This window comes from Scophthalmus maximus, chromosome 7 (assembly GCF_022379125.1).
Source record: "Scophthalmus maximus strain ysfricsl-2021 chromosome 7, ASM2237912v1, whole genome shotgun sequence".
NCBI lineage: Eukaryota > Metazoa > Chordata > Actinopteri > Pleuronectiformes > Scophthalmidae > Scophthalmus > Scophthalmus maximus.
In genome coordinates, this window is record NC_061521.1 from 14,578,750 (window position 1) to 14,712,158 (window position 133,409).

The 133,409-nt window shown below is 42.0% G+C and overlaps 7 protein-coding genes, 1 long non-coding RNA gene and 1 other non-coding gene across 21 annotated transcripts; 5 read left to right on the top strand and 4 right to left on the bottom strand.

Moving 5' to 3' along the window:
• Positions 1-1,700: 1,700 nt before the first annotated feature.
• Positions 1,701-9,338, top strand: slc28a1 (solute carrier family 28 member 1). Of its 2 annotated transcripts, none has more exons than XM_035641262.2 (18): positions 1,701-1,834; positions 2,086-2,165; positions 2,250-2,323; positions 2,705-2,796; positions 2,952-3,141; positions 3,260-3,401; positions 3,637-3,750; positions 4,453-4,527; positions 4,612-4,692; positions 4,802-4,882; positions 5,328-5,453; positions 6,889-7,019; positions 7,109-7,277; positions 7,394-7,591; positions 7,675-7,756; positions 7,851-7,949; positions 8,047-8,152; positions 8,307-9,338. In XM_035641262.2, the coding sequence occupies exons 1-18, from the start codon at positions 1,831-1,833 to the stop codon at positions 8,425-8,427; spliced, it is 1,965 nt and encodes a 654-aa protein (XP_035497155.1). In that variant the 5' UTR covers positions 1,701-1,830; the 3' UTR covers positions 8,428-9,338. The 2 variants fall into 2 exon arrangements, with proteins under 2 accessions (XP_035497155.1, XP_035497157.1); XM_035641264.2 differs by having other exon boundaries at positions 1,816-1,955.
• Positions 8,777-23,328, bottom strand: alpk3a (alpha-kinase 3a). Of its 4 annotated transcripts, none has more exons than XM_035641256.2 (15): positions 21,925-23,328; positions 21,337-21,619; positions 20,981-21,013; positions 20,477-20,598; positions 19,839-19,956; positions 18,361-19,705; positions 13,121-15,575; positions 12,543-12,690; positions 11,892-12,019; positions 11,770-11,805; positions 11,415-11,689; positions 11,232-11,320; positions 10,833-11,050; positions 10,683-10,731; positions 8,777-10,582 (listed from the first exon to the last, which is right to left on the bottom strand). In XM_035641256.2, exons 2-15 carry the CDS (start codon positions 21,474-21,476, stop codon positions 10,243-10,245), a joined length of 5,496 nt encoding a protein of 1,831 aa, XP_035497149.2. In that variant the 5' UTR covers positions 21,477-21,619; positions 21,925-23,328; the 3' UTR covers positions 8,777-10,242. The 4 variants fall into 4 exon arrangements, with proteins under 4 accessions (XP_035497149.2, XP_035497150.2, XP_035497148.2 ...); XM_035641257.2 differs by having other exon boundaries at positions 21,337-21,663; XM_035641255.2 differs by lacking the exon at positions 21,925-23,328 and having other exon boundaries at positions 21,337-21,835.
• Positions 23,329-23,342: 14 nt separating this feature from the next.
• On the top strand, positions 23,343-31,016 carry malt3 (MALT paracaspase 3). Its single transcript, XM_035641265.1, has 15 exons — positions 23,343-23,475; positions 23,727-23,800; positions 23,921-24,045; positions 24,346-24,484; positions 24,603-24,778; positions 25,005-25,101; positions 25,511-25,546; positions 25,678-25,881; positions 26,536-26,713; positions 26,823-26,897; positions 27,086-27,213; positions 28,487-28,636; positions 29,236-29,390; positions 29,978-30,094; positions 30,196-31,016. Exons 2-15 carry the CDS (start codon positions 23,788-23,790, stop codon positions 30,502-30,504), a joined length of 1,902 nt encoding a protein of 633 aa, XP_035497158.1. The 5' UTR covers positions 23,343-23,475; positions 23,727-23,787; the 3' UTR covers positions 30,505-31,016.
• A 1,200-nt stretch (positions 31,017-32,216) lies between these two features.
• On the top strand, positions 32,217-32,288 carry trnah-gug. Its single transcript has one exon. It is a non-coding gene; the product is annotated as a tRNA-His (tRNA).
• Positions 32,289-33,243: 955 nt separating this feature from the next.
• Positions 33,244-84,495, top strand: LOC118315726 (FERM domain-containing protein 5). 4 transcript variants are annotated; one of them, XM_035643228.2, is made up of 14 exons: positions 33,245-33,718; positions 66,564-66,668; positions 67,664-67,706; positions 68,672-68,750; positions 70,827-70,924; positions 71,681-71,804; positions 72,673-72,760; positions 72,942-73,030; positions 74,092-74,155; positions 74,275-74,366; positions 75,237-75,311; positions 76,294-76,362; positions 76,545-76,651; positions 79,435-84,495. In XM_035643228.2, exons 1-14 carry the CDS (start codon positions 33,617-33,619, stop codon positions 80,001-80,003), a joined length of 1,704 nt encoding a protein of 567 aa, XP_035499121.2. In that variant the 5' UTR covers positions 33,245-33,616; the 3' UTR covers positions 80,004-84,495. The 4 variants fall into 4 exon arrangements, with proteins under 4 accessions (XP_035499123.2, XP_035499121.2, XP_035499122.2 ...); XM_035643229.2 differs by having other exon boundaries at positions 33,246-33,718; positions 74,284-74,366; XM_035643230.2 differs by lacking the exon at positions 76,294-76,362 and having other exon boundaries at positions 33,244-33,718.
• A 95-nt stretch (positions 84,496-84,590) lies between these two features.
• blm (BLM RecQ like helicase) lies at positions 84,591-93,657 on the bottom strand. Of its 4 annotated transcripts, none has more exons than XM_035641867.2 (22): positions 93,327-93,656; positions 92,217-92,277; positions 91,553-92,123; positions 91,288-91,423; positions 90,507-90,610; positions 90,275-90,389; positions 89,513-90,177; positions 88,926-89,102; positions 88,721-88,839; positions 88,526-88,639; positions 88,316-88,414; positions 88,066-88,214; positions 87,860-87,966; positions 87,276-87,436; positions 86,954-87,149; positions 86,438-86,628; positions 86,202-86,346; positions 85,896-86,095; positions 85,605-85,800; positions 85,380-85,502; positions 85,074-85,278; positions 84,591-84,972 (listed from the first exon to the last, which is right to left on the bottom strand). In XM_035641867.2, the coding sequence occupies exons 1-22, from the start codon at positions 93,419-93,421 to the stop codon at positions 84,783-84,785; spliced, it is 4,119 nt and encodes a 1,372-aa protein (XP_035497760.2). In that variant the 5' UTR covers positions 93,422-93,656; the 3' UTR covers positions 84,591-84,782. The 4 variants fall into 4 exon arrangements, with proteins under 4 accessions (XP_035497760.2, XP_035497761.1, XP_035497758.2 ...); XM_035641868.2 differs by having other exon boundaries at positions 91,553-92,074; positions 93,327-93,391; XM_035641865.2 differs by having other exon boundaries at positions 85,074-85,275; positions 91,553-92,277; positions 93,327-93,657.
• A 1,019-nt stretch (positions 93,658-94,676) lies between these two features.
• ctsh (cathepsin H) lies at positions 94,677-98,249 on the bottom strand. The gene is made up of 12 exons (XM_035641871.2): positions 98,057-98,249; positions 97,831-97,862; positions 97,466-97,571; positions 97,303-97,373; positions 97,117-97,221; positions 96,204-96,290; positions 96,031-96,086; positions 95,860-95,941; positions 95,674-95,742; positions 95,481-95,587; positions 95,059-95,184; positions 94,677-94,956 (listed from the first exon to the last, which is right to left on the bottom strand). The coding sequence occupies exons 1-12, from the start codon at positions 98,118-98,120 to the stop codon at positions 94,887-94,889; spliced, it is 975 nt and encodes a 324-aa protein (XP_035497764.1). The 5' UTR covers positions 98,121-98,249; the 3' UTR covers positions 94,677-94,886.
• A 3,705-nt stretch (positions 98,250-101,954) lies between these two features.
• On the bottom strand, positions 101,955-125,804 carry rasgrf1 (Ras protein specific guanine nucleotide releasing factor 1). 3 transcript variants are annotated; one of them, XM_047333397.1, is made up of 28 exons: positions 120,709-120,856; positions 120,308-120,635; positions 116,296-116,402; positions 115,832-115,979; positions 114,469-114,561; positions 114,120-114,373; positions 113,386-113,465; positions 113,051-113,244; positions 111,845-111,954; positions 111,315-111,433; positions 110,695-110,855; positions 109,548-109,611; positions 109,105-109,247; positions 108,888-108,970; positions 108,541-108,789; positions 106,804-107,174; positions 106,598-106,717; positions 105,550-105,720; positions 105,269-105,375; positions 104,675-104,787; positions 104,507-104,567; positions 103,908-104,011; positions 103,723-103,807; positions 103,417-103,614; positions 103,240-103,319; positions 103,027-103,144; positions 102,864-102,932; positions 101,955-102,231 (listed from the first exon to the last, which is right to left on the bottom strand). In XM_047333397.1, the coding sequence occupies exons 2-28, from the start codon at positions 120,581-120,583 to the stop codon at positions 102,139-102,141; spliced, it is 3,771 nt and encodes a 1,256-aa protein (XP_047189353.1). In that variant the 5' UTR covers positions 120,584-120,635; positions 120,709-120,856; the 3' UTR covers positions 101,955-102,138. The 3 variants fall into 3 exon arrangements, with proteins under 3 accessions (XP_047189353.1, XP_047189354.1, XP_035497762.2); XM_047333398.1 differs by lacking the exons at positions 120,308-120,635; positions 120,709-120,856 and adding an exon at positions 125,464-125,804; XM_035641869.2 differs by having other exon boundaries at positions 120,308-120,863.
• LOC118315005 lies at positions 120,806-123,296 on the top strand. Its single transcript, XR_004794780.2, has 2 exons — positions 120,806-120,944; positions 121,025-123,296. It is a non-coding gene; the product is annotated as an uncharacterized LOC118315005 (long non-coding RNA).
• Positions 125,805-133,409: the final 7,605 nt, after the last annotated feature.

A 133,409-nucleotide genomic window follows, 5' to 3' on the forward strand; every position in this document is an offset into this window, starting at 1 on the left:
GTACCAGAAAATATGTCAACAAAAATGTATTTCAAAAACATTTATAGACACACAGACCTTTAGCACTTTGACATTAGATAAAAAAGAAACTTAATAGAAGCAATGGAAAGATATGAGGAGTAACAGTGAGCATCTGTACTCTACAAGCCTATGATTACAGCAAGGTAAAGTTATGAAAATATTTTAAATATGGGTTGTATTTCGTTGGCGTGTAAGTAAATTTAACAAACAAATTTACGACGACTACTCCAAATTTGTGTATTCTGTGTCTAAATGTTCTTATATAATTCTCTTTCACTTTATTACATTTTATATTATTATATTCTATTCTATTTCATTCTACTACTGGTACTTGGGTCGATTAGGGTAAATTCCCCATTATGCGGACCAAAAAGGGATTATCTTGTCTTAAATAATCATGCATATTTATGTAAGATTAAAGGGAACAATGAAACAATCTGAATGGTGGGATATTTCCTAAACAAGAAGGAATGAATAATATAATATATATTCAATACATAAATACATTAATTCATATCACTATGTATACATTAATTTATTTTGTCTTGAATGCAATACAGTCATCCCTCAACAATTATATTTCTCAATTTATGTCTACCAGTACCACATCTTCGTCTGTCCGTCTGGGGAATGAGTTGATGGTGTACACGAAAAATCTTGACTTGGAACAAAGGCATTAAGTGTTAGGCAGCAAAGTGTGTAACTGGTTCGTTAATATCTGCGAATATGTGTTTTTTTCAGGGTCTCTGAGTTTTTCCTGACAACTTTGGTGAACACAAATATCCAGGGGTTTTAAACAATAATAATTAATGTCACATTGAGTGTTACAGACCATTGAGTGACTGTATTTACGAGAAAATCTGAGATTTGTATTTTGTGAACATATCTGAACTGCAGCATGTAGAACAAATAGCTGCAATTATATCCCATCATGCATCACCACTGTGAATGTAATTACACTGCTGTATTTTTAATGGGCCAGATAATGGCGATAACTGACATCGTGGCTTCGTCCTAGCTCTCTGCGCTGCAGTGAGTAGTGTACTTAATGTGCCTATTCATCATTTAAAGAGATGAAGAGAAGTGGAAGAGAAGAAGTGAAGTTTTGTCAGTGATACAAGTTAACCTTTGAGGTATGTGTGCTACACATTGAAATCACAGATTTGCTATTTCAGTTTTAATGGTAGAAAATTGTTTTATTCATTGAAACCTCTTCGAAAATGCTGATCTTAAGAGAAAACAAATGTTTGTGTTCTAATCAAAAAATGCTTTCTTCTCCAGGAGGTGCTTGATATTATTTCTGTGCACAAACTGTGAAATTGGTTCAGAAAATTTAGAAAAGAAATGTTTACTTTTGTCGAACCACAAACCTTGTGACAAATGTATTTTTACAAAGTCTTCGTAACAAACACAAGACCTGTTATGACAAAGCGCGGAGCACAGGATAAACTCTGTCATGATTAAACCGCTACATCATGTATTCCCGTGTATTATCACATAATAGCTTTACAGGCTCAGAGTTCAAATGTATTTTTGTACGGTTTGTCAACATTTTATCATCCGTTGTCCCAATGATGTGCTAAATGATGATGGTGTTGAACATCACGTCCAAACAAATGTTGCTTCATGAGGCCCATTAAATCATTTCTGTTGCATTGTGACTCTGTCACAAACTTCCTGAGACACATCAGAGCAGCACGGAACATTCCTGTTAATTAATGATAAGGCGCTTCATAGAGGGCAGAGTATATTTTCCCGCAGTGTATTTTACAGCACAGCATTTCACAGCCGGGTTTAAGAGGACTCACAATGAGTAAGCCATTAGCTCTGCTTTTCCTTGAATTAAGCTGTTTGTTTTTGCAGTTGTGAACTGGTGTTTTGGTGCACCATTCTTCACAAGATAAGCCTCAAGGGCTCTGTGGACTAATTTTAAGGTTATTTTTTTTATCTCGCAGAGTACATAGAGACGCCGCCTGTTACATGTGTGGCATTGCTTGTTGTTCAGGCCGGAGCTACTGCACTAAAAGCTGCCGCATTGAAGTGAACAGTTGTTCTGTTTTTCAGCTGAAGTCAAAGGCGTACAGCTGAAAAATGTAACCCATGCCAATGGAAATGGAATGGACAACCAGGGTTTTGAAATTGAGGTAGGTATCATCTTTTGTTTTTCAAGAAAATGCCACAGCACGACCAATTTAAAAACTTTTTTTTGACGGTGTTTATTTTCTCAGGAGGATAACATTACCGAAGGTAACAGCTTCACAGCGACTAAAAAGACTAAAAAGGTTTTGGGATCATACCTAAGGTGGGTCAGTTTAAGTATAAGCAATTGCATTTTGTAAAATAAAAGTAGTAATTGTTTAATTGAGGGTGCAGTATATATATATATATATATATATATATATATATATATATATATATATATATATATATATATGTATGTATATGGCTCTGATTCCTGTGATACGGTAATCTTTGTTAGATTTATTCCCTTGTGTTGAGATTTTATTGTATTTGAAACAAAGAGATAACAACATTATTGGGGGCATATATCCATTACTTGAAAATGAATCTATAGAACTTTATAAGAAAAGATGAGATTCATTCACTCAGGAGAAGAATATTTTGAACAAAAGTTTATTTTGTTCAGAATGGGACCTTACTTCTAATTTGCTCTGTATTTCAGCCAATTTTCAAAGCCGATCAACGCCACAGAGGATTACATCAAGTCTCACTCAGCAACCTTTAAATACACTGCGCTGGGAATACTTGGAGCAGGTACAGTAATGTCAATAATCAGATCATTTGGTTTAAAATTTACAGTCTGTAGCAGTTTATTCAGTGGCCGTGCCCTGCACACGTTGATGTTTGATTATTGTCATTCAGAATATAGGAACAATCACGGAATAATCACTACTCTTTCTGTCCTTTAGGTTATGTGGCGTACTTCATCGCAGCCTGTGTACTAAATTTCCAGAGGGCCATTGCTCTTGTCGTCCTGACCGTTTTGGCTGTAGTTATTGTATCATATGAACTTTTGAAGGAGTACAAGGGGGAAAGGATCAGTCAACTTTTCAAACCTGCAGCCAGATGCTTCAAATCAAACCTGAAATGGATAAAATGGTGAGTGGATGTCATGTTCTTCAGTCATGTGGTCCTCCTTGTGATAAGGACCTACTCACAGTGGAATCTCTCAATGAGTGAAAACGCTTTTTGTTTATCTTTCTTTGGTGTTTTACAGGATTTTCATTTTAGCAGTTGTGGCCCTGCTAGTGGTGTGGCTCGTCATAGACACAAGCAAGCGCCCTGAGCAGCTGATATCATTTGGAGGCGTGTGCATATTCATCTTGCTTGTGTTCATCTTTTCAGCGCACAGGACAGCGGTGAGTTTTTACCTTGAGTCAACCAGAGACTCTGTTCAGTTTTAAAACGTGCGTGGACATTATCCCCCAAGTTATCTCTGGTCTGTTTTGCTGAGACTTTGGATATCACTTGACCTTGTGGCTCTATCATCATAAGGTTAAGCAGAAGTGCTTCCTTGCAATAACGCAGGGCTTTATGGGAGACTCCCTGATACACTGATCTTCGAACTGCTGTCTCTTTCAAAAATCTTTTCAGGTGTCATGGAGGACTGTGTTTTGGGGTCTCGGGATGCAGTTCTGCATTGGCCTTTTCATTATAAGAACAGAACCTGGACTCATTGCTTTCCAATGGCTTGGAGAGCAAGTGAAGGTATTACACTTTTCTTTTTGTGGAGTAAATGATAACACACTTTTGGTAGAAATAATCATACATGTCCCATTACCAAACATAGCAGTAAAAGGTATTTGTACATTATAAAAATCAATCCTTTTATTAGGACCCTTGATTGTGAAAATCATTCATTTTCTTGATATAAATAAAATCCAAAAATGTACGTTTTGTACTCAACATATATCACAGTTCACGAGTCAGATGTATATCTACCACATTAAAAATCTACAAACAAAAACACCTCATAAATAACAAGAGTAGTATCACTGGGAAATGTGCTGTCCAACATTTCTTTCCAGTCGCATCATGCATGACCCGGAAATGCCTGGTTTACAAAACAGATTTAACTAGTATGAAACACAGTGTTCCTTATCTGCTAACTCACAATATTCTTTATCTGTCATACATGCATGTGCTTATCTTTAGAGCTCCTTTATTAGGCTGTTCACCTGTAGTCTTGGGTCATCTATGGGATGAATCAGCAGAGGGTGTGAGCATTCATGTGGTCTGTAAATCACTTTTTAGTCTGAGGTTCAGTCACTGTCTTTACTAAGTTTAGGTCCTATTGTAAAATTATAGCAAAGAAAAAGCATCAAAAAAATCACATTTTAATTGAGTGAGTCAATGAATAACCATTTTCAATAATGCAACACGTGTTTCTTTGTTGTCTTATAATTACAGATATTCCTCGGATATACCAAAGCAGGGTCATCGTTTGTCTTTGGGGATCTGATCGCAGACATTTTTGCCTTTCAAGTAAGAGGCTGAGCTACTTTTGAGTATGTGTCTTCTTATCTAACTATGAGATAATTAACTTTTGCTCTGGGATTTCATCCTCAGGCTTTGCCCATTGTTGTGTTCTTCAGCAGTGCAATGTCGATCCTCTACTTTCTGGGGGTAATGCAGTGGCTCATGTTAAAGGTAATGCACAGTTTTAAGTCGCAGCATCATACATGTTGCTGTCGGTGTATAATGTTCACTCCTGCACTGATACACTCTGACCATGAGCCATGTGTTTTTGTCCACTCAGATCTCATGGGTCATGCAGATAACGATGGGAACCTCTCCCACAGAGACCTTGAGTGTTGCGGGCAATATATTTGTTGGGCAGGTACCGTGGGCAAGATGTCTTTGCAAGATTTCTCTGACTGCATTTTTGCTTTGAAATTTCAATGAGCTTTAATTGTTTCTAAACTTGAGCTTTGTACATCATAAATCATTAATAACCGGAGTGATAAAAAAAAAAAAAAACTGCAGTTACTGTGCTTGCTGTCCTGCAGAAAACTGAAGGACAGCTGCAACTCTCAGTTCTTTTTAATCAAGTCTTTTTTGTTTGCGGCTGCCTTTCATTAAATACTATCTATGCATTTCTTGTACTGCACTGTAACTTTTATCCCCTGTCTTATTCTACTTTAACATGTTTTTATTTTCTCTTTTTAATTTGAATTATTATATTTTAATGCGATTTTATCTGTTTCTTCCCAGTTGCTTTAAATGTTTCATGTAAAGCTATTTGAATTGCTTTGTTGTTGAAATGTGCTTTTTTCTTGCATTAGACTGAAGCACCGCTGCTGATCCGCCCCTATTTGAAGGACATGACCAAATCTGAGATCCATGCTGTCATGACTGGCGGATTTGCCACAATTGCAGGCAGTGTCATGGGGACATTCATCTTATTTGGGGTGAGATTAAGCTGTTCTGATGCTAGCACATAATACATCAATAACTACAACTATATTTATAAACCACATAAAGATGCAAGAGAATGAATATCCATATTGTGGGTGTAAAACAAAGTAAAAGATTCTACGTGATTTCTTCTAAAACTAACATGCAAGGTGCACATACTTGAATTAATATGTTATTAGAAGGAATTTCGAGTCCTCTTATAATATTACAATAGAGGGAGAAAGCTCCAAAAAATCTAGGGCTGCATAAACCAAATTCTGTTGGCATCTCTGTTGGCAAAGGAACAGTTGATGGGGGATTTGCATAAATTCAAGAATGTAATTATTACACTCCATTTTACTGGGGTGCAATACCCGTTGTGAATGAAGGAATGCCTGTGAATAGCAGTACACTATTCAAAACAAGATTAAACAAAGCCATTAATGCGTTTTTCATAGTTGTCCTTTAAGCAATTAAATGATGTGACCTTGCTGATGCTCTTTAAATGTGCTCAAACCTCCTGCGTGAAGAGTCACCTTCCCCTTTCCCGGCAGTGAGAGTAATTACATAAACACAGTCAAATACAGAGAAAGTTTCACAGCTCAATGGCAATAATCCATAATTTAGGAAGAGTAAGCAGTCAGGCGACATCCAGCATCTGCCCTCAGTCCCGTCTCCCCTGTCAGTGCTCTCCAGTGGGGAAAAGCCGCACCAATAGTAATCTGTGTGACGTTGTCGTCGACTGCTTTCTGAGATCCGTCCTCTGAACGCTGAAGTTTCTCTTTCATCTGGAGCATCAGAAACTTTTCTTGGATGACCCAGGACTGAACCTTTGGACACACCTAGTGAAATATTTCTTCTTTTCCAAACAGAATTCCCCAATGAAAACAAAATAACCTTTTCGGTCCAATCCATGTTCCAATCCAAGTCTGATAGCTGAATTTAATCAGTATTTTAAAATAATTCATTCTACTGGCATAAAAAGTGCTTTTCCTCCGAACAGGCTGTACCAAAACAGATTTGAAGGTAACTGCAGAGAAGCCAGTCTGTAGGGAGAGGTCAATAATGTGCTGTAGTTCTGCTGACAAGACCATCTTTAGAGAGCTGCTATAGGCACGGCTAGTCGACTGAAGATAAAACACAAAGGCATCAACTACATCTGACTAACGTGATCAGTGTTTTATTCTGATCTGATGGTATTTCTTTTATCAATAAAAAGGTGCAAAGGCGCTACATTTAGATCACGTAGATTTGTACTGATGGTTTAACTTAATCGTTGTTTAGATTAATTGAGTTGTGTAAGAAATAAAAGAAGGCACAAAAGCACAAAAAAAACTTTGATCTTTTTAATATTTGATGATGGTTTTGTTTCTTATTATTATTTCAACAGCAAATCTTCACCTCAATCACTGTGCCCTCAATTAAACGATGTTTCACTCTGTTCTGCAGATTGATGCGACTTCCTTGTTATCAGCCTCTGTGATGGCTGCTCCTTGTGCCTTGGCCATCTCCAAACTGTCTTATCCAGAGACAGAGGAGAGTCCCTTCAAGGAAGAGAAGAACATCAAGGTGGCTTGTGGGTGTGTATTAGAGTTTCATTTCTTCCCAATACTTTTAACTATTTTTTTCTGCTTTTGGGAGTTAAAATACTTCTTTTCCTAATTCCTAGAGATGAGCAGAACATCTTGGAGGCTGCTAGCAGTGGAGCATCTGCTTCAATAGGTCTTGTTGCTAACATTGCAGCAAACTTGATAGCCTTTCTCGCCATCCTTGCATTCATTAATGAAGCTTTGGGTTGGCTTGGCGGAATGGTGGGATATCCTTCAATCACCTTTCAGGTATGCCTTAGCACAAGAATGGTAACTGCACTCGAACCTCTCAATTTAAATCATTATTCTGACATATATTTATACTGATATGTAACATATTTTGTCCTGTTTTTCTGTATTCATAGTTAATTTGCTCTTATGTGTTCATGCCTGTGGCCTTCATAATGGGGGTACCGTATGAAGACAGTTTCATCGTGGCCGAACTAATTGGCACAAAGCTCTTCATCACCGAGTTCGTGGCTTATGAGAAACTGTCTGAACTGAAAAACAACAGACTCAACGGACTTGCTGAAGTCATTGGAGGTGAAAGACAGTGGATATCTGTAAGTGAATGTCCCTAATTTGAGGTAGGATATTAACATTGTTTCTTGTCAAGGTAGGTGATTTTGTTTTTTTCTTGTTACAGGTGCGATCAGAAATAATTACCACTTATGCTCTTTGTGGGTTTGCCAACTTTAGCTCACTGGGTATTGTGATCGGTGGCCTTTGTAAGTATTTTATCGTCCCGTCACATTTGTGTCCTGCCTCAGGATCCTGTGTAAGTCATGCTTTTTTGACTCACGGCATTTTCTTTCTCAAAAGCCTCGATATGCCCGTCAAGAAAAGGGGATATCTCGTCTCTAGTGTTCCGAGCTATGATCACCGGGACTTGTGTATCTCTCGTCAATGCTTGCATTGCAGGTAAGAGCTTTTTGATTTTTTAAATCTCGAGTATTTTTTTTTTTTTGTTGTGCATCTGAAAAGCATCTTGTAAAACATTTTAATTAAAATTTCTCAGGGATCCTCTTTGTTCCTCCCCTGGACTGTGTGGGGCTGTTCCAAGCGTCTGCTTTCAATGTCACAAATGGAAACATTCAAACTTGTTGTCAAGACCTCTTCACAAGGTACGCAGTCACACTTTCAATACAAAAATCGATTCACTTGGGAACAAGTGGTGACACACTGCATCAATAGATGTTTAAATGCGTATTCAGTTAAATATCTCTCTGTGATGTCTGGAGCCAAATGAACTGACGTGTAAATTGACTTCTTTTGCAGCACTGTAAACAATGGGACCATCTCATTTGAAGGCTCTTGGAGCGCAGTAGCAAATGTCACCATGTTTTTCTCGAAATGTTGTCAGTGTTGCGGTGTTTCTAATGGGGCACTTTGTCAGTAGAGCAGAGAAATACACACCAGTGTCTGTTTTTGTAATGGAGCTCATTGACTCGTCTCTCCATGTTTGTATATTTGTGTCCCAGTTCACGTAAAAATGTAAGGGCTGTATGCATATCTGTCATGTATTATACTGAAAATCAATTCAGACATAGGCTTTTATTTAAAACCAAGGATTAAAAGGAAACACCTTTAGAAATGTACCTCAGTTTGATGAATGTAAATATTTCAAAAGTTGTTTGAGAGACTTAATTATTCAATGATACTATTGGAAATTCTCTCTATATATAGGTATACTTTTTGAAAAAAAAAAGTCATGTTTATGAGAAAAATGTGAATCATGCTTGGACACAAATGTTTTACACATTTATTAAAAAAACAAAACAAAACCATCAGCCGACATGGTTCCATACCAAAGACAGCACACGTTCATTCATTATCTCACTCGCTCATTCACACTCTCCCTCACACATTTAACATTTTTCTTTACACTACTCCAGATATTTAGTTCTTTGACTTTATGTACACATAATCACAGTACGACAATTTGTTTATATGACACCACACCTTAACTTCACTGTGTTTTTCTTCATTCTCAGCTGGTTAACACACATTGACTTATCTTGCTTTTTCAAATATTCGACTCGAATTCAAATAGTTCTCCAATAATTCTTTTGCTTTCATTAAAAATGTTTCAGTTAAGGAGCAGCTCTGGACTCATTTAAAGAATATAGTTGATCATTAACTAATCTATCAACCAACTAACTATTATCGCTTTCCTGTCAAAGGGAGAGGGTAATGGTTGGTTTTTCATTATTACCATGGATATTTGTGGGACAACGTGATATAGATTTAATTCCTGTTCTATAGTCCATGCTGGTTTTGCAACTTTTAAAAATAAATGCTAAAAACTGGTCTAGTAATTGTTTTGGTTATTCCCCCCCCCACTCCTTCCTTGCTGCCAGAAACACACTCCCATGTTTGTGTGTCAATGAGCATAAGCATGCCATAGTTAAGGAGTGGTAAGCCCTTAACTCCTATGACAGTGGCATTCTCCAGCATACATTATGAAATACTTTGAAAGAACTGATTACAGACAACATTTATAATAAAGTACTCAAAAACTACTAAAAACTAATGCCATAAAACAAAAGTGCACACAAATATCTTTGACTAAAAAATGGTGGTGCTATCCCACAGCATGAGCTCAACTTTGCTGGGTAGAGAGATTCAGTAGGGGCAGTTCTACAGCTAACCATAAATATCATCTCCATAATAAATGTTATACTCTACACACACACTGTACATCATCACAGATGGTCATGCAGTGCTGTGGTTGTGGTCATGTATTGTTTATAGTCCTTTCAATCACACCACTACACAAAAGAAAACGGCATGGAGAGTTTGTCCCGTCATAGAGCTGAGAAGACTCTGAGGCAGGTGTTTGAATGTGGCTGCTTTTCAGTCTCTAACAGTAAAAAAAAAAAAAATCACTAACCTTGGTTTGGTGGCACTTCTGAGCTATAATAAGGCCAAAAACCCTTTGTCCATCTCTCCAAAAATTCCCATAAACCTTTAAACTATACTGGAGTATAGAAGTTAACTGAGTAGCTGGAAAATGGATGTTTCCTAATTGTAATGTCGACTGAGAAATTCACAGTAATCTGTTTTTAACAAGTTAGGTCAACAAACTAGTCTTTTTTTTTTCATAAATCGTACTCTTCATGTCCATGCTGGCATAGGTAATTGGAAAGAAACAGTTAATACGTAACCAGTAAAGTCCATTAAACGTGGCTGGAAACAAAATAAGTCCTTCATCCTATCGCTTTTCGAGAGCATCACCAGTTTCTGCAGGCTTGGGTTTGTCATCTGATTTATTGTCCTCTGTCTCCTGAACCTTTCTAGTCACTTTTGGGCTAGAGTTTGCCTTTCTGGACATCTGAGGGCTGTGTCCTTTCCGCTGCAGCTGTGGGCTGCCGGAGCCTAACTTGCGGTTCAGAAGGGGGCTCCTGGAGCCCTTCACCTTGGTAGGCTGCTGCAGACTATCCATAGACTTCAGCGGACGCAGGCCGAGAAGTCCACAGTAGTAGTTGCACTGATGCTGCGTCAGGAACTGCTCCAATACTTCAGGAGAGCCTTCCTCCGTTAATCCTTGGTAGCTGAAATACAGAGAGCAATTCCAATAGCGAAAACCAATAGCATTTGCATGCATTAATTACATCAACAGTTACAATTATATTAAAGGTATCAAATTCAAACCTTTTTGACTTGGTCACAACTCTGACATTAGTAAGCTTTGTTTCAACACCTGCAGATACAAATCAGAGAGATTCAAAGATTATTAATATTTTAACTGCCCTCTTATAATTAAATGAGTGCTGATGTTATCACCTTGTATGTGTGACTCACCTTCCAGTCGAGTGACGAGCAAATTGCCATGTGTCCACTGATGGATCCAATGCTGGAAGGAGCTGCATTTCATCTCCACCTCAGAAACGGTTCGTGTAATCAACCTGCCTTTAGGATCCATCATACAATACTTGAGCAAGACGCCCCCAAGATCAGCCTCCATTGTTGCATAAGGCACGGAGTTTGCTGGCCGGTACATCAGACACTGAGGAATCACTCTACAGACCACACACACACACACACACACACACACACACACACACACACACACACACACACACACACACACACACACACACACAAACAACAACAACAACAACGGTGGGGGTGATCACAAAACAGTATTGTACATTTCAATATGAATTATCAGAGTAACAGTAAAATTATTGTGGCACTTACTCTAGTGTAAAGCCAAAGCCCTCATTAACTCTGGCTTCAGCCGAAAAGATTTTACAGTATTCTCGGATCATGTTTTGGACTTTGCACTCCTGGCAACACAAGGGGTTTAGTCAGACAGAATCAGAGTCAAATATAATCTCAGGGAATTTAGAGTGGACATTAGGGAATTGATCCATTACTCACTTGTTTAGTAATTTCTTGATTTCTCTCCGCGAGGTTGCTCTCTTGTTTAGTGCCGTATGCGATGGGGTTTTTAACTTTAATGATGCATTTGCTTCCAGAATCATAGACGGGATCAAGGCCATAAATAACCTTCACTCTGCTGGCTTTGTGAGCGCAGCCCTCCCCGATGTGAGCCGCCTCAGTCATGATGCGGCCAAAGTACTTGTCGCCCCAGCTGCCACCATCGACCAGGCCTTTAGTGAACAGGAGTGGCATCATCTCAATCTCCTCTCCAACTAAAGAAAAATACAAATAGATGTCACAATGAGCACAGATTTAAATGAAGGGGAAAAAATGACTATAGTGTATTTCTTACCTTCCAAATCCTCTCTTAGAAGTATTTCAGAAAGAACTGTAAAACAGGCAAAACATGAAAGACTCAAAAAAGTGCATCTATGATATTCAAACTTGATTTTCTCCAGTCGGACTGTAACTTACTGTCTTCACTGAGCAGGAAGTCAGTGGTGTCACTCCCGTATTCATTATTGATCGTACAGCCGAATACCCCGCAGTCTTGACTGGATGCCAGCACAATAGCCAGCGCTACTTGGCTTTCATCACTTCCACTTGGGAACCAAAATAAAAAGAGGGGAAAACACACATCGAAGTTGTACCTTATTTCACAGAGTCATCGACAGCCCACAAGGTGTCGCTGAGAGACAAAGACAGAAGCACAGACTGCAGTCTGCTGACACAGCAACCACCAGCCCATATATAGACTTGTAAAGCCCCCTGGTAATGAGAAAAAAAATGTTGTGTCAGGTTACAGTTTCTGTGTCTAGCCAGAGATTCGCCCCTCTGCGTCACAGCTGTGAGGTTCACAGTCACATGAACTGGACGCCTCTGCAGTGAGAACTTGAGAATGACAGAAGGCCACGGGATGCACTCCGAGGCCCAAATAAATCCTGTGCATCCTCGGGGCATTATTGTGTCATTTTTGGAACCTGCCCCAGTCACGTTGACCAGAAATCTTCAGAATAACAGCAGCGGGAAAGAGAAAGTTAATGACTGTGACTAATCAAACACCCCGTGATATCACTGCGGATTAGGTCACAGGCTGTTAGAGGAGGAAAAAAGAAGGGGATTTACCTTCTCTTCACCTCTAATATTTCCTCCTCATCTCTGTACCACTTGATGGTGGAGTCACTGAGTACATTGAAGAACTGGCACCACAGCTTCAGGTGTCCAGAGGCATCTGGGAACGGCTCTCCCCTGATCTTACGGATGACCTGGGGTGCTGGTGGTGCGAGACAGAGAGGGAGGGGGGTTGGGTATCCATCAAGGGCGCAGTGGTAAATATATACTGTACTGGAGTGGGAGTGGAGACTTTCTAATGTTTCCATTTCCTCAAGTGCCAATGTGCTGCTCAGACGATCATGTTGACTTATTTTTCATAGAAGCACTTTTGTACTGTGACATATTTGTTGAAAACTAAGCGGGGAAGTCATTTAACAGCTAACCCCTCGGGATTCCACAAAGCCGTAGTATTTATCAATACAGAATATGCAATGTATTTTTGGGGATTTATATTAATTAGTTAATTGTTACTGCATAAATGAGATATTACATTGTAGTATATTGTGCAAAAAGTTGTTACAGCTCTGATTGGAAAACATGCAGAACTTCCACTTCCCTATATTACAATGTGCTAATAGTTGGTTATTTACCTTTCAACGGATCTAGCTTCTTTTCAGCTGGTTTCTCCTCTCTCTTGGTGACCGGCTCTTCTTTGGGAGCATCCTCTACGACCTTAGGAACCTCCAAGATGGCCTTTCTGCGGTTCAGTAGTGGAGAGCGCCTCTCCATGGGTGGGGTGTTTTGTCCTTTGGGAGCTTGAAGTAATGCCGCCCTGCGAGCCTGGCTGGGCGACATGTAGGGGCTCTCCTTCTTGCCCTGAGCGTCCAGCACACCGGCCACTGTTCCGTCTCCGTCCTCTTTGGGTTTTGGGATGAAGATTTTGCGGCGGGCGCCGGAGGCCAGTTCCTCAGGCGTGGCAGAGCGGATGAGCGTCAGGCTGTCTCTGCGTTTTAGCCGGGGACTGCTCTCACAGGAGAGGGAGGACGTCGGCGTTGAGCCACCGCTGAGATCTTCATCCACCTTGTCGCTCTGACCATTACCCACGGTGATGACGGGTACGGTCCCAGTCTCATTGTCTGAGTCTGGAGCAGCTCTGGACATGAATTTGCGGAGACTGGCTGGACTCAGCGATGGATGTGCTGGGGGTTTAGAGCTGAGTCTGTCAACAGAAGGTCTGCCTCTTTGCAGGTCCTCAACAGACACAAAATTCTCTAATTTGGCCTCTTTAAGAGGTTTTACTTTGAATATTTCAGGAACAATGTTGTCCTCTGTTGTCTTATTGGATGATGGCACGTTGTCGCCAGCCCTTGGTACCAGAGCTTCACATGGCAAAGAGGGGGTGTTCTCTTTTATACTCTTCTCCGCCACTTCTTCAAGGTTCTCTCTCCTACTTTGATTTTTTTCAGGCTTTGTGCTCACGTTATTGTCAACATCGTGCTTTGCTCCTCTTTGCGTGGCATCTGAAGTCTCTGTTTCTGCCCCCACACTGTGTGTGGGCAGTTCCAGTCCAGGATCACTTTCGTGACAAGTGACGGAGATTGGTGGCACCACAAACAAAGGCACCGTCCGCGCTTCAAGAGGCTCCGGTGTGTGTGAAACATGTGCATTTACAAATGCACCGCTCTCCCTGTCATCACTGCATGAAACATTTAAAACAGGACTCGATGCACAGTCCATCTGAGGGAGCTGTTGGCTGCTTTTCTCGTGTGGCTGCTCCTGCTCAAATATTTTTGTCACATCATACAATTGTGCAACTTCCTTTACTCTCTCTGTAGGACAAAGGTTATGATCATTCTGCATAGCTTTCTGTGTGGGCGGCAAGCCTGAAGAATCAGTCATGCTCATGTCTTGAATTATCACTTTTGACTTATGAGTTGCATAGTGTTTCTGCATAATGCCAGACTCTGATTCTGACTTATTCAAATCCAAGATAGCGCACTCTATGACCTCAGGCTCCATTATTTCAATTTTTGGGATTACAAAATGAAAATTTGGGTTTACATCTGGCACAGTTGGTGGTTTAATATGTGGGGTGTCTTCAACTGTAGATATTTGGATTTGTGGAATATTCCCCGAAGGCCAGCCCAGCTGTCTCTCGCCATCATCTTGACGTGTGGTTTCAGTGTGTTCCTCCGTAACCTTTTGTGTCACTGAAAGTATTGTTGATTCATTCAACTCGCCTGCTCTCTTGTCTGTCTCCAACTCAATCTGTAAACGCTCACACCTTGCTTCCGTGTTCTCACTTTCTAAAATTGTGGGCTCTTGCGTGTTTACATTGTTACATAGGTTAACTGCTAAATCTTTCTCTAAAGCAGAATTCAATACCTCTTTCATGTCACTTCTCTCTTCACTGCTTCTAAAATCTGAGCTCTGTACTGCACTGAGATTGTGGACTTCTGCACTTCCCTCTACTACAGGAGCGCTTTCATGCTGTATTTTTGGGTCAACCTTCTCTGAACTCTCTTGCGCTGGGGTAGGCGGAAAGCCTGCAACCTCGATTCCCTGAATAGGTGAAGTACATACTGTCTCTTCCTTTACATTATCTTTCACTGCAGTACGCGCTGACAGAGGTGAAAGCACCTGATCTGGTGTTTTGTATTCACATGGCTCTATTCTCTCTTCCAGCGAAGCTGTCGTTAATTCAATAGTCTCAGATCTGTTTATATGTGCGCACGGCTGTTCGATGGATTTCACTTCCGCTTTCTCTTCCTCACACAACATACTGGAGGCACGGCCTTCCTCTGTGTAAGGTTTACCTCCTTCATCCATCTTATCAACACTCAGCTGCTCATGCAGCGTTTCAGTGGGTGCTTGTCTGTGTTTGTGGCTGTCTGATTCAGAGATAGCACTGCGTGGGGGGATCCAGCTCTCTTCCAAACTGGTGATGGTGGAGGTGGGGGTGAATTCTTCTTCATAAGGGGCCGTGGTCTGTGGTAAGGCAGCCTGGTGATTAGGTTGCAGAAAATCAACCGGGCAATCTGGCTCTTGCTGGTTTACAGGAACATCTTTTAGAACTGAGACTACCTGAGAATCTTTGTGTTCCATCTGAAGGGAAGTAAAAAAAACAACAACAACAAAACAAAAAATCAGTGCTTTAAAACTTACAGTGAACTCCATGAAACACTGGTGCTGGTTCTACTTCTTATGCATGCAAAAATATTTTTATCGGTTTGATTTGTTAATGGCAAATAAAAATAGAAAAAGGAAAAATATACATTCAGCATCACGTTGAGGAGTTAAAAAACTGAATTCTGTAAAGTTTTAATACCGTAGCAAACTAGCTGCAGTGACCCTTGACAGTGCGACACTCTTTTAGACTGAGACAAGTTTTTACCATAAATCAACAGAAGCAAGAACAGCGACAGATTACAACACACTTGATACTACAATCCAGTGTTATATCCCCAAGACAGGACGACCACTGTAGTCAGTCTATAGTCAGACTGTAAGCAAGTTTAATCAGTTATTTGTTGAAAGATAAAGGGCTACTAAAACACGCGGAACTAGTACCGCAAGTCAATATATGTGTTTTATGACCTGTCAGCTTATTTCAGGAAGCTGTTTACCTCATGTCACGTGCAGGGCATATCTGAAACTAACTGTTTACACAGGCCAGGTTCCAATAAAATGTTCAGCTTTTTGAATAAATGGGGTTTTTATCAGTTTTTAGTTAGACATTTTCTAGAGTAAGTTCTGCCCAGCCACCCATATAATACCATATTTTCTGTCAAAAACAAACTTCCACCAAGTTTGATTTCGCCTGTGCACTCTGTGTCTGATGTTGAAACATGGACGGGGGAATTCCCACCATTGACATAGCTGCGCTGTTTACACAAAGAACTTGCCGGGCAGTCTCAGCAAGAGACCAGCAGCTGCGTCAAACGTCAAGCTGTTGAGAAAAACTTAAAATATAATTAAAAACTAAAAAAGGACATAATCTGACTTGTCAATTTTAATAATCCTTAAAAAAAGAATAATGTAAGTATGCGTTGTTCTGAACAGATGAGTTTGACATATTTACAGATAGAGCTTTGATGTGTATGTTTAAAGTGTGCGGGTTTTCCCCTTACTGCTCCTGTTCCTGCTGTTCTCATCATAAAAATCTTTGAAGAAGAGTAATGAAGCCACTGGCCTTGTGACAACATGTTTGGCCGTCGATGACTACTGAGGAAAAAAAAGAAGTTGTGGCTTCCAGTGGAAGGGAACTGGTGTCACATTCGGTCAAAAACTGAAGCTCTGGTCCTTCATTATATGTCCATGTGTAAACAGATATGCCACGCCGTGAGAAAACATCGTTCAGACAAAAGGTCGGACTTCCTCCATATAGTGATCCATAAAGATGCACATTAAACCCCCAACACAGGTGATGTTGTAGTTATATATTAAGGCCATACAAGTGCGGGTGGATTAAGCCTAAACATAGTGACTTCATTTCCCTTTTCCATATGTCATTGTGAAAACACATAAGGCAATGTCAATGCACATTGTAGCCTACAATTCACTGAAGAGAACAATTTATAAACTCAGAATACATTTAGATTTTGATAAATGATAGGATCTTATTGATTATCAGCAATGACACATTTTTGACCTGATCACATAAATCCCTATATAATAAAACTTAACTCAACCAGGGAAACTGAATTTTTTTTTAATTATCAGAAACGGAAATAAAATTCTAACAACTTTTTATGCTTGTAACTACCACCACATATGCACAGGCTCATAAAATTGATTGTCATTCCAGTGAGTTTCAATTTGATTTGGCAATATATCTGACTGTTTTGAATATTTAAAGACTGAAAAAGTCAAATGAGTCGGGTAAAATCTGAGGATTTTTATGATTTTCTGATAATTATTGTCTCTCTCTTGTCTTGTCTCATTTAAAATTTACAAAAAAAAGATTGAGGCACTCTTTTTAAATTTAGACAGTGTTATTTACAACATTAAAAAACTGAGTTTCAGCTTAATCTTGACACAAACCACAATCATAGCAAAAATGATCATTATGTATCACTATCAGCTATTATCACTGTATGGATGCACAGTGTATAAATGCGCAGATTTATCACAGCAAGGTAACCCTAATCCTCCGCACGTGACAGACATAAAACAATTTGACAATCTGGACGCTAAAATGACACAAGTGTTGCCTTCCTCCCCTCGTCTTTAAATGAGGAAGCGGTTTATTTTGAGACACGGGACGGTGAGGAATGTGTCCAATGTGACAAGGCCCTCCTTTCAAGCTTAGACCTGCCACAGAAGTCGCTCCACTACCGCTCATCCAGACCACACAGCGCTCTATCATGCGCAGCCAAGTTTGTAACCAGAATCCCCTCTGACATTCAGGTTTCATCATGATCTCTGACGCACTGGTGTCCCACGCAGCACAGCCAACAATCTGAGATGTTCTCCATCCGATCTTATAGCGTGCATTGTAGATACACAACAACCCCCACCCCTGCATGCATTTCATCCAAGTTGCCCTCCTCTTATGGTTCCCTATGACCCTCTGTGTTTCCCCACGCCATCTTGCTTGGCTTGTCGCTCTTGACACATTAATACTGTAAAAACCACAGGCTCACACCTCCACCAGCTGCACATCACTAACATTATACTGAAAGTTTTCAAGTGGGTGCATCGTCTGACTTATTATAACATCTATGAATCATCTGCTTTTTGTCTACACTTCGCTTACAACCAGCTGCGGTTCGAAGCCAAATCTGTCGCCGACACAGTTCAAGCTTTGGCACTCATCTTGTCACACAAATGCAGTCTATATATAACTGACAAGAGGCAGCCAGCTGACCTGCAAAACCACTGTACGTACCTCAGTGAGAATATGAGGCTCAGACAATGGCATTTCTTCGCTTGGACTGATGCTCCCCACCCCCACGGACACCTCCATGGCCTCCGCAGGCTCATCAGCCTCCTTGACCCTCTGCCCTGTGGACTCCTCTGTGGGCTCAGGTGGCAGTTTATGACCTGGTGGCGGGTCCATTTGTAGAAAACTGTCCTCTTTCTTGTGTTCATGCTTCTCCAATGACACTGACTGTTGTACCATATTCGCACTTTCTGAAGTTTCCTGTGGATTTCCTGTGGTTTCCATAGGCACGACGTCCTCTGTGAGAGGCTTGGATACATCTAGATCAGGTCCCGGTCGCAGCCGAGAGGACGGCGGCGGCGTTTCCGGTTGAAAATGCTGAATTGAGTCGTGGTCAAACTCTTTCTCCATGTTCTCATGGAAGTCCTTCTTACTCTTACCAAAGAAGAAGTCTTTGACCGTGTGGAGCATAGAGGAGATGGAAGTCTGGATGTTGTGGTGGTCGTGATCCTTATGAGCCTTGCTGTGATGTTTGCCTTCTGAACCATGTTTACTGTGGCCTGTTGTGTGCAACATCTCCAATGGCCTCTCTCTTTCATTCTCTCTTTCTATTGCCAAGTCCTCCTCTTTTCTTTTCTCTCTCTCATACTCTTCCTCTGGAGCTTTTCCTTGTTCACCCCTCTCTATTTGCGTCAGCTCTTTCTCTTTACTGTCACTTCTAGGAATATCTTTAGGTTTCTCCATTCGAGATGGGTTCTGTTTCTCCTCAGCAGCCTGAGTCTGGAGGGTCTCTGCAAGAAACTGTGCCAAACTGATTCCGCCATCGTAACAGTTTTCACCTCCATTACCCATCATATGGCTTTTGTCACTGTTATTGCTACTGCTACTGTTAAGACCTGCATCTACACTATTTGAGATCTTCATTTTCTTGTTAGCCAACGTGTCCACAGATAGAGTTGTCTCTTCCTCTTGGCTGCTGTCGATGGATGCGCCAGGGGCCGTGACTTCTGTGGTAACTCCGTTAGGTTCTGCAGCAGCTGGCAGTTGTTCCCCAGCATCAGGCTCCTTGACCACAGGCTTATCCTGTGTTGGTTGGATGTGCCGCTTCCTTGGAGGAGGTTCTGGGCTATTCTGTGGTTTCTCCGTCTGAATGTTTTCTTTATCCTTCTTCTTGGTTTGCTCTTCCTGCTCTTTCTTCTTCTTCTCTGCTTTCTGCTTCAGCTTGGCAAAGAACTGCTGGTGGATCTTGTACTCGCTCATGGTGCCAACCTCCAATACTCCCGAGCAGGAGACAATGCCTTTACTGTTGCTGGCCGAGGCCTGATAGATAGCGGCGTCTTCCAATGTGCAGCTACAAAAAACAGAAACACTTATTAACCTTGAATTATAGGTATTCTGTCCATGTTGAAACAACAACAGCTGCATTTCTACCAATTTGAATAGATGTAATAGGTGGATAATCATCACACGGTTGTCTTACATACTTGTAAATATGGAGGGTGTGATTTTTTCCATTGCGACGAATTTCATATTTTGGGAGTCCACAGTACCGGTCCATTTCCATATCATCTTTATACCATTTCAGCTCTGGAGCTGGGTAACCTGTAGACATGGATAGACTATGAGGAACTTGTTGTAATATTTATCTATTGTTGGGCAATAAATTCTTCATGAAACAAAGTACTATTTATATTTGTTACAAACATGAGTTTGTGCTAAATAGTCTCATAAAAGACAGCTAATTTGACAGCTAAACAGCTAATTTGAAAATTATACAGTAAACTAATTACAGTAGGAGCTTTGGCATGAATGTGTTTCAGGTGGTTGCATCATGTTTGTGATGTGTCACACAGGAAGAGCTGCTGCTGTTGGATGGGCCCACCCATATAATCTGCTTGCAGCGCAGAACACAACATCTTGAAAAACCAGCTGGAATGTTTTGTTATCTTTTGTGTTGAAGGAGCCATGCAGGTAGAATACAGCCGTTAATTTTGCGCCTTCAGTGTTTCCACGTCTCGCTCCATTGATGTCAGATTAGTCACATCCTGTCTCTTCACACCACAAACTAAATCTCAAGAATTCAATTACTCCAACAAAGCAATGCAAAATACACCAGACCTACCTGACACCACACAGGTAAACTTGACATTGCAGTTTTCTGACACGGCCTTTGATTTCAAGGTGGTCTCAAAGGACGGCTGTATGTCCTCGGTCAGCTGAGCCATGACGCTGCACAATGTGCTCCTGGAGGGAAACACTGATGGATTAGAGTGACATTTCCTTGCTTTCAAATTCTGGACAGTTTTACATTTCAGTAACATTCAGGGACATCTCCACATCTGTGCAGCACATTCAAATTACTCAGGGAAGGATGTTAACGAAAATTTCTGGTAGTGAATAGAGTTTGAAACGAGTGACACGGGGACTTGTGAGATGTCAGGCAAAACAGAGTTTTCAATCCAACAACAACACCGGATTTCATCACTAAAACTGAACGCAACACTGGACAAACTGAACACTTACATTACAGTCAAAACTTGGGTTTCATTGTTTCATTCTTGGGGTAAACCAGTTGTTGTGGTTAAGATGTTAGTTGGGAGGAATGTTTTTCAAAAGTATGGATTACCTCGTTGGCCTGTAGTGAGAATACCTTGAATAGCTATTCAGAGAGGAGGCAAATAAAGGGACGTCAATGATGAATCTGTGTATATGGAACCCACCTAAATGAAATAATCTATCAACTGCTCTCCTCTTTGACAAAAGGAATGTCTTGTTATTCTCATTGTTTGTAGATTTGAAACAGAAAAATGCACAATGTTCGTGATACATGTGATTTTGGATCCTCAACGGTTTGACCTTCTTCATCATCTTCTCTTGACAACCATGTAATATAAACCTGTTTTTGGAAATAAAAATCTGCTTCACAAGAAACAAAGCTTCACATGCTCTTCACACACATGGATCATATATGAGGCTGTCTACCTGTTTTCAGGCCTAACATTCGAGAGGTAACTACTGCGGCTTTCTGAGCGGCCATTGGAACCGTTGCCCTCCTCTTCACTGAAGCTGCTTGTCCTCCCATTGGCAGAGTAAGTGCGAGTCATTGGCCTTCTGGAAGTCATTGTCCACTGAAGCAATTCACACAAAAAAAGTAAGGTCCAAGATAAATGTGTCACCCACAGTATAAAACTGCTCCGTGTTCACATCCACACTTTGTCAAAAAATTCAAGGCTCAAACTTGGTGGTATTATCCATGGAAAAACCCCTGAAGAAGAAAAAAAAGGAAAAGCTTCAGATTGGTAACAAAACCTGTTGGAAGTTAAAGAAAGACATAAGACTGAAGTCTGTCCAAACAGAACTCAAGCACACAGCTCGGACTCAATGCTTATCCTTTCTGACCAAGCAAAGTACTTGCCTTAGAGCATGTTATAAATAGATCTGCTATCAGGTTGTGGAAGGGCTGTTAGTGGCCAAACACAAACCCAAAACATGCTATTTACTTGTAAATGTTAAGAATATAATAAATTGTTTCTTGGTCACCTTTAAACTTGGTAACAGTTTCCAACTTACCATTGAGATGTTGTCAATTTTGCCTTGGAGGTAGAGTCTGTGAGGAAAAAATCTCTGTAACCGCCTATCATAGACATGCATGTGTTGCCAGCAGGGTCCTATTTATAGTGGGCCTACAAATAGGCGCAAGAGCACATCAGATTTTTTTGGAACTAGACTTTAGACTTAGCAAAGAAGTCTAAAAAAATAAACTGAATTTACAAAAACAGCCAACAATTTCAACCAGAACAGCATTCATCAGGACATCATCCTGGAAGAAAATCACTGCTTTGATTTAATCCATCACACTTGGTTGGAAAAAAATGGAACTCTTATCTTATAGTGGGTGGATGTGGACATGCAACACACGTCTGCAGAATATGATTTGTGACGTAGCTGGTGACGGCCATTGGTCTATGACCTGTGTTTTGCTCAAGAGCTGCTTCACCACAGCTCCCCTTACTCCATTCAACACATGGTCAACACATAGTGACACATTTCCCACTCACATTTCACATCAATAACACAAAAGCAGGCCTATCAGACATAATCAATACTTTGATTTAAAGGTGTAAAGGTATTTTAGAAGATCGACGTGTTGGTTATGTTATTGTTTCAGACTGTTTTTTTCACACTAATATTTAGTTTGTTTGTTTGATTAGTGTTTTATACAGCTGCATTTTTTTTACAATTATGGTTGTATAAAAATTCATGATTATTAAAATTGTTTGTCTGTCTTGTTTTTCTATAAAATTGTGTTCAACCCTGGCTAAGACACACTTGAGAAGGACATTTTGGGCTTTCCTGGTTAAATAAAGGTTCAATTAAATAAAATGATAATAATAGACAAATAAATAAACACAAACAAATAAAACCATGTCTCTAATGTAATGGGGACGCAAAAGGTATAACTATTTAATAGTATAATTACATATATATACAAAATATACCCCCAAAAAACATAGAAATTAAACTCATTGGTTTACATTTAATTTAAATGATTTCATAAATGTCATTGTAGGCACATTTCATGCACATTCCATCGTGTGAATATACAGTACAAAGGTTGTTTGCTATGAGGTTTGAAAGTCTGTTGTCAGTGTATAAACCTCCAATGTGTAAACCTCAAACTCAGCCTGGGACGGAAATCTACCTGACAAGGGGCCAGATTGATCTTTACCGTAATGTCAGGAAACGTAGCTCACGTGTGAATTTACCTTTCGATATCAGTGTCGATCTGACCGGCTCTGAGTCCGACTGTCTGGATGTGTTTCCAAATTAAGACTCTAATATAATCCCCAAAATTAAAATACACGTTGAGGATTTTTCAGTAAGAGCCTCATATAGCATTATTCATATATTATATTCTGTGAGCTGCTCCCATATTATAGACATTACGGTAGTGTGTGTGTGTGTGTGTGAGTGTGTGTGTGTGTGTGTGTGTGTGTGTGTGTGTGTGTGTGCGTTCGCTGTCTCTTTCCGGGAAAGGGACGAGTTTGGTTGTTAAAATGTAAGTGAGAGAGATCAAGAAGGGGAGAACAAACTCTGGCTGTGCGACGAGGCTGACGGCAGGTATGCGATAAATCATCACTGATCACTTTTTGTATTTCGAACAGCAGCGACAGGGTTGTAGGAGGTGAACAGTCGAGACCGACTCCACCAGGAATTCGAAGTTGGCGTCTGAGACTGAACATTTACAGCGACTTTTTGTTGTTGATTCTAATGTCACATTATAGTGACATTGCTTAGGTTTCGAGGCTGTATAATACTGAGTGCCTTTTAAAAAAAAAACTAATTTCAAAACGTCACTCACTTCCTCACAGTTGTGGTGTAAGAAGAACAAAACATGCACCGATGACTAGATCCCATTCCAATCATTGTTGAATGATGATCAGAGGTAGGCTATGTGGGGGTTTTTTTAACTACAGCTCCTTGGAGCGACTTTTAAAAACAAAACAATCAAATCACAGACAACACTGTGATTTCAGGATGACTGACGTTCTCACTTTTGTTTCAGAACTGTTTATAGTGCGCCATCCTCTCTCTGTGTGCGTACCTGTGAACCACCCGGTGACTCTGAGTGTCCGTGCCGAGGGCACAGGGGTCCTCAGATACCAGTGGTTCAGCGAAGAGGACAATGAGGTGTGTGGCTTTAATATCGCTCTCTCTCTCTCTCTATACAAACATCTTTGGTATTAAAATATCTCATTCCTTTACAGGGTTTCATCACATTCTCCTCAGTCATTTGTGAATGGCCCATTTTATTGTTCTCTTTATCAAAAGGTTTATGATTGGGTGTTAGTGTAAACTCAATTACAACCACTTAAATTGACAATAGAGATGAGGACAGCATTAGGATATTTGACTCGCACGTTCTCCTGCCACATGTGTCTCTCTACTCCAGTGACAGTTATTATTATTATCAATATTTTTTTCTTCAAGGTTTTCGGTGGCACTCAAGCAGACCTGACAATCAGACCCAGAAAGACACAGCTCTATGTGTGCCGAGTGAATGACCACTTCTGTAACTGCGTGTTCACCAAATGGGTGAAGGTGAAGGTGTGGGACATTGATAAATCAGGTAAACATCGAACCATTGCCATCTGCATTAGTGTTTCTCTTGCATATGTGTTACTGTTTTTGTTGTTGTTGCTCTGGGTGTGAATCTCTCTCTCTCTCGCTCTCTTTTCAAACATCAGGTTTGCCAGTACACTGGCAGGGCGAGCTGAACATTGCCGTCAACCCTAAACCCCAGACAATCCGACCAGGTTCGAAGCTCGCTCTCCGCTGCGTTGCCTTTGGCATTCCTGCTCCAGACTACCAGTGGTACAGAAATGGACTGCCCCTGACAGATATGACTGGTGACACGCTGTGGGTAAGGAAGGATGACAAGCAAGTGTTTACTTACCTCAGTGCTGGTAGTTGTTGTTTACACAGTGCCACATCCACCGTGTCATTTCACTGACTCCGAATCATGCACCCCTCAACAGCTGAGTTAATCATTATCAAATGTGGTTAATATTTTGATTTATGGTTGGGGGATCTTACATGTGGGCGAACGGGCAGAAAAGTAAAACTATGGTATATTTTGAAACATGCAGATTGACCGTGCGACAGCTGAACATGGAGGCACGTACCTGTGCTCGATATCTAACAAGCTGGATGAGATATGGACTAAACCAGTGGATGTTGACATCGGTAAGTCAGATGAAAATACTGTTACTGACTCTGTGAGTCCGTTTTCCCCAATTTTGGCATTGTATTTTTATCAGACCTTACTTCCTCCGATGACAGGATCATCATGGAAAAACAAATTATCTTCGCACTCCCTCTGATTTGGCACGGAGGCTGTTCATTGTTTCCATTATGCTAGAAGTACTTTCCCAATTGTACACGTTAAAAAAGGAAGTTGTTAGAGTCCAAATAGTACTAGGTCCGAGGCTCAGACACAAAACAGGAAAGTGATGTAAAGTGAAACCAGTTCTTGCAGCATTTCTAATGTTGTAACTTGTTTTTTGTAGTGAATACCACAAACCTTGTTTGTGCCCTTCAGACTTCTGTTTGAGAAATGCTCATGTCGTTCTTCTCTTTTTTATATATCCTCCAGTACAAACTGAGCATCTACCTCCGGCAGCACCCACAGGTACAGTTTCATGGAAAGGATCTCAGTCTCAAACCACGCAAATGTTTTTTGTGTGCTAGATTCTAATATCATGGTATGTATTAGAATTTCCCAGTGCTGCCATAATTATGACTCTTTGATATTTGTTTTAGCCACAGACAAAGTTGCCCTACTTATTGGCAACCTGAATTACACCAACCACCCCGCCTTGATGGCCCCCATCATGGACGTGCATGAGCTGGCCAACCTCCTACAGCAGCTCGGCTTCAGAGTGGTTTCCCTGCTGGATCTCACCAGGGAGGAGATGCTGGCAGCGATTGAAAAGTTCATCCAGCTCCTTGACACAGGAGTTTATGGTGAGCATACTTTGCCTCTGTGTTTTCAATTAGCTACGTACATCCTTGCAGAAATAGGATGTTCGTGGGATCTAAAATATAAAATTGCAGGTTTTTTTTATTTTAGTTGTTGTTGCTTTTTTCTGTTGCATGTGCCTTTATCTGTGAAGGCCCACTTGTCATGGGTCACAAACCCATGAGTGGTTTATAGTGTCTTAGCTTCTACGTATGTCCGGTTGAGTGGGCAGATGAGGAGCAGAAAGAAGCGTAAGTGTGTGTTCTGGGTTCACAAGCTATTTCTGACACTTCCTGATTGTCTGTTTATGTAGTATTCATTCATTCTCGACTCTTGGGGCAAACAGTCAACGAAACTTCTGGCACTGTTGAGCAGTAATTTGACGTTATGTAAATGATGTAACTGTCCTGTATCATACTGATACCGTCTTTCATTATGTTCTCTACATTGTCTTGCTAATAACAAGACAAAGATGGAAAATGTATGAATATATACTGTATAGGCATCAGGAGTCCATTAAATCCCCAGTGTGACCTTTTTCCAAGCTGCTCTGAAAACCATGTGTTATTTAGAATTACGAAGTAAGTGTATAGTGCAAAATGTGATGACTGCAATTCCTGCAGTTGGTAACTGGATGTGTATTTCATCCCTCTTGACAGGCCTTTTCTACTATGCGGGTCATGGGTACGAGTGTGCCGGGAGGAATTACTTGGTAGCGGTCGATGCTCCACAACCATACAAACCTGAAAACTGTGTGTGTGTGCAGAGGGTCATGCTTGAAATGCAGCAAAAACAGACGGCACTTAGTGTAATCCTGCTGGATACCTGTCGAAAATGGTAGGTGCATTAGTTCACTAAGTTTCACTAAGAGATGACGGTGACAGATGGATTGTCAGATCATGTTGACCGGTTAATAGATCTAAAAACTGTATTTTACTCTTCACAGGTACAACCAGGATCGCATACCTTCAGCCATCATGCCACTGAAACCTTTTGGGAATACAGTTTATGGTTATGCCACGTATGTACTTTTTACTTATTTTTTATAAATATTTAATCACAAATACAGAAACCGATACCCAAGCCAACTCTGTGCAAGTGCAACTACTCGCCTGTGACATGAGAACATGTTGTAGAATGGAATGTTACGTATAACTAGATCTTTTGGCGTCTTTGTTTGAATAACGTTTCCTTCATCCACTACTGCAGATGTGAAGATGCTGAGGCTTTTGAGGTCCAGGACGGACGGAAAAGTACTGGAATCTTCACCAAGTACTTGAACAAGCACATACTTCAGGCCGACAAGGTCACCCACGTCTTAGAGAGGGTGTCTGAGGGTAAGTTTTTAAAAAGAGGCTCTAGTTTGCTTTTGGAATAAATATAAAATACATCAATCTATGAATTAAGCAATGGTTCTTGGACCAAAAGTGTATAGGTAGGTAAGTGGACCAAAAGTGTATAAGGATGTTTCAACTGAACTGATACTTAATCCGTTACTTTAGATCAACTGAAAAAGGAGTACAAAACCAATTCTACTTTTGTATATTTTGCATTTATTCATTCAGTTTACGGATAATATGATATTCCATAATTAAGTAGGCTGACAGTTCCTGCAGTTGCAAGGTAAACAGATCTGAAGGGAACAGTTTGTTATTTGGTGTGCTCGATGGCCCACAGCCAGGTTTTACAATTGTTTGCGACTTGTTTTTGTGTTGTTTACTCAGGACTTACATAGTATAGCTGTGACTGAGCCGCGTTGAGTTGTTGTCAAGTTGTCCCATCATGTTTGTCTCTTTAATGGGTCTCTGGTGAAATAATTTCTCGAGGTACCATTAGCATGTGACCTCATTCTCTGGAAATTTGCACTGTTGGCTAGAGAACAGCGTGAAACCCGAGAGCTGCAGAGGGCTAGACAGCTGCTCTGCCGTGTGGGCACCCCCCTGCCACTGCTCTCATGGGTTCACTCACAAATCAGCAGCAGCAGGACAGGACGCCCTGCTGACAGCACCGTGTGTGTCTGTGCGCGTGTATGTAGGTTATATATTTAGGTATGTTTGGTTATGTAAAAAACGAGTCTTTGTTTTGCTGTTTGTGTGGGTTGGAGCTAACAGTTGTGAATTCCCAAGCCTCTGTTTCTGATATTCACTCCTCTTGTCCAAACTTGTGTAGAGATAGGAGCATAGTGAAGACAGCTGACCCAAAATTATGCCGGACATAAAATTGTCTCAAAAGACAATCATAAATCTTTATCAAACTGATAAAAGATTCCTATATTCATGCGGATCTTGCAGAGGGTTTTTCCAAAACTCATTTAGCCCAGTTAATTACAAGGAATATTAACTATGTCATATTAGAAATTTCCCTAAGTTCCTCAAAGCCAACCAAGCGAATCTGATGAATCGTTTTTTTTAGACTCACCCTTTACTCGCTCACTGCTATTGCAAAACTCGGTCCCATGATCGAAAGGGGTGGGAGTGTACATGCTGCTGTAGTTGGTAAAACAAGTTGAAAAGTGTAATGTGTGTATGTATGTTCAGTTGCTGCAGAGTTCTGTTTACTTGCCTTTCAGGCATTATAAATACCTGCATTTTCACCCTTTCTCTACACCAGATCTAGGCAGAGACCCTTTAGTAACAGACAAGCAGGCCGTGGAGGTCAAACACACCCTGAAGGAACCTCGATCCCTTGCAGATCCAGTTCGGGCCACAGGCCACACAAGGGAACTACACCTGCGAGAGGCCTGCTGGAGACAAGCAAACGGTGAGTAGGGTGAAATTTCCCCACACCCACATTTTTTCCCCCTCTGCTCATTAAATTCCGGGTCAAGTTGTGTTGAAGACAGGAAATGTAAATACAGAAAATCCACTTTCAAAATATAGTTTATTTTCCATTCAGGAAAACCTCAGTTCCATTTCTTGGTCTATCGTTCCCTCCAGTGAGGGAGAGAAACGATTCTCACAGTGCTTCCTCTCACAGCATGCTACACCACAGCAACGAAGTACAGACACTGTGGTTGAATGTGATATTTTGAGCACCATTCAAAAATGGAACTCGTTCATAATTAATCAAAACAGGGAACTGGTTCATTTTAATGTTTTTTTTCCTGTTTCCTGTTACTGTTTTGACTTTACCATTTGAATTGGTATTGCAGCCTTACGTGAGAATCTCCTCAGTCACCTTCAGGCTAGACTGGAGATAAAGGTCTGCGTCTTAAATTAGCAGAGCAACTAAAAAGACCCTAATATTGACAACCAGAGGGTCTGCAGTATCAGCTCATCTGTTTGTAATGTCAATATAATTGGTTTTGGACCCATTTTTAGTCCTCATTAAAAAAGAAAGCTTTTCATATCTTGTTTCAGAGCTACCACGGAAGAAGCGTCTGATGTTTCCTTGCAGAGTAGAGGTGGAAGTCAGCTTCTCAGCTTTGTTCTCCAATGTCTTGGTGGCTTTTGCCTCAGTAAAGACTATCGGCCCCCGAACCCAGGACTGCACCGTATCTCTGAGCAGCATACCTGTAAATATTCATTTTTTACCTTTAACTTTCAGACATCCTGTCGAAGTTTACTGTCATCCATGCAGAAAACCTCAGTCTATACAGTGTTATCCAATACCACACACATGATTGAGCGATTGAAAATACACAGTATACAGAAATGTCACCTTAACATTAGTACACCAGAGTACTGTATTTACATCATAATTTCCATGTCGCTCACTGTAGCATGCTTTCACCACAACAGGAAGTTCTCAGTGTTGACCATTCACATGTCTGAGGAAGTTCTGCCCATATATAGGCTTCCAGTCTGCTGCAACCACAGTCAAAGACAGAGCAGGAAGTAGCACTCGTAATCTGTTACACTTCTCTGAGTGATATGTTCTTCCTTTAGAGCACAGAACTTTAGGACATACTGACATCTAGTGGCTGATTCATCAAGTCATCTATTACAACACATTCTGACATAAAGTGCCAAAACATTGCAAATACAATAGATATTTTATTCATTTTAATAAAGCATTTAATAAATAAATATTGTTATATGAATACATTATTTGATAAAGCAATTACAAGCATTTAATTTTTGATTTATCCTTTATCCTAAGCCAATGGAAGACATATTTTCCGGCCCTGACAAGTCAGAGGATATGGACACGCTACTATTTAACAATTCCCATAACCCAGACTGCACAATGAGGCTTTGTGCTCTTCAGAAGCTTAAGGTATGCAGTCAATTATATATTTTATACATGTCCCAATTCTGTTCCTTACCATGAAGTCCGTACAATAAATGTGAAATTATTTCCTTTTTTATTTCCTTTAGGAATCATTGGTTATCAAGGTGGATCTACACTATACTCACACAGACAGTAAGCTGCGCCAGACAGAGAGCAAACACTTGGACACGGGAAGACCCCTGGTGGCCTCCTGTAAATTATACAGGAGGAGGAATCATGCTGTGACAGACAGAAGACACAAAGATGCTGCTGCTCAAAGTATGGGCAACATTTCAGGCAGCAAACAGACTCCGCCTGGTCCCTGTCGTCCTTTCACCAGAAAGGCAGTGTGCGCTGCTAAAGTTGCCATTACGAGGAGCAACGAACCCGAGGAGAATGATGAGACTGATCTGTGAGACTGCAGTCTTCGCCATTTGACCTCTCTGGTTCTATTACTGTAAATAGGTACAACTTTGAAAGTTGGAATTTGTTTTTCCTTTTTTTATTTTTTATTCTGATGTGATTAGGAATGACTTGTCATGTATCTAACTTCTGCCTGTGGTTCATGATGATGAATGTGTGAGTGGATGAGACTCGTGTTTAGTTTGTCATAGCTTTCAACTCTGCACTGAATGTTTTTTTTTTCCCACTGTTAACACTTACTTTCACTAACCACTTATTTCATCGTAAATTTTATAATATGTAAAATATTACTTGTGCATGGCACTTTTTCATCAGTGGCAAGCTGGCTAGCCTAATTTATCAAATACAGACTACCACTGTTATCACAATCTTGATGGTCAATCTTTGAAATATGATTGTTATTAAATATGTCTGTATCAAATCAACTGTTTAAATGTTATTATTTAAATGTAAAACAAGTTTGTGATGTAATAGAATACATGCAAGTAAACAATTATGATAGTGACTGCTGATTTGTTTAAAATTCTTGACCAAGAGTCACAAGCTGCAAATTACATATTTTATTTGCTTTTTAAAGCGAAAAGAAGTTAATACAACCCTTAATACAATCAGACCCCCGCCCCCTTTTTTTCTTCTAAACGTCAAAGCAGTGCTTCTTTTTATATCATAAACTTAAAAGTTCCTCTTTGTCAACAGATAAGCATGGGGTGGACATTTTATTCCTTGAGGCTTTTTAGCACAGAAAACATTGCACAGACGAGAAGATGGAAGAATAGTATTCTACAAAATATCCACAAATTCTGGGTGAAAACGTTGTGCAATCAGTCAACTACTACAACACAACGATTCAAGCTAGACTCCCCAAAAATAGAACCATTATAGACAAGAAAGAAACACGAGCTGATGACTTTGGACAAGGCTTTACTTTGAACATGACAGAGAAAAAATGTCAGAACTTTAAGTAATAAAATCCCTAAATAATAATAATAATAATTTTATTTATATAGCACCTTTCAGAAGTACCTTCACAAAGTGCTTTCACAAAAACATGAACAAATTTACAGACAATTAAAATCAGCTATATAATCATATCGTATACTATCAAATAAGGGACTTAACTTGTGACCACAACACCTGTGTGGACAACGATGAATGAACTAATGTTGTGTAACAGTCTGGAGCATTAACCATGATGAAAACCAGAGTTTGTAGTTAGACTGGTGAATGCCATTGATCACTTATCCCGAGTGTAAACCTGTTCCGGAGCAGGTTCAGCATCAGTTACCATGGTGATTTAACCAGCTTCGTAGGGCGGAAAACCCCAGAGTTAAACCTGAATAACCGCGACTCCGACTTCGTAGTACAGGCCTCTGGCCTACTGAGTGACTAGGTAGGTGGCCTATACTTTCATTCATGAAGTACTGCAAGAAGAATTTTACTTTTCCAACGTGAGGACTGGCTTTGTGTTAACACGTGACCAACTTAAAATGTCTACGTCATCTCTGAGTTATGTCCAACCTGTGATTGAACGCTAGCTTAGCTAAGTTAGCTTAATGGCTACGGCCACATCGTCATTCTTGCGTCCTTTGTTCAACTTAAACATCTTAATTTACGAAAGACATGACAATTTAGATACTCAGTCTCTGAGTTCGTACGGTTCTTATTCTCATATTCTCTCTTCGCGTACCCACTTCCCCACTAGCTCGCCGTGATCGTATAGTGGTTAGTACTCTGCGTTGTGGCCGCAGCAACCCCGGTTCGAATCCGGGTCACGGCAGTTGTATATCGCGGGGTTTACTTTTAATTATCCATTCTGAAATTGTTGTGATATATGCCTCGGATTATCGTAGGATGCTCTCCAACAATCTACAACGGTCTCTTTTTGTTCAGTTACCACTTCACGTTCCAGTTTGATGGGTCTCCTGTGTGTACATTGAACGTTATTCAGGGACAGTTGCCCTCAACCATTGAGATAAACATTTCTTGAAATGAAAGGCAAATGTTTTTTCTTCTTCTTTTTTTCATAATCCCCTCTAGGCAACAGTAGCCATCCACGGTCCCAAACAGTAGTTGTGCATTTTCATTATTTACATACAAGGTTACACTATTCAAAGTGCACCATCGACGACTCGCCTGCAGGTGGCAGTCGAACACATTCAATATTCACCACTTTGGCCATATGACATAAACGATGCCTCGTCTCCCAGCCTCTGGATGATTTATCTCAAGTTTGGAAAATAATTAATTAATTCATTAATTACATCAAAACAAAGAAATTAGAGTGGTGTGACTACCGAGGCCAGTGCTGTTTGGTTTGTCTGGCAGGCTGCTTCATTTTCCAAGGAATGCAGTCTATACCCCACAAGACTGAGTTCTTCACATTATTAAAGGAGGAAATATTCCATATGTTATATTTGTTCTTGTGGATTAATCCACACTTCTCTGCCTAAACGAGTTTACCCAGGATTTCCTGGATTTTATCAGCACAGCATTTGGCAAAAAAAATAAAATAAAATAAGGTCAGGGCTCAACAGTCATCATTCAGTTTTTGCAATTGATTTATTAACATATCCCCATTTTTAGTTGTAAGACAGTGAGGGGAGTATATTCCATTTAAAATGTTTTCTGTGACATGCTGGGGGGCGTTGTGTGCAAAACAAAACAATCAAACAACAACAACAACAACAACGAGGACACAACATTGGATAATAAAGCGCTGACAGAACACCACACTGCCGTTGGTTCACTTTGACGTCAGCTCTCACTGGGACCCGCCCGCTCGCCCAAGTGGCAGCACTGAGTGGCGAGAGATAATCCTCGGCTCCGCCGCAGACACACACACACACACACACACACTCACACACACTGAGCTGCTGCCTCGGGATCCGGATGCGGCGAGGCATCCTTCGGATCGTGCTCCTAGCTCGGGCCCCACCGCACCGGACAACTTAGCGGGACGACGATGGCGCTCGCCTCGGCGGCTCAATCTGTGGCTGCTGGCCGCGCGGCGGACCGGGCGACGCGGTCAATGTGACATCCGCTCGCATCGCTCGCGTTGAGTTCATTGTGTCCTGCACAGACGCAGAGCAGCGATTCGCCGGGAAGATGTTGAGCCGATTCATGAGCGGCAGCATCAGGAACCTCGAGCGGGAATACAGCTGCACCGTCCGACTGCTGGACGACACGGAGTACACCTGCACCATCCAGGTCGGTCACCGGTCGACCGCGGGCTATTCACTCGAGCTGCAGCTGTGTGTGTGTGTGTGAGAGTGAGTGTGTGTGTGTGTGTGTGAGAGAGTGAGTGTGTGGTATGCGTGTGTGTGAGTGAGAGTGAGTGTGTGCTATGTGTGGTTGTGTGTGTGTGTGTGTGTGTGTGTTTGTGTGTGTCTGTGTATGTGTGTGTGTGAATGAGAGTGAGAGTGTGCTATGTGTGGTTGTGCGTGTGTGTGTGTGTGTGTGTGTTTGTGTGTGTCCGTATGTGTGTGTGCCTGTGTGAGAGTGTGTGTGAGAGAGAGAGAGAGAGAGAGAGCACAGCAAGTGCCTGCATCTCCCGCTGCTGGTGTCGCCCAAGAGAAACTGCTGCCCCTCATAATTTGTGCAATTCCAATAAATGAGAGAGGGCAGAGTCGGTTGTGTATGAGGGGACTTCCCTCACTTGACCATGCATTTGCAGATCCCATCAGGGAGATCAACAGGACAGACATGGCACTTCCCCTGCAGGCTCAGCTTGATGGGAAGACAGGAGCACTTTGACATTTATTATGACTGAAAGGATGCTTCAAATGCTTTGTCAGACCTGGCCCTTATAGCTTGATGTGGTGTCGCTTGCTGGATTATTGCTCGTTTTATTAATGGCCATCGTTTAGGCGTTGTTGCTTGTGCAGTTTACCATGAACCCTTGACATCAATAATGCACCTTGGCTATCCCGTTCCTGCTCTGGTGAACATATACCAAGATGCACAATGATGTGGCTCTTGTAGATCCACTCAGGTAGAAGCATACTGTAGCTAAAAATGTGCCGTGTGACCCTTCGTAAACATTTATAGAATTTTTTTTCTACTCACAGCTATTGTCAGCTGAGAGACATTGCTTTGAAAGGTAACAACAAGACAAGGCTTTGATATAATATAACAAAATAATGTCTTTCTCCGCCGTTTGTTCCACTATTACAGGCCCTGCTTTGATGATTGTGTAGTTGTATGTTCATGCTGAATTCATAAAAAAGCAGGTGAGAGGGCCTGTCACATTGGTTTCAAAGCAAAATTGTTCACTTTGTGGATGTCGTGCGCTTGTTGGAAAGTGGGTGTAGGGAAATCCTGAGTGAATTGTGTGACTAGGCAGCAACACGTAGACTACACTAAAGCCGCTCCATGAAATGCTAAAGAAACATTTAACTGGCTATGTGGAATAATGAAATATTAATATGATTTTTGACAGTTAGATCTATTGTCATTTGCAGGCTTGTACCGCTCATCGTTTGTGTCGTGAGCAAGCATGGGATAGATACTGCAGTTACTGCAGGATCGTGACTGTGTCCAGGTTGTAAACAGACCTGCTTGTTCTGCTTTGGGCCGAGCCAGAGATGGAGCCGGGCCAGATGGACTGTGAAGCCAGCAGGTGTGCTGCTTGCAGCATAGTCGTGTGGTTTTGGGTGGCTGACGTCAGCATGCTGGAAGGAGGGGAGTGGAGTGAAAGAGGAGAATGCTCCCTTTCTGCTGTGACTGTCTGGCATCCTGGCTATATGTTTCTGTCTGGGAGGGAGCAGGCCGACCCACCTGACTATCCACACCACTGGAGCAGGTTCCTCATTTGGTTCAAACTCTGCCCTTCCTTCCTTCCTTCAGGCCTTTTGGCCTAGCGAAAACCACAATCTCCCAGGATACCAGAGCACCTAGACTGTGGAATGCAAAGTAAGAGGCATAACTAGGTCATATATTCTCAGCCTTTCACATCCTCTCTCTCCTCTCTTGCTCTATTTTCACCTTCCTATCCTGTTTCTACTGTGCTGAGATCCCCCCCCCCCACTAGACCTGTTTCCATTACACTCTGATCCTATTTCTAACTGTTTAATGGCTTCAAATTCAGATTTGCCCCTGGCTTAGGTTAGACTCCTTCCATTATCTGACATTGAACCAGGTATCGACTTCTTCAATTACACGGAACGATGAGGTGTCCGCTGTATTAAAGCCGCCCTCAGCACAAATTAAAACACAAAATAAACATGCTTTCTTCATCTTTCTGAAGGAGTGGCAGCTGTAATACGCAGACTTAAGTTTTGCGGTTGTGAATTATGGATTTGTGGACTTGATGCAAGTGAAATCCTCTTTCGCCTGCAGGCCCCTTCTACTCTGATTTTAATGCAGTGTTGCAGCACAGAGCCAGACTGAGTCTCAGCAGTGCCTCACGTTTCTGTCATGACTTAATAACAGATAGTTCACATCTTCATATATTTAACCAAATATCATATTTTCATGTACGGCATGCATGTACTCTCTTTTGAAGGTGGGTCTTTTCCTGAAGCAAAATTCAAACATTACTCTAATTTACTCCTGTCAGGTGCATTATTGATGAGCCAGAGTTGTGTAAAAGTGGGTCGTTTATCCTGGATTTGCCTCAGAAGATTCATTTCCCAGCTTGTGCATATTAAGAAGCCTCAAATGTGCCACTGTTACAAAGTCAGTTGCCAATATTTCTCTGGGATCTCCAATTTAAAACGTCTCTATAGCACCGTACAAGCACACTGTCTCTCACAGTGAAAACAGCTGAAAAGTGTTTTCGTTATTTTGTGTTGAGAGAGGAGGCAGGAAGAGAGACAGAAAGATGGTCTCTACAGACATGGTGAAAATATCTTCAAGGACTGTTCAGCTTTTTTAGCAGCATTTTTTAAATAGAAAAGAAGAGTGTTCTTTTACTAAAGCCTTGTTGTTTCTAACGATCCATTTTTTCATCATGATTTTGCCGATTTACTATTTCTTCAAATGCTAACAACGAGTTAGTGTGATGATGTAGGATGCAGATGCGTACTTAATTTCACATTCACGTGCGTACGTCTGTCACGCATTTAGTTATGCTCCTAGTTAATTCTGCATTTATTGAATGGCTGCCATCACAGTGGTCGGGCCCACTCTATTCCAGAGTTAATTATAGTTTGCACCCGGTGAAACCATTCATCTTCTGTTAACAGGAAACCCCAACCGCAAGCGCTCAGGGTAGTGTCACTTAAATCAACTCAAAAAGTAAAATGCTACTACATGTGGTGTGTTCTGAAGTCTGCACTAAGATAAGAAAGAGTTAGCGTAGGTCTGTCTGCCCTTTTACTACAAGTTCTCCTGAGGTCTGTTAATGCCTTTGCGAGAAGACTGTCCGGGGATTGTTGTAGCCTCTGTTTGTGTATGTGTGTGTGTGTGTGTGTGTGTGTGTGTGTGTGTGTGTGTGTGAGTGTGTGTGTGTGTTGAGAGGTGCTTTACTTTGAAACATAGTGCCAGCATCTCAGCCGTTGCTATGGCGACTCCACATTTACCCTAACACAATGTGAGATCCCTCACTGGTCAGAGTGACTGCCCTTTTTCCCAAAAGCCCCGGCAAAATCTTGACCGTTAGAGATCCCAGGAAGGTGGTTTGTTCCCTGAAGGCCATCGGAGGTTACTGGTGGTGGTGACTGATGCCATGGCCACACCAACAGGGACTTTACTGGTGCTGTCCCACTGCTCCCCTGACACACATGCAGTCTTGTACTGCTTGTGATCGCTCTATCATCACAGATAATCTAGACAGGCTTTCTGTAACATGAGAGATTCCTGGCTGTGCTTATTGTTAATGTTCACATGAAAAACTAGATGAGTAGGAAAAATTGGCAAATGCATTTTGCGTTGGGAATTATTTAAAATGTCTCATTGGTATTGTGTGTATTGTGTATTTATAATATCCAAGATTTGGTACTGATAGGCCTGATGGGATAAGTCACAATAGAAAAGTAGATGCATATTGAAAAAAAAAAAGGTGATAAAATAGTTTTTCTTCCTCTGTGAATGGAGCTGGCTCAGTGCAAAGACGTTTTAATATATAATTATTTCAGTTTTAGGCCCTGAGACTGCAGATCTACCTTTGCTGTCTTCACATCAGTCCTCCACCAGTTCCACAATATGTCAGCTTGGGTGCATGCGTCTGTGTGCAGGTGTGTGTGCTCACAGACTGACACACTGTTGCTATGCTTCGTATGAATGATTAAAATGTGTGCTAGGTCTGAATGTTTCATGAGGACTAACCTCGTGAGGACGTCACTTGTGTTTACCAGCATCATTACCCACCAGCATTGCGATTGGCTGAACGTGTGGCGCATGGCTGCTTGCGATTAAGGATTACATCACTGTAGTATCCGTCACATCCAAACTGGGCAGGGCAGCCCAGGCATGCAGCCTCTTTCATGGGGACTTGATATGTGGGAGCAGCCACGTGCCAGTTACACTCCATCAGTCATGTCTCGTTGATAATGAAAGAGCTGATGCATCATGTCAAGGTAGCAACAGGGCTGCTGCTCTGTGTTGCTGGCATTGGATGTGGTCCTTAATCTTCCCTCTTGTGCTTCACTGCTGTCTCATGTTGATACGGCAGCGGGAATGTGACAGGAAAATTAAACTCTGCCTGACCTGCATTGGCTTACTGGGATTCATGAAAGAGCTTAGCTGAAGACACGCTGCCAAGTGAGTCGTTTGCTATGCGGTCGTTGATACACGAGCCTCCACACATTAACACTTTTTTGTCATCAACTCCTATTATTTTTTGCACTGTCACATCAGGATGCTGAGGCCACCAAATGTGGGCGCAGAGCCTGACCTTGGTTTTGTCTCACCAAATGGCCCACCCCATATTCCCAACAGTGTCACCTTGTGTGTTTGTGTGTGTTCTTGTCTTTCTATAGTTGTAGAACTTGTGCAGTCCTCACAAGTTCAAAGGGCTGTTTGAGGCTTAAGACTTGGTTGTAAGGCTAGGGTTAGATAAGGGTTAGGGTAAGGTCTGGACCAGGCATTCAGTTGTGATGTTTAAGGTTAGGGTAAGGGACAAAGTAATGCATCATATCAATGAGTGTGTGTGTTTTTGCAGGACGGCGCACAGGCAGGCTGTCTGTCTGTGTGTCGGCAGCAGTCTGAGACCTCCGTTGTCTGGGATGTATTGTGTTAAAAGACAGAGAGGGGCCTTAGGTTATGCTCCACCTGGAAGCATGAAAATTAATTCAATTCAATTTTATTTGTATAGCGCCAATTAATCATAACATACAGTACATCATGTCAAAACACTTTACATAGAAAGGTCAAGCCCCCACAATATTACAGAGAAAACCCAACAGTTCCCACAATGAGCAAGCAATTAATACATCCTACCAGAGCAATATATTCCCATGGCGACTGGTCCGCAGTCACGAGCAAAGCAGTGCTGATGATCCTGATCCCATTGAGGGCCACGGCTCACTTTACAAGGAGATAGCCTCCAGCAGCAGTAATGAAAACAGATTGCACAGCTTGTTGGTGATATTTATATACTTCAGTGGCCTCATAAATGAGTTAACACGGTGCAGTGCAACTCTTGGTGGGGATACCAGAGAACCTCGGCTAACCCAACCCATCTGAAAGGGAAAAACCGGGCAGAGCTGAGCTTTGATCAATAACAGATAATGTAGGTTTTTTTCTAACCTGTGGCCGTGATGAACCACCTCAAGCCAGAGAGTTAATCAGATAAGAGCCGTCTTCAAACTGAATTTTAATTGCAATGTTATGTCAGGGGGACGGCATGGTGATGCAGTGGTTAGCACCGTCATCACAGCAAGAAGGTTCCCAGTTCGAATTCCCGTTCAGCCGTGGGCCTTTCTGTGTGGAGTTTGCTTGTTCTCCTTGTGTCTGCGTAGGCTCTGTCCTGTTACTCTGGCTTGCTCTCCAAGTCCAAAGACATGCAGATTGGGGGTTAGGTTAATTGGAGACTCCCACAAAAAACATGATTTTATATCAGTCTTTAATAAACACAAATCAATGCAAATTTATTTGTTGTCTTTGTTACTTTATTTAGGATGTTTACACAGCAGAGGACATGCTGTTTAGGAGGACTTTGTTTTATAAAAAGTTATCAGCTTTGTGACGAAGGTCAACGGGCTGCTATCCATATAGTCTGACTATACTTTTTGTCCTCTCCTCTCTACTCCCCCCCAACGCTCTGGTCCTGTATGTCTTTGGTACTCAGGGCTCTAATGCTGTATAAAATAATCCAGCCTTTGTTTTGCTGTACTTCAAGGGTTGGGGCCTCTGCAGAATAATGAGGAAACACAGGGTCAAACTAGTATGAAAAACAGCGGAATTACACTTTTGGTGGAAGATATTTTGTCATGTTCATAAAACATTTAATATAGTACATTCCATCTCTGTCAGTCCAACAACATTGGAACTTGTGAACAATCCATAGACGCACCCTCTGATACAAACATTTCTTTGTGACGGAGATTCATAATAATGTGGACGTCGTCAGCACGCAGGCCGGATACTGAGCGGAAATCAGATGTCGTCGGACTGCCGTGACACTCAAGCCAACAGCCTTCAGAGCCAGAGAAGTACTCATAAAGAGAGAGAGAGAAGCATCTTCAACTCAGTTAGTAAGTTTGTTGTCCTGCAAGGGAGCAGTTTTCAGCAGAAAGATTGAGCGGTCTGATTTATGAGACATATTTCTCCCTTTTTGTCCTTCTGGTGTTACTCTCTTTCATCCTGCCCTCGTCTTCTCCACGGGTCCCCTCGTCTTCTCTCTGTCTGTATCGTCAGGCATGTGGTTCTGCAGCACACAGCCTCACTGCAGGGTTTTTGGAGCTAATGGTTGTCGATCCTCCTTTTCCGTCTTCCTTCTCCTCCGTCCATGCTTCAGTGGCTTGTGTTTTATTTGGCTCCTCAGCAGATTCACCTACTCTGTTTGCTTTGTGGGATCGACACTTATGTGATGTTTTCAGTGTGGTCATTGCTGTTCAGGAAATTGTTTCTATGTCAGGATATCAAAAATGTGTTCAAGAGCATAGTGACTCCTTTCTTGCTGTCTTGCAGTTGTGCCACTCTGCTATACATGTTCCTGCTAAGCCTGCAATAAAACATTATTTGATTGGTATTTATAAGGGCTGTAGTCACCCGAAGGAAATCTTAATTGCCTGAAATCATACTTACTCGTCGTCGATTGAATCGATAAGCATGTTATCTTGAGATTAGCTAAATCAGCCACAGTGCTCTGAGATTCAAGGATCCTGATCCTGAGGGAGATAATATATTCAGCAAAATGAATAAGATCCTGTAATGAAGAGCTGCCGGTACCTTTAGGCGCTGTGTTGAGACAGAATCACTTTGGTTAAAGCTTATTTTTTCCCCATATAAACAATATTCATTTTATTCATCACAAAATTTATAATGGCCATGTGGCGTAAAGGAATAAAAACACCAAAAAAACTCACCAGACATTGACTCGTATACTGTATAACTGACATGTATTTGTAAAGTGTGCAGAGAGTTGAGAGGTTAAACATTAATATAATTCCCTGTTTTATTTACCGGGTGAGTAAGTAGGACATTTTAATGACTGCATGGTGTCCTGAGATTTAGTGCATAATTATGTTAGTTTGCCAAGAGTTGAGTAACAAACAAAAAGTTTAATGTCAGCAGACGTCCGTTCACCGATGAGAGAGGTGAGGCAAGTTCCAGCGCGGTGCCTTAGTGATTTGCATTGAGGCGTCTCAGAGTGCACAACCTGTCTGCTGCAGCTGGAAAGGACGAAGCAAATTTCTGCTGATGCAGCTGAGAACACGAAACTAAAACATTTTCCCCCCAAACTTAAAACCTGTATACCTGCCTGCTTGTAACTGAGAGGGATCACTTCAATTGCTGCAGAACAAAAAAAACAAGCTAGAATTTCACTAACTAATCTACAAACGATCATATTGGCACCGGACATGATATGACTGATCCACATTTACACATTTTCTTTGTCAATGTCATTGTGAAATTGGGGCATCGGTTCCATGTTCTCCAGGCATCTGAACTGACATGTTGACGTTTGATGCGTTTTGACGGCATGTTTTGTTTGCAACACATTAATCCCTAACAAATTAAGATTGCTTGAACACCATTTCATGCTCAAAATGATTACAATATTATTGACAATGATTCAGTAGTGTAAGGAAATCAAGACGAACTGGCTTTAATATGTTCTACGTGATGTTATCTTCTGGTTAGCAACTGCAGAAGGGCAAAATGTGTTTTACAGGTTGATGTTATATACCAGGAGGAAGGTGGCTGATCTTGAGCATCATAATAAAAGTGGTAACTACGGAAACCCATCTGCACCCTCACAAATGAGTGTCTATCTCTTAAGAGAGATACGAGATCCTGTCATCCTCACACAGATGTTGCAGGGAGCCTGTGAAGAGGGCTACTTGAGCTGCACTGAGAGCACAAGCTCTGCTCAGTCTCTGATCTCACTCCGGCTTTTCTTTGCCGTCTTTTATCACTCTGCTCAAAAGAGCAACAGTATGTGCTTTTTAAGTTGTCCCATGGCACACGGCCCCGAACAAATCACTTATGAAAATGAGAAAGGCGGAGCATGGAGGAGTTTGAGGAGAACCGTGTGTAATGTTGCAACAAGGCGTTGAGACGAGGCAGGCTGGTAGCTTTTGGTATTTTCGCCTTTTCAATCTTTAATTTATCCAATATTAATTTGCCACCGGCTCTAGATACAGTAGCAGAGAAAGTCTTTCTGCAGGGTGGATACAGAAGATGACAGGCTGAGTTGCTTTATGAGAGTCATTATTTTTGCGTGTGCTTGTGGGCACCATGTGTAGCTGTGTGCATATCTATTTGCATGCTGTATCATCCATCAGTGAATATTACCATTCTACAATCGAATGAAAGCCTCGGTGGCTTCTATTGTTCCACGTTTGTCTGGCTCTGCAGATTACACAGTTATTAATGCAATGCAGTCAGTCTCCTTTTTCCTTTGTTTGAATGACAGTGCAGCAGTCAGAGGAGGTAGATGAACACACACAGGAGACAAAGAGGAAATACACAACAAGCCGCAGAGCCAGCTGTCCACTGCAGGTCCTGGGTAAATTTTGTGTCTTGATTAAAACAGCAACAGCAGAGTCTGTTTGAAATTAAAAGGTGATTTTTGTGAAAGCAAAGGTTTTCCTACTGAACAGTTTAATTTAGTTCTTGTGTTTCTATTGCTTATGATGAAGGGCAGAAAAGGCCCTTAAATGAAATCTGGTAATTTACACATTTATCACTTATTTTTAATTAACCAGATGGAATCTGTTATCTTTCTGTGTCGTCTGGTTGGTCTCTGATTAGCTGGCTGACCTGGAAACTTACCAGGCCCTGGGTCTCAATGACCTGCACAACCACTGCCTGTCACGTCACATTTAGTCACAACAGCCTCTGGAAATCAGTTGAGGAAAAACATTCTCATTATTCCTGGTTCATAAGGTTGTATGTCTGGATATGTGAGACCACAAGTCAAGGTAAAGACTTGTTGTTTGGGAGTCTCTCCTCTCCTCTCCTCTCCTCGTCTACATGTCTCACCGTGAATCAATTCATTTGCTCCAGAAAATTCCATTCGGTAATTGTAAGAGGAGACTATTCCCACATTTACGACAAGAAAATCACATTAGTACCAGCGTAAGCACCGGACAACTGCGTTGCTGTCTCGAAGAAAATGGGTTGCCAGGCCAAGCAGTGATATGGATTCGGGGTTTGACAGTTGTGCATATGGTTATCAATGTGTATGTCTTTATCATTGATTAATGAGGGAACACAACGTGCAGCTGAGCCAGACAGGAATGCTACTATTCAGGTATTTTGTCAATAACCGACCTACTGGATGAGATTTTTCTTTCTTCTTTTGACCTGATGGTGGCGCTAGAAGAAGAGTCAAGGGGTCACCAAAGTCAATACCAGTTCATCCAGTAGATGTTGAGATATTTCCCAGGGTAAGCGTAAAATTGAAACTGTTGGTGCTGTTAGATGCCTCTGGCCACCATAAATATCCGTACCAAATTTTATGGCAATCAGTTTAATAGGTGCTAAGATATCAGTCTGGACCAGTGTGGAGGACAGATCAGCTGTCAGATCAATGTTATTGTCCCTATAGGCATGTTGCAAGCATGTGTAATAACACCAGCTCCCCAAGAGGGTCCATTTTTGTGGCATGTGCAGACGCTGATGTGCTTTCTAATTTCCAAACCTGTAACTGGACATAAAGGAGGAAAGCCCGAGGGCAACATGACAATACACTGAGATAATGCTTTGAAAAAGAATGGCCTTTAGACAAAAACATTAATAATTGATGAAAGAATTTGTTGACAACTGTCTACTTATTTTTTCTCATTGAGCCTGTGATATGAGCGGTGGACGTCTGGAAATAAATTGAGCCTTCGGTGATTGTCTGTGCCTTTTGTTCTGGCAGAGCACACAGACAGAGGTGTGCCATATGGAAGGAGAATAGCCGTCTAGAGGGGATTGTTTCAACAGTGGTGATTCCTTCTCAATAAATGGTGTTCATGGAGCTCCCCACAGTCCCCAGGGTGGGAGACAGGTGCCGCGGAATGGGAATAAAGGGCTGTTTGCACAGCTACCCAGCACGTCAGTCTCCCAACTCATTTGGAAGGGAAGAGGGATTGTTTGCCCCAGGACTCTTCAGCTGCACATTAAGTGCAAGAGGGGGGGAATGGCAAAATTATAGAAATGGTAAAATGACAATGCAAAAACCTTCACATATCTTGTCAATTGTTTCTATTTGCATCATATTTTGTTAACATATTAGACCGAATTAAATATTCAGCGTTCGTTCTGTTGTTACAAGGGGAATTGTTTCATATGCAACTTGACAGTCCATCTGTCACGGGAGCAATCCAACTTGCAGTGCAATTAAATGAGGATCGGTCCACTCAATACAGTGATCAATATTTATCCTGTTGGCTGTGGGGATACCGATGACGCTGATGATGCTGATGATGCTCATGATGCTGATGATGGTCATGATGCTGATGATGCTGATGATGTGGTGGTCCGGTTTGTGCTGAGTTTAGCTATTTTTAGTGCGAGCCAATCTTCAGTGCAGGTACAAAGAACAGAATCCACAGAGGAGTTGGATCTGGCCGCGTCCCCCCACATGCCGCCTCAAGCACAGTGCAAAGCTAATGAATCGTGAACACATTCTGTGACTATCATTATCTGATCTGTTGGAGCCCGGCGTACAAACGCTCTGGGAGGATTCGGGGATGCATCTTCTTGGATTGACTGTGCCGCTCATTCTGTGCTCCAGTTTTATTGCCCTTCAAAGGAGTCTCAGAAGTTTAACAGGTTATGTAATATGTTGCCAATGGCCTCCTTCCCTAATCAAAGACTCACAGCAAGGCACAAAGCAGATGTTCCAGTTCCAGTTATCCAATGACAGCAATCATGGAATAACAACATGAGCAAGATGCAACACAGCAAACATCTAATCAGCAGTAAAGCTGCATAAAACAAACAAGCACAGTAAGAAACATGTTCTCCACTTTGACAACACAGCTTGGAGATATTGGCATTAGACCTAACTTTAGCCTGTTACTGTCCCTCTGACATTTCTTTTGTCACTTAGGCCACATCCATATGACTACGTTTTGATTTTCAAACAACATTATCAAACTGAAACAATATCCATCCAGACGAGCGTCCAGACTGAAAACGTACATGTCACAAGACGTGACCATGCGGGCGACTGTGTCATCGCTTCCAAACGTCTTTTGCCTGTCCATCCTACAACGCTTCCCTTGAGTTTTCAAATGAAAATATAGCAGCAGTGATGCATTTTTAAAACAAAAACGTAATAATGTGGATGTAGCCTTATTGTGTAGGATTTACAGCATTTCTCTTGTTTGCTCATTTTCTGTATTTACTTTTTTTCTTGTGCTGTGCATGTGTGCTTTTGTTCAAATATTGTCGACCCCTAGGCATTGCAGATATTGATAAAGCTGTGGTTGGTCTATACCTGGACATTTGGTTGTTCAGTGCAGTGCTCTGCAGAGAGACCCGTTTCCCTCATGGGTGAACTGCTCTCTCTCCTGGCTCCTCTGGGATTTCCTAAACACCTCTCGCACAGTGTGCATTAACTGCTCTTTATAATTAATGAGGAGTGGAGGCAGAGTTTCATGGAAAGGCCCCAGGAGTGCCCTTCAGGACAGCCCGTTACCCCGCTCCTCTGGTGGGAGCAGCCTCATACGGTTGTTGCTGGCTAGGCAATGATGTGTGGTGGTGACAGTCATGGCTGAGGAGTGTTGTGCTCTGTAGGAGGTACAGTCTTGCTGAGATCTATAGTATAAATTATGTCAATAGGTGTATTTTTTTCTGAATCAAATTACTTACCTTACATACTACTACTATTTACTGCATCAGCTGTGTAGTTTCCCATCACTCAATCACAGTATGTATTAGCTGCAGTGTTGGTCTTGGTATAGAAAAGTTTACACGGGGTCTTCATTAAAAATAAACTACAGAAAAGCAGGTTTAACAGTCTCTACATTAACTGATGATGTGGTTCTTCCTCTGTTGGTTTGCATTCATTCTATCAGCGTCTTAGAGTCGCCGGTGGCTAAATAATAAATGAGTGGCTATACTATGAATTATGTATTATGTTACTGATTACTAAGGTTAGATACTCAAATGTTACTGTACTTTCCTGGGAAACTGAAAACTAAATGTAGGCCACATAAGTTTCTGCTAATTCGGCAGAAATCAACATATTGCCTGACTGTGATTTTTCCCTCCGTTTTGACCTTCATATTTTTTCAATTATAGGTAAAATTTGAGTTTTTGAGGCTGTGCCCTTCTGCCATTGGTGCAGTAATTACCACCCAGCTGTCAGCCGATGTTTACTCTGTGACAGTTGGCCAGACTTTGCAGTCAATACTCCGCTTCCCACTTCATTCACTATTGCGAAGAATCTTGTCTCTGAATCAGAGCAAACAGGACAGGGACTGTGCAGGGGCAGCTAAAATGACTACTCTTTCTTACATGGACATTTTGAGATGGTATGGTTTACTGTTGCACCTTAATGAAATACAGCCATCATTAGAGTCATTAGTTACACCTTAGGTCCGGTTAAATATCTGTTTTGAAACAGTTATCTCTGTTCCAGTTATTGCCAAACAAATATATCCATCTTGAAAAACTATTGTCTTTGTTAATACCTGTGATATTCATCATGTTTACACCATGGATTTATAATATATTGGATGGAGTATAAAGGATACAGTGTTATAGATAATGGATGGATGGATGGATAGATGGAATATCCAAACTGCAGTAGCCCATCCTCTTCTCTAAAAGCTGCTTTTTCAGTCTTTGCTGAAAAGGTATCTCCTTATATCCATGTCCATAATGCATGTCAGTCAGCAGGGCTGACTGCTGGTGGCTTTTACGTAAATAAGATATAATTGTACTGTAAACATACTGTGCTTTATTTTTTCTAAGTACGTGATGTGATATGTGATCCACTCTGGACATATGGCTGTCAAGCAGAAAGTGTGTTTAAATAAAACCCACTGTCCTTGGTGGCAGGTTCGGTTCACACCTGTGTTGCATGAGACCGTCTATTTGGCACAAGTCAGGCTAGTTGCCAGTGAACAGTACAGACAGAGGTCTGGTTATTTTATACTGTGAGCAACAGGGTGTCCTCGAAATGCATTCAAGATATTCAATGCTAATATGATTCTTTGGCCCAATTCAAACAGGCACAGAAATTATTGGCAGTGATGTAAATGCTGAACATTGCATTTGTCCCTCAGGACATTGCCTGGTTTATTGCACTGCTCCACTTTTCCTCCCTGTGTACTCAAGGCCTGATAGTGGTGGTTTTGTTTTTCCTCATGACTGATACTACATCTTAGTAGTATCGAGACAACTAACGTCGTAACGTTAGTTGTCCCTCGTACACACTGATGTGTGTGTCAGGCAGTTTTCCATCTCTGTAGTGCACCAACCCACAGGTTTCGTCAAAGTCCCTGGTAAATGTTCCAGAAGTGAATCATGAGTGTACAAATGTTGGTAGACCCACATAATTGGGAGGATGACAAATGGAAGAATATGAAGGCCAGTCCGAAAGTGCTTTGTAAATCTTGTCAGTGCTGCTATGCTGAGTGTGGGTGTTGAAGGTCATTTGTCAAGGTTATTGCCTGATGAGTCACTGAGGGGAGGCAGTGAGGGAAAGGGAGCGGGGGCACGACGCAGACTGCCGAAGCAACAATGTAATATCTTTTAAGCACGGCCACAAATCCTAGAGCATGTCGACACCAGAGAAAGACAGGTAGAGGCCTCATTGCTTTTAGAGAATAAGGTTCCAGAAAGACAACTGAAATGTAATTGCCTCCACCAAGGAGGTTATGTTTTAGCCACTGTCCGTTTAACTTCAGAATGGATTTCCACAAAACTTGGGAGAAGGATGGAACATGGGCCAAGAAAGAACCAATTAAATTGTGGCAGTGGCACAGAGGACAAAATGATCCATGATTTTTTACATTTTCACCATTTACCTAGTGATTAATGCATGGATCTTGATGAAAAAAAACATGTCTTAGGAACTGGGGTGTGCAATGCACAATGGGACTGAGCACTTTTTGCCTGTTTGATAAAAATGTTTATGTACTCTGACTCTTTTTGCGTAATATCTTCATGGTTGAATGCACTTATTTTAAGTCGCTTTGGACGAAAGCGTAGACTAAATGTAGTGTAATGTAATATAATGTAATGACTGTTGGACCTTGGCGGAGGTATGCGCTCCACAGTGATATTATCAACTGCTTTATATTATACTTTATTATTTTTTTCTATCCTGCCCTTTGAAATAGAGGATAGGGTTCTGACTGATCAAACCATATATTCATCTCACACACACTAAGTAGATTCTCTGCTCTTAAGCATGTGCAGGCCTAATCCAGGTTTTGTAGCTGTTCTGTATCTACATCCCCACTTCCTTCTGCACATAGTCCATTATGTGTAGATATCAACCCACTCTGTAGCTTTATTTCTCCGTGACCCTGTTCTGATATCCAGTAGTGGATTATTTTCTCAATCAAGATGTTTATGTAACCACTAGCCGGGGAGGATAATCGAAAAAAAACATTCTGCTTTTAGAATATTCAGTCCAATGAGACATGAAGATGTGGCCCTACTTTCTGCTGAATGTTATATGTGAATAATAATCCATCTGATGTGAAATGTGGCTGGCTTAATCTTAGTGAGGGATCGGCATGTGCTTACCTTTTAAATACATATCTCGTAGTATTTAATGTAGAAAATATTGCACAGAAATGGCATCAACATTATTATTTCTGATTATAATGTCATTTGTTTTCTCGTATGTCTTTGGTGGTTTTTTTACTAGAAGAGACATTTCTATGTCCTTGGTGTTCTGGGATGCTGTTGCACCTCATCACCATGGCAACTGCTCACTTCATTGCTAATGCCCAGGTGTGCTGTGTAATACGTGCCCAAACTATTTGCGCTCCCAGCTACGTCTCACCTCATGTTGCACTTCCTTGCTCACCTGATGTAACACTTATTATGCCTTCATCTTGACAGAGCATCTTCCCATCTATGACCATAGCTGACATGACAGTTTAGCATCCCTCCTATAATCTCAGAGTTTTTTTTGTTCCGCTCCCAAAGCAAACTGCTTACTTCCCTTCCTGTGTTTTAAAAATTCTGCAGACTGCAAAGTAACAGCAAGTGGTGGCACATCACCGTGAGCAATATAGCCCACAGATGTAAATCCGCTTGTTCCGGTACAGTAATTAGTTCCTGAAGGGTTCTGCATTTGCACATTTAGCTAATCCAGCGCCGCTGCTCCAGTGGGCTCAGGGCGAGGGGGAGTAGGACTGAATCCCAGTGGAGCAGATGGATGACGTGATCAGAGGGAGCTGAATCAGGGGCCCTGATCATTAAAAAGGCTGATAACATGGTGGTAATGAGATCAGCGTTTTGGGCTCAAGGCTGGTGGTTCGTGGAGGCTCCAGTTCTCTCTGGGCTTCTTACAGAGTTTAGAGGACATTTGTCTTGAAAGGGTTTCTCTGGTGAATTTGACTCAAGGTCAAGGTTCAGTCTAGGGGATTTGTTAACCTCTGCACATTGTGTAATGACATTGCCTTCATTAGCCACGATCCCTGCAAATTCCAAGTCTTCTCCATACAACCACATTTGGAGCAATATGGGTTTCAGTCTCTTGCTCAAGGACAGTCCAAGAATCTAAATACCAAGCCTCATCATTTTCTCTTATGAGTAATTTGTCTTCTGATATGAAGAAGGACTGCATAAATCAATCCTATGATGATGAACAAACAATAATCTACTTTATTTTATATGGTTTAAATAACAATCTATTATCATTATTATTTATTATGGTATTTAAATAGGCGATGCAAGACCTCTGTAGCGATACCTTCATTCATCACTGTCACTGGACCAGAAAACCAGAAATCCAGTTACAGATGGTGTGTGTGTGTGTGTGTGTGTGTGTGTGTGTGTGGTTGTGTGTGTGTGTGTGTGTGTGTGTGTGTGTGTGTGTGTGTGTACTTGTATTCAGGTTGTTGTTTTCCTTCATGAGCAGCCAACCTTCACTGCATCTCCACTGAACCAAACCCGTCAACATGTGTATGGACTGTGTCCCTCTGACCTTTCTTGACCTCTACGTGGCCATACGTGTGTGTATTTAGTGTGTTCTTGTGAGAAGCTTCTCTTGACCCCAGTGGTATGTTCGTAGATCAGCTTCTGTCTTTGAGCTCAAAAAAAATCAAAATTAATGGATGGCTATGTACATCCTTGTTCGCTCAAGAAGTACAAATTAAAAAATTGTATTTGTTCGTTTCTGTGCAAACTACTTGGTTCAATTTAATTTTAAAAGTCAACCCTTTACTCCACTAAATGAAAGACATCAACCAGTGTTTGAGGCGGATTCAGTGGAGGCGAATGTGCAAATGTCTTTGTGCTCATAAGATCCGTTAGAAATTGTGTCTTGTTTCTTTCAGATTTTCTGTGAATATGCTATAATTGCGATCTCTGATAGGGGTTAGGGTTAGGGAAAGAAAAATAAACATTTGCTTCTTTTTCCAGTTCCAAATTTCTCAATCCCCAATTAAACGTGTCAGGGCTATGATTTCAAGTGTTTCCAGGCTTCATGTTTATGTATATTTCATTTATCATATTGAATCCATATTTGCAGTTACATATCCCTGTTTGACAATGTGCAGTTTGCCATAAATTCAGGCATGCTGACCAATTTCTCAGCATATATTCCCAGTTGCAGTTTTTTTTGCTGACTCTGGAGGAGCAGCAGCAGCAGAGTGGGTGATGAAGGTGATGATGGTGTAAAGACATGCGCATATTTTCTTCTGGGACGAGCAGTCTGTGCGCTGTATTCTGAGGTGATGGATGATTTCCACAAAACCGTCCACCACCGTACACATCATGTCACTCACTGCTGTTGTGGTCTCTGCACAGATAACTCCCTGTTTATAAGAGAAATATACTTATGGAATGATTAATGTCCTCTTGTTGGTCCTCTTGTTGGTCCTCATAAAATGTTTATGCATGGGAACACACCACAAATACAGTACATCCCAAATTGGCATTGAGGGTGACTAAGGAAGCTATTTGCATTTAACCGTGGACAGGCATTTTGTTTTAAAATTTTTATCAAGCTAGAGCACAGGATATAAATATGGGAATATTTGAGCCTTTCTTTAAATCTCAGATTTGATGCAGAAACTCACCAGGGAAGCAAGTGTGCAGAGCTAGATGACATCATTGCTTCCTGCATGATGAGTAGAGGTTGGAAAGACAGGGAGAGAAGGGCCGGCGGCAAAAAGTGCAGCCTCCCACGCCACCCCGGGCCCAGTTACACCAGGCCACATGCCACCCTGTGCAGCCAAGCCATGCCATTCGAGCTACCCCCTGGGCAAACAAAGACCCCTTTCAGGCCAGTCCCCACTGTGATCATGCAGAGCCGAAGCAATCTGTTCCCCTTGGCTGCTCTCTGTGAAGTGACCCAGCCTCGTCTTTGCCACAGCTTTGCTGGTTTGTGCATCGCTCAACCAGTCAGGCTGATTCTGCTTTTTTGAATTTTCTGCTTGGCCCTGTCCATCTTGAAAAAGGACGCAGAAATGGAAATCCCCCCAGCTGTCAGTCAGTGTGGATTTTGATTTGTAAGGCAGAGGCTCATAGTCTGTGGCCACAATCTGATGTCACATCATCATACAGTTATACAAGTTAGAAACAAACAAACAGTTAAGCCACATGAGCTACCAATTTATGTAAAACCCATAACACTGATTGTGCACAACTACATTGGGTAGAATCGATCCTTGATTTTAATGGCCCATGTTTTTTGCTTTAGTGTACTCTAATTTAGTCTCACAATGATATCAACAGAGAAAAGTTTGTGTGATGCTTGTTTATTTGATGAAGGTAAATGCAATAATTGAGGAGCATGTTACAGTCTTCTGCTTCTGTAAGGACAATGAAATCAGTAAAGAGAGACTTTTGGAGGAATCAGTTAAGAGAGACTTTTGGATGAATGTCATTTGTTGGCAACTAAAATATATTGTACATTACATTACACATGGGGTTTGCCTGAAGCAACTTACAATCATCGATGCTGGTCGCATTTACGGCCCAGTCTAAGAGCCCACACCGTGATGACCTCAAATCAAACCCCAACTTTCTGTATCCATCATATTTATCACACATCACATACGCTGCTTATATCCTGTAGCCGGAGACATGAAGATGTCAATTCTCTAAGTAATAAAGTGGAACTGTAGCTGAAGGTTTTACACTAAGTGACTTTCCTGAACTCACCTGCTTTTGGATGGTTTATGCTTCAGGCCCAGATTTCTATTTGTCTGACTGACAAGTCCGAACTGGGCAGTCTGAAATAGCATGCACCTCCACTCCCATATACCCCTGCGGGGTGATGTCACATCTCCCATCTATTACTCAGCGGACTCCCATTTCTTTCTACCTGCAGCATCAATCCACTGACCTCATTCAGTCACTCCATGCGCTGGTCAAGTTCTTGAAGAAGCAACCTTAAGTGTATTGAACCTCCAATACACTTAAGGTGTTGCTTGTGATATAGTGAAGAAAACGGCAGCATCATGAATTGAGTATTTGTTTTTATTTGAAGGAAATTAGAAAAGAAATATTCTATATATTTAATCTCACAAAGGAGGAAAAAATGGAAAAATTTGTGACTGATGGTAAATGTCACTGGTTTGGATTTGCAGATGTTTCCCTCCACAGAAAAGCAGTTTACTCCTCTGCATCACCGGTTTCTGTTCAACTCTCACACCCTCTTTATCATTATTCATTAGGTAATATAATCAATACCTCAGTATGATCTATTAGTCAGGGTATTGACTTGTGGGGGTTTAGAAGTCAACTCTCCTTCCCTGTTCATCGGCAAAAATCCTATTTTTTTCAGACCAGAGAGCAGAAAATGTTGCTCACCAGCACTGATGCCGTTCACATTCCCCTGAGCATTCATACGCCCATCACAGCATTTTGATGGCTGAAAGAGGACATGATGTCCTAGCAATAGCTTAATGAGGAATAATATGCATTTCACATGAAGTGACTTGACATTCACACTCTTACTCATTTCCTGAGACCAGGGATGCCTGACAAAAAAAACACACAAAATTCTCACTTCTGTCAGTTTTTTTTATTATTTGAATATCTGTCCTGGTCGATGAATGTGAGAACTGTTTCTTCCCCATCATAGTTGGAGTTTGGTTTTCAAGGAGCTCTCTATATTTGCTCACACTGACAGCTTACTTTTTCCACTGTAGTATTACATTATTGTGGTCAAGAGGACATTTTTACCTAGTGAAGTATAGGAGGCTCTTGTAATGACACTCATTTGCAATTATATATCAAAGCTGAAAAGCAATGGCCATTGTTTGTATGTTTAAAGACTGTGAACATTAGTGCTGTTTGCATGTATATTTGGAGCTAAATTGCAAACGATTGCTCCACAACTCTGGCAAATTGTCTCAAAACATACATACAGCATCTCTATGGGCTGAGCCGATCTAGTGTGACAGTACTGGGCTGAACTGAGCATCTCTGTTGTCACTGCCACCATGATTATTACAGATATGCAATTTTGTGCTCAAGCTTGAAAAATGCTAAATAAAAAAATAAAAAAATATTTTTTCATTACACATTTTACCGTACAGCCGATTTATATACCAGATAGTACCATACCTCTTGTTGTCCACTATAAGTGCAACAGCTTCCTTATGATTGAATATCCTCTTCTCTGGATCAGCAGTGCTTTGCTCAATTCTGAATTTTTTGGGGATGTTGAGGTGAAGATTGGTGTCTCATTATTTTTGCATCATGCAAATAATTCTCTATGGGCTCTTTCAATTTGCTGTCGTTTTACGCTGAGATTGAAAGCAATATTTTCTTTGATAAAAATTTGATATTTCATACTGAGCTATTCAGAGTTGTGTCTTACTCACTTGTTTTTTTCCGTTTGAAGTTTGGCACACTCAAATCAATACCTTATGTAAGCTGTGTGGGAGACCGCTAAAGATGAGTTTGAGACTCTGTTACCGAGGAAGACTTGGTGCTATCTTTACATTGTGTATGTTCCGCTGGAAGTTGCCTACCTCCATTCAAAGGGCATGCAATGAAAAGCAAGGCCCTGAGCTTGTGAGAAGTGCAGCCCGGGGATACAGATTGTGTTTGAATCACAGCTCTGTTTTTACAAAAGTTAAAATATTAAGATAACGCCCAATGCTTAGGCCGAAGTGCGCCAAAGTTATGCTAAGCCCTCTGCGATAATCACACAGTATTGTGCCCACTTCCACTGTGAGCTGCGAGAATAATAAGCTGGTGCCGTGCAAGTTCACTGCATGTTGCAGATTCTCGGCTCAGCTCTTCTCCCGTCTCTTTCACTGTCAGCTACTGCCCAATCACCTTAAATAAATACGAGGGAGAGACAGGGCCACGTTTGTCCCCCTGGCTTTGTGTTGATTCAGTAGAGGGGAAGTGGTTACGGGAATACAAGCAGGTCATCAGTGATGGTTTTGGAAAGGTCACAGCTCTGGGAACACATGAAAAAATGTGCGTGAAATGAGTGCATTGACTAGAATCTAAAAGACATAATGAGTAATCGCAGTGTGTCAGTTGTGTTAATCTAAACTTCTCTTACTTGTGTCTGGGATGCAAAGACACATTTAATCTCTCCTTTTTATTTCGACACACGATGATGCTGGATCCGATATGATTGCATGGGAGGTTTTTCAGCCTCAGTCCCCTTTGGGCCATTAGACAATCAGCACCATGTCTCTCTGGAGGAGAACAAGCTAAGCTGCATGGGACTGAAACTGAAAGGCGGCTGAATGAGTTCTCACAGTGGCCTTTGAAAGTTCTGCTTCTTGCTCCGCTTCTGGAGATTCACCCTAAGAGGCTTAATTTATATTAGCTGTACTATCAGATTGCTCCAAAAATACCAGCATTTAATGAGCCGTGCAAACCAATTAAGTTACGCTCGCCTTTATTTTCCCAGTGGTTAACCTCAGACAAGGTTAGCTGCAGACACGTCCGCTGTCACAGGGTTTGTGCTCAGACTCATAAACCTCTCTGGTTCAAAAGTGAACAGGCCAATATGTGAACACACACACACACATGCACACATACACGTCTGACACACTTGGCAAAAAGCTGTTTCTCAGAGCACAGGTGTGTGTTGCCTATTGCAAAGCAAAGCACTTTTATGATTTTATCCAATTTATCTGCATAAAAAAACATAGCTAAGTACCAATTTTTTGTTAATTTGATGAAATCTGCCAAAGCTTCTAAATTTGTCAATTAATTGTTCGCTAAATAGTTAAAAGAAATACCTAACACAAAGTTCCAAAACCCAAAAAAGAATTCTTTAAGATACGTGTTTTCTATGAACATTTATTTATCCACGGATATTCATTTTATTTGAGACAAACAGATACCAGAAGTCTTCTCATTTGACAGGCTGGAAAATAGCAGGGAACTTTTCCATTAAAAAAAAATCCTAATAAGATTATTTGATAGGATTATCAGTGCAGTAGACTGAATATTGTTGGACTCTTGATGATATCGTTTTGGGGAGTTGTAATGGTCATTTGACATAATTTTCTAATCATCATGATCATGATGTTTAATCATTGATGAGAATAATCATTTGCAGAGGCCAGAGAATTATTCTCATTTACTGCTTGAACAATATACAGAGCTTCTTGATGTCATGAAGTGTGATGTATGACATGGTTTTTAATGTTGAATGGTCACACATGTGACATTGTGCGACCGTAACACTAGAGCCTCACACACTTTGTTTGTATATCCATCTCTAGAAGAGCTCATCATAAGTCAGTTCTCACATTTTTTTCAATGCATGGTCACTTTGTTAATTTTGGCGTCTATAAAACATTGATTGAGGAGAAAAAAAGCGTTTCAGTGTGTTCAGTGTAGCTCTATATGTGTCAAGGATTATGGAATAGAGAGACTCCTCCTTGACGCTTCGTAAGTGACACCACAGTAAATCTCTGAAATAAGCTGTCACTCCAAATCCCCAACCAACAACTCTACAGCACTTTTTAACTTGTCCTGCCACGCTGTTCGGCTGCCAAGTACACTAACAGTGGGTCGCAGACAGCAGCCGCCCTCGCCTTCATAGTTAAATGCTTCACGGCTGTCACGCCAAATCATCAAGGAAAATGACACAAACTCAAAGGAATGGTTGTGCTCATTATTGTGTCTATAAGATGGTGAAAAGTAAGAGAAGAGCTGCTGTGCCCTCTGACTCGGTAACCACCCCGGGGCAGTTTGGAGTGTGTGGTGCTGCCATGAAGAGTAGCCAGAGATTACATCACATCAGATTTGATCAAACAAAACATATTTCAGGAACATCACTCTGTTAAAACTCTTAAAGCACTGGTAGTGTAAAATGTCTTTCTTGTTCTCAAAAGTTGTTTTCAAAGATGCACCCCCCGATGATTGAAGGGTGTGTAACCAAATACAAAATGTCATAATTTCCTCAATTATAGAGGTACAACTCGGCTTTAATGAGAGCCTCTGATTTTGAAGGTTATTTCACCTAATACACTTGTAGTGTTGGCTATGTTTAGGTCCATGTACAAAAGTGGTCCAAAAGTCTCCTCTGCACCACATGGCAATAATATACGAAAACTCTGAAGTCTGTAATCCGTCTGTGCTGAACTGTTCCTCCCCAGTGATTTGAGTCAACCAAGCAGGACATAATGTAGGAGGCAGCAGCAGCAAGTTTGATCACCCACCCATCGCCGTAGCTATGTCGGGGCTGCATTCTATGAAGACTTTGCTCCTTTGAATCATTTATTGAGAAGATTGCATCTCCCTTGGGCCTCCATTAGAGTGTCGACGCGCAGGGGCAGTGGTGGGGCCTTTCACGCCTGTGTGCACAGTCAGCCGGTCTCCAGGGCCAAACAGCTTTCTGCATTTTTATGGCTGGATTCACCACTGGAAAGTGATCTTTCCCGGGGCTCTGGAGACAATGGAGGGAGCGAAGTGGTACCAAGGGGGGGAGGCTTCTGCTCAGCATGAGACGTTTGAAACAGCCAAAGGGAGCTAATTCGGAGAAATGGAGCGCAGCGTCTTTTCCACCAGTCAGTCGTCTGATTGACTGGGTTGTCTGCCAGTCATACAAGTACGGCTTGTGTTAAGTTATCCTTTGTCCAACTAGATAACTTTGATGTAAATTTGTCATTCGTAGCTCAAGCGTCGGGCAACATAATGATAAAAGACAGTATGAATTTGTCCACCATTACAAATTTTGCCATGACATGTACAACATGTTTGCTAACCCTTGAATAACTGGCTGTGTAAGATGATAAGGATTTTATCGATATTGCAGACCTGTATTCTATTTGATGTAATTAACCATTAGTAACCAGAATATAGAAAACATCGGTAAAGGTAGCACCAATAAACTGACATTTTTTTGTGTTTTATAATACCCAATACTGACATTACTTTAAAAAACATTTATTTAAGATTCCTATTATGTTATTTGTGGTCCACTGACTTCCCTCCACTCCGAAAAAGTCACAGCCAAAGTGTGTCGGTCGAGCAAACATTCCATCTGGCGAGCAGAGCCAGAAAAACCAAGCCTCCACCTTGTCAAAAGCTTGAATTGACTGAAAAGGATTCTGTAGCCTTTGCCGCTTCTTCCTCATTTTAATACCCGTCCTCTGACTTCACAGCAGCAATGTTATCACTGTGTTCTGCCGGCAAATGTGCAGTTTACCTAAGTTGCCTGGTCAAAGAATTGAACCTCTGTGTGCTTGGCTTTCAGGCAGCTTGGGATACTATCACAAAAGAGTTTCTAGGTTTTCTAAAGCCATCTGTCAATACGCTGCTCCGCTTCTCCGCTTCTGGAGACACAGTGCTATCAGTGTGCTGCTTGTGTTTGTCTTCGCTGCATGGAAACTAGGAAAACCTTTCTGTGGGAGCTTTTATGTCATATACACAAGAGATATACACAGTACAGATGCACATTCCTGTCCACGACCAATGCACGACCTTTACTTGTGTGATAAATTAGTCAGAGGTGTTCAAAAGGTCTTAATTATGCAAAGGGGAAAAAGAGTCTCTCACTATACTCTGACCACAGACACTAAAGTTATTGTACCCGTGAACAGCAGATATACCTGAGACATTGAGGATAAAAAGACTGTGTCTACGGTGTCAGTCCGGCTTTTTGATTGGTTTAGTTAGCTCCCTCCTGAACAAACAATACATAAAAAAATCTCTAGTACAACTGAAATCTTCTGGAATGTCTGCCTCATAATTTCACTCCAAAAGCAGGTTTCATATTGTGTAACAATATACAGTTCTACTGTTATGCTTTTCTAATGCTTTTCTAATGCTGTGTGTTAAAGACACCAGGCTACAGTAGGTGACATGCCTGTCATCACCTCTCTGGTCAACACTGGTTTTAGGCTGTTAGACAAGTTGACTGTTTTGGACAAGTTGGTCTCACATTTGACTAACGTAATGTGACAGAGGAGGAGTGACTCTCACAAACAAAGTTCCCCATTGATGGAGCCCTGAGGCTCATTTCTTCACTGCAGCACAACTGATTTGCAAGTGCAAAACTATTGTTCACAGGTATCCAAAATCAACACAAAGACAAGTGTGCAAACTACTGGGAAAGGTAGTAATTTGCTTATCTAATATTCAAAATGAAATTTTTTTTTTTAAACATGTAGACGTCTTTTTGTTAAATGTACAAGTAAAACGACAAAAAGGGCCAATGCCAACTGATGTTCTCTCCTGTGACTTCACATTCAATCAGCCCACTTGATAAAAATAGAGGCTTCAGCTGGGAAATATCCCTCCTCAGTAATAATAGCAAAAGACCAAGAATTCAGAAGGGAAATTACAATTGTAAAACGATATCTGTGTTTCAGTTTTTTTCGAGAAAGCCTTTTTCTTTCTGCCCTCTGCCTTGTGCAGTCTGCTTTTCTTGTTAAAGATCTGACAGCAGACGTTTATTGAAGGAGACACACAATGCTTTAACTGGCTGTTTTGTTTGTGTCAGCAGATTCCAGAAACTTTTAAGTGTGATGAACAACAGGGAAATTCAAAGTCAAATGTAAAAGCGTCAGTGAAGTGCAAATGGAACTCTGACTCACTGAGGGCGATCAGAGTTCATTAGTGTACAGCCAGAGGGGGGAGGTTGTGAGACGAAACCAGTGAGTGTGCAGCTCACAGAGCGGGGTTTCGTATTATCTGCACACACAGTATCACTTAAACCCATTCCAAGCAGAAGAGGTGCTAGTGGAACAATAAGACCTAATGGGTGTCCACATATATTTTAAAGATGACAGGCTTGAAACAAAGGGCCAGTGGTGAGCTCCAGCTGCCTTTGCCTGGTAGAGAAGTGGGGGGTGCTTTGGCAAAAAGGATGAGAATGGAGCTTACCAGGAAGAAAAAAAAAGAAGAACAAAAAAAGCCCTGGGCTGAGACATAATGTGAAAGTTGTAGCCTGAGCCCAATTAATAGACCATGTAGTGTGACATTTAACAATAAGTACTCCAAATGAGCCTGCTTGGTAATAGCTCCTGTTAAAGCTTACAATGTTCTTAAATGCCATTAATGAAATGGATATATAAAAACACTAAATGCTCAGAGGCACTCCCAAGAAATCCAATCGTGCAGTGCGTATGGCTGCTTCGGTGATAAACAACAGACATTAGTCAGTGTGTGAATTAATCTTCGCCTGCAACTAAAATGTGCATGTATGGTACAAGGATTTCAGGTCATGTTCTCCAATGTACTTACAACAATGTTTCATGCCGTGAGCCTGCACAGTCCTCTTTTCATGTAGAGGTTAACGGTGCATGAGAATAAATGACAGGTCTGAGGGGCTGAAATAGTCTAAATTAGCGACACTGATTTGCTGCCCGACAGCCTTTCACTACAGTGGGGGAGAGCGAACTGGCACATCACCACTAGAGCTGTGCAAATGCCCAAAAAAATGAAGTATTGTTTATATGCAAATCCCAAGCATGACATCAATTGTGCTGCTCAATTTGTTTTGGGGGTATTTGTCACACTCTTTTGTAAGAAAAGCGTTCTGCTGTGCAGACGGGGAACAAGTATAAGCTCACTAAAAAAATATAGATAATAACCAGAGATGTGGATATTAAGAGAAAAACATATATGTAGGACTGGGTGATATTTGACTTTTTCCTGTGTGTTATTCGTCCTATTTAAAACCCAGGACTGCGCGGTGGTCTGCACAGGGTTTATCTTGAAACAGTTGTAATCCACAATGATGAGCTGTATGTGCAGCTGAGAGACAGCTATCAGCTGGCAGTAAAATCCATCAGTGGTGGGTTGATCTTGTGCCAGTGATGTCCTTTGGAGGAGAGGTGCCGTGGACCCGCCCATACACGGGCTGGACCAATCCTGGGTCATTCTCAGCTGTCAGTCATGACGTTTCACTCCACTTTTATAGCATCAAATCACAAATGAACATAAATCCGTGTGATAAGAACAACCTACAATGATAGAAACCACATTTGGAAACTCTGACTATTTGGTTTGGCTCATGTCCAATCTGCTAACAGGGAGGAGGTGGGACTCATGACCTGTACTACAGCCAGCCTCTTTTGGGAGCTGTCAAGTTGACTATCTCTATATGCAGTCTGTGCTGCAGCCTCACGGAGCATGTGGCTGTAGATTCTTAGTCTTTCTTTGGAAAGATTTGCTACTGGTTAGCTTCAAAAAACTTTTTGTTATGCCAATTTAATGTTGTTAAAAAAGAAAGAAGAAAAAAAACATATTCTGTTCCACATGTTAAGGCTGGTTGTGTATTTTTGACCAGGCAATGCAGACACAGGTTGACGGATGAAAGAATGAACAGGTTTATTGTTAATGCGCAAAATACAGAGGCAGGCTGGTGGATGACGGCACAAGAGCGTGGCACGAACTGGATGGTGAGCGTGGCTCACACAAGCACCCACCCACACACCCCTACACATCCACACACCAAATCCACACAGAACACACACGCGCACAGGAAAGGGCTGGATCCCACCAGTGTCACAGCAGAGCCGTGACGCCACATTTCAAATTGAAAGACATACAAACCCACTGTAGATTGTGTTTCTCGAGTTGCAAACAGGTTTAAAGCCACAGAATTCATTTGAGTTTGCAATCGTGACACAAGTAATTCATTAAATCCTGTTGTGATTTGTAACAGTAGACAAAGAGCCGTGGGACATAGAATCTGTCAAATCTGCCAGCCTTTTTAATGCTTTGAATATACAGTCAAAGCAGCTGAGAGGCACACTGCTGCCGCTATTAATGTAACACATCCTCCTGTGGAACAGCTTGTGTTTTGAAGCTCTTATGTCATTTACATGATTTCATCACACAGTTTTACAATTGTCATTTTTAATTTGTCTATTTTCACTCTTTTTTCCCTTCTATAATTACTTGGCAACCTGTATCCCAAAGCATTAACAGACAAAGCCCTCCACCAAACTCACATAAGGGTGTTATGCTTCCAATCCTCTTTCACATATTGGAAGAATGAAAAACCTGATCCCCCAAATTAAGAGGTAGTTCCCATCTGTCTTGAGGGATTGGACTTGAAGATAGGAATTGGCTTTATTTCCTGAATCAATTCTTTCTCTGCTTTTACTTTTGGTGTGTTAAGAGCCCTGCCGACAGTGTCAAGCAGGGTTACAGCTAAACATATCACTCATAAATAGTTTTTGAGAGGTCATGAGGAGATGCCTTGGTATTCAGCTAAGTAGAACATTTCTCCTCTCATAATTTCCCCTTTTAATCATTTAATGCCAAATCCCACTGAGATGGAAAAGCAATTATCCATATCACGTCATCCACAGCTCTCTTTTTGCTTTACTCTCTTGACTCCTCACATTTCTGGGCCAACTCCTCACTCACTCTCATTGTGTTTTGATGACCCACTTTTCTTCTGCCTGGACTTGACTGGATAAACAAGGGATTTTCACTTTACCAGAATTTGCTAGTCGGTACTAATACCATTGGAAATCTTCTTGTTTCTTGATACCAAACATCAATATCACAGCAAAAAAATGGAAAAACAACAAAGGCTGCTGTTGTTTGCCGGTCAACATGTTTGACTCAGAGCGGCCTGTGGATAAAGACACACTGCGGACGTGGAAGAAGACACGTAGAACTCGGTCCGCAGACTGTGTCAAGGCACGCTGCCCCACAGCCACTACTGCACAGAAGGCAGAGCGCTGTTTGCCAGTTTGCTCAAAGTTTATTAATATTGAATGGTATCACATGTCCAGATATCACCAAATTCGACACTGCACTTCCTCTGGGCCTTAACGATAAACATTGCCAATTGTGAAGCCAGTAAGATGAACGGTTATCGAGAATTTCTTGCTTCATATCCAGATACGTAGACTGACATTCTCTATTTAAGTACCTCTTAGGCAAATGCTGTTAATGTGTGCACTTGATGAAGCCATTACCCCTCACGGAGCAAGTTAATGAATTTGAACTAAGTGTGACGCATTTCAGCTCTTAACTTGATGAAACAGACTTGGTTTTACAGTAAAAAAAGAAAGAAAGAAAAAGAAGCCGTAATGAGAGCTTCATATTAACCGTAAGTGGTCGTGGGTTCGGCCTTTTTGTGCTCTCCGTCTCTGCTGAAGTGGCAGGGTCGTGACTTGAACTCTTTGCAGCTCGGTCAGGAGACAGAATCGGTCTGATACATTAACCAGCGCAATCTCTTCTGCCTCCTGGGACAAAAGACAGAAATATGCTCATGAAACCAAATAAATCACCTCAGGGCTCTTGGTACCTTTAGCTTTACACGACCACTCACACACACACACACTAACACACACACACACACACACACACACACACACACACAGTCGCGCACAGTCGTTGACATCGTGTTTCCACTCCTCTCACTATAAAGTGATACAATCTTTTATTAATGGTCTGTGCTCCTGCGTTGACATGGAGACTGTTTTAATGATTAATCTGAGAGGAAAGTGCCCATTGTGCACCGGGGGGCTCTTAAGGAAGTAAGAAACCTGATGTGTTTATTCCTGTTGGAGGCACATTAAAAAGATCTTTTTAAAATCCTGTTTCAATATTCTTTCTTTTCTGATTATGTTAGGAAGCCTGTGGGAGATGCAGACGTACAGAAGCATTTGCTTGTTGGCAACACAACAGGAAGCAGAGTGTGTGACTGAATTCATTCATGGATCATCAACACAACAGCATTTAGACTTAATTAGTCGACGGCCAACTATTTCCAGCATACATAATGATGCCAAATAACTAGTGAATACATTTAAAAAAAAATCTAAACCAAGCCTTGATCTGCTGATGCACATCACATTTGTTTTTGATTTTGGACTCATTTATGTTTTCCCCTCCAGAAAAATATTTTGGTGATGCAGTTTCAGATTTATTATTTGAAAAAAAAAAAAAATGTTTTTCCTTTCCGGGACATTTTGCTGCAGGTGATTTTTCCACTGAACAAATCCATTCACCATTCATGCTATTGTTTTCTCACAGTTTTCTTATTAACCTTTTGTCGTTTGGAGCCATGGCAGGTGACAGAAAGTTTAAAACTGTGCATTATTTATTCAACATAAACACAACACGGCGTGGAGGATCGGCTCACACCTTGTCACCTGCTGGTTGTTTTATAGCGCTTTCCACCACCGGACAAACCAATCAAAGCTTTGGTAAATCTGTTGAGTCTCCTGGTGGACTATATTAAGATGCCAGTCATGGAGAGGAAAGGGTTCCTTAGTATTAACTAGAAATTTCAGAACATCCTTCTCTCTTGCAAATCACCTCAATCTTGTAATTAGAAAGTCTGGTGAGGGAACAATGCAGCTGCTCTCAATGTGGGGCAGAGACAGAGGTAGGGGGCAACGGGGAGCAAGGAGAGGGGGAGAGGGAGGGCGGTTGTTCGGAGTGCTGTTGAATACTAACAAACTTGCTCTTTCCATACAACAAAAGAACAGATGTCCTTTCTAACACAGTGTGTCCTCTCCATACAGAACCATTTGTGTGAGTGTGTGTGTGTGTGTGTGTGTGTGTGTGTGTGTGTGTGTGTGTGTGTGTGTGTGTGTGTGTGTGTGTGTGTGTGTGTGTGTGTGTGTGTGTGTGTGTGTGTGTGTGTGTGTGTGTGTGTGTGTGTGTGTGTGTTTGGCTTTGTTGCTTCCTATGGCTCCCAATCGCAGGGTTTCAGGCCAGGAGTCATGCTTTACACTTATAATACAAATATTTCTTTAGCGTTCATTCTGCTAATTTTGTATTTTGAGTGCAGAAATAAAAGAGATTCTACAGTATTATTCAGTAAACATGGTCAAAAAATTGTCTTTCTCTAGAAATATAGCTGGGGGATTCAAGTTTAATATGATTAAGGAACCCACTTTTCCCTTATTCTGTACTTGACAAGAAATTACTGTAGAAAACCAAATGACACGCTTGCTGAATAATTCTTAAGAAGAACACGGCTTTCAAAAATTCACTCTGGTTGAAATTTGTATATATGTACATGTGTTTGTCCTTATAAAATGCTTGCTGCTAATGTACAGTATGTCCTCCTGCACGCCACAGAGATCTTTGCTCCTCCATTTTTTTTCAAGGCTGAGTTAGCCGACACATCAGATTGGTCAGTAATGTCACAGCAAGAGAAGAATTTCCAAGTGACGGTGGCGAGCAGCCATGAAGCGAGCACCCCTAACCCACCGTCTCGCCACAGAGAGCCCGCTTATCTCCAGTAGCAAAGCTTATATTGGCATTTGGTCACACGAGTCACGGCAGTTAAGCGACAAGCCTTTGTCCCTAATGAAGGGCCCGTTATCTGCAGCCTGAGTAATGACATGGAGGAGAGTGCTGCCGCTGCCACTTACACTGCCGTCACAGGGCAGAACGAGCACAGAGGGTGAGGGAGAGGCGAAGGAGGAGCGACCTCCTCACGAGTCGTGACGAGGGCCGAGACCTCGGCGACAATCGGGCTGCGGCCACGTGATTTAGAATGGGGATGGATTTTGCATTAGAATATGGAAAGTGTTATTTTGACCAACACAAACAGGCGTTTTCTACAAAATGTAATTGAAACAGTCTAAAGTTAGCACAGTTTCCTGATTTATTTTATTGAGGAAATATTTGATCAACGAAGCGGTAGACATGTAATACAATCTGCATTTGTATGAAAGTGTTCATCACCAATGTCTGTTGATGCTCGACAGACACATTTTGATAGGTGTTGAAAAAAAATACTAAGTTAGAGCAATACACACGAGCAGCGACTTCAGGGCGTGAGTGTGCACTGTAGTGCTGATTGACCCATTCAAGCACATCCACCGAGACGTGGGTGTGATCTTGTGATGACTTCTCAACAGTGACAGGATTCATGTTTTGTATTACTCTCTCCCTCTTCCTACCCTCATCACATCTCATAGAAATATTCTCTGATGTAATGGTTTAATGTCACAGACTCCAGGAGGCTTAAATGTCGCACAGACGGCAGAGTTTTACTTGTTTCATTCGATTGAAACTATTTATTTAGGTTTGTAACTTCCCAAAAGACGTTGAGTTTTTTTCAGTTATTTCGTACAATTTGAGAGCTCAGTCCTGATTCTTACTCTTAACATTTTGCACTGTGGCTCCTCTGCAGTCACTTATTGCTTGACTTGGCTCGCTGCAGTAATCATCACTTTGAATGTATGTATGCAAATTTTATCTACATCTCTCATAAGGTGGATATCATTTTAACAGAGGGAGAGAAACTAATTGTGTTGATGAGCAACGCTTGATTTGTTTCTGCCGTCTCGTCCTTTGGCAGGGGTGAACTCTGAGTGATGGTTCAGACAGTATTATGTGTCACTGCTGGATTACTACAAAAAAATCTGTTCCATTCTGATCCAGATTTTGGAGTTTGAGTCTGGAGGCTCACCAATGTTATGCAGTCATACAAGTGTGAACAGGGAAGATGGTCTCAGATATAGATGTGTACTTGACGCAGTGGAGGAGGCCCAGGCTTCTCTCTCTGCCACTATATACACGAGTGTTGTCGCGTGGAAGCTTCCTCGTGAGGTTCACAATTCAGAGTGTGAACAAAACCCCAGTGAGATCTGAGCATATTTAACCCATCCTCTCTTTGAGCTCCACTTTTAGCAGTGGATGGGGTTTATTCCAGACTCTCACGTTGTCCCTGGCTGTGTATTCATAGTGGATGAATCTGAGATATCTGTGGCCGGGTTTAAAAATAAAAATTAAAAAAATATCAAGCACTTTCTGCTGGCAGGAATTATTTATCATGGGGAAACTTAGGACATTGCCTTTTCTTTTGTCAAATCTTTTTTTGGCCTCATGCTCAAATATGATTTGTTGTCTGTGCTTTTAAATTCCTGCCTCCCTTTCTCCTGTGTTGCAGCGTGACGCAAAGGGACAGTATCTGTTTGACCTCATCTGCCACCACCTCAACTTGCTGGAGAAAGACTATTTTGGCATCAGATATGTGGATCCGGACAAGCAGCGGGTACGTGTCTACACTACAGTATGTGGGAGCATGGCAGGGTGTGGGTTGTGTGCATGCTTATGTGCATTTTTATCATTTTCTTAACAAGATATTTTAAGAGTTAAGTCTAAAGTAAGACCCAAGGGAAAAAAAATCATATCCATTCAATTGTTCAGAATATCATTCAGATGACTCCATGTTGTGTTGTTTTGTGTCCATATAAAAACGACATGCTTGGCTCAAGTTTAAATATGTATCGTATTTGATTTAGTCGAAGGACGAGAGTGAGACTTTGGGTCCAGAGTGAAAAGTTGTGTTCCTCCGTTTCTCTTATTCACGCCGCCTTTCAGGGTGACGGTTGTTCCATCAGGCTCCTCTGCCGTGTGGAGCGTTGTAGCACTGCTTGATTCATGAAGTATTCACTTGTTTGCAGATCATGTTGATGTCCTGCAGACAAGAAGCGAGTCCTGCGGATGCTGCATTTCCTATGCTGTCGCTCAGGACTATTTTGGGGGTTGTTGCTTGTGGGTGGGTTGGGTTAGGTTTTGGCGAGAAGGAAAATCCAGAAGAGAGATGGAGGTAGAATATGCTCCCGGAGAGGAGGAGGATTCTGAATCTGGCTGAACACAAGCCCGCTGCTCAGTCAACAGCAGCAGGAGCTCGCTGCTCAGTCAAGAACCCGTTGGTTTGATCAGCCGCCCTGCTCCGACAGCGTCTCGAGAGACACGCGCTGGGCTTTTTGAAAGTGTTCACCTGGAATGTTTGATGAATTTACAAAAGAACATTTTTATATTCCAGGCAGCTTTGAAGTATTGCAGCGCTCGAACAATACTGTTGTAATTCCTTGTGCGGCACAACAAGGCTTCCCCACAAACGTGTCCGTGGTAACAGCCAAACGTTAGTGCAACTCATATTTTAGGTGTTGGTGTTGATTTGAAATTGGGACTACTCAGAGAGCTTTTTCTTTGTCATGACATATATTTATTTGCATTTCTGTTTTTTTTTTTCTTGTGCAGCACTGGTTGGAGGTCACGAAATCGATTGCAAAGCAAATGAAATGTGAGTACTCAAAGTTTATGTTTATTAGTTTTCAATCTTAGAAAATGGGCAATTAAATCCTTCATCCTCAGACAAAGTCTGGCAATAGGCATAATACATATATGGATCCATATCATATGCTGTGGAGTTTTGATTGTTTAAAATTAAAATTTAAAATGTATAACAATCCATTTCATTAATTTATTCAATTTATTGAAGTAAAAAAAATATGTTGAGGAAGTTGTACTTCCATTTTAATTGTTCACTTGAGAGGAAAATGTTGTAGCTACTTTTTACTCAGTTCAATTTATTTTACAGCTATTTTGTAGTTACATGTAACTTTGCATCATAATTTACTGATAAATTCATAGATTATTATGCATTCTTATAGATTAAATTTCACAAATGATCCAATAGTATATAAGAAGTTGTAATTTGCTCCACCAAGAACAACCACAAGATTAAACACTGTTTGTGTCAATGCGCATAATGATAGACTTTTACGCAGGACATTTTCTTGTTTGTGGCAAATGGCAATAGAAATACAGTTTAAAAATACACCTTCTACGTTTTAATAAAAAATCTGAATATTTTGTGTCACCTATGTAACCAGCTTTTTTTCATCTTATGAATGAAATACTTTTCCAAGTGTTAACAGAAGAAAAAAACTCAATTATATGACAGAGATGATGCACATTGATCAGCAGAAAAACTTTCAAAGTAACCTAAAAATAGAAATGTTGTATTAAATAAAAGTAAACATCTATCGACAGCCACAACGCCATAGTGAGACACAAGGAAGTGGTTATTACAAGTAAAATGATAAGACAAGTTGCTGCCCCTATGAGCTTTTTCTTTATTGGAGCCCTCTTGTTTGGTGTTCAGACATTCAAAACATCAATTCAGGAGGAAAGATTTGCCTCAGAACCGTTCTTCTGTCTCCTGCTGAGTGTTTGATGTGTTACTTAAATGTTTGCTTCCTGCAGCTCAGCCTCCGTTCACCATGTGTCTGAGAGTCAAGTTCTATCCTCCTGATCCTGCTGCTCTGAAGGAGGAAATCACTCGGTATGACCTCCTGTTGTGTTGCATTCACTTAACATCTGAGCTGGCTTTTCTCTACAGCTACATCTTGCCTCTGTTTTTAGTTTTAGTATGGGAGAGAACCATTTTTTTCCATGGAGACTATCGTCATTTGACCAACCTGTGAAAAGCAGCTGTGCATGGTCCCTGCGTTTTTCTGTAGTACACATTGTGCGCCGTCGTTTTTAGACGGAGCAAACATGTCTCTTTCGAAAACATTATTTATGGGCCTTCATAATTAAAATGCCCGAGTACTTAACCGTCTAAAACATTATGATGAATATTACACAGAACACAGTTTGCAAGAGGAGATTTGTGAACCTGGCAGGAATGTAAAAGCTTTTTATAGGAGCTTGGTCGCAAAAAGCACACATTGGTTTTTTTTTCCATCTCAGCACCTCTTAACACTCAGGAGCCTAAGATCATGCTGGCGTCATCAAATCACAGAATGTGTCTTGTGTGTTTTCTGGCTCCAATATGTTGATATATTATGATGAAATGACAAAATTATTGTATTGGGGAGAAAAAAGCTACCAAACATTGGCAAGGTAAAAATGTGTAATGTGGTCTACGACGGCAAAATCCCAAGCATACTAAAACAGGCAAAATAGCCCTGGACTCCTAAGGGTTGAATAAGCATCCTGTTGTATGAGTTTCTCCTTAATTAGCAAAGAGGTAAAGGTGACAAACTCAAACTAGGTGTGAAGAATAATGAGTTCACACTGCCTCCATAATGCTGAGAGCAGCTGCTGAATGAGTGCACGCCCAATTTTCTGATGTATGCATCACTGACCAGGAGGAGGAGGAGGGGTCCCCCCCCCCCCCCCCCCCCCCCCCCCCCCTCTCTCTCTGAGGTGTAATGAGATGAAATGTACACCACAAGGTAGAATGAGCAGAGCAGACAGAGGAGACAGGGGGCAAAGGGCGCTGATTGTGAGTGGAAAGGAAGAGCAGGGAGAATGAAAGGCAGGAGTGGGGGAAGCAGGGGGGAGAGTGATACAACATGATGATGAGAGTGCAGAGTGCAGAGTGTTGTGCCGTCCACAGAGAGAGGGTAAATAATCATTTACACAGGAGCCTCTTTGGCAGTGTGTGCGTGTGCTTGTCTCTTGTTTAGACAGTATGTTATTGCAATATAAAAATTGTGTTATATATATTTTTTTAAACACTGTTCGTATTATGTGTTATTGTTATTAATATTATGTGTTATTAGGTACATTCTGTGAAAAGCACAGGTGTTACTATACACATGACCAATGTCATTTATTCAAGTGTCCCAGTAAGTCATGACAACACACCGCAGATAAATGGATCACCCGTCACTCTCTAGGCGAGAATGGGTGCGCTCTTGTAAGAACCCTAGCAGCTGTACAGATTATTTGTAATACAGTCAAAACATCAATTACTACCCACTTATTCATTACACCCTCAAAACGGTTTCTTGAAGCCACTGCAGAATGAACAACACAGGGAATGCATGCGGCTTTTTAATGCGTGTCTCTCTTTTGTGTAAAATGGCCTAGATAGAGGGAGATGAATGTCATATTTCTTGTTTAGTAAAGGTCAGTAAAATGATCAATAATCCCAATGTTCTCAACCCCTTATAATAATGACAATGACAATAATGATGATGATAATGAAAGTCATTTTCACCACTGTCCCGCTGTTTGCTTTGGATGCTGCCTCGGAGTAAATTTCATGTTTCAGCAGCTGATTGGTTGAAACTAGGCTGAGGGTTTTAAAAGAAGCACAGCGTCAGTAGCAGCTTCTCCCTCAGGGGGCATCTTCCTACTCCTCTTTCCCCAAAACAAAACCTTCATTTCGGCAAACTCAAAAATACATATTCAAACCCCTCCATGGGGGAACGTGAACCCAACAGCCTTTGAGGTTTATCAGGTTTGTTGTTTTGCTGTTCCTCTCCTCCATCTTTTTCTTATTGTTTCACTCCCTCTGTGGCTCCACTGAGAAATGACCGGTCATGGGTATTTATGAATATCATCAGTATTCTCATCAGCAGGCCTGTCAGACTGTGTGATGGGATTTCTGTCCCCTGTTTTCTAGATATTTTGTCTTCCTGCAAATCAAGAGAGACCTCTACCACGGTCGTCTCCTGTGTAAAACCTCGGATGCGGCCATGCTGGCTGCCCACATCCTTCAAGGTAATGGAAGGTGACAGATGGAAATGACGTGCACCGCTCTTCGCTTTGACGACCTCTGTTTTACCATGCGTGGTTGTTCACCATGCTGATAAATTCCGCCAGGCGAGCAAATAGATTTTTATCTGGAAAGAGGCTGAATTCGGTGATAAAAGGCGAATGTATAATACTCATCAAAGGGTATGCCTGCAGTGGTTTTAATTATTTATGCTATAAGACACGTAATAGGCGTTGCACAACGCATTGGATTTGATGGTCCATACTGATATGGACTCTAAAACTGGTACAAAGTGAAAGGTCATTCTGAACTTTGCATGAAGGCTTGTAACACTCTTAATTAGCAAGAAGTCCTGCTCAGTTAGAACATCTATGAAGTGGTTATCTGGCATCTTATCATCGTCCTCCCACCACACACACACACACACACACACAAATATAGATCCAAACAAGCGCAACACACGTGAAGGACGGTAGCACAGCTAACATCACAGAGAGCATAGTGTTTGAGAGGAGGCAGGTCCACTGGAGGAGGGGCTGATGAATTAAAGATGAGCTGCGTGGTCAGCTCCTCCTTGCAGGGAGAAATCTGCATCGGGTCATCCGAGGGAGTGCAGTGTGGCATGAAGGAACACAAATAATCCTTGGCACGTTCAGGCCATCTCCACCGGCAAAAAAAAAATTCCTCATGACATTAGTTTTAACTTTTATTTGCTTTGCGCGTCTGTGAATAGGTTTGACCTTCTCTGTTCCTTCCTCCAGCTGAGATTGGTGACTACGACCCTGGGAAGCATCCTGAAGGTTATAGTTCCAAGTTCCAGTTTTTCCCTAAACATTCTGAGAGGCTGGAGCGCCGGATCGCCGATATACACAAGACAGAGCTGATGTAAGGCTCGCCATCAATCTCCCTCTGTTTCACATACCTGCACCCATAGATGCTCCCAGAGCTCCTTTGACATTTACGTAATTGACTGCAGTAATGAGGTACCGCTGGTCTGTATTGGGTTAACCAGACAGATTATTGTTGGTTATTTGAATGGATGGCGTCTCCCCTACTCTCTTCTCCGCCATCCACTCAGATAGCGCAGTCAGATTGTCATAGCCTGCCCTTTATTTGCACAGTTATTAGCGTTGGGTCCTAAACCTGGCTTTGACTGGACGAGCAGCACAGCACGACGTTGACAGTGATCAGATAGACACAAACAATCTACTCTCAGTGACAGTAGGTGAGCTAAGGAAGTGTTTCACTCAATGCTGATCCACCTAACTCCCTCCAATGATTCTAATTTGCTCTAAGATAAAGTATTTCAACTCTTGGTGAAATCTCTCCTTCGATTTCTCCCGACAGCGGCTCATTCGATCAAACTTTGACAGGTTTATTACCGAGGACCGGAGGAAGTGCACGGTCAACTGTGAAGTGTTTTGGATGAGCAGTTGTCAAGAAAATCGAAGGACAGGCAGACATAAAAAAAAAGTAAACCATTGAGTCTAGTTTTGATGCTGTGGAAGAAGAATAGCAAACAGCGTGAGACTCTGCTGCCCACTAGTGGTTTATTACCTCCTCACCACCGAGTTAACACAGCTGCAGTACGAATACTGTACATTGTTAAATATGTGCTTTTAAATATCATCCCATATCTTCTTTGCTTCTGCTCATCTAATGCTAATGTAAAAAATAATGTAAGACATTCTTGGAAATGTCTAACTCATAAATGACCTTTTGAATGTCCTGTTGCGTTGTTGCTCTCCCTCAGTGGACAGACACCTGAAACATCAGAGCGGAACTTCCTGCAGAAAGCCCAGATGCTGGAGACATATGGTGTTGATCCGCATCCGTGCAAGGTTTGTCCCAAGCACTGCTGTGCTATATTTAGACTTTTCAAACACATTTCTGTTACACTTAAAAATGTCCTCAATGCACGTACCATACAGTACATGCTGAAACATGCCAGATTCATGGTTTTATTTTGTGTTTGAATTTGTGCGTCCAAGTTACGATTTGAAATTGTTTTGTGTTTTTAAGGACGTGTCGGGGAACCCGGCTTTCCTCTCCTTCACACCGTTTGGCTTCGTGGTGCTCCAGGGAAACAAGAGGGTTCATTTTCTCAAATGGTGAGCAAGATTATGCAACTTTATCTTACGTCCAGTCTTTGTCACGCTGGATGTACGTAGAAAAACACTGTAACGCTGATCTCGGTTATACCTGGTTTGACGTGTGCTCTACAACACCTCACCTCTGGCTGACAGATAGACTCTGGACTCTGTTTAAGCTAAACATTAAACACAAATCCCGGCACATTTGCACCTTCATGTCACCATGTTCCTCTGCACACTACTGGTAACTGATTGTACCAATGCACTATTTCCACCGTTAATATTTCATGTACATTTTTTAAATGTATTATTCTTATTCTCTATATTTTTTGCAATTCGTATATTTTACATTTATTTGTGTATATATTATATATATTTTTTAATGTGTGCTGTGTGAAACGTGCTGCTGTTACACCGGAATTTCCCAGCTTGGGATAAATAAAGCATCTATCTATCTATCTGTCTATCTATGTGAAGGGGGTTGAAGCAGCATGTGCTCTACAGCTGGTCGCACACTCGGTTAACAAAAGCTCCACCATCTGCCTCTACCTGTAACAAGAGCCGGGGACTAATATGTGCACAGATGGCTAATTACCAGCAGCTACATTCACAGAGATACCTAGTACAAGACCAAGACAATAGTTTGAGATCAGTATTCTGTGCTTTCTGTAAACACTTACTGATTTAAATTCGGCAAAAGATGCTTCATTGAGGGACTGAAAATGCATCCGTAATGTTTTTCTGTCTGTTCGCTTTTAACTGAGAAGGTTACAGTTACATAATGAGGACAGACGTACTATGTTTCCAGTATTTATAAGGAGTTTGTTTGTTTTCCTTTAGTAGCGCTCAGGTCCCCCCCCCCCCTTCCCATTCTCCATACCCTGTCCCCAGGGAATATTATCAGTTATTTGTTTTGTCAGCCAAATATAGAGTTCCGTGGCTGTTTACGTGATCTCAAAGTGGTTGTCGTGAATATTTAATGCAGCTGTGGCTTTCTGTTTCCGCTTGCCGTGCGTCCGTGTGTGTGTTTGTGTGTGTGTGTGTGTGTGTGTGTGTGTGACTGCTGCTGTCTCGCACAGGAACGAAGTGACCAAACTGAAGTTTGAAGGCAAGACGTTCCACATACATGCAAATCAGAGAGAGGTGAGAGCATGAATTGTTGGATTTGCAGAGGAGTGCTCCAGAGTTCTAATGATGTTATGGTGCATGTGATTTTCAGTTTATTTTATTATCCTGCACGTTCTCTTATTTTCAACGTGCAGGACCTAAAGATCATCTTGACATACTTCGCACCCACGCCGGAGGCATGCAAGCACCTTTGGAAGTGTGGCGTAGAGAACCAGGCTTTCTATAAGTGAGTCTACAAATCTTCTTTATTTCTTTTCACTCTGTCTCCATTGTCCTTACTGTCCTGATTTAGTTGCTTGAAGCGCGGGCGGGCAGGTTACCGTCACAGCACCTTGGTGTCCTTAAAACCCCTCCCCCCCCTGGGTTGTTTGTCAACGGGAATATGAGGTGTGAGTTAGCCGCTGACCTTTAGTGAATGACCGTGCGCTGGCACGAGACTCCAGGCACTTCACCGCTCATTGTGAGATATGGCTCCGCTGTCCCAGCTCAGGAAAGGTGATAAAAAAAACAAGAACAAGCAGTGTGAGTTCAGAGGCTGCGTTGTGGTAATGATGGCTCAGGTGATGAAGGGTGTGTGTGAAAACGAGGGGCATATGAATTAATGGTGTTGATATGATGTGACCTTTTGATGACTCTCTGAAATGGCAGACTGATAATTTTTTTTTTCCCACGTATAGTGATCGTACTGTAATGAGGAGTCTGGGGGATTACAGGAAGATAAAAGTGTTGTGTCTTTCAGAGAAGCACACATCCCTTGAAAATGAAGCATTAATCATTAATGTCTCACTTACTATGGCAATATAAACATATTGAATACTGTATGGAGCTGTGTCAACGATGCAGCGCCCTATAGTACAAAGAGATGACATGCATCATTGATGGGTTTTTGATCTCAATCTCTTCTTTGTCGTGGGATTCTGAAACAGTATGTATACCGTATTCACTCCTCTGCAGTGTGATCATATGAGGAGGATATTCTATGAAGAATGAGTGGGAAATGGTGGTATTTTCAAATTCATTCCAGAGGGTTTTTTCTTCCTGTTCAACAAAATTGAGTTCACTTTTTAATTTTTTCTTCTTTTTCCTTTTTTTCCAGGCTCGAAAAGTCAAGTCAGGTTCGTACGGTGTCCAGCAGCAACCTGTTCTTCAAGGGCAGCCGTTTTCGTTACAGGTAGAGTACACGACACGGCAGCATGACTCATGACAGGGGAGAGGGAGGACACTGCAGAAAACCCCCCAGCTGGAAGTGCAGAGATGTGTTACCCCACAGGACGCGGCCTCCTGGCCTTCTGTGCTGTAAAAGCAGCCTGCGTATGCCCAGTGGATAGAACCGACAGCTCACAAGACACAGTGAAGGGGACTGATCACATGACGCATGATCACCTTGGTTATATACTGATTTATATATAAATATTTATATTTCGTCGCTGGTAGTAGTATTTCACCTTAAGATTTTGTTTAAATTGAGATATAAATATCTGATATTTAGGCTACTACCATTATACAATTGGAAAAAAATATATTTTATATCAAAGAGTCCTTATTTGGGAGGTGGCATGACGTGTATTTCTCCAAAACTCAGGGGATATTTATCTATTCACTCATTCTATTTAACACATGTAATGCACAACGTACAGTGTAATACACTAATTTGCGACAGATAAAACTAAAAGCTAACCGACATCTGTATTGCGTGGTCCAGTGAATGTAAAGTAAAACCAGACATTTCTAACTACAGGTAGGTGAGAAAATAATTTTAGTTTTGGACTAATATATTTCAATTCAGACAAGATTTAAAGGGATGAAAGGTCATTTTAACATCGTCGTATTCATGCAAAATCAAGTGACATCACGAGCCAAGTCGGATAAATGTTGAGTTTAATGTTGGAGGGCTAGTCATGTTTGTTGTTTTTGATATTTTTGCCTGCAAGTGTGTGCGTGTATGTGCGTGTGTGTGTGTATGTGTGTGTGTATTTGTCTCAATGGTGGTGATTCAGTTGCACAAAGCTGAATTCACTGGGTTCAATTCACTCACGATGCTCATCGTCACTGCAGTGACGTGGCATCGGTGGACACCAGGTTGCCTGGTTTTGTGTGCGCGCGTGTGTGTATGTGAAACTCATCCTGAGCATCGTCTCTGTGCTTTATAACAGTGGGCGAGTGGCAAAAGAGGTGATGGAGCAGAGTGCCAAAATCAAACGCGAACCTCCAGAAATACACAGGTAGAGTTGTTAAACTCAGACGAGGTCAGAACACTCTCTTGCTCTCTTGCTTAGGCACCACGCTACTGTAGATGTCTTCATGTCAGCAGCACCTGCTCGCTGCAGTTTGACTTACCTCCACTCTGGGTCGTTTCATCAGCTCAGTGACGTTTGTGCATCTGTGTCTGTGCTGGTCTCCGCAGGGCTGGCCTCGTGCCCAGCAGAAGTTGTCCATCCATCACACACGGACCTCGCCTCAGCAGTGTACCGCGCACGCGACGGAGAGCTGTGCACATATCTATCATGGAGGGTAAGAACAGAGCGCCTATACCCCATGCTTCCGCAAGCTGACTGATCTCAGAATCGCCATGGAAGTGTTTTTTATATGTTGTTTAGAGGCCGTACAGTGAGTACGGTACAGTTTCCATGTCACCGACATCAACCGAAAACATGTAATTTGCAGTTTGCATTTGACAAGAGGAACTTCTGATTCTCCCTTCCATATATACTCGTTAATTAATGTGTTACTGCGACACACACTCACACACACACTCGCACACACACACACACACGCAGACACACACACACACACACACTCATGTTGTAACCGGAGCCATTTGGCCCAGTTCATGCTTGCATTGATGCAGGTGTGTGCGTCACTCAGCCGGCTTCACTTCAGTGAAGCATTTCAGAGCTGCGTGTGTTCTTGTGTGTTTGTGCGATTGTTCGCGGGCGCAGCGAAAGTCCCGTGGTTTATCCCACCTGCAGGCCCCCGGTCAGGTGAGAGCAGGTGACCCAGTTGCGTCTGTCTGTGAGCCAGTCCCGCGTGACTCTGGTTCAAACCAAGTGAGACAGCCTAATGTCTAACTCTCTGTTGACTGAGTTTAACAGGGGTCAGTGGCAGCTGTACTGTATATATCGAGGGTCTTTTTGCTGTGGGTTCAAGAGAGCCATAAGAGCTTCCCGCCCCCTGTGTGTGCTGACTGGGTGCCTTACAGTGGTATTAATACCCCCAGCTGAATATAGCCTGGGCCTTCTATTCCATGTATGTCTTTGGGCTGGGTGGGGCAAAGCCAAGCCAGACCAATGCTGCTGTTTGTTGCTCTGCTGCAGAAACTTGGTGTTTCACCTCACACTCTTCTCTGCAAACAGCCACCAAGGCAGAACCCTTCACACAAACGCACACGCGCACACACACACACACACACACACACACACACACACACACACACACACACACACACACACACACACAAACGGCAAGACCGTGGCCTGGACTCCGGGACAGGGACCATAACAGCAGGATAAACACGTGAATGCCGCGGCCATGGTGAAGTGTCTGATCCGCATCACCACCCGGGTGAACGTCCACCTGCGTATGATCAACCACTGCTACAGGGATGTGAAAGTTCGCGTGCTGAGCCTGGGGCCTCGAATGCTGGGCAAGGCCCTGGGCGTCTTGCCCCTGTACCCTGCCCTGACGGGGCAGCAGGAGTCTGCCAGCGTCAGCCCTCTCCCTGGCACGCCCCTACCTTGTGTTCAGCCCAGCAAACCAGGTAAACTCATCACGGAGCCGGCCAGAAGTCAGGCGCTTTACACGAGGGCGCCGGCCACTTCCTCTATTTTAAATCAGTCTCTGCTTCGTCGATGTCGTCAGCGAGAGAGTGGCGCCGTTCCTCTGGTTGTGTGTGTATCTGAAACAGATATAATTTTTCTTGATTGACAGTATTTTGTTGATTTATTTTGTTGATTTGCTCCTCGTATTTCACGGAATGTGGTGTGTTCATTTGGAGTATGAATTTATTTTGATGTCATGCTGTAGGGTTTCAAATTAAGAGCTATAGACATGGGAAAAACATGCATACGTGCATTTTCTTTTTTGCTCGCAGAAAACTATGTGGCGGATCAACAGAGAGGAAAGATGGCTGCTGACACTCATTTAACCTTTGTGCCTCCTTCTTTTCACTCGACAGTTGAGGCTTAGACACTGGACATAATCCGTCCTATTTTTACCCAAGTTTTTCAAAGTATCCCTTTTATGATTTGCTTCCTCATCAAGAGCAGAGTTTTAATCCCTTCTCTTTATAGTGAAGGTGTAGTGTTGCTGCTTTGAGGCTCCGGTGAATGTGATATCGTCAGCAAAGGGCTCAACCACAGCTCATCTCCTCTGACATGTTCTCTGTACAGAGGCTCTCATGTGCTGTACTGTCCTGTACTGTTGCTTATCCTGCAGAATGAACAGTACTGTACTTTCAGCATGCCTGAAATTCAATGCATTGTTGACTACTTGTAGAGTTGGGCAATATGTCAACATATTCTCTGTGATAATATGATTTGCCAACCGACTCAGATTTTGCCACACTGCTTCTCCTGAAGTGGCTGCTGTTTCCCTTTAATATCTAAATAAGACACAGTTTTTCTTTTTCAGTTTTAATTGGTTTAATATATCAAGTTGATTTTCCAGTTGTTAGATTTGTTGAATTAGTCAAAAACTGAATCGTACCGTTTATTTATTCATCAAAATTAAAACATTTCCATTGAATTTCTCTTCATTGCAGTATCAGACTACATTTACTGTAATGGGGCATTTGGGACATATGTATGGGATAGCTCGCTCGTAGTTGTACGTTATAAAATATGTCTGTGTGCCTTTTCATTTTGGTTTGATTTATTGTGAAAAGATTCTCAGATTGTTTGGTGCTGGTGTTAGTCAGGTTTAAGTTTTCTACTGTTAGTGAAAGATGCGTTCAAACCATTGAACCAATTTATCTTAAAGGGTTTGTTCACGTTGTGGTTATTGATTATAATTGGCTTCATGAGGATTTCTTCCATTATTCCATGATAAGGCTTCACATCAGCTCCTGAGTATTCAGCATAGCAACAGCGTCGTCGTCCCCCCCCCCACCATTCTGTTTAACTCTGGGAACTGCGTGATCAGGTTTCCGCTCTCGAGCTGGAGACGGTGCGTCTGTGCTCTGTTGGCCAAACAGCAGAAAAGACCCGGAATATAGTATATTGTAAAATGTGCATTAACATTTCTTTCATTCTTTTCTCTTTCCCCTTCTCCTCTTCCTCCCTGTACACCTCCACAAGGTCTGGAGTCCTTGCGAGACAGCGCCCACTCTACCCCGGTGCGTTCAGTGTCCCACAGCGAGTCCTTTCTACCGCGCTCCCGGAGCCAGGCCACCGACGCCAGCGACAGGACAGCAGTGATCTCGGACGAGGCCTACAGCCCCTCCGACAGCGTGCTGCCCACCCCGGTGGCCGAGCACAGCACGGAGCAGGCTGGCTCGCGCCAGGTCAACGGGGCGCCGTGCAGCATCGAAGAGGAGAAGGAGTCGGAGGCGGGCACCCCCACACTCGCTGTGGGGGGGGACTTTGGTGAGGAGGGTGCAGGGGGGGATTCGGCCCTCAGCGAGGTGGAACAGGTGAATAAGTTTGTCTTAAGTGTCCTCCGCTTGCTCCTTGTGACCATTGGACTCCTCTTTGTCTTGCTCCTCCTCCTCATCATCCTCACCGAGTCAGACCTTGACATCGCATTTTTACGTGATATCCGCCAGACCCCCGAATTTGAGCAGTTCCATTACGAATACTTTTGTCCCCTCAGGCGGTGGTTTGCCTGCAAGCTCCGCTGGGTGGGCGGGTGGCTCATTAACAAGTGAGGTTGAGGTCGTAGAGTTCGTAAGCCCGATCGGGGGTCTGAGAAGACGGTTAGGACTGCGGAGTGGTGGAGGGCAGCTCCGTCCCGACCATGAACCCTGCTTCTCCCATCCTGCTCCTGCAGACATACAGCCTGGACCACTCCTGGTAACACCGCGCCAGGTTCTCTCTCCCCCTCCTCCACTTTAAGTTACCACCCGAACACCCAACCTCCACCCACCCGTTTTCTTCTTTTTTCTTTTTCTTTTCTACAAAGCCAGAGGACATTTTTTTTTTTGTGCTTTTTATTTTGCATTTTTTAATTTTAAGTGATTTCAGGTATCTTTATTTTTTCAAATAACTCAAAGGAAAAAAATTGAAACTGAAATTAAAGAACTGAAGAATTTTAAACAGTTCCTTTTACAGGAACAGGGAATTTTGTGGCAATGGATGAAAACTGCATTCAGTTATTATTTATTGCTTTCAGACATATATTTTCATTAGGAAAGGAGATGAAACAGGAAACGGAGAAAGTTGTCATTAATAGATGGAAGTGAGTTAGGTTGAGAGACGACAGTCCTGCTGCTGTGAAGTATAAGTGAGGCAAAGTGGTATCAAATCTTTTGATATGGATCCATCCCCATCAGAAGTCCCCGAGGCGAACAGCAGGAAGAAGGAACAACTGAACAATCTGTCAGGGACGAGAGTGAAGGTTTGTGACGGGGCAATTACCAAATGCCTTTTTTCAGAGGATGTTGAAGACTTTTGTGAATTGTTTTAAGACACAATTACACTTCAGTATACGAGGGTGTACAAAGTAAACTGGTGACGATGAGGTTGTTTTTCTAACGTTTTATAAGGATACAGTCAAATGAACAAGTACCAATAGTGTTATGTGTACTAGTAGTGTCAGATGAGGTTAGACATGAAGAGCAGAGATCCACTGGCACCAGTGGATAATAGTCTAGATAGATGAACGACGATCATATGGTTTTAATAATGAAGTCATTTTTCAAATGTGCTCATTTGTTCTGTTTTTTTTTTCTCTCCAGTTAATTTTAATTTGCATTTTCTCATCAAGTTGAAATTCAATGAATTTCAAGTATTTCTTTGTATGAAGAGTTTATGATTTATTTTTGGTTTCATATCAACCATGCTCTTAGGTTTATGTACCATACCATATTATTATTACTAGAGTAAGAGTAATGATGTACTTTTTGTACAAATTAGTTTGTTTCTTAATATATATTGACAGGTTTCCATGTATATTTTAACAGAACTGAAAATGTTATTTTGTTATTGAAGATTAAATTATACTTTTTTTAGCACTGTGTTTCAAGTAAGGTCAGAAGCATTCATGGAAATGAGGAAGGGGTCCCCCCTAAAAACAGGGTTTTTATCCAGATCCACACAAGACTGATCACAACTCACAATCACTCCACCAGCAGTGAGTCAGTCTTCAACATATGCGCAGCTTAAAACATGTATTTTTACATACTGAAAACATGGAGACAACATTAAACCACCGCAAATACCAAATAATCCAAAAACACATTTTCAACTTTGGTAACTTTACCATTTCATATTGTACTTGAAGAGTTTGTAGAGACGACGTGAGCCTGACCAGTGATCCCAAGTAAAAACTCTGACTGAATCAAATGATTGAATCAAATTATCAATAAACTGATTTCTTGTCAAATTATCAATTATCAGTTGATTGATCAACTGATAATAGGCAGATGGAACCATTTGAGCGAGCTTGACAAACTACAGGATGTGATGATGATGATTTCTGATTCACCTCATGGGTGTTTTTTTTCTGAACTATATAACTTTATTCCCTTGTTTTTTTTCCCTTTTTAATACCAGCCCAAACTAAAGCAGATACCGATATATTTACAATAAGCCATTATTGTAATAATAATATCTGCCCTTTGATTGGTCGGTCAGGCTCTCTACTCTTTTGCCTCAGAGCTTCAGGGAGCGATTACTGTCACATCTGCTGGATTCTGGGTAAAATCTGTTTTTGTATTGCGTGTCTACCCCCTGCACCAAGTGCAGGTGTCGAGTGTTTGTGTGTCTGTAAGTAGGAATGGAAATGCAATTGAAGTTGACACCAGCGGACGTTTAGACAGAGTGAATTTGCCGTAAAGGCGTGAAATGAAAGGAGGTGATGGAGAGGACTGAGGGAGATGAGACGTTCAAGTGATCTGTCTGCGTCTTTTCAAGTGGGATTTAAAAACCAAATGGGGAATGGAAGGGTGACTCATCACTCTAATGGCTGCACAGGGCTGCTTGTCTTTCTTTTCTTTTTCATGTCTATCTCAAACCCCCCCCACACCCCTACTCCACCAGCACCTGCAGCTGCTCCACCAACAGCCAGACGGTGCTACATGTACCTTCTCTCTTTGCTCCTGTGTAATCCGAGCCGGTCAGTCCTCGGCTGAACTGCAGTCCTGAACTCTGGCGTTGTGGCTGGATCCACTCCTCAAGATCGGTATCCCTTCACAAGCCCATAGTCATCTGCGGTGTAAGGAACAGCACCAACGTTTCCCAGCACGGTACTGGAGGAAAGCATATCCCATCACCAGAGCCACATTGGACAGCAACCTGTTGAATGCAGCAGTTTATTTATACGAAATTCTTCGTTTTTTTTAACCTCGGATCCATGAATAGCAGACGCGAAGATGATGCACATTTCTCCCACCAAGGTGTGGGGAAGGGGGGGGGGGGGCGTGTGGACTTTTGTGTACTTCATATTTATTACTGACATAAAGGTCGACATGACTGGCCAGTGTGCAGCCAGACTGAGTTGTTGTTTTTTTTTAAAGGTCAGTCTGCAAAGGTGTTCCTCATACATCAGGTTAGGTTTACACATAGCCTTCATGTAGCTTCAGTGGTCTCTCTCTCTCTGAACATGCAACAATAAAAAACAAAAACCAAGGCAGCATTATTCAAGGAGCAATAATCCGCCGGAAGAGCAAAAAGGATGTGATTTGCAAACGTATGTGTATGAAAATCCAATGATGACTATGTCCTTCCTGTTTCTAGAAAACCACTTAACAAAATTGCTGTTGTGCTGTACCTCTTAACGACGATGTGACCACTGAGACACATTCAGTAATATCTTTATTTCATACAGAAGTCCATTTTCCTTCGAGATGCTCCTGTGTGGACGTTTGTTCTGCTGCTGTTCTCATTGTTGAGTGACAGATTGTTCCCTGTGCCTGGACCCCGACTCGACAAGTTTACCCGAGCGGCAAGAGATGGAGGAACGGAGAGCGATGAGAGATGACATCTCAATCAACCACACACACACACACACACACACACACACACACACACTGCTCCTCCGTCCTTAAATGTCCCAGGTCGAGGGGGAAAACTGTTCGTCTCGGAATCTGTGATGTTACTCTGGGAAGCCCAAAACTCGGTGTCTTAACCTGACTACACGTTTATATTACAGTTGTCATGTTTACATATTCTACTATGATTTTTACGTCATGGGAGATGGCTACAGTTTGGGCCACGTGTGTGACTTTGGATAATCGAGTGTCATCCATGGTTTATATGTGAAAATACAGCTGATCCATCCAGCCCCCGAAAAGCAACAGTGAAGGTTAAGCCCTGTGGTACATTGGAAGATGAAGCATTGGTTGTTGTGTTTAAATTTAAAATACAGTGGGTGCACTCAATAACAGAAACACTCGTGTCATTATGTAATTCTTTAAAAACAAACAAATCCTGTACTTATGAAACCGATGATAAATTGAGGTGGTGTCAAATATGTTAGGGTCATTTACGGTTATAGTTTGTGGAGATATTGCACTGAGGTGTTCTTGTTATTTTGTCTACTCGCTGTTTTTGCATCGAGTTCAAAGTAAAGAGTTTAAGAAAAAAGAATTCATGTTTGAGATAATCAGGGCTAAAGTTTCAATTTTCTAATTGTCTGAGATTCAAACTTTCTTTTAAAGGGGTTTTTGTTACTATTTTGTGATGGAGATTAATAACAGTGTGGATGATCAAAATCAAGTGATTCATACAAAATGAGCTACTTGAATTTTGTTTCTGGCCATAATCCTTAACACGTTAACGTGGATGATGCCTGTAGAACTGAGGGGCCTGTGACGAGCGAAGACATCTTGATCTGCTTTCTGCCTCCACTCTCATGACCGTGCACACACGTCATCAAGTGTGTATTGACACACGCCCATGTCAGGTTGAGTTGTCATTCTATCCTATTAGGAGCTTGCTATTTAATTACGTTATATTATATATTCATATATATATGTATATATTCATATATATATGTATATATACATATATATATATATATGTATATATAAATCCACGTGCCAAATCCAGCTCTTCTTCAGTCCGATCCATTCCGAGTTCATTTGTACTGTCGTTACCTTCCGTCGGTATAACATTTTGTTTCTCTCCAATAGTCCCCTGTAACTGGTGCCATGAAATGAAACTATTCAAACGTGAAATAAACATTGAATAAAAACCTGACTGGGCTCCAACTGTGGCTTTGTGGAACAACACGAATTCAGTACACCTTGTTTTTTCTCACTCAAAAAAAAGGACAAATCTTTGGATTATTGCAATTAGCGTTATTAAAAATCCCATTTAACTTTAATACAAACATTTTACAACAATCAATATACAATCAGGACCAACACCGTGACAACTGTGAAGAACAGATTCAGTTGTGAAATTAGAGGTAGACCCTTGACAACTGTTAGTGACACCATCTGGTTTGAGAATGTTATGAATGAGCAGTTTCCCTGAGGAACGCCTCAGCTCAAGTGGGAAAAGGTTGGTTTTAAGAAGGGCCGCTGTTTGGTTTGAGGGGTGGGGGCCGCCAGGAAGCCCGGTCTCCTGCCCGCTGACGCGTCTCCTGCGGTGCTCCTGGACCCCCGACCGGCAGCTCTCGATCCCCCTCTGGAGGCCGACGACGACCAGGACTTATTGCTGTTGTAGCCTTGACTAATGCCACGGACAGAGAAGAGAAGTAGAAGAAAATAAGGTTTCAGGCTATGAAGTGAATCTTCTTGCTAAATAATGAAATGTGAGAAAACGCTACAGACCCCCTGGAGTTAGAGCTTGCATTGCCGTATGCTTTCCTCTTGGAATACTGGAAGAACGGAGCTTTCTTCCTCTTCCGTCCCTGTGCGCCCTGATTACGAAAGTAAGTGGAGGACTCTGTGTCATCATCGTCATCGTAATCTATGTTTGCACGCCCTCGAGTCGTGTCTATCCACTGTTCCCCACCACCGTCGGCCTGCTCTCCTGCTACAGAAACAATGTGGGGTTAATAAACTGCAAGATTAAAAAAAGAGAAAATTATTAGCAAAAAGTTTAAATACAAAAAAAAAATCTGTTGTGTCTCTCACCAGGCAGCTGCCACTCGGAGTATTTCTGTAGGACTTGAATGACCTCAGCTCCATATTTCTCCAGTTTGTCCTCCGTCACACCGTCGATCTGAAGGAGGACTTCAGGGTCAGAGGACAGCTTCTCTGCCATGAGGGGAACAAAAAGGTTTAACAAGTTATAAGTGCATCGTACAAGCTGTTGTGCCATTTAAAAGGCGGCCTCTCAATGACCGTTTCAGACATTACCAGCGATCTTTTTCAAGGTAGCGGTGGAGAAGATGTTGTAGTAGTGAATGCCAAACGCTTTGCCGAGCTGCTTGCACAGGTCGGTCAGCTCCTTCAGACACTGTTGAACCATCTCGTCTCTCTGCGAGACGTTCTTGGCAACGGCGGCTTTGTGCTTCCTGATGCTCGACGCGCTTTCCGTCTCATAGAACTCCACCTGCGACCGAGAAAAATGTGTCAGTTATCGTTAAACGCCTCGATTAATATCCAAGACTTTCGGTGGCTCTTCTAAGAAGAGGTGTGAGCCGTTACCTGCATGTGTCCGGACAGCACGTTCATGGCCTTTGGTCCGGCAGAGGTATAAGATACCGCTTGGCCGTTGTACGTGATGTGCAGGTCCTCGACTAGAACGTTGTCCAGGACCAGTTTCTTGAAGAGTCGGTCGGCGTTATGTCTGGAGTAGGCTTTTCCCATCCCAAACATTCCAGTTTGCATCTTCGCAGATTTAGACCCTGACAAAATGATAGTTTCCCAACATGAGAGCATTCACAAAAAGGATAACACGTCATTCACAGTTGTAAAATGCATTCTTATAGCGAGCATGAGTCTGTACTGCACCTAGGAAGATATCCACGAGCATGTTGAGCGTCAGCCGGTTTTGTTGAGCAGTCTTGCCGAACCTCGCTCCGACTTTCTCGCAGTTCTCCTGGACAAACCTCACGATCTTCGTCACGTCTTCGGTAACATTTCTCATCTTGTATTGCTGCGCACAGAAAATAAATCAAATCGTTGCCCAACTGGAAAGAGCCAGGCAGGTTTGGAATATGAAATAAAGGATAAGGAATGATTCCTACGTTGGGTTTCGCACAGTTGTCGCAGCTCACGTCGGCGTGGTCTTTACAGAAGCTCTTGCTGAAGTTGAGCTCTCCGAAGTAGGCGAGCAGCTGAATTCTTCTACAATCCATCATGTTCTCGCAGAAGTGCACCATGCTGTGGAGGTTGTTGAAATGAGTCGCCTTGGTGTGTTTGTCACCTTCTTTGTCCACTGTGGGGGAAAAAAACACAACTAATATATATACAGTTATGGTGCGTTCACAACAAACACTAAGAAAATGTTCACGTTGCGTTACTAGCGGAAGTATGGTCATTGGGTCATTTGTGTTGATTTATACAACAAGCAAATATTCATCTGTTCTCTTTCAGGGCAAGGACGGACGTCAGTGATTTTGGGAGTCAACACTAAATGGCCTTCGTGATATTGCGTCACTCGAAAGACGCAAATTTCACATCTTTGTGTTATTTGCTCATGACCATTAGCCATATGGAAAGTAAATTGGTTTAAAGAAAGCTCTATTAGTTTTTCCACATACAGCCGATGATCCTCTTGATGCGTTGCACGTCGGCGTAGGAGTAGAACAGTATGCAATGAGAGATCTCTCCGTCTCTGCCGGCTCGTCCCGACTCCTGGTAGTAACCCTCCACCGATTTGGGCAGACTGGCGTGGATCACGTAGCGCACGTCAGGCTTGTCGATGCCCATGCCAAAAGCTATGGTGGCACAGATGACCTGCTCGGACAAAAAGTGAACAGTGAGACCAGAGCGCTGTGCAGCAGAACTGTCATTGCTTTGTATCAGGCACCATCTACGAGTAGTAGCCTCTACATCAAATCAGTGATCGAGTGGCGACCTCACCTGGCAGCCGTCCTGATTGATCCACTTCGTCTGCGCATACTCTCTGTCGCCGTCGCTCAGGCCGGCGTGATACGACCGTGCTAATATCCCTGCTCTCTGGAGGCTCTCGGCCATGGTGTCGCAGTCGTTACGGGACAGGCAGTACACAATGCCGGAGTCACCTGCAACAGGCAGAGGGACGGCTCAATAAACAAAAGGGAAATGGCGCAAAAGCAGATTTTAAATCAATGACAAAGCATCGCCCCCTGTGGGACAATTCAAAAACATTCTTTTTTTTTCATTACAAAAGCAATGAATCATTTGACAAAAACATAGATCGAAATTCACACGAGCTGAGGATTTATATGTGCTGCGATAAAACTTAACCCCTTAATCCGCAGTAAACAATAGACATGCATATATATGTTTGTGTGTTATATAACAATAAATTATTGCTATGATTTCTCATCACCTGTCCCTTTAACATTGTTGAGAATGTGTTCACATGCAAATCTTAGCTGGATGTTCAACGTCAACATTTACAACAGTGTTCTGAAAATAGTGCGAGCTGGGAGTAGAAAAAGAAAAACTTGTGAATTATTTACGTGGGTAGTGCTTCTTGATCCAGGTGATACAGTCCTCATCCACCTTCTTGGGTTTCTTGGACAGCACAGAATACTTCAGGTTGGTCCGGTTGAAACTCATGGTGAACCTGAACACATAGTAGAAGGAAAAAAATGTGCAGTTACTGCTGTGAAAGATGAACTGCAGTTGAAAATCTTGAGACGAAGCCTAAAATCGAAACACTTACACCTGCGGCTGAGTCATGTTCAGCTGGTTGAGGATATCTTTCTGGACACGAGGCGTGGCAGTGGCCGTCAGAGCCATCATCCGCACATTAGGGAACTTCTGCCGCAGTTCGTGCAACCGCTTGTAGTCCGGACGGAAATCGTGGCCCCACTAAAAGATGTAAGGTCACAGGATGATTCACGATTGCTGCCGAAAAAAAAAAACGCAGACGAGTATACGGTAAAAAAAAAAAAGCAAATTGCAAAACACACCTGACTGACGCAGTGTGCCTCGTCTATGACGAACCGGGCTAGTAGGCCTCGCTCGTACAGGTTGTGCAGGGCGGAGATCAGCTTGTGACTGGCACTCACCTTGAGGAAAGGAAAAGACGCGTGACCGTTACTAATAACTTTGAACGCTGGAATCTGGAAGTGTGATTTCTTGTTGGCTGTAAATTAAGTGTAAAATCCTCCATTTCTCACCTTTTCCGGTGTGACGTAGAGAAGTTTAACGATGGGGTCTTTCCTGGAGAGCTGCATGTAAATCCTCCCCGCTTCACTGTCACTTTTATCACCAGACAAACTTGTTGCTGGAATCTGAAAAGTGTGATGAATAAATAAATAACCGATGCCCTTTCGGATATGTAGCCATGTTCTGTTTGATCCAAACATACTTACATCCAGCGTAGTGAGTTTCTGCACCTGGTCGACAATGAGCGATTTCAGTGGCGAGATAACGACGGTGACTCCTGATGACAAGCAGGCCGGCAGCTGGTAACACAAACTCTTACCGCCACCTACAACATCAGTTACAGATTCAGACGTCTTCACCTGCAGCTGCTCCACAACCAAGTGCGTTTCTGTCACGCGTGTTTCCACCAACCTGTGGGCATCAAGATGAACGAGTCTTCTCCCTGAAGCGTCGCATTAATGGCTTCCAGTTGATTGAACCTGAACTGATGCAGACCAAAACGCTTGTGGAAGATCTTCATCATCTCCTGGGAGTGGGGGAAGTTGAACCCTCGGAATCGATCGTGGGCTGGGTTTCTGAAGGTGGGCTCTGCGATGGAAAAACAATAAAACTGAGTCAGTTAAATGCACAAACACACCACCAAACAAATTTTTTAAAAAGCAGAGCCTTTAAATTAAGCAAAGCATCTCAGAATCACTCCTATGAAATATGCAGAGGATTCAAGAAGGACAAAGTGACTTTGTGTTCTTGAAATAGTTCTACTGTGTTAAAAATAGCAGACAGTAATATTGAATTTACTCATTGTTTTTCTTGATAGTTCTATTGTGCAACCAAGGCATTCAAAAGTACGACAGAGCCTAAAAATACCAAAAATTACAATCAAATATCTGAATATTGAGTACTTTTTCTAACATAGCCTACAAAAGATTGGACCAAATACACGTTGCTCCAGTTGAGACACATTACTCCGATGTGTCCACGTCGCCAAGCCGACTCACCAGGGGAGCAGATCTTTGGAGGCTTGGGCGCAGACGCAGGTGTTGTTGGTTTCTTCTCCCACAGAGACTTGCTCGGCCCCCCCTCTCTCACCGTTGTGGACACAGTGCTTGAGTTTTGTCCAGACAGAGACAAAGTCGAGGGTTCATCAAAGTAATCGGGGATGTCCGAGTCATTAAAGTCGTCTATGTCAAAGTCGTCTATGTCAAAGTCGTCCGGTCCTGTGTCTTCTGTCGCTGCGGCGGTTGTTTTGTTCCGCGAAATCGCCTCTTGCTTCTTGGGTGAGAAGAAGAGATCTGAGCCATCCAGGTTCGTGCTCGGCTTCTTTGAGAAATTAAAAGATGATTCCGTGAGGTTGTGAGGTGATGGAGAGTCACATACACTCTCATACTCCACGTGTAATGTCCTGCTGTCTTTACTGTGCAAGGGCTCCGCGTCAATAATACTGTCAGAGGGATGAGAGTCATAGTTCATAGGGATTACTGATGACCTCCTGATGTGAGGAGGTTTTTTTGGGTCCACGGGGACGGAGCTGCTAGAAGACAAGACACTGGACATGTCACAGCCAACGGAGGAATTGTATTTTAAGCTGGGTTCAGAAATCACAGTGCTGTCTGGCTGCTGCATCCTGAACAGAGCATCGCCACCAGTCGCAAGAATCCTCTTCCTGAAGGAGGAAAGGTACACGATAACTGCGCTCATGCAAAGATGCTATTAAATATTATGAATCATAACAAAAGGCATTTCCACTCAAACATACACACCTTTGAGCCCTTTTCAGTAAAAGCTCACTTCCACAACACAGACCTATTAGTTCATATTCAGGGATGGAATCAACCAGAGAGCAGATGGAATCCATGATACTGAAAAGCTCCTCGTCTAAGACACGACAGGAAGAAACACAGTTAATGAAGGAGGACAAAGACCACAGTCCTCAATTTAAAAAATAAAATGTTTACAAGTATTGGATAAATCTGAAAAAGGCGCAACACCCACTTATTTTGTCTTTTGAGTGTTGAACCAAAGGTTCACGCGGAGCAGTGATGGGTCCCTTGGCGTGTACTTGGCTGCCCCTGCTTTTAGCGTCAGTCATTTTAGATCTGTTTGAAATCAATTTTAAAATTCTCTCATATCAACGTCAAAAAAGAATATACACTTAAAATATTTAGTACAGGTCGTGATTATGCCTCTCCTCAAATTAAGCAGAGCTCTCCTGGTGGGTCTCCCTTCAAGCATAGCAAAACAGTCACGTGGTCCAGAATGCAACGGTGCGTCTAGTTTTCGATCAGTGTAAAAGGGAGCGTATCACTGTTCGACTTCCACACGTTACCAAAGACTCATCTCCTCCCCATCACCTCCAACACAGAGGCCTAACTAGCACTCCTTTCCCTGATCTTCTACATTTTGTCCTATTCAACTGATTTAGCTTTAGTTTAGTTTCTTACTTCGATGTTTCCTGCTGAATGGAAGCTTTAGTGTTGTCCCTCATTCATAAAGTCGCTTTAGATAAAAGTGTTTTCCAAACGAGTAAATGTAAAAGAGGGGAGACTTTACCAACCCCAACCCTACTAAAACAGACCCACCAGAATTGCAACTAAGTGTAAGATGAGTTAGACAGAGTTATAAGAGTGGAGTACACTTACAACTGCACTACTGATTAACTGTCTGTGTGGTTTTAATTACAAGCATTACACATACAGAGTCACCTAATGCCCCACCATGAACACGATGTGACTCCTGTGAGTGTAAATCGGAATAGATGGAAAAAAAAACTGACCTCGTCTCCACTACAGAAGCCGTATAAGAGATCACATCTGGAGGTGGTGAAGGGGGAATGTAGTCCTTGTCATCCTCAGGCTCCGAGTATTCATCGAGCTCTATTACTGTGGGGTCAATTGTTTTTTTCTTATCATCTAAAAAGGCAATTAAAAAAAAGAAAAACATTGAATATAGTCTGTGTTTTTAGACTGATTACTTGCATCCCAGTCCGTTCTCTGCAATGTGCCAATAAATTACAAGTGCAGCAACAAAAAACATGTTACCTGTCTTTTCTCCAAAAGGCTCAAACACAACATCGTTGTCATCGTCACTGTCGCTCATGACAGACTTCAGGTGAGCGTGAGGACGTTGTCTAGGCTTAACGGGGGAATCATCCAGGAAAAGCTCTGCTGGTGAAACTGCGGCCTTGTTGACACCGTGTTCCAGCTCATCAGTTTCCATACAAAGACCATTCTTCTTGCTCAAGTCTGGCGTCATCACAGAGGCGTCAAGGTTTAGTTTCCCCGTGAATCCATTTTTTTCTCCGACAGGGGGGGAGACCGGCTTGGTACTGTTCCCCAATGTTTCTGAACTGAAGGAGTCATTTTTTGCTTTGACGGGAGTTTCAAAGTCATCAAAATCATCCCACTCGTCCATCGGGAATCCAAGAGATGCATCCAGACTCGTGGCGGTGCCATTTCCACAAGTGGACTGGCTCTCATGTTTAGCTGGAGCGGTAGACACTGCTGAACGAGCGTGGGCTGAGGGAGCACAGGTACCTGCTGAGCTGACAGAGTCCGACTTGCCTTTTGAAGTTACAGGGAAGAAGTTGTTGATTTTTTGCGGTCTCTCAAGCTTGTTCGAAAATCCCAAAAGAGATTTAGTCACCAAACTGTTCTTCTTAGAGACATTAACATCTATGTTTGCCAAAGCATTTGAGCAGTTTACCTTTGTTTGGACTTCCACCTTTGTCGTACCCGACGAGGACTTCTTCTTGAAAGAAAAGGCCCTAAAAAATACACAAGGATGAAGTTAGGAAAAAGTGGTGAACAGTTGTGGGCATTTATCTTGGGATTAGATGGTTTGAGAAAACATAATGTAAATCTGTTTTGGTGCCTTCATATACCCTTTCCTTGCCAAAAATCGCATGACTGACTTGTTTCTGCGTGTGACATCTCACTTTAATTTCAGCAGGCAGGTGGAGTCTGATCTCAGGTCAGATCTTACAGTGATTACAACCAGGTGACAGGTCGACATTGTAAAACCCTTGCTGATTCGCTTCGAGTTATATAATGCCGTCTCATCCATTATGTGTTTGTGTTTATGAATCACTTGAGTCCAACAGAGCCACGCGAAGGCCGCAGTGATTTCTAGCTTTGGGGTGCGGTCGAATTCTCAAATTGTCTTTGGAAGTTTCCTAAATCTTGAAGTGACCTGGAAATATTCGATCAGCAGCCATGATAAGAGCTGTTCGGATTCTCTAAATGCAAAGTAAGGGAGCTTCAATGATTCCTTTGCTATCTCCTTTAGCATAGGGAACACTGGACCTTCCTATGTGACAGTAGGGAGATACAGACGCCCCACAATGCATTGCGGCAGCGATATTTAACGTGATGCGGGCGAACGTAAACGATTCAAGTAGTAGAAGAGGAGTATGAATATGAATATGACCCAGGTCTGACGCACCTCGTCATGTCAGTTACTGTTTCATATAAATCATTTACATCTGATGCCACACGGTGGCAAAACAGTAGTATTGTGAAAGTCGGATTCTGGACTCTCTGAGCAGCGCTGTGGGCTTTTCCTACGTCCTACGAGTCCTCCTTTACACCTCCTCTTGGCCCCATGACGTCTCCCACCGGGGTCATCTCAGGATGAAATGAAAGCTGTCCATATTTAATGCGACACTGGGTCAGGATGCGTGCGACCTCCCGGCAAAGAGCAAACACGCGTTCGAGTCTTCTCCGCCGCAGCTCGAGTCAACGCGCGCCTGTTCACACGCGAGTGCAGATAACGTGTCACGTCGGACAGCTCGACGCGAACTGTGTGCGGACTTACCCCGGTTTGGGTTTGGCCAGAGACAGCCTGCTCGGAGCGCTGCTGCTGTGCCTCGCCAGCTGCTCCTGCAGGTTATTCTGCGGGAGAGCGGACATCGCTGGTGAAGGAGTCGAGCTAGCGAGCGTTAGCCGCCACTTGCTTCAGCATTGTCCGCGACGCGGGGCGAGACTAGTGAAGCGGAGGGCTCGAGGTTTGTTTGTCCGACTAACGAAGTGGAGCTCCTCGAACAGAGACAGTCGTGTGTCAACGTGTTCAACCGCAACATTTAACTTCTCGCTCTCTCGCCTGAGTAGGATGTGTGCACAGAGCGATTTTGCGCCTATTCAACAAAGTGGCGCCTTATTGGCCGAGGTCGACGATGGCATGAGACTTCTGGGAAATGTAGTCTTACTAGCATGGATGGATGAAGGCGGTAAGAAGAGGCGTAGCAAATACGAACTACTCTATAGCAACTTGCCTGACTCAGCTATATACACACATCAAGTCGTAACTGTATATGTTCCTTACAAATATCATTTTCTTTTCCTTTTTCTGTCTTTCTTTAGGATGCTTGTTGTATTTAATTGCCTGTTAATACATGTTCTCTGTGTAGCACATATGACGACAACGTTGAACCTTGACCCTTGTTTCCACGTTAGAGACTTTTTATGTCACCAAATTGTTATTAATTATAGTATAGTATTAACATACACAATATCTGTGAATATTATTATTGTTATGGTTGACTTTCATAATGTAGATCAAGCACACTCTTGACATTTTGCAGGTACCTGATGGAGACCTTGACTGTAACCCTCAACGGTGAAATCAATGGAAACCTCTGTGGGTTTTGTACCATAGGTATTCTTCTAGTAAATCCTCATGCCGCGAGCGCACCGGGTATTAATTAGTATCAAAAAAAGCTCCAGCGTTACCTGTTGTGTTTTCTTTATTCAGACGAGAATCTAAAATCTCACCTATGGCTCCAACATTGCCAAGGCCGTCCCTGGAAGAGACCCCTACATACTGTCTAGACCTGCTCACTTGAGCACATTTAACACAATGTTTCGTTCAAATAACTTTCTTCAGGTATATATGTTTTTTTTAACCAAACATTATAATAAATGTTCTTTTTGAGCAGGTCTAGACAGTGTGGTTGTCTCTTTTTCTTCGTAAGGTCTTCACCACAAAATGAGCTCGGTGTTGCACTTTATCAGAAGCTCAGTAAATGTAGTATTCTATGTTTGCATTATAATTGTGATATTAATATTCACAAAATGAATTATACCTTCCTCAGTCATTATAACTATGGCCATCATATTTGGACACTTTAAAGACAGCTGCAACTATATTCTGATAAAAGAGTCAAAACAGATTTATTAGATTTTATTTGTGAATTTCACTAAAATTAATTGAATGATCGGTACTATCTGATTAAAAATGATTCAAATGACTTGAATTACCTTGTTATAGTGATTTACTGGATGCTAAAAGCTGCTCTATTGTGGGGGGGGGGAAACACTTGCACAGCAGACTTATGATTAGGATATTGCTAGTAAGATTTTACATTGACAGTGTTCATCACACCACTGGGAAAGATGAGCAGGCAGCAAGTCCACACATGTTCTTCCCACGTTCAATGAGAAAATATCTGTGAGAGGAGAAGAATGTTATACTGTTAATGTCTTTCTCTGGTTGACATTTCTTTTAGTAATATTTCCTTAAACTGTATGAGGTAGAACACAAGACTTGCCCATGAATCCCCCAGCTGGATGACCACGAGTTCTTTACTATCCAGTAAGGGGTCCCGTTGTCCTGCCCATACCCAACCGCAAGCACTGCATGGTTCACTTTGTCTTGGGTGTTGTGGCATTTAGCACTGAAAACAGGAAGCGAAGTATGTTGTATATAACTATGGCATGACCGAAACTGAGAGAACCATTGTTTTTTCTATGTTCCTCTGGGAACAGACACTTTTTAAGGTTTACTGCTGCATGTGTGTATACAGATTATTGCTGTGAAAAGGACTGCACCTTCCTATTTGTTGTAGTGGCTATACCCTACACTTCCTACACAAAAATGCAAATACAAACAAACAAACAAGCAAAAACAAAATAGAAAGACTAATCACTTTCCAATATTCTAAATCACATTATTTCTGTGGCTTCCTCTCACCTGGTGTACACGCCTTGGTGGTAAAGCATGAAGTCCGGGGTCACCTCAAAGGCAAAGCTGACAGGATTGCGTGTGGCGACAGCATCCACCATTCCCATCTCGTCGTACTATGACAGATAACAGAAAATCCCCATCACTCACAGGCATTCAGTGAAGGCATTTGTCTTAAAGAGAGACACTGACGTTCACTCACTGCTGTTATGTTCACCACTTCCTTCACAAAAGCAGATGCCAGTTCTGGTTTGTACACGCAAGGTCCTTCCTGATTTAAGAAAAGGGGGGGGGGAAAAGTCAAAAGCCAATTAATACGTAATTTCAAGTCAGTTTTGTTCATCATTTAGTTTTGTTTGTGCTGTAGAGTAGCCAATTATTTAGTTACAAAAGCTGTGTAAGGGTAGTCCTTCTCTGTCATCAGTCCCTTGTTGTACATGATGTATTCAAATGCTTGGCTGGGAAGACCCCTACAAGACAAATCAAGATAATGTTATTAAAATCCAACTGTAGTGGTGCACACAGTGGATGGAAACACATGTTTGATTCTCTCTCTCACCCATTACATCCATGGTTGTTGAAGTCCTGGGCACAGTCCACCAGCTGTTGTTCAGCCTAAGTCATCAGGGAATCAATTCAAGAGTACAGTAAGTGTGAATTGTCCTACCAAGACAAAAGTATTTTTTTAAATACATCAGCAGCAGTTTCGTCAGAGAGTGGAAAGAAAGTCACCAATGATATGAGCTTCCCAGACGCGATAGCAGTAACAGACTCCAAGCAGCCGGTCGTGGAAAAAGTCCAGCAACTGCCACAACTTCCCTTTGGTTAAAAAAAAAAACAGAAATAGATTTTGTGAGTAAAATAAACAGGTTGTATGTGTATGCATAAAGATAACCTTTTAATATATATATATTTTGTCATGTCACAGTTAGAAAAGCAGTGCACTGTCACTGTTACATGGCTCATTGTGACACAGACCAGAACGTCGTAGGGAACATGTGAGTTCATAGTTCTGACATGGTGACAGCTACAGTAGCAGACGGGTAATGCTTGAAATGCAAAGGCATAATGACTGAGGCTTAAAAATGCAGCATCCATTACGAATATCAACACTTTTCCTCAGAAAACTCGAAGTGACTAAAATGTGTTATCATCCAATGACAAATGAACTTGTGACTCATGAATTCGTGCATCACAACTTCTGTCCTTTTCTTTCATGTCAGAAATCTGTCTATTCTCTATTTTACAAGCCATCTTGAGCTCCTGAACAGGCCTTCGTCTTGATAGCATTTCAAGCATCAGGTCACTCAACTGGTCAAATTGAGGAGCACAGGTGGAACTTACAGTATAACACGAGCAGCCAGCAACTAGTGCAACGCCATAATTAACATTATTACACTGTTTGACCAGTTCTGTACACCATTAACAGCATGTGCTTTATGGTAATTATCTACATAATATTCTGTTTATGTAGTAAACAAGAAGACATTATTTAAGGACAGGAAATAGTACAGTATACATCAGATGTAAATCAAACGTAAACCTTAAGATACGCTGTGTTACCCTATGTTGACAACAACATCTGTGATCCATAACTGGAATTAAAATGTGTGTTGGATGTTTGTGCAGTTGAACCTCACTGTACCTGATTCTTCACATCGGTCACATAATTTCCTTTCTTCCTCCAGTCGATGGAGTCTGGATGTGGTCCGTTGCCACTGACATAGTTCCCTTTGGTAGCAGAGCAGTTCTGTAAAAGGCAGTAAAGTAACTCTCTCTTGTGAAAAAAAAAAAAATGCATGTAAAATACTTCCTGAATCACTGGCATTACCTGTGGCTCAGACCAGAGGAAAGACTTTCGAAATTCACTGAACGTCATGTCTGAAAACTGGTTCAGAGCCACTGCAGGAAGAGATGGAACAAAGCTTAACAACGCATTTGTGCTATGGACCGTATAAATAAACACAATCAATGCAGCAACAAGCTCCTCTTACTTGTGAAAGAGTGATTTCCTTCATTGTGTTTGTCAATCTTCCTCCTGTTCTCAGTGAATATCTGGAGTCTGTCGTCGTACTCCTTCGTGCTGTACACTTTGCTGTGCTGCACATGGGAGAGATCGCTGTTCACTTTGCTTTCTATTGATTTGTTTTGTATAAATATGCCCATAAATCATTCATTGAGGGCATACATGGCTGGTTATCAGTTCATAGGGATGTGATCGTGCAGCTCACGAAATAGAATTACAAAAAAATGTTGCAGTGATTTTTCATTGCAGGCAGTCCAGTCCACTTCCTCAAAAAAAAAACTTATCAGTTCACATTTGATACGTGCTTGATGAATATAACCTCGTGTAGTTTACCTGTGCCATCCATGACCGGAAGTGGAATTCCTCTGAAAACAATTCATATTGTAAATGTCAAACTTTTCATGTAACACAGCGACAATTTGAATTTGCGACAGGGAACGAAGGGCCGCCGTCGCCCTGGCTGAATGTGAAAGTGAAAGTGTGTCTGTGAGACACGTTAAAGCGCAAAAGACGAGTGTCCTTGACCCAATGGACGATCGCAGCCGCAGCAGCCGCTTACCTTGTCCGGACAGGTGAAGAGCTGAGGCCGCAGACACGACGGCGAACAGGAGCCAAGTGTTCATCGTTCGTCTCCTATGAAAACCTCAGGCGGCGGAGGAGGGTGAGAGTGAAGGGAAACAGACCACAACCGAAAATAAAGAACGAGAACAAATTTAAAAAGACAGTGAACGAATCAACCAATCAACGTCCGTCTGGCCAATGTCGGCCCCACATCGTGTGGTGAACCACTAACGTAACCTGACGTACTCTTTGATCCAATCAAACTGCCTCTGACAAATGTTGGGAGACGAGACATGTACAGATACACACAGACTAAAGGGATGGTGGGGAAATTGCCAAGGAGTTAGGGTCAAGGGGGTCAAAACTCTTGAATCAATTTCGATTGACTGCCCCCATTAGTGTCTCTAGAATGTGCAAAAAGTAAAAGGGGGGAAAACAATCCTTGTTCGATCAAGTCTTACTGGTGTTTTAACGAGTCACCATGTGAATACATCCCGTGAAAAATAATGAAATCTTACTTCATAAATAAGTTTTTATTCTCCTTTAAAATATTTAAATGAGGTATGAGGAAGTTCATAATATGTAAAAAAAAAAAAAAAAAAAAAAAATTTGTCACGGTGAAACATTTGTCTGGAAGGATGATCTATATGAGACCTTGAAGCACTAATGTCGTAACAGTTTTCCCCAAACTATGTTATTTAAGTTCATTTTCACCCTGGGGCAGGTTGATCAAGCCATTCCACATCAATATTGTAAACCCACATTAAAATACGCACTAAAAGTGTCACAAATTGATACAAACCCAACAGCATATTACCTGTAGACAGTTACAGTCAGGTTATAAACTGACTGTAACTTTCAGCATTAGACCAAACTGACTCCAACGTTGCATATCTTAACAAATAACTAATGAAAGTACAATTTATGCATTTGTTCTGTATATGATAGTGAGCATTATTTTCATTACTGTAGGCTGCAATACTTGCCAGGACAGAGACGTGTTGTTAAAGACTTTCTGATAAGATTTTACTCCGTGACATTTACTCAGCATGATGCCAACTGATTGATGAGCTACAAAAACACTTGAGACAAAATGCCCCTGAGATAAAATGGATTTATTAGCAAGAGATCACTGGGAAACATATTTTTGTTTATTTGTTTTTGTTATCATCATAATCAAACCTATTATTCTGCTTTCTTTTGTTTTTCTTAAAAAAAAAAAAAACTGGGAATATTTATTCAGGTGTGGAGACATGAAGGTTGAAAGATAATTTTCATACCACTGGGTATTGCTAACAGCAAAATGTTTATTTGTTTATATACCTTATAAGAGTATGTGCATGTATAAGTGTATAGAGTATATATATATAGTATTATTCGGTCTGTGAAGGTGTTGCATGCCTGCCACATGAGCTTTAAAAGTGTACTGTACATACATAGTAAAAATACATACAAATATTCACAGAATAAGCACTACATTACTATATTCCTGCTAACAGAAATGCTTATAGGCAGGATTACAGTATAAATGCAAAACACTTTGAAGTTGTCTCCTACCTCTAAGCCATGGTTTCAAGACCACACGGTCATAGCATTTTGTGTTCAAGCTTGAGATACAACTCTTTCTTTTTTTTTTTGGAAAGGATTACATTGTTCCACATTGAGAAATATGCAGGGTTGCATGTACAAAATGTACAGCACATCTCAGTGAGGTGAATTAACAACAAAGTACAAAATACTTTCCCATGTACATATAAAGAGCAGGTCACTCTCTCTTAAACTACTACAAAAATAGTGTTTGAATGCTGCAGGCAGAGGCCATTCACATACGTTTGATCATAGTTTTTAACAGCAATGCATATAACAGAGTGATATACAGTCACGTTCCACAATCACTGGAACAGCAAAAAGGACAGATTGTCTTTTAATTACAGAAGAGCAACAACCTTTTACTCTACAAAAGTATCGCCGAACCTGAAGGTACAACACTGTGATCTTTTTTTGTGTGATCTTTCGTCACAAGCTTAAGTTGAACAACAAAAAAGAAAAGTAAGGGGGGAAGTCACTGTAGCGTGTGAAGTGTCACATGACTAATCTTTCACCTTGAATCACAGCAAACTGAAAAGAGATGCAAATCTCCTTTAGCCCGGTATGCTGTTAGACAGATTATATTTGATTATACAAAATTAAGTGAGGTGTCAACAGGCTACAAAATAAGTATCATTTTATTTTTTCGAATCGTTGATAAAGAAAGACATTTTTCACAGAGCAGAGGTTCCCAATCCCAAGGCCTGTGGAGCATCACTGGGCCTCAGAAAAATTCAATTCCTCGCTCCCTGTCACATTACCAACATCAATATAATTGTTTTTCGCCATCTAGTGATGGATTAGTCCAGATTGAAATATCTCAACAGTAAACGGAGGGACTGCCAGGAATTCTAGAACATATGGATCCTAGAGGATGAAACCTACTGACTCTAGTGTTCCCCTTAACTTTTCCTCTAGTGCCAAATATCTCTGCTACTGTTGCACAGTTTAGCAAAAAAAACCTGGTTCAGATGTGGTTCAGATGTGACCCTCTGAATGGAATGATGTCGGTTATTTGCCGACTTTTCTTTCCAGGTCGGCACAGCAGTTTCAAAAATAGCTTGGTTTAAATACCTGTGAAACTAAGATGATGGACTTTGTGTTTATTGCTGATTAGCAAATGTACAACGATGCTGAACATGGCAAACATTATACAGGGAAAACGTCAACATGCTGACAGTGTCAGTGTGATCTTGTAAGTAGACTGACATTAGTATTCACTAAACTACTGCTGTGTCTGTAGGCTTACCGCCTCACGGAGCTGCTAGAGTGGTTGTAGACTCTTTGAGCTGCTTTCTGACATGCGCTGTAGTCCGGACATTTTATGAACCTCTTTGGAGGGGCTGCATGTGAGGACGCAAATGTCCGCAAATGTTGCTCCGGACACTGTCTGGAACTTTTCCTGCGAGCCCCCGAGTCCAAGCGAGCGAGTGGGCGTGTTGATGACTGTACACAAAAACACGGCTGTCCACGGCGAAGTTATCGCTTTGTCCTGCCTCCTACACTCTCTACTCAGATGCCACAGAAAGTTCCGGAAAATGTTGCTGTTGGTACGAACGCGTCAGCCCCCTCACAGCCTCCTGCTGCGCTCGTCATATGTGAAGGGCAAACTCCAGAAAATGTCCGGACCAAATTTTTCTGGTGTTTTCACGACTGAAAACCACTTTAGTCTTGTTAAATACATGTGTGAGGCAACCGGTAGAGCATTCATTTAGTGGACCTTTGTCATCCGTTTAATTTCATCCCTGAGGGGTCCCACTGGGCTGGTACACTATCGATCATAAAATTGCTCTCAGTACAAAAAGGGTTTGGGAACCCCTGTCTTCGGAGTAGTGAGCAAAGATGGAAACAAACCCTTGTTGTTTTAGTTTGAGAAGCCCAGAGACAGTAATGGCTCAGTAACCTCACTGTCATCTCCGCTGATCACTGCTCCGCAGCATTAAAGTGGTAGTTATATTCTCTCCGTTCCTTTACCTGATTTGATGCAGTTTAATCTTTTTACATTGCTACATTGGTTGCAGAGCAATTCAGTCGTCAATAAAACTTAGGCAATGAGAACAATGGCCGGCGGCAGGAGTGCTCAGAAAGTGCAAAGTCGACACAGTATGAGATGATGCAAAATAATGTCATTGGTCACAAAGAACACACAGTTACGTGTGTGACCTCTGTTATTATGCTTGAAATAACCCAAAGAAATTTTACTAAATTCAGGTGGCATTGTGGCAACGGTATCAAAAAAAATAATAATAAAAAAAAAATAAAAAAAAAAAATAAAAAAAAAAAATATATATATATATATATATATATATATATATATATATATATATATATATATATATATATATACGCTGAAATGTTCTTCAAACAACCTTAAACATCCACTGTACAGAGGAGCAAATATCTTAAACATGTACAACTATACAAAAATTGATGCGTATGTTAACCGATGTGTAATATTAACAGAGAAAGTAACATGGAGGACCACCGTCCCGATCAGTTGGGCACTTTAGGCTCAATTCTGAGTGAAGCTTCGTACATGCTTTCTTCATCCAGAACAGAGCTCATATCCAGTAGATACTGGGCTACCTGAAACATGACAAGAGGAGGTAGAGTTTAAGGTTTTTCTTCAATTCAAAGGGATCATCACCAGTAGCATATGTCTGTTGGTCATGATCAGGTAAATGAGCAAATGCTTTGTTTTATTGTCCTGAAAAGGTAAAACTATCCAGCAATTCACAAAGAAAAAAAGAGGAAAAGAAAGAAAAAGTATATTTTTTGTAGTAGAAATTATTTTTTTTTCTGATTTAATTTCCTTTAATTGTCTCAGGACCAATCTTGTCGATCTTGCAATACCTCAGTCAGTACATCAAGACCTCCCCCATGACATCACAAGAAAAATGTGTGGGATCGCTTGATGGTTATTGTTGTTTATTTTCCAATCAGTTGTCATATGTCTCTTTTGTTGTTAACAAAGTCTCTTTTGTTGTACACCAATGGATGATAACTTGCCTTTCAAATTCATTGAAATTAAAGACACGAGAAAGGACTGACCGAAGATCTGTCACTGTTATAAACCTATAAGCCTTACTAAATGAAAGCTTCTATAAAATGTTTCTCCCCTGCATTTATTTTATACAGTCCATTCTATTGTATTCCGTAGCTTACTTTTTAGGAGGCATAAGCCAAGAAGGAACCACTAGTCTACAGCCGTCATTTACCTTTGGTTGCAGGTCAATCTTGTACGCTGTTTGCTGAAACTGCCTGATTTCTCTTATGATGTGAGAAATCTGAAACGCAGGGGAGACAGGAGATTACATTTTATGACGATAATCCATACATTTGCAGGAAGTTCCTCGTGCGACAGGACACAGATGATCTCACCATCCTCATCTTGGAGAAGTTGACCAAGTTGTCTTCGGTGTAGTTTGGCGTTCCCTCCTCGATGAAAGCCAGGTCAGTGAGGTACATCCCCAGATAGGGCACACAGGGAGGATCGCAGCTGGTGGAAACACACATCACACACATCATTCACCTGAACTGCATGTTTGCTTTATTGATCCGGTGCCAAAATGATGTTTTCAAAACTGAACCCACTTCTTCAAAGCCTCTCTCAGGTTTTTGAACCGCCCCTCCGATGAGACCAGCTTCTGCAGCTTGTCAATCAACGCTTTTGTCTGGAGGAAAAGGTGAAGAAGAACACAATTGACAACACAAAGCACACAAGGAAGAAGAAAAAAAAAACAATTAAACAATGTACAGGGAGATACACACCTGCTTAGAAACCTTGAGCCAGGTCTTCTTGAGGCGAAAGACAGAGCTGCGGTTGAGGGAGGAGGTGATCTCGAGCACGGCGTTGTAGTTGTGGAGACAGCGGCATATGTCGGCCACAGCCACCCATTTCTCTATGACCGTGACCCTTGAGACCACATCCTCACAGCGCAGGATCTCTGTGGCAATAAGGTTGCTTATCTTGCGAAGGAAAAGAGAGAAATGCAGGATATAGACTCAATATGACTTTTGAAAATCGACAAGCCATAATAGAGGAGTTGTGTGAGGAGCTCGTTTATTAGAATATACATCATTGAAGTGCTTCGTTGTCCTCATGATGAACGGCGTCTTCTCGTTTTTGTCATTCTTCATCCAGCCTTGTCCAAAGAATTCCCTGCGAAGTGAACAAATAGATAATAATATGAAAACTCAGAATTTGTGTTTGTGTTCATCTTGGCCACGTACGTATACAGCTGTGACGTGAGGGCACTCACTCATATGGGATGACCTTGAACACCAGGTGGTCCAACAGAGTGAGCTGCTCTGCGATCTCCATCGCAGGGTGACTCTCGAAGGGCTCGGCCTTCCCTCCTCCCACCTCGGAGACACAAACAGCCCGAAACATTAGTGGCGATGCAGACGGTTCAAAGCGCATACCATTAATGTTGGTCTAGGACACACGGATGCTCATCGACAGGTTTGGACAATTTTTAGCTGATTGCATTTACTTTCTTTTGAAAGAGAGATATCACTCAAAACCCCAGAAATGTAATTCACACGGAGCTGAAACAATTTGTTGATTAATTGACGGAAAATTATAGTTTAGTAATTATTATTGTGTATTAAGCAAAAGGTGCCACAGATTCACTTTGATTTTGTAGTTTTCTGCTTCTTCTATCTTTGCATTCGGACGGTTGGTCAGATGTCATCGTACATGACAAAATAATCATCACATTAATCGATAATTAAAATAATCCTTACTGCTGCTCACAAGTGGATTGAGTGCTCTTCTGCCAACCAGTATAAAAGTGGATATATTTGCATACTTGAGTCACAGTTTTAAAACTGCTCCGCACTCGACTTTCACACTTACCAGTTGTGTCACGTCCTCAAGTGAGATCTGACTGTCGCCGTGGTCTTCCTGAGTTAGAGTCCTGACAGACGGGAGAGAGAGTCAAGCTCTGAGGTATTCACAGTGTGATCAATTATTTCAAATGCTTGGTTTACATAATACATTGGAATCATCCACACAGCAGTTCACCTGATGATGTTGGCAGCTGCTTTCCTCTCTTGGGTCAACAGTTCAGGGTCGTGCATCACTTCATCCAGGAAGACAATAGCCTTGGTCTTCAGCTCATTGTTATTCTCAAAGTCCTGGAGAGGCACACACATGCGCACACACACGCAGGTTATTTTTAACAAACCATTTTCCGATTTATTGCTAAAAAAGGTTCCTAAAGTGACTGTAGACAGCCCTTCACTAAAATCCTCTCTGTTTTGTACATAAATCAGTGGGCATTTTTTCTTTTTAACATTAACATAGTGTTTTTCATATCAGCTGCTACCGAAGACAAATCAAATATCATTATAAACTATAATACTATGATTTAAGTACCTGTACCTCAGGTTGACTAAAGTCATCTTGGAAATGACAGCGTATGAGGTCACTACACAAAAAGTGATGGATTTCCTAATCACAAAATAACTGAAGCTCACAAATAAATTAAATCTAACAACCTAAGACTAACTGAGGCTGAATGTTTCCTTCAATGATAATAATTCAATGACATTTGAGGGTAAGTTTTAGGACTGATGGACTGGTAAATAAACACTTCACACGTTGGGATGTTTTTACCGGCGAGTGTTTGGACACCCAGTGTCTCAGGACGTTCAGAACTCTGTTGGTTGCTGCTCGTCTGATCACAAACTCTTTGTCTCCATTTCTCTGATCGGTTGGGAAACCTGCAGAAAATATGTCAAAAGGGTTTTTACCCTGAGTTCTCGTATGTATGATACACACAACAAATACCTATAAAGTTAGGGGAGCATGAATCCAAAACCAGTTTGCCTTGTGATGTCTACCGATAAAAAGAGGTGGACCAAAGTACTGATGGAATAGTGGGCAGGTGTGAATACCAGTGCTGGCGAGGGACATCCGCCGATATTTTTCCTTGGTAGGAGTGCCCTCATTGGCTCCAGCTGTAGCAATGGCAAAGGCGGAGGCAGCAGACAGGGCACTGCGGTTGTTATCCAGCTCTCGACAAGAAGACATCACCATGCCATTATTGTAGGAGAAGAGGGAGAACTCTACAAGGAAAGAAGAGAACATCACCCCTTGATTGGTTCTGATGCCATGTAAATTAATAAAGAATAAATATATACTATTTTATATTAGTGAGTGTGACTGAATTTGAGTACTCTGCAGCATGACCCGCTTCTTCTCCCTGCTCAAGTCGCCACTAGGGGGCACTACAGGCCAACACAATCTGTCCCTCCAGACTCTTCTTTACAAGAGGCTTTGATAATCAAGATGGTTGCAGCTAAATATAGCCGCCAAATATCAGCATAGCAGAGGAGTCAACAGATTCTCTGCAGTCTGCTATGTTTAAGTCCTGGGAACATAGACAGAACCCAGGCAGCCAAGAATCCTACACCATGCGACATACACACACTACTGCACAATTTTGGCTAATTCACATATTCCAGCAGGCTTTACTTAAAAAAAATAAAAATTAAAAAAAATTAAAAATCTATTGTGTGATTTTGCCATTTGATTTGGGAGGCACGGATAATCTTGGCTCCAGTGAAACAGCCTCAGCACTGGGGGCGGCAGGGAAAACACGGTCTTGATGTAGTTGCTATGACACAAGTTTCCCTAACACCTACTGCAGCCAAGCGTTGGCTTTCCCCTCATGTTCATAACCACAAACAAATTCCTATTTTATATGACTTGTGCGAGTTTGTTTGTTTCTTGTTCAGCATAAAATCTATTAACACACTGACCATTGCAACCAAGAGCTGATTGCGAGATACAATTTCCGATTTCTGAGGTTTGACGAGAGGGTTCAGTGACGGATGTGGCACTGGATACAGGTTGCATGTCAGTGTGTGGTTTGAAAGCCTAGATATCACATTATTGAGTTGTTATTATGTCAGTGCACACAATATCCAGGCCACAATGTACCTGAGGAGTTTTTGCATTTAATATTTTTTGGGGTGGTTGGTGACTTGGTGGGAGAGGCTTCTGGGTCCCCATCGTCACTCTGGTTTTGATCATTGTCATTTTCCTCTCGTACTGAGAGATCTGTATCATAACAAAAAGCACACAGATTACTCAAAACACAATTATAGCGAATCACAATTTGCCTGGAGGGGCTTTTGCCGACCTACCTTGTTTGCACACAGAGGTATCATCCACCTTGTCTTTCTTGTCCTCTCCCTCGTCAGGGATTTTGCTCGTGATGGGGCTGGACACATAAAGTTTATTGATGTCCAAGGTGGTCTTGCTGAACGGGGACATGGACGAGTACATGCTTGCATAGCCGTTTGAGGAGCAGCTGAGGGCAGCCAGGTCAAGAGCTTTGCCCCCAGTGATGATGGGGATGTTGAGGGAGAGCTTTCGCCGGCGGTTTGGGGAGGAATTTTTGGTGATAGCCAGAGGAGGCGGGGAGGAGAACTTTCTGCTGGCCCTGGGGGAGCTGGGAGGCTCTCCATACAGGAGTTTACTGTTCTGACTGCTGGCGAAGAACAACTCAAGGGACCTGCATCGGGGGAGGATATATGCATCTAAATTCAGTACATAGGAATGTGTTTCTTTGATATTCGTTGAGTACACAATATGTTTTTTGATGCTTAGCTAAATACACAACTACTCCTAAATAATTTATGCAAACCAAGTCAGCCGAGCCAAACACAAATGCCATTGCAGTCGCATCTCATTGTTATAGAGCACGATACAGGCTGCAGTGTTCCAAAAACCCTCTCCCACTCCCTGCCACCCTCCTGGCGACCTCACGGGTTCCCATAAATAGCACAGCGAGGGAAAGTGCGCATGGCCGCTGCTGACACAAGCAGCCAAGTGTAGGTGTCTCACAGTGACATGACAAGCGCCACGAGAGAGCATGCTGCAGGGCGTGGGCATGGGGAGCTCTCCCTGATCTGAACCCCACTGTGGGGCCCTCGCTGCCTGTGGAGCGGCGAGTGAGCCCCACTGCAACACTCCGTCAACATTTCACGCAATGGATCTTTTGCAGACAAGGAGAGAGGGGGAGGGTGGGGTCCTGCAGCACCGAGGCTGGTTGCCATAGAGCGACAGAGCCCGGTGGAGACAGGCAGGCAGGAGAAACTGGACCCAATTACTGCCTTTGACCAGTGAACACACACAGACACGCACACACGCGCGCACACGCACGCACACGCACACACACACACACACACACGCGTGAAGCCTTGAAGATCACTAGACGTCACTGTTCTAGTGTCACATGGATTATTTAATTCCAGAAATATCCCTCCTCACATCCATTCTCTATCTAATTTAAATTCAATTTTTATTTGCTTAATTGGCATGACATAACTACCTACAGTAATGTCATATTAGACTTAATTTGAAAACGATCATTCAGAAACGGGGTCCTCCAGCGACTTCATATGGTGATGCTGTTAAGTTACGGGACTTCTGTCTACCCGTATATCCATCCTAAAATATCACAAACTACTAGTTTCCCACATATATATTAAATATTGTACCATTTGAAACTGTATTTCTAAGGATTATTGTTGTTTTACCCATGGGCTGCCGTTTCTCAACTTCTCAAACTTTCTGTAGTAGATCAATTCCATTTAGTTTGAAGTGAACTTATTCAGGTGAAACTCGCAAACAGAAAACAGAAAAACAAAAGGAATACATTTCTATGAGTACAGTTGAACCTAAAAGCTCAAATGTAATCTTCTTGGCTCCTGCGCACACCTTGCATCCATTAGAGCTGCCACAGAACTTCACATCATGATAGATCAATCTCAACTTTATGCAGTCTTGAAAGATACGGAAGGATGCTGCCAAAAATATAAAAAAAAATTACATCAACCCAACAACAACCAGGTCCGTCCAACAGTAATTTGACTCACCGAGCAGGGATGGCGCTGATGGGCTTCTTGTAGATGGTGATGAGTTTGTCTAGCACCACATCAGCGGTGGTGAACACACGGTAGGAGTGCAGGAAGGTGTTGAGGAAGTCGATGGAGAGGAAGCGGAGGTCCGTCAGCCTCTCCAGCAGGCGTTCCACGCTGGCGTAGCGGATCTGCAGCACCTTGCAGGAGTTCATCATCTTACTGAAGCGGATGTCCACATCATCGCAGTACAGACTTGAATCGGACCTGCTCAGAAAAAAAAAGAAGGTTGAACAAAACCAGTAATGAATACCAGGAAAAGGGGAAATGGCGCAAAGAGTAGCAGGTAAAATGAAACGGCTTACTTGATCATCTGTGGCACTGTGACTTTGGAGTTCTCTTCAAAGGCGTTCATCATCAGCCCATTGCACCGGATGTTGTCTATGCACTGTAGCACAGACACGGTCGAGGCAAACAGAGAGGACAGAGGAAATGTTAGTGAGTTCTGTAACATGCAGGCTTTCGGCCGACATCCTCGGCTCCTCGTCTGAACGCTGGAGACTTTGATGTGTGTTGACGTGCCTGGCTGATGTCACTGGTCCATGCAGACTTCTCCTGCCTCGAGGAGGCCACCAGGATGACTGTGAATGACTGGCTGTCCTTTGGCTCGACAACAATCTTGAAGTCCAGGTGCTCCATGTCCTGGCCGCTCTTGTCTGATTTGGCTTTCAGATAACAACAGAGATTCAGACAGATTTAAGCAAATACACGGTAAAGACATTAAAAAAAAGAAGCAATTCTTATAAAATATCTATAATAGATCTACATTAATAAAGCAAAGAAAAGACTTTATTGACTCTCTAGTGGCACCGTCTTTGGAGCACTATTTCTTCTATTGTTCCACAATTAATAATCAAATATGAATGAAGTCTGGCACACTGTAGTAATCATACATTATATACAGTATCACACATGGCACATAAGATGCATATTTCTGTGAGATGCTACATGAATAAAACACTCACACTCATCATCTGTCCCCTCGGGGTCCTCCAGAAGAGTGCAGTCTATAAGCGAGACTACTCCATTCTGCAAACAACATACAGTATGCACTCAGTTTCTTCACACCAGCGCCATTTGACTCAACACACTGCCATGCATTTATGCTGCAAAGTTGAAGAATATTCAGTGGACTGCTGCTGAATTTTGGGATTAAACATATATAAAACATATAAACAAAATAAAGATTTGATGTGGGCTAATCGGTGTCTCCACTGTTTGTCTCAATTAATTTGGTTTTGAAAAAGACATGAGAATACTGACATCACTTCATACCTGTTTTAGAAATACTTATGGATGAGAATCAATTAGTGTTTTCTGCCTCATCTCTACAATTGATGGCAAAACACATGGAACACAAAACTCAAAAAGGTCTTAAAAAGACATGTAGGATCGTCAGTGAACCCATGGGTTCTTTATCACTTCTTTATTGAAAGTCAATCCAAAGCCTTTGTGATGCAGGAAGCTGTTGGCCGGTAAACAGTGAGGCTGATGTCAGTGAGATAGAATTAAAAACATGAAAGCATGGTTTACATTAATGGATCATTTACTGTTAATCCCTTGTGCATTTGAGGGCAATTTAAATCTATTGTGGAAATGGCAAAAATTGCCTCTGGCAATGACAACTACTAGCCTATATAGAGAGCTGTTGCTGAATGCGAAGCCATAAATAGTATCACAAATACATAAATCTCAAGGATTAACAAAAAATATCTCATAACAGGACCATTGTTTTTTCTGTAACTACATGTAAGGCCTTCAGATGTAAGCCATTTGCTCTTAATCTTAAATCCCCAAACATCAACCGCCCTCTGATGATGTTGAGTAATTTTGTGTAATAATACATCATCGCTATTTTACACAAATGACAAAGTGACATCAAGCAGCTGCTTTCAGACATGTACAAAATGCCAGTGTGTGTGCGTATGGGTGTGTGTAGCTCCAGTGGTCATTGTCATTGATAAAAAGCCACGACATGTCTCACCCTGTATATCTCCTGTCTGTTAATCCAATTACAGTTTAGCTCAGACACTGGGGCTTGTGCGGCGCTGTAAGTTTGTGGCCTTTGTAAATAGGAGCAGCGCCACTACGCGCTCGGCAGTGCAGGCCTACCTTGGTGAGATGAAGCTTTCCCCCAGAACCTCTGGTGCAGATGATTAAATGCTTGGAGAAGAGAAAGCACTGCCTCTCCCCCTCCTTCTTCAGAGACAGAGAGCCCAGTCGCCCGCGGGTGATCTTGCCCTTCTCGCTCATCGGCACCTGGATGAGAGACCCTGTGTGTGGGAATGAAAGAGTGATGGTAAACAGTAGGGAGAAGGAGAGGGAGGAGAAGCAGAGATTTGGAGAGACACATTGGGCTATATAAATGGATCGGAGGCAAGAACAGGGGGTAAAAAAAAAAGGAGCAAGAGGAGGTGATAGTCCAGATAATGAATCGATAACCGTATTGCTCGTCTAGCCTCCTTCTACAACTGAATACATCTACAGAGAGGGTTTTCCCTTTCCTGATGCACCAAGGCCTGTTGGGGACATGTGACATTTACAGTCCCAGATTCATCATTTCCCTCAGAACAGTCTAATTACACTTGGCAATTAAAGACTCTCCTCGTGAGCTATACATGTTATTCCCCAAAGAGAGAGAGAGAGAGGGAAGGAAAGAGTCTTTTTGTCTTATTACACGGCTGACGATGCTCTGCTTTTTTTGAAACACACTGCTTGAAGGCAGGAGTTACCTTGTCTTACAAACGTCTGGCTGGTGTCCAGGAGAATCTCGCAGCCCTCGACGATCATTCGCTCTATTGCCAGGTTCTTCCTGATGTTCTCGGTCTCGCTCACTTCGTCGTGCATGATTCTAGTACAAACGAGGAGATCTCATCATTCTCATTTGATGATAGTAATGTATAAGGTGGAGAATGGAAGAAGACACAGAAAGTCTTAATGTCAATGTTCGCTACGTGTTTATACATAAAGGCATGATCAAGGGACGCTTGGGCTTGATGCTTCAAATACTCATCTTAGCCTCCTTCAGTGACTAATGTGCATTCAGCAAGAGGCTTTTTCAGAGGCCAGTATTAATATTAATATTAAGATGTTAATATTAACCTAATATATGCATTTCTTATGATTTTTGTTAAAGTATCAATGTCACAGAATCATCTAAATGTATATGAATCCAGCAAACGACATGCACCCACCAAACCTAGATAAAGAAGTTTGTGTGTCATTTATCCCACTCGGTTTTGATGATATCAGACGAATGTACCTGGAAAGCTCTTCCAGCTTGGATTTTGCGTAGTCCAGACTGTTTCTCTCTATGTGTTCATGGGGTGTGTGGGCCAGGAGTTCGTGGAGTGTAAGAATGTAGCGGGGAATCTACGAAGACAGAACATAAAGCAACAGGGGATCGTCACACTCAAATATAAAAGCGCGTGAGTGTAACAACAGGAAAACAATGCACACACGGCAACATACAAGTGCCAGCGTGCATGTGCACTAATGAGAGGTAGATCAGCAGAGAGTACAATCTACGCTCATCAGCAAAATTTGTTATCAACACAGCACAGCCTGCAGTAGGCCCCAGCAGGGCGGACTGCTGGGAAACTGCGTACCTTGCCAGAAATGAGCCATTATTAGAGCCTGAGCTCCAAAAACAAGCACATTTTGGAGACATGAGATACACCACAGGGATATTCTGAGCAAAAGCAGACAAATGGCTATTTCTGTTGTTGGTCAGCGATGCTACAGTACGAGAGTATTAAAGAGCCACTCCGGCCAGAACACATGATGAATATATTGTTTTGGTTTCACTCGAAATTAATCAGATTTGTGATGAAGTTAATTTTATTTAATCCAATGTGGAATTTACCGTGACCCGGAGGAAAAATAAACAAATTATCATTTTGTCAACTGATCATTACTGAATGTGTAAATACAAAATTACAGACATAAAACTAATAAATAATTAAAGGAAAACACCAACCAATGATTGTGGATTGCAGAACAAAATAGACTAGAATTACCCAAAATTTAAAACATCAAATAATTAAATAGGATAAGAAAGCAAGTTAGAATGGGTATGGACTTATGGTCCATATAAATTACAAGTATACAACATGCACAATATTCAAGAATATTCAAAGAGTTCAACTTGTCTTTCATTGTGGGAGTGACAGCTGGTTTGGTTTACATTTGGATCACAGAAAGACAGTGCCTTTAAAGGATACCCAGCTTTAATTGTAAACAGAGCGCTACAATGGGGGATCATTGGCATAGCAATAGCCACCTCGCGTTAAGCTGGTGAAATATATGGCCCAAGGGTAGCATTTATATATGGAGAGAGGAACTTGGCCCAGAACGGCTGCGGGAGCACAGAATTAACGACAAAATCTGGCACCAGGCCGCAGCTCTGCAGCAAACAAATTGGTTTGCCTTTATTTCGTGTGTATATCAGTGGGACAAACGAGCAAACCTGGAACATGGGGTAGGTGAGGAAGGTCTCCAGGGTCCTCTCCTCACAGTCGGGCTTGGCCTCGTACTGTTTGAGCAGCTTGTCAAAATCCCGGTTCTGCTTGCAGTGGGCCAGGATCTGCAGGCTGTACTGGTGGTTCCGCACAAACTCCTGGTAGATGTTGAGCATGGGCAGCAGAATGTCGAACAGGTCCGCTGTAGAGAGAGAGATCAATACCAGGACATCACTGACACGAACAATGCTAATGCGGCATCACCTTCAATAATAGTGAACAAGATGAACGAGCTTCACAATGAAAATTAAATGAAGCAAGGTGTAAGTAAGGTGTTTCTTACCCAGCACTAAGGTTGGCCAGCTCGCTATTCTGGCTTTGAGACCTTGATAAAATATCTGATGTAGAAACATGATGGTTTCACTGAGAAAAAAAAGAGAGCTATACAGTTAGTAAATCAGATTTTTTTTTCATCAAATGTGTTTGTGAGTTAATAATTCTGGCGATATCCAGTGAAGCTGTGACAGATAAAAGCCCAGACAATGTGTATTAGAGCATGGATGTGCATATTTTGATCATGAATGTGCTTGGATGAGTGTGTGGGTAGATTTTGAATAGGCCAATGAGGGCAAATGCAGATTACTGTCTTCGCTGCATTGTCTGTGTCCAGCAAATCATTTGCTGATATCAAACTAAATATGTATATACATGGCGCAAAAATAATAGCATACATCTCCAGAACAGTTTTGCGGTCAGAAAGTCATGAATCACATTTAATTAATCAGCTTTGTTCATATAAATGTTTACATTTTTATTTTGAGGTAAGGTACAACAATACAGTTGCTTATAACTTGATAACTAGCTTATTAGGTTCTTCTTTCCTGTAATGTTGTGTTTCTTCACACAATCCTGCCTCTGACAGTAGATCGGTGTGAAAGAATCACAGAGACACAAAGTACCTGCACAACAGAAAGATTCATCCACAGGACTAATAGTGGTTAAAAACTCTACAGGGCACCTTTAACAAGATCATTTTTTAAAGGGCAATTTTAATTTGGTGGGACGAGATGATCCAACCTGTTGAGGAATATGCTGCTGACATCATCGTGGGTGATGGGTGGTTTCTTGGAGCTGGCGGCCATGCGGAGAGGCCTCAGGAAGTTGTTGACCAGGATGTGAAGTTGCTGGACGTACTCGGCCTCCGAGTCCAACATGCTGAACACCACCTGGTTCCTCTTCCTCATGCTCTCTGCATGTGGTGAGCGGATGTAATCCTGGATTATGGTCTTCCACTTCCTCCTGCAGATCCAGCCTCGCAGGAAGCTCTGGACCTGAAGTAGACCCGTTTTTATGGGCTGTGGTAAGTGCATCGAAATCCAAACAAACTCTCAGATATAAAACGGCAGGTTTCGGTCGCATGCTTTACTTTTTTGATCTTCTTGATTTCTGAGTCATCATCGGTCGGGGCGGCCGAAGGGCTGGCGTGGATCTTTTCATTGTCTTTGAGCAACCCAGCGATCTGCCGGGGGAAAGCAACCACACGAAAGACCAATCATTCCCACTGACACATCTTTCTTCTTCTCACTCACTGTACCAGCATGTGCACAAAGTGACTGAGTCAACAGGACAGTCAGACCTGTCAGGACCGTCAACACTGAGACATTAGCCTGACCAAACTTGCTCTTTTCACTTGGCTGCTATCAGTGCATCAATATTTCTTTAAATTGGCCATTTTAACGCAACATGCACCTGACGAGCATGTTGACAAGAGGTGAACAGACTAATTTGGGAAAGAAAAACAACAGACTGGCGCTTCTGTGAACTGTTTGAAGCTAAGTGTCTCCATTTACTTTGTAGATGGCGAGAGAGTTAATTGTCATTGCGTTTCATAGAAGAGATGCAATATAAAGCTGCGTTCATGCATATTCAGCACATAATTTGATTTCAAGCATCACATTTGCACATTAAAGTAAAATGACTATTTGATCTGATGAATACAGCAGGGAACGCAGCGCTATTGGAGGCATTGTTTCTGAGAGGAGATGCAAAGTGGAGAGTGGTCGGGCCTGAGCGCAGCTCTCTGTGCGACGGGTTGGTGCTTCCATTTCTGTCCCCTCAGTTTCCACACATGAGGCAAACAGAGCAATGATGCTCTGGTGCTGGCAGGTTGGGACGAGGACAAGGCTCTTGGCTATGAGTGTTGTGCAAGAAGAAGTGGTAATATACTTTTATTGTGCCATTTCAGGAAGTCTATTTACAGTGAGTCGGACTGACATTGTGTGCGGTTGCCACACACATTTGTCTATATTGGTCTATATAGCCTGTGGCTCAGTCGGAGAGGGCACCATCCTGGATGTTTTAACAGCGCTCACTTTAATCTTAAAATACAGTAAAAGGATGCTGCTGCCAGGAAACAGATCAACCAAAATAGCCCAAAGATATTCTCCTAAGTGAGGTCTAATGGATGGCTAATATTTAGATTTATATTTATACCAGAGGTGATAAATTGTTTTCATACATTATTTGTAATCCTCTTTTGTAAAATTAAATTAAAAGGTGTGTCATTTTTTGTTTTTTTAAAACATATATATGTGTGTTTTCTTCAAGTGAAATCATTGATCCTGGCACCACTGTGCACTGAGTGACTTCAGAGGATTGTGGTGAGGTGTATTTTTAGATTTGACTGAGGTGGTGTGATTATGGTGTGAATATTGGCTCATATCAGAATAATGTGCCGTATTTGTTTACATTCCCACTCCTGGGTGTAAAGGGATAGCGGTGAATATTACCTCCGACTTAAGCCTTTCAATCTCTATTTCTCCATCTTCTATCTGTTGTCGAAGTTGCTTAGCAACTGTTTTCTCCGTCTCCACGATCTGAAGCAGATGAAGATACTTCTGCATGAGAGTTTCATGCTCGTTGGCCAAGTTTCTGTAACTGCAACATGACAAACAGACACACACACACACACACACACGCGCGCACACACACACACACACGCGCGCACACACACACACACGGATTTGTATGGCGTCATGAATTTTACATTTGTGCATGTATAGCTTCATCCCCCGATGAAGCAATCAGGATTTTCTTGTGAACAAAGCAAGCGCTCATATTTTAACCCCACTTATGAAACCATGGCAACATCCCCTACAGACTCAGCACATCATTCAAAGATTACATACCCTCTACCAACGACTTCAACTCCTAACTGCCATATTTGTACATTTCACTCATGTGTGCCTCTTACCTGGCGTGTGATATTGCAGCCACCCATTCATCACAGTCCTTCACATCTTCTGTGCGTAACTCCAGCGCCTTTTGGTTTTCATGGGTGGAGCTGACAGTGAAATAGTACTGAAACAAACAGGGGAGAGAGGGTGAGGAAATTCCAGTCAGAAGCAACAGGACTATTCATTATTAGATACATTCTACTATACAGTGGTTTGACTGAAGCTTCTCCACTGCTTTTGTCTCCGCGTTTGTTCCACTGCCTCGCTGCCGCAGACATCAAGTGGGTGATTTAAAACCACACAGGGCCTGGGGAAGCCACATCTTCCTCGCCCACCAGTGCAATTGATGGAGCTAGGTGAGGGAAGCCTCCCCCAGCTCAGTTCCTGGGATGTCTCTGGTTCCCAGGAGGAAATGCCACAAGACATGGAGGCTGGAGAAACAGGTTAATTACATAACTGTGCAATACCTGTTTCCTAGCAACTCCAGTCAGCGTGAACAGTTTTTTTGCGTTTTCTGGTGACACTCGATTGAAGATGAATGTGATTCCTTTTGCGCTGGACTCCCAGCAGCAGCTAATTGAGAGTTGTATAGATGAGGAAATTGTGGCCTTTTATTTAACGCAGGGATCCTTTTGTACTTCTGTGGCGGTTAATACTTCATGCTGTTCTAGTATTTTTTTACTTGATTTGTGCACTTATTTAGCCTTTAATGTGCCACCTTTGATCGGGGGGGGGGATTATTTGCAGGGAAATGTCTTTCTCTGAGATCATTAAGTGAAATGTAATTGTTGAATAAATGAAGTAACCAGTAGATGCTGTAATATAATAAAGAGAGCAGAACGTCTTAATGACTGGGCGTTTCCTGACACTGTCACCTGCTGCTAAACTATATACAGTGTTGACAGTGTTCTGGTCCACTAAGCTATTATCAATAAGTATTTTGATTAAAGCACATATTTCAACTTTAACTCTTTTGACAGTGTTGCTGTTTTTACTCAGTAAATGATCTTCTGCTTAATTCTTAAAGACAAAATGGTGTATCTATACATATACAAAGAGCAGCATTGCTTTTTACATTAAATAAAGTGATGTTTGTGGGTTTTCAAAGAGGCTCAGACTATGTTTCCAAATGGCTGGCTGCTAAAAACAGACAGTCGATGGACCACTCTCCGATATCAAGGTGAGAGATGTAATTTTCGCAAAGAAATACAAGCAAATGTCCTTAATTATAGTTAACATTTTGGGGTTCATATTATGTTATGAACTAGAGCATATATTGCTTGATAAAAATAACAATGCTCCTTAAAGTGAGCCATGAGAAAATGAAATAACACAACTCCCGTAAGTCAAATGTCGTCTTCCCCTTGAACTTCTTCCAGCCAAGATGAGTGACACCAGACTCTATAATCTTTGGCCCGCAGAGGCTCAACAGGCACCTATCAACCTGCAACAGATCATGATGTATGGCTGACTGCTCCTCCAACCTCACATTCATTAGGTATTCATTCTACCGTCAAAGAAAATCTATTTCTGGCAGGGAGGCATGCATGTTGTAGTAGTTTTCCCTCATGATCTCCCTGATAGGAGCGCGGTGAGTGTCTGCTTTGAGGTGATGTTAAGAGCAACTGTCTGCATCCTGCTTTACTTTTATGCCTGCGTCATATACCTTTAAAAATCATCACTGATCCTAAATTCCATGATATTGATACATGAGCATCACTTGCTCTTAAATTTATTTGCCTTTTATGTGTCGTTTTGCTGTGCTGTGGACACAAATGGGTGGTAAATAATTAATTGGACATGTATTGATTAATTATTATTTATAAAAGAGTCTAATAATTCTTCATGATCGGTTAAACAGGTCAGTTGTATTGCAGCAATACTGTAAAAAGGACTTTCATGCACATAATGAGATCTATACAGCGATATATTCCCTGGAGAACTGAGTGTTGTTAACCACTCAACTTGCATCCACTTTAAATTTTAATGAGGAGCTTTCGCTCGGATTTTAGTCTTCTTCATACCAACATCACCGACCCAGACATCTCAAATGTTTCTAGAACATATTAGTCAGATCTTTTGATTTACATAAGAGTTTGTATTGAATCAGCCACCGCTCGCTCCTGCAGCTTGCGGCGTGTTATTGGTTGAAATGCTGCTGTTTCCCAGCGTGAGCGAGCTGTGTTTTCTATAAACGGACTCTGACCCCTCCAAGGTACTGCGAGGACCAAATTTAGCCCAGATAGCACTCGCATTAATAGGAGAGAGATGCGACACACTACGTCTCTCCTCTCTGTTTTCCCGCCTCTTCCAACTGCATCATTTTTTAGGATGCAAACAAGGGTTGCCACAGAAACCTGGGGCTCAATCGCATTATCATTTCCACACCAACTGCATTTGAGGATAAATATAATGTAGGGATTATGGTGGATTGCTTAAACGTCGGCACAAAACCATAAATCCAGGTGGGACTATGAATTAGAGGTGATATTTTCTCACTGTTACAGTGTGGAGGATGTTTGTTTGTTAACATTCAAAAGTAACTCTTAATCATATCAGCCACATTCGTCAGTCATTATTTGGGCGCCTCTTGGTGCTTTCGCTCTCCGCAAACAGGATTCACAGAACAAAGCAAATCGATATCTTTTCTCCAGTTTACTCTATTGATCAGACTCTTCTCTGTGTGTTGGCATTCACATTGCTGCATTCAACACACGAGCATGCAGTGGGAAACAGCACTGCTGACAAAAAACAACAACATAAAAAGAATCCAAATTCTTTCGGGGGAGGGAGGGGTTTTCAGCGCCTTCTAAAGCAACTGTGGGAGCACAACATTAGTCGGTGTGTTGCGTTCTGCTTCGTCAGCACAAGGGCAGCTGTTCACAGGAGGAGCCTGGACTCACTTTGGATCGCAGCCCTACCAGCAGAGAGTGAGGCACAGAGCACTGGGCTGGTGCCAGGGAAGCGTTATGATTCTCAGTTTATTATATTAACAATGTAAATCGAGTCTGTTGACCAGTCTACTCTGAACCTTTGTGTTTTGCTCATTTAGTCAGTTTAAATCTTTTTAGAATCAAGTGAACAATCCCTTTGCTGACATGATTCAATTGTACAAGTCCCGCTACATGTGGTCTTCACGTCACTGTCACAGGGTCTGGGGGACACGTCGGTTAGCAAGCAATGGAACAATCGCCCTGCATCACGCAAATGAAAACTCCAATATCAGATTGAATCATTTCATTCAGGTCAGCTACGGCGGATCAGAGCTGACTGATCACTGGCCCCCCCACTGAGTCGTCAGCATCAAGTGTAATGCCACGATTTGACCGCAAGATGGAAACCCCGAGGGCAGAACTTTTTTTCTCTCTCTCCATGTTTCACTGGAAGGAGCCGTAGGTAAATCATTCTCCGCCCTAACACGTCAAAAAATAAAAAAATAAAGACATAAAGATGATGACCGAAAGTCACAAGCAAAAATAAACAACCAATCAGGATGCAAATGCATCACGCTGAGAAGAGCAAAATGCCATTGGGTCACATTTAATGCACCAATGAAAACTCTGCCACTAACAATAAACCCTAACAAAAAAAATAAAAAAAATATCAAGCGCTGGTTTAGTGCAAGCCAAAGCAGGAACACTGCACACCGCACCGCCAGGGCTGCTGTAATATCATTAGGTGTTAATATTGTTACCTCATCATTAATGCCATGCATGCGTTACATAACGGGCAATACAGCAATCTGGATCCTTTGGTGTTATTGTGCTGCGCTGGATTCGAGGTCACCGAATATGGATGGAAAATGAGGAGCAACGAACGCATTGCAGAATTGTGAATAAAAAGGCGCAGGAAGAAAGCTCACAGTCAGTGTTGCAGCAGGTAACCTGCAGAAAAACAATACAAGTGGGATAGAGACGGAGAGCGGCGGCGTGCGTGTGCGCGCGCTGTGTGTGTGTGTGTGTGTGTGGTTTTGTGTGTGTGTGTGGTTGTGCGCGCGCGCGCGCTCTGTGCGTCTCTCTCCATCCATACCTGCTTCTCCAAGCACTCCTTGGCGGACAGGGACGGTTTGGGAGAGGGCGCCCTGTCGCACATGCATCCCTCCAACAGGTACAATCCCGAGGGTCGAGAGCTCGACTCGTTCTCGAAATAAAAGAGCATGTTCTGCAGCAAGGCGAACCACTTCGTGTGCCATTTCGTGTTGTCCGAGCTCTTTTTGCTCAAGCAGCCTCGTCTCGTACCATCCTTTTTGGCCAAAAGCCCCAGGTAGGTGACATGACCGTCGTTGAGTCGTATTCCCTTCTGCATCTTGACGGTGGAGACCTCAGCTGCGCGCGGGGGATCGGTCGTTACATCTTTTCTGAAGTAAACAAAATCAAATCAAATCAAAATCAAATCGAGAACCGAGAAGATGTTGACTTCTGAACGCGGACCTCCTGCAGCTGGCGCGTCCGCTCCGCCCGACGCATCCGCCGCGTTGGCATTCAAGTAGAACGAGAGGAACCACACGGGCTGCACAAGTCCCGCATCCTCAAATCAAATCTGTTGGCACACTCCGTGCGCGTCGATGGTCCACGATGTCCCAATCGCTTCGACAAAAGAAGAAACAAAACGAAACAGTGGCAGAGAAGAAGAAAAAACAAAGTGTCAACCGCGCAGGACGAGAGAGGTAAAAAAAAAAAAAAGGGGGGGGGGGGGGGGGGGGGGGGTGGATCGAGGTTTGTCCTTTTTCTCACATGAAATCTCCAGAAAACATCAGCAGGCTCGGTGCTGAGCGCGCTGCGTGGAGTCACGTGACGCAGATTTCAGGACCCCAGACGTTTCAGCAAGATGCCGCATGAATTGGGCTGCGAGCATGTGACGGAACGTTGGGTGCACGAGACCAGACGAGAGAAAATCACCAAGAGCCAAGAGGGAAGAACACACACACTTCTATGAGAAATCAGCCATGGGAGGCTGCTGAGTCAATGGATTTTCACTTTCTCTCGTGTGTTTTTTCTTTAAAACTTGATGCGTCTGCAGACAGAGCAGAACACAAAAGACAAGACACACACACACACACACACACACATGAAGGATCATATACCATCAACTTCATTAACACACACACACACAACATGAAGGATCATATACCATCAACTTCATTAACACACACACACACACAACATGAAGGATCATATACCATCAACTTCATTAAGTGTTCATCCAAATGTTAAATTGTTATGATGATCCAGTCTCTGATGTAAGGTGCTGCATGTGACATGCAGAGGCTCAAACCTTCAACATGTTGTCTGACATCGGATGCAGTTCTTTAGCAGAGAGAGACAACTACAGTAAATCAGAGTGCAGTCAGTGGCAGGAAGCCGATAGAAGAAGATGAACTCCTGTCCCATATTGGCTCGAGGTTTACTGCAGACCTGCATGGGAGGATGCAGTTAAACAGCTAAACAGTTCAATTTACTAAGTGGTGATTGAGTTAGAAGTTTGCAATTCCAGTTGAAATGACACACCAACAAACTAGAGTGGACCACAGGCAGTGCAGAGCGGTTGCCAACGGGGATCCAAATAGATAGATCCAAATCAAAAACTCATTTGGATTTGATCCCCTTATTTTTCATCTAGTTCCTCTCACAATTTCCCAAACACACAGTCAACATTGGGCTCTGAGCTCTGGCTTCAATACTTAAGAGTTAGACAGAAGTTGCACTATAGGTACAGTTAAGTTTAAAAAGGTTAATTACAATGGATTAATAAACACATGAATAAATAAAGGTTGAAATTGCAGCGTGAGCCTGTTTGAGCAGCACCATGAAGCTGACAGACTTGTGTGTGTCTCAGAGGATACAGGGCCGACTATAAAACACGCTTGAGCACATAGCCAATATGCCTCTTTGAGCACCCAATTTGTTTAAAAGGCACAGGCTCTAATCTGCTGCAGTCAGTCCTGCGGCTACTTCTGAGAAAGGAGATTTATTTATTACCCCATCTAAATTGTTATCTGCGCTCTCTCTCTCTCTCTCTCTCTCTCTCTGATCTATTCGGCCACAAATCTATGCAGGCTTCCCAGGCCTTTCCTCGACAAGCCACCCCCTTTCTTTTCAATTAGTCAGTCACTAGTAAAATATTGATAGTAAAAAAATAAATAATCAGGTGATCAGTGAAGCTGATGTGGATAAATGAGAGTCAACATCTGTTTTGTAATAAAGCGAGCCAAATGCTGGCTGCATCCAAGCTATTAAAACAAACTCATTTTGAACAGATTTGCATAGACGCACATGTGAGGAGCTGATAACACCGTGGGTATTGTGGCTGTGCGCTGTGTGAGCGATGGTGCAACACAACAGGGAGGTTTTGCCTAATGTGGGGATTTTCTGTGCATCCTGCTCGGCGCATCACTGAATCTCGAGAGAGCAGCGGATATAAAATGTGCAGATGCTTCAACGAAGTTGTGTGTTTGAAGTGATCAGAATCAGCCGACTCTGGGTCTCTTCTGGAGAAAACATCTCACTGAAGAGGAAGAGTCTGTTGTTTATGAGTTTCTACACTGACTGTGTATTTCTGTTCATCTGTGCTGTTCACTTCTCCAACATCCCCCCCCTACCAAAGATAACCGATCACTATACACCATATTTGATCTGTTCACAGTGATCGGTTATCTTTGGTGTATATATGTATATATATATACATATATGTATATATATGTTCCTAATGATTTTAAACACTTTCAGTTTTCTTGTTGATTTTATTATTGTTGTTGTCCTTTTTTAATTCTGCCTTGTAAGTTGGCCTTGAGTGTTTTGAGAGGCGCTTATAAAATAATAATAAAATTTTACAATCAGCAAATCCTCACATTTAAGATGAAACTATCTGTCACATAGTGCTTGATAAACGACTTATAAAGTTAATTGATTCTGAAGACTTTTGCCAATTAATTCACAGAATGTGAAAGTTATGTGTTGTCCATTCCATTTTTGTTTTTTGTATCTTTATGAAAGAAAGTAAAGTAAAAAATTAAAAAATCTTTGTAAAGTCGTTTGTCGTTTTTTGTAAAAACACAAATATGACAGAAAATACTTGAAATATCATTGGATTTGAAACTTATTGAACTCATACGCGAACCAAAATATTCACTTAATAGAGCTCAAACTGTTTGCCATGAATCCACATGCCGTTTTTCTCATGTGACATTTATGACATCTGGTCGGATATGTGCAACAAGAAGAAAAAAACTACAACAGTCATGCATCACTGTCAGCCTTGTTTGACATTGTCAACTGTCCCTGCCTGTGTGTGTGTGCTGAAATGTGTTTCTGTCAGTGTGCGTGTCTGTGTGTGTGTGTGTGTGTGTGTGTGTGTGTGTGTGTGTGTGTGTGTGTGTGTCAAATGGTGTTTCTGTAACAGCTCGTAGTGCTGTCAGTGTTCAGCAGAGGATGCCGCCGTGGTGTCCTCGTCCTTCCCTGAGCCGTCTATGAAAAGGCTCCCGTCCTAATTACATGATCCACCAGGCTTCTAATTCGCCATACTCTTCTCAGATGACATTTACTAATTACTCCTTCCTTTTTTTAGAAGCAGCTTTCTGGATTTTATCCAGGCCACGCTCATTGTCATGTAGGAACAAACAAGTTGGCCGTTGAGGCAGTCACAGCCCATTTGATTGAATTTGAGTAAGCAAACACACAAGCGGACATCTTAAATCCCGTTAGAGCATGATGTTGTGTTAAACAATCTGAATTGGCTGTAGTGAGGGATCAAATAAAGAGAGAGAGATGAGTGGGGGAAGCTGCAGTGCAGCGCAATGTTGGAACAAAAAGCCGAGATGTCAGAGACCACAGAATCTTATCAAAGAGGGCAACGAAAATCTTCCTCCCGGTGTTCAAATAAATGTTTCCCCGAGCGCTCCGGCTTCTGCTGCACACCTCCCTTATAGTAGTGCGGCGCCACATTCACACTGCATGCAGAGGGCAGTCTGACCGTCCCGTGCGCTGCTGTTGGACAGAAAATGAATAGATCCAGATGAGCGATACAGCACGGAAAGTAATATTTCTCTCTTGCCAACATGAATACCCTGGCTCTGTGGCAGATTTGAGACCTGTCTGGAATGCTTCAACACCATCTGCCCAGTGCATGCTGGGATATTCCCTAGCCAGAGGCATGCACTGACTCTCTAAGCAGCAGGGCTGAGCATGAGAAGAGACTCATCACTTTCTTATATTCTTCTTTATGAAGAGTTTATAAGCTGTAGCCAATTCCCTTTTGATAGATAGGTCACACTGTGTTAATAAGAACAAATTCTCTGTCCCAAAATACATGCTAACTGGGTTTTTTTCTCTCCTCCTCGTTGTTTTTAACTGTATATGTATATGTATATATATATACATATATATATAAATGTTAATACTTAACTCTAACAGGAATGGAGGTTGACATGTCTCGCTGATGCTCCGCAATGTGGCAGGCAGCCATTGCTCCCACGGCTGCTCGCTCTCAACTCAGGCTGATTCTCCAGTGTCAACACCGGTTAGCCGGCCTGCCACTCACAGCTCATGAGTTGGGGAGTGGGAGAAAGTGGACCCAGCAGACACTGGCCGCGTGATGTCCGGACAGTACAGTGATACTATTAGCCATGGCACACAAGATCTTGTCAGTCTTCAAAAGCACGTGTGCTTTCTGTTCGTCAAGTTACATTTTTTAGGACAAATACTCCGTTTTTTCACCTTGTTATGGGAGACGGCTGTGGCCACGTGTTGTTTGCTGACACTCCCATCGCTCACAAATGGGATACTCCAGGATCCCCAGGGGCCACCGAGTCTTGGTCACATGTAGAAAGTCTGGGCTTGCGCACACGCAATTACAATTTACCTTCATACGAGCGTCATCAGACCATCATCTGTTGAGGTTTCCAACACGATGACTTATAAACGTGTGTCTGTATACATTACATACTAGACACAATAAACCACAGCCCTGCCCCCACCCCCACCCCCCTTCCTTATCTGAAATTATGAAGCATTTTACTCCACATGCATGCTTCTATTTTTTCGCAGCCACAGATGAAACAGTGTACTGTTCGAGTACTCTATTTTAGGAGCAGGACATGAATTATAGAGCGAAGTGGCCAACAATGTGTACTGCAATCCCCTTCTACTGACCTGAGTGCATTGAGAGAGAGAGAGAGAGCGGAGACTGACCATGAGCTGCTCTTGGAGTGTCGGTAGGCTGTGTGGTGGCAGAATCCCTGCTCTTGGCAGCGGCCCAGGCCATTGTGATTTGTGCTCGCTGCTGCCTACAGGGTCGCCACCTGGCCGCCACTTCCTCCGATCTCCCCGGGTTACACAGAGTGTATCCACCGCAGGTCTGTAATTGAATTTCACACGTGTCACGGGCAGCTTAACTGTGTCTTCTGCAAGGTGCGCGTGCCTGGAAAATCTTTTGTCTCGATATGCTTGGGAATTATCTCGACGAGGGACAATATACTTTAGCTCCACCTTGACTGTGCTGTTGCTTATGTACACGCACCACACGTAAATGCCGCGTAAAACACACAGAATTCAAGAGGGTTAACCTTGAACCAACCAACTGGTACATCACGCCATTATCTGGGTGTATTATCAATCTTCCATAACTTCTGGAAGGTCACTAGGTTCCTCCCTTGTTTCCTTTTCATATTTACTGAAGCTTTAACCAACATGATCAAACACTTATTATTCCACCCTGCAAGGGACATTTTTGACCTTTATCGAGACTTGCAGGTTGCACCTCCTCCCAGGCTGTGCGCTATCCTATAAAAAGCTCTAATTATCAATATAGTGGATGCAAGGTATACATACAGAAGATAGGTGAGGTGTTTGTCCATGTTTGGGGTTTTGACGGAAATGGGATCAGGTGTGGAAGGAAGATCTGCGTCAATGTGTCAAAAAATGTCACATGGTAGACCGCTCTGATTCTGTCTTCATTTTGATTTTGAATTCGTACCTTCTATGTGGTTTTTCTGTAAAATGGGATTTGTTCCATCATTTCGGGTCAAGAGAATGGGACCAAGACCTGTGACGTCAGTACCAAGAATGCACTGCGACGTAAGCGACTATGGCAGCAAGGATTTTATCAAAACCAAGACATCTAAAGTGTTATTTATATCAGATTTATATAGCTGCTGCAAACCAAGGCACACGCGTCCTGATAATCAGGGTTCTTTTAAAGGCTCTGTACAGCTGAGGGGAATTGATGACTCACTGGATTCATCATTTAAGTAAAATAAAATAAAACTGCTGATTAGCCTTATGTTGTAACAACATTAGGCAGAAAGCAAAATATTTCCCAGCCCTCTCACACTTCATTGTAACTTATCCAATGCAACTGAAATGCAAACATTTTAGTAATGTATTAGTATTTATTAGTATTTAAGTCCCCTCCTAAAGCCTGTGAAAAAACGATTTATTTAATATTCAATTCGGGCCGTATTCATGAACTGACGCTGCTGTGGTTCTCTACAGGTTCAAGACTTGTTTTTCTTCTCACATTTTCTTTTGACATAATAGTGTTTGCACATCCACTGAAGTGGAATCGGCAGATTCTATCGCCTTTCCTTACTGTACAGTTCCACATAAGGGACAAACGCTTGCCTGAATGTAGGCCAATTACCAGTCACTATGAATAAAGACATTAATGCAATGTGGCAAAGCCCAGGAAGAGCAGCAAAGGCAGGGTGTCCTCCTTCAGCTAACATGAACTCAGAAGGGACATGAAAACAAGTCCCTCCATTACATAATCAGCCCCTTCCTCCTTGAAGCATCCCTTATTTCACACACCCATTCCTCGTCATGTCTTCTCTCTGCTCACTGGCTGAGGCAGAGACTGAGGATCACTGAGCATCTAATTCCATATGACCTCTGGCGTTCACAGTGTATGGCTGTCTCATTACTTCATCCATTGCCATGGCCATGCACTGCTCGTGGCACAAAGCTCTTCAAGACATGCTCATTTTAGCCATGCTTACAGACTGTCCACTTCTTATGTCTGGACTTCTGGATGGAGTGCCACGGAATGTTGTACTTGAAATTCATTGTGCCCTGAAGGGGATCCCAACTAACTGTGGCGATCTTCTGACTTTTCACCATTTTCACGTACTCCATGAGATAGCCAGACATGTCACCGATGGACTGGCACAAACGTTTGTTTTTCATGGTCGCCATACAATGTACTGTACCCTGATAACTTAGGTGATCCCCTGACTTTTTCATCTAGTGCCATCTTTAGGTCAATACTTTTTAAAAATTAGCCGAGTCTACACTATAGCCCCTATTTAAACCTTACAACAACAGCCTCAGCTGTACTACTATGACATTTGCTAACATGCTAAAATGGTTAATGTGGTCATCATACTCACAAAACATCAACTTTTTTAGCGTTGTTATCGTGAGCACGTTAGCATTTGGATTTAGCTCGAGGCGACACTATGCCTTACGGAGATTCTAACACGGCTGTGGGTTTATGGTTAGTCCCGCATCCAACGACTGCAATTGAAACAATGCTAGCCTTATTCAAACTCTTCAAACAAGACACATGGCCTGAGTTAGATTGTCAACCGGACACCAGAAATCAACCGGACACCAGAAATCAGAGAGGCAGAGGAATAAAAAAAATATTATGAGGAACAAACAAGAACTTGGTAACTATATTCACAGCCTTGATGAAACGGGCACAAGCAGACAGTTGTGCCACATAGAGGATGGCAGGCAGCGATTTTATCGAGAAGAACAGGGGCAATGAGGTGGCCCCACAGTGGTTATTGCCAATATGGCCTCTGCAGTACTCAATCACAGTTATATTAAATCTAAGGATGACAGATGCTGCCAATCAGCGACAGGTTCGCGAGGTCAAATTAAGATCCATACACTGACCTTTTCCTTGGCCGCCTCCCTTCAGAGAGCCTATCATCAGGGCTATCAATGGGGACTAATGGGCCTATAGTGGTCAGATCGTGGCAGAGCGCCATCGCTTACGCTATGGCCCACTGCTCACCAGGCCCAGGCAAGGTTGTACCACTGTTGACGAGTGCGCTCAATAAAAATGTCATTATCTCAGGTGTTATCAAGTGCCAGCCCCACCTAGCGTTGAACCCATCTACAGACCCTTGGTCTTTTTCTTGTGTGGGTGATAATTTGTCAACAAATCCGACAAAAATAGTAAAACCAACAATTAGGAGGTTGAAGACAACTATTACAAAGCCTAAAACAGCTTATTCCTCTGTCCCATGGACAGTCATATCCTACATACACTGCAATGCTGCCTCTATAAGGCACCAAATGTGTATTGATCCAAATCTTAAAATAGTTCTCTACAAATGCACTTTGAATAACTGTAACTTGACACGACAGTGCCCACATGTTTCTGGAAACCCCAAACTGTATTTTTATCCTGTTTTAAACTTATTGAATTAAGCTGAGACAGAACTGGTTTGGATTTTGTTGCCAAACATGAAAAAAAAATCATTTCACGTGTTGCTCAGCATACTCTATATGCATCCTTGTTGGGTCAACAGATCTAATGTATTGCTTACAAACAATTGTGGCTGGTCACGGTGATTTTACCTGCCAACCAGTCCGCTGGTGATGACTCGCTCAAACCTAAGTTTGATGAGTTGAATTTTTATTTGCCTTAATCATTGGTTTACCATCTCTGATTTATTTTTGCTTCTCAAATTAATGCCCTTTCCAGTCTGCTGCTAATGAGACGCAGATAATTAGGTGTTCAATTTGTCATTCATTTGTCAGGTTTTTTTTTTCATGATCCATGTACAAGGAACGTTGTAAACACGTTTTCATCAAGATGACGGCGATGATGATTACAAAATATTGTAAATCAATTCTTCTTCTGCTCTGTTTTCTTCTCTAATGTCTCCTTGTTTCTGTACTTGTTCAGCGGCAGTAATCGTGGAAGCAGAAACCTCTCGGTGTCCTTTCACTGCAGACGGTCGACTTTAGCTTTTTATTTTTACTTCAAAATGCAGCCGTGAACATATTCGGACACTTGAGTGAGCTTTTATGCATCGTAATCCAAATGTGCAGGCTCACCAGAGCTTGCACCGAGTGATGGGGCCGTGAACTGAGAAAACGTCAGCCCCTGTTAATAACAATGCTGGATCAAACATGGTGAATCTCAACTTCTGCACTTCATTCTGTATATTTAGACGATCAACATTAGAAGTCTATTTATGTTACATAGTGAGTGCATTTTTTTTCCACCGATTGTGGCGTTTAGAGCGAAGCTGCAGTCCTGGGATTAATAAGCGTCTCTCAGTCCGCCTCAGTTAGACTCAAAGCCACAGAGCCACAAGGAAGCCGAGTAGCTGCCGCCTGCAGTGCATAACAACAGCTCCAAATCTGATGGAACTGGACAAGTCAATGTGAGGGTGTAATTCTTGTGGGGGGAAAAATACAGTTACATTTAGTTTTAATGTTTTCATGCTCTGTAGCTATGAAATTACGCAAAAGAGGGGGCGTATCTTGAATAACTGGCAGGGCAGGAAGTAACGATCATTTTTGGTGGTGTCTGAAGATAACTTGGAAAAGGCTGGAACTAAACAAAATGATTAATGGTATTTCTGTCAATCAACTCATCAACAAATGACTTTTTTAGTTGTATTAATTCTGGATCTGTTTGTAAAACAAGGTTTTGATCATGACACTGATCGCAAGGTAGCGATCAGTGTCAAAGGCTACACTGGTTACTGTAAACAAAAATGACAACAGAGAACAGAAACAGACGACCGATTGAATAGTTACTGATTTAATAATTTTCTTCATGATGTTTTTGTAAGAAACCCATCCTGAGAAAAGAAAAAAAGTGCCACACCAACTTAAGAGACCGAGATGCATTTTTGGAAAGAGTCATGACACATCACACCAGGTCAGATTGTTTTGGCTCTTCAGACTCAATTCCTTGCAACAGCGCTGACGCAAAGCGATGCCATCTCGGTTCGCTGGAGATCTCCTCGCAGTATTTGGACACATGCATCTATTTCTTTCAGCCGACCCTATGCACAGCCTGCCCGGGGGCTAATTACATCTGCACAGTCCAGGGCTCTTCCATTGTTGCCTTTTTTAAAGACACAATGGCAGAGAAGAAAATATGCAGAGATGTATGGACAATGGAGCCATTCATTGGGATCAGAGATCACAGAAAAGTGTAGAACGTGTGAGCACAAAGTATTTACACATATAGCTCATAATCTTCAAGGCTGTTTATTAGCTCGTCTCAGGTGGAAACATACACACATGCAGTGAGAAGCATGTGAGATAGAGAGGAACAGAGAGCGACACAGAAAAGGAAGCACAGTTGACTTCCTCTGCCGTTACTCACACCTGCAGTAGGATGCAATCTCCATAGCAACAAGGCTTGGCAACAGTGTGCAGAGTTGATATTTGAGGTTGTGATCTTTAATGCCCCTTTTCTCTCCCTTTTTACTGCAGTATTTTGTGGGAAGGCATGTCGGTGCGTACCAACCCCCCCCCCCCCCCCCCTTCACCCCTCATGTGTTACCAAGATATTAGTTAATATCATGTGTTTGCCCATATTTCTGACTTCCAGGCTGCCTCAGACTTAGTACTGTAACATGCACAAGGCATCATGATATATGGTTCAATATTGCATATTGATGTCATTCTGTTTAAACCTTAACCATTTGCATAGTCATTCTCATACCTTGACAGTCAAAAAATATGTTTGCAATATAAAAAGATACATAAGTCAAGCCAGTTTAGCTGGACAAACTTGCCTGAACCTTGGCTGAGTTGAGTTGTAAGAAAGCATAATTAACTGACATTGTTTTTATTTGCTCAGCACAAATAAACAAATGTTGTGTCCTTCATTTATTGAATAAGCTTTGGCGTGTCAGGTTTCCTCACTGTGACATAGTCCTATGGCTTGTGTTAATATTATGTGAATCAAGAAGAATCCTAAAATAAAATTCCCAGCAACTAATGGAAGTGTTTGGTTACATTTTCACAACTGGGATTCTTCTTCATGATGATTGTAAAATGTATTAATGCATCAATACAAGCACTGAGAATTACTTTCAGTATTATGCTGCAGGAGTTTATGTCATCTGATATAAACCTGTGTGACCTGAAGCATAACCGACTGAACAACCTTGGGGATAGCTGAACACAGAGATGCCATGAAAGAGGTCATTACAAATTGCCAGTGAACACGAGACGTGAAGCTGTTGTAACCATCTGGTTTCTTTCGAGATTAATTATCGAAGATGAAGCTAAAAGCTTCCTTTATTTTCTTATTTCACAATGACCTTGAACCTTCACTAGTGTGGAATTTGTTGCCACCCAGTTTGTTCCCTTTATCCCTCTTAAACATTTATCCGACAGCCTGCATTCGCCTCTCTCAAGAAGTGCAGCCTCATCATGTGCTAATAATGAGCCTGGTGGCCACACAGTCTCATCCTGCTGATGGTTGACTTGACACCACCATCTAGTGGTCATTCAAGAGAAGCAGGTCCTCGTGCTCCAGGCGTTGACTGATAAATACGGTAAGAAACTAGCAGTGTGGGTGTTTTAATATTTATTAGCAGTGATTATACGATGTTTTCTTCACTGTTTCTCTATTTCGATTCATTGTATATACATATTTATACATAAATATATATATAAATATGTAATATATATTTTCCTTAGTTTACAAGGTCTTTACTGTAATTCAATTTATATATATATATATATATATATATATATATATATATATATATATATATATATATATACACGCAATAAATTTCATTGCACTCATATAGTGATAGTAACGATCTCTATCTATATCTATCTATCTGGATATGTACAGATATTTACACAGAGTGTACATAAACAATTGTGTTTTACTATCATATCATAAAGTACGATTACAATCATGTTGTACTGTCTAACTGAATATTCATTTTGTACACCAGTTATGGATGAGTTATAAATGTTGACCAATATGTTACCAAACACTTTCAAAGCGCCCTTACATTTGCTCAGTGTTATAAACTACCTGTGGATTTTCTTTTTTTTCTAAAAGATTACTTTTGGTCAATATTGTTTCATGTCTTTTCCCTTTACTACTCCACAAGCCACATCTTAATTGTTCTTTACAAAGCAAACAAACAAAAAAACACACACCAAGCGCTGCAAACAGTCATCAGGGATATCCCACCATCCCCCTCCCACTTCATCCTTTATGCCTTTAGGCTTCAGTTGATCTCCACTCACTGTGTGAGAAGTGACTTTATCCGTGCACACATGTCTACAGTGTATTTTCTCATTTAACGATCCTCAAGCTCTGCTTGATACATCTACAACCTTTAGATTTCAGTTTAAATGTTTGATCTGAAGATACTGTTCTTTTAGGGGCTTTTGATGCAATTTAAGAAGAGTTTTATCATTTATTTATTTATTTCAATGCATTATAAATTTGTCATGTGATCTAAAATGTTTTTACTCTTTACACTTCAAAAAATGGTTCCATATGCTGGAGACTAAATGATATAAAAATATATTCTTGCCATGCGTTGACTTAAACATTACTAATGAAGACTGTACTGTAAAACTGAAACCCCTCCTCTCTTTCTGGAGTCTCATAATGCATGCCATTTCCTGTCACAGCCATTTTGTTGTCATGGACACAGATAAAAAAAAGGAAGAGGGAAAAAAAGAAAAGGAAAACATCATCTGTGTCCATAGCAACTGAGTCAGGTTGAGTGCTGCCAAAATTCTTCTCAGAGATGTGAGATGTGTCTATTAGATGCTGGCGGATTGTGTGGCACATACCGGTAAACACCGGTCTAACATATTCATTATTGGAGTATCACCATAATCATTTACACTAAACAGCATCTCAGTGGGCAGCACTTAAATACAGAATATTGCTACTGCTGGTGTGAGGTACATAAATACAATGGCACATAAGGAATAGCAAATCCATCCACAGTATTCAAAATAATACAATTATTACTATTGTTTAATTCTGATATCGCTATAAAGTGCTGCCACACAGTCTCCTGTTTGTGCTCAGTCAGAGATAATAGACCTTTTTTTTTCTCTTTCTGAAAACAGAGCGAGGCAACCTCAGGAAGCCTCTAATCCCCTTT

Coding starts and splice junctions, on each gene's coding strand:
- rasgrf1 (XM_035641869.2), bottom strand. CDS start 120,583: ATGCAGAAGGGAATACGACTCAACGACGGTCATGTCACCTACCTGGGG. Junction 115,980..116,295: donor GCTGCAATATCACACGCCAG/GTAAGAGGCACA, acceptor GTCATGTTGCAG/TTACAGAAACTTGGCCAACG. Junction 104,568..104,674: donor GCAGCTGCCAACATCATCAG/GTGAACTGCTGT, acceptor CCCGTCTGTCAG/GACTCTAACTCAGGAAGACC.
- alpk3a (XM_035641256.2), bottom strand. CDS start 21,476: ATGACTTCCAGAAGGCCAATGACTCGCACTTACTCTGCCAATGGGAGG. Junction 15,576..18,360: donor AGCCTCATATTCTCACTGAG/GTACGTACAGTG, acceptor ACTTCCCTTCAG/ATGGAACACAAAGATTCTCA. Junction 11,690..11,769: donor TCTAAGAGAGGATTTGGAAG/GTAAGAAATACA, acceptor ATTTTTCTTTAG/TTGGAGAGGAGATTGAGATG.
- LOC118315726 (XM_035643228.2), top strand. CDS start 33,617: ATGTTGAGCCGATTCATGAGCGGCAGCATCAGGAACCTCGAGCGGGAA. Junction 66,669..67,663: donor TGGATCCGGACAAGCAGCGG/GTACGTGTCTAC, acceptor TTTCTTGTGCAG/CACTGGTTGGAGGTCACGAA. Junction 72,761..72,941: donor TTGATCCGCATCCGTGCAAG/GTTTGTCCCAAG, acceptor TGTGTTTTTAAG/GACGTGTCGGGGAACCCGGC.
- ctsh (XM_035641871.2), bottom strand. CDS start 98,120: ATGAACACTTGGCTCCTGTTCGCCGTCGTGTCTGCGGCCTCAGCTCTT. Junction 97,374..97,465: donor AGGAAATCACTCTTTCACAA/GTAAGAGGAGCT, acceptor CTCTTCCTGCAG/TGGCTCTGAACCAGTTTTCA. Junction 95,743..95,859: donor ACTACCCTTACACAGCTTTT/GTAACTAAATAA, acceptor TTCTTAAATCAG/GAAGGACCTTGCGTGTACAA.
- blm (XM_035641864.2), bottom strand. CDS start 93,421: ATGTCCGCTCTCCCGCAGAATAACCTGCAGGAGCAGCTGGCGAGGCAC. Junction 90,611..91,287: donor GCTTCTGTAGTGGAGACGAG/GTCAGTTTTTTT, acceptor GATTTCAAACAG/ATCTAAAATGACTGACGCTA. Junction 88,840..88,925: donor GTTCATCTTGATGCCCACAG/GTTGGTGGAAAC, acceptor CTGATGTTGTAG/GTGGCGGTAAGAGTTTGTGT.
- slc28a1 (XM_035641262.2), top strand. Junction 2,166..2,249: donor ACCAGGGTTTTGAAATTGAG/GTAGGTATCATC, acceptor TTATTTTCTCAG/GAGGATAACATTACCGAAGG. Junction 4,693..4,801: donor TGCAGTGGCTCATGTTAAAG/GTAATGCACAGT, acceptor TTGTCCACTCAG/ATCTCATGGGTCATGCAGAT.
- malt3 (XM_035641265.1), top strand. Junction 25,882..26,535: donor CCTTGACACAGGAGTTTATG/GTGAGCATACTT, acceptor CCCTCTTGACAG/GCCTTTTCTACTATGCGGGT. Junction 28,637..29,235: donor CTGCTGGAGACAAGCAAACG/GTGAGTAGGGTG, acceptor ATCTTGTTTCAG/AGCTACCACGGAAGAAGCGT.